Genomic DNA, 143915 nt, shown 5'->3' with positions numbered 1-143915 from the left:
CACACAGAAATGACAGCGGCACCATCAAGAGAACATGTGCTTTGAGCTGCTTTTCCAAGAATGGAAATGGATTTGCTTTGATCCATTCATGTGACGGGGGCATACTTTGTGAGGGTTAGGAAGGTAATACATGACTACTGAGTTTTTCAGGCAGAACAAGAGGCCTTGTCCCCCTTAGTCAGCCCCATACTTACTTAACCCAACCGAATTAGGGCCCAGATGAGTCCAGTGATTGTTCAGGGAACCTTAAAAGAGTATGAGGGAAGAAAAAGCAGAAGAAAGTCCTTAAACTAACTGGTTCGCCCCCAGAAACCCAGACTGTACTTTTAGAGAAGTTAGAAGTAGAATGGACTGTTTGATCCTGTTTGACTTTGCTGTGTCTGCTGCCCTTTGTTCTCTTTCTCCTTCTTCCCTAAATTGCTACCCGCCCCCATTCTCCACTCGCTCCCTAAAAAGCATTAGAGCACTTGAACGGATGAACTCTTCTGCCTCCTGGTACACCCAGTATCAAAGCACACAGGGGATTCTGTTACATGTGCTTTGAAGTCAGGTTTTTCTCTCTTAGAACAGAGCAGCTGTGTCCAAGGGGTGGGTGGAGTGGGAGAGAAATATCACAGGTAAAAATTTGGTTCCAAATCTGCAGAAATGACTGGGGACTAAAAAAACCCATTTCTTCAGTGTTGTTCTGCTGCTTGAAATAAAGGCCTTGTCTTGGGTGGGCTTTACCTGTGAGTTCTCTCAATTTCTTTCTGTCTCTTTTGAAGGACCCATTCTCACTCTGCAGGTTGTTAAGCCCTTAATCTAGTGATCTGAGCATGCCTTCCCAGGGCCTGTGTGGTTGGTTGCCTTGCACTCATTAGAGACAAGATTTGGGGTAAGGCTCAAACGTACTCACACCTTCAACCAGAACATGTAGTTTGGGAAATGGAATTTTTCCAACATTTGAGTGATTTCAGTAGGCATTGAACAAAACCCTTAACTTAGGCTAAAGAGACGTAGCTGAGACTCAGGCTCAAGGAACACCCTGGAAACCCAACCCAGAATTATAATTTTTTTTTTTTTTTTAATAAACCAACGCCAGTTCTTTCCAAAAGAATAGACCATTGTATATCTTAAAGCAAAACAAAAGAAAAAGAAACAGTCTTGGAAGCTGATGTCATTACTCTTAAACCACATTTTGGGGAAAAGCTGCAATTGACCAAGCTTTCAAATTTCACAGTACACAATTAAAGAAGGAAAGACCAGGTTTTACAATCAATTTGGTATCTAACACTGAACCCAGAGGAATTGTTCTTTATATCTTTTCTGATTGTTTGATATTCTTAAGCTCAGGTTAGGAAATTAGAAATTCAAGTCTCAGCAATTTTATTTTTGTCTGATTTGAGTTTTGTTGAAGGCCCCTGGAAACCATTCAAATATAGAGAACACTTCGTTTCCCAGCCTACACCTTATGATTGAAGGTTTGGGTCTGAGCCCTACCCCAAATCTTGTCTCTAATAGGAAACTGCTTGGAGAGTTGGGAGGAATTAAGTTCATCTTAGCTAACGACATGGTAGAGTAAGTGCTACCAAGAAAATTACAGCTGTACAATTCTAGAATTAACCTTCAAATCATTCTAGCTGACCAGTGAGGAAGCTGAGGACTTGCTCACTTGCAGTAGCTAGCTGGACTCAACCTTAGTGCAGTATTTCACAGGCTAATGTGCTTCCAAGGTGCAATTCCCTTGAGAGCCTTTTTCTGTTTCCCTTCCTTCAGCCTTCTCAGGCTGTGGATGATGCATTCCTGGGCCACCACCTCTAAACTCTGAAATCCCTCCTGTACCCACTAAGGAAAGTACCCAGTCCAGGAACCAACTTGCTTACCTCTGAATCCTGCATTGTGGCTTACCCAGTGCCTTACATACAGTGGCCATTCAATATATTCTTTGTGAATAACTAGATTACCAGGGGAAAAATTGCTGTATGACAGGTTCTTTTTAAAGGAATCTTTGGAGATCCTTTTGTGTATTTAATAATCTGTTTCGTTGTTTTGTGAATCTGGGATCTTCATAGATAAATTTTCTTCCTATTCTCAAGGTATGTATGGATTTATCTTTGTTCTCTAGATTGATTGGAACATTATTGAAGCTTATTTAGAAGTTTAGGAAATTTAGCATTGTGGTCAAAGACTGACTCGGATCAGAGTGTGTCCTTTAGTTGGTACTTTTCCCAAAGATGTCCTCAACTGGATCCACAGCCCATCCTCCCTCACTCCTATCCCATTAGTTGATTTGAATCCTTGTTTATTTCACATTTCCACGCCAAATTTTAGCGGGAAGCAAATAGCGCTTGGGTACATATTCTGGATACTTGGACAATACGTAAACTTGGCTCTATATTTTTCCTGACCTCCTTTCCCCTCCCCCCACTTCTTTTGAACTGGTTCTTAGGAGACTTTTTACTGGGTTTGAGAGTGAGAGGCTTGGCTGGGGTGATGTGAATGTAGTGCCCTCTGGTGGAATTTTGTGAGAATTGCAAATTTCTCCCCCCAACCTTAAGAGTGTTTGGGAAGTCTTTTCTTGGCTGGCCTTCAAGGGGAGGGCTTCTCTGTTACATCTCAAATACTATAGTAAATTAATAGCATGCAAGTTTATTACCTATACTGGATATTTTAGAGATATTGTGTTGGGGGTATCAATTGATTACTTGAGGTTTGTTTATCATTATAAAATTAGGCCTCAAATGACTAGAAATGGGCAGCTGGCAGCACCTGTGCTTTTTCATCATCTGCCACCAATGTGTATGAGAGGTAGAGAAAAAAGGAGTTCCCCCAACAAAGGTAATTGGAAAGAGTCTAGGAACCAAGAATTCAGGGAAAATAGCAAGGATCAGAAAACTTGGTCACAAACAGTTGTTATCCTCAGCCCTCACTAGGATCTGAGCCCAGACATTTAAGACCCAGCTAGAAGTTGAGAGTCTGCCAGACTCTGACTGCTCCACTTCCTGCAGCAATTTGTAGAGGGGTCCTGCGGTGCTCGTGTAACACGGAGCTTCTCTGGACCCCGTCAGCTTCCAGCTGGGACAGTAACAACAATGCCAAAAGTAAGAGATGCCGTAGATTCCCAACAGGCACAAAGCATTGATCATCACATGCCAGCAGAAGAAGGTGGTGGCAAACATGATGTCACTGATGTCATCGTCCTGCCACGGGTAGCCAGTGACTGGTTTGTACAGAATGAAGCCAGCCTGTACCAGCCAGGAGCCCATGATCTGAAACAGAAGGGTCTCGATCACTGAGAGTTGAAACGTGTCGGGAGCCCACAGCTGTACGGTCAACACCAGCATCAGCAGCAACACCACCAAGATGAGCAGAGAGTGAACCTGCAGCTCCACCCCTGCTGAGTCCTGAACATGTGACACCAACAACAGCAGGAGCACATAGAAAGTCAGCACCAGGGTCCCTTTTTCTAGGGGCACACAGCGCTGAGGCAGCAAGTATTTGCCCACGACCCCTACACAGCCGTTGAGGGTGAGAAGGATGCACGTGGTGAGGTGCTGTCACTCTTTTGCTGTACATAAATCTTGGTGGGAGCTCCCTGTTCATCAGTATCACCCCGCGTTAACGCAGCTGATCTCCTATGCTGTCAAGCCAGAGCCAGCCAGCGTCTTCAGCAAACCTCCGTAGGATATTTTCCACAGCCTGGCCCATCTCCCCTTATTCCTGAGAGGGGATGAAGGATACAGGAAAGAGTCACTGAATATCACAGCTTTGGAGACCACTACCGCTTGATACAGTCCATATGAGAGTAGAAACAGCCCTGGGTACACGTGACCGATAAAGAATCCCATTGAACTACAGATCATCTAATGAAGGTGAGAAGAGTAAAACCAAAGCACGTCCACACCTTCTGGGGCCACTTGAAGATCTGGACTTTGGAAAGAATTGCGTTCCACCAACTTTTATCATTTTGCCCCACCCACTGCTCCCCCACAGAGAGGAAGTGCTTCTTGAAACAAGCCTACGACTTTGGTGGTGTAAAGCCTCATTGTTCCATTCCATTCTGGGACATTGGGAACTAACTGGCTTCTGCCAAAGAAGAAAGCTGGTGAATGTGCCTTTAAGGGCACCCCTCTAGGGCCCTTGGGGTGCTCTGGTCATACTTGTCCCTTTCTCCTATGGCTTCCTTCCCCTGGTACTGCCCAGCACTCAGAGAAGGCTACAGAAGCATGGGATGGGGTTACAGCTTGCCACGGTCTCCAGAGGAAGCCTGAGCACTCACAAATCCTCGCGTTTCCTTTGGTATCTCTCAGACATAACTTTGGCCTGATAGCAAAGTTTTCTTTCTGGACACATATATTTAAAAACATTTGGATATATGAGCATGTTTCGTACCTATCTGGCTTTTCTTCTTTCATAGACACGTTCTGAGGATCACCAAGAAAGCTCCCTTCCTCTCCTCCCCTTATCTTTTCACCTCCCCACCTTGGTCTCCCCACTTCAGCATTTCTACTGGCCACTAAATGGATCCGAAAAGCTAACTTTTGATACTGATTTTAGAAACAGTGGGTATTTTGTACTGTGTCAACCTAACTAAGCTTGAGCCATGTTTCCTAGAGTTACCTTCCCTATATGATTCCAGATTGAGTTGGCTGCAAGAGAAGTTTACAAGAGAATCTAAAGGTGGAAATGAAGCAACCTAAGACACTCTGAAGGTGTAGGGTACCAGGCGCCACTGCAGTTCACGCATTCAGTTACAGATCTGCTGGCTCAACTCCTTGGCATGGACAGCCAGGCCTACAGCTCCCTCAGCTTCTCTTTGTGCAAAGGGCACCAGCTGCTTCTGCAGGCCACCTGCCACTGAAGTATGAGGTGATGAGAGGAAGAAATAGGCTTCAGCCTATCTTCATAAGCTGCAGTTTATCCTTGCTCTTCCCCAACTTCATGTAATATACTTCTTCCTGACTGCTGCCAATTTGAGCTGAAATGGCCTCCACCCCATCACACAGAGAGGCAAGAGCCTTCCACAGACTTCCTCACTACAAATGTGTAAGGTCTAATATCCATAAGAAATCCATATTCCCATGATCTATCCCTGATACAAGGGATTAAGGTGTAATCCCTAAAATGTAGATACCGTTGAGAGGAGTGACTCCAGTGAGCTAGTGTTGGCCATTTGGATTTTAATGTAAATTAGCCCATCAGCTTCATTTATCTATGACTCCACTAGTGTCTAATGCACCTCAGAAGACAGAGTCCTACGTATTGGGTAACAGCCAGCTGAGTATAAAGCAGAGAGGCTGATGAAGAACAAAGTACAGATAATGTGAAGCTCACAAACGTCCTGGGTTTACTGTGGGAGGTACATGGAATAGGAATTTCTCTGGGGGTGATAATAATGCTGAGGGGAGAAGTTCACTGCTCACCGTGAATGGTACTGACATCACAGTCTTCTGTGTAATCATCTGTCCTTACAGTACAAGTAATGCTGTGGAGCAGAGAGGCAGCACCTGTAGGCTAACAGTGCCCCTAGTGAAGAGGAGGAGAACTTACACACAGGTCACAGCACTGCCTCTGAGACCTCACTCCTACCCAACTACCTACACTTCCACAAGTCTGCTTAATTCCAGAAAAAGTTAAATCTCTTTCTGCCATTGAGGATGACAGTAATTCAGATTTCTTCTTGCTATTTAGAGGTTTGGTGGGGCTAGGGATTTGAGTGTGAAGGGAAATTAGGAAAGCAAAGCTTAATTCAGCTTTCTGGGGGAATTTTTTAACTTTAAATTTTAAAGTTAGGTATTTTTATTCAATTAATATACAGTCATTATAGAAAAGTCATATAAAATGCATCAGCAAAAAGAAGAACATTGCAAATCATCTAATTTCATAATCTAGAGGTGACCATTGTTACCACTGAGGTGTAGAAACACAGTTCTAAGAAAGCAGCATGAAAAAGTGGAAAATGCATCGACTGGAAGTCAGAAATCTGCCTTCTCACTCCAGTTCCCCTTGATTTGCTGCATGTCATACCCCTCATCTAAAAAAAAACTGAGTGTTGAACTTAACTTTCTATTAAAGTGAAAATAAAAGGGCATGAATATGGTTGTACAGAAGTGAACATGTTTATCTTCTGTCTCATTCTCCCTTTTGGTGAATTATCAAAACACTGGGAGAGCTCTGTAGTGCTCAATGCTCAGAGGTAGGAGATTCAAAGGGAAAATCTGAGTGACGCTTCTGAAGTAAGTCAGGAGGAGAGACTCCGAGGGATTCTCTTAGGTTCTTGGATTTGCTCTGGGAGAGGCACAGGGTCCATTGCTCCTCTATGTATCAACAGGGCCAGGACAGGAAGCATGTGGTTACAGGCCTCAAGAGGAGCCACATTTGGTTGCTTTTAATGTTGTTTCTAGTACTTCGAGGCTGTGGTCCTAGTAAGGTGGGGGCAGCAGAGCTTTCTCCAGCTCCTATCCTCCTCTCCCCAGTTGTTCCTGCAGCTGTAAGTCAGTGGTCAGAAGAGGAGAGAGAACAGCAGCACTGACCCAATAGCAATGTGAGGTTGAAAGTGGAACATATGAGGACAAGGAGCCCCACTTAAGGTCCCGTCTGGGTTGCTCAGGCCCCCACCTTGGCCAGGCACCAGGGCTGCATGTTGTTCATTAAAACGTGAACATCCTGACCAAGACTTTGAAGATAGGAATCGCCCATCCCAAACCAGACACTCACTGCCCACAAGTAGCCAAGAAGGAAGCGAAGGGTGGTGAATGATTAGCAGAGCTGGCAGACAGCTCCAGAGTCTGTGGACACCAAGTACCTGGAAAGAGTTTCATGAGGCAAACTCAGCTTGACCACAGGAGCCCACGGAGGTCCTTCATGGCCTGGCTGCTCCACGGCGAGACTCCCCCTCAGACCTGTCTTCCACCCCCCCCCCACCATGTTCTTGAGGGGCCCCAGGCACAGCCATTGCCACTTGTCTGGCATGAAATGCCAGGATGAGCCAGAATGCCTTCAGGAATTCAGTACATATAAATTTACTAACTGCTGTGGATTCTGCTGAGTACAGCAGGCATATAAAAAAGTATATGATGTACTTCTTATCCACAAAGGGCTTACAATTTGAAGGCATACATCTCTACACACACTCAAACACACATACACAAACACACAACATATAGAGAACTATTTAGACTACCTTGGTTCCATAGAAATCAAATGTCATGTATGTAATTTTAAATTTTCTAAAGCATTTGATAAAATTCAACATCCATTCATGATAAAAGCTCTTACCAAAGTGGGTATAGAGGGAACATATCTCAACGTAATAAAATATGTTTATGACAAACCCATGGCCAGCATAATACTCAATGGTGAAAAGCTGAAAGCCTTCCCACTAAAATCTGGAAGGAGATAAAGATGCCCACTCTCACCACTTCTATTCAACATAGTATTGGTAGTCCTAGTCACAGTAATCAGACAAGAAAAAGAAATAAAACGTATCCAAATTGGAAGAGAAAAGGTAAAATTGTCACTATATGCAGATGACATGATAGTATATATAGAAAACCCTAAAGACTCCACACAAAAACTACTGGAACTAATAAATGAATTCAGCAAGATAACAGGATACAAGATTAACATGCAGAAATCTGTTGCATTTCTTTACACTAATAATGAAATATCAGAAAGAGAAAGTAAAAAAAAAAAAAAAATCCCTTTTAAAATCACATCAAAAAAAAAAAAACTTAGAAATAAACCTGACCAAGGAGGTGAAAAACCTATGTGCCGAGAACTATAAAACAATGATAAAGGAAACTGAAGATGACATAAATAAATGGAAGGATATCCTATGCTCTTGGACTGGAAGATTTTATATTGTTAAAATGGCCATACTACCCAAAGCAATCTACAGGTTTAATGTGATCCTTATCAAATTACCCATGACATTTTTCACAGAATTAGAACGAGTAATCCTAAAATTTATATGGAAGCATAAAAGACCCAGAATTGCCAAGGAAATCCTGAGGAAAAAGAACAAAGCTGAAAAAGAACAAAACTACAGAGCTACAGCAATCAAAACACTGTGGTATTGGCACAGAAAACAGACATATGGATCAATGGATGAGACAGAGAGCCCAACACACCTATGATCAATTAATCTTCAACAAACAAGGCAAGAATATGCAATGGAGAAAAGACAGTTTCTTCAGCAAGTTGGGAAAAGCTGGACAACCACATGTAAATCAATGAAGTTAGAACACTCCCTCTCAACATACAAAAAAATAAACTAAAATGGCTTAAAGACTTAGATATAAGACATGATACTGTAAAACTCCTAGAAGAGAACATAGGCAAAACATTCTCTGACATAAATCATACTAAAGTTTTCTTAGGTCAGTCTCCCATGGCAATAGAAGTGAAAGCAAAAATAAACAAATGGGACCTAATCGAACTTATAAGCCTTTGCACAGCAAAGGAAACCATAAACAAAACAGAAAGGCAACCTATGGACTGGGAGAAAATATTTGCAAATGTGTCGACCAACAAGGGCTTAATTTCCAAAATATAAAAACAGTTCATACAATTCAATAACAAAAGAACAAACAACCCAATCAAAAAATGGACATTTCACCAAAAGAAGACATACAGATGGCCAATAGGTATATGAAAAGATGCTCAACATTGCTAATTATTAGAGAAATACAAATTGAAACTACAGTGAGATATCACCTCACACCCATCAGAATGGCCATCATTAAAAAGTCTACAAATAACAAATGCTGGAGAGGGTGTAGAGAAAAGGGAACCCTCCTACGCTGTTGGTGAGAATGTAAGTTGGTGCACCTACTATGAAAAACAGTATGGAGGTTCCTTAAAAAGCTAAAAGTAGAGCTGCCATATGATCCAGCAACCCCACTCCTGGGCATATAGAAAACTATAATTTCAAAAGATACATGCACCCCAACATTCATAGCAGCACTATTTACAATAGCCAAGACATTGAAGCAACTTAAATGTCCATTGACAGATGAATGGATAAAGAAGATGTGTGTGTGTGTGTGTGTGTGTGTGTGTATACACACACACACACACACACACACACACAATGGAATATTACTCAGCCACAAAAAATAATGAAATAATGCCATTTGCAGCAACATGGATGAACCCAGAGATTATCATGTTAAATGAAGTAAATCAGAAAGAGAAAGACAAATACCATATGATATCACTTATATGTGGAATCTAAAATATGATAAAAATGAACTTATTTACAAAGCAGAAACAGACTCAGAGACATAGAAAACAAAGTTATGCTTACCAAAGGGGAAAGGAGGTGGAGGAGGGATAAATTAGGAGTTTGGGTTTAGCAGATACAAACTACATAAAATAGATAAACAACAAACTGCTACTGTATAGCTCAGGGAACTATATTCAATATCCTTTAATAAACTGTAATGGAAAAGAATATGAAAAAGAACATATATATAATGTGTTAGTGTCTGGTGTACAGCAGATCAATTCAGTTATATATATATATTATATGTATGTTAGTTTCCGCTGTACACCAGAAACTAACACAACATTATAAATCAACTATACTTCGATAAAGAATTAAAAAGCAAAAAAAAATTTTCTAACAGCAACATTAAAAACATAAAAAGATGAAATTAATTTTAATGAGATATTTAACTCAATATGCCCACATATCATTTCAACATGTAATTAATATAAAAGTTATAAATGAAGTATTCTTTTTATAAATGAAGTATTTTAGATTCCATATTTCATACTACGTCTACAAACTACAAAGTTTTTTTTTTTTTTTTTGGCCGTGCCTCAAGACTTGTGGGGTCTTAGTTCCCCGACCAGAGATTGAACCCGGGCCCACCGCAGTGAAAGCACCGAGTCTTAACCACTGTACCTCCAGGGAAGTCCCACCAGCATTATGTTTAACATGTACAGTGCATCTCATTTAAGAAGAGCCATATTACATGCTCAATAGTTACATGTGGTTAGTGGCTGCTATATTGATATACACAGATTTAGACAGTATAGAATGACATGTTGAGTGAATTTTAGTTTTAGTGAAAGGAACAGTTCATGGTGGAGGTAGAGGTTTCTTCAGAAATGGCATCTAGACAGCTATACTATAAACTTAATGGTTGTAGGATTTTAGTATGGTGCTTTCCAAAAGCATCTTTTAATTTACTTCCTTTCTGTTTGGGAGGGGCACCATTATCATCATCATCATCAAAAAATGATTACAACTCACCTTGCTGCTAGGCAGAAATACACCACAGGAAGAGAGAAAGCCAGAGGTAGGGGCTTGAGCAGAACTACACAGGGAGTGGGTCCATGGAATCACAACAAGGTCAGAGCCCATTTGTTTATGTGCCAAACTTTCATCTTATTTCAAGTAGGGGTTACTAAGTCTTGGGGTTTGTCACTAACTTACCAAAACAAAGCTCACAAGAGATGGAAAACAACATTCTCATTTCTTAGTTTGAAAGGACATATTTGCTTTATTTCTCCTGGCACACCAGCTCATAATTTTCCTCTTTGAAATTTCCCATAATGGGAGTTTTATACCTCATTGCATAACCATGACTTAGGGTTTACAGTTCGTATAATAGATTTCAGTTACTTTTGGTGATCACATTTCAACAGCTGCAAATTTCTTTTTCTTCTGGAAACTTTTGGCAAGGTGGAAGCACATACTCACCTTACCTCTGTTATACCTATTTCTTCCCTTATGACTATGGTATTAACTCACACCCGTGGCTGAGGACAGAACTCAAAGACCCAGAGTCTGTTTCTCCATAGATCAATCCTATTCCAAACCGGAATCTGCATCCCCAGATCAGGAGTTAACCTTTGTGCCCTCTTGTGCAGGATTCTTAACTCTGCAATTTGGGAACCCCACTGTAAATTTCAAAATTCCCTGTGGGAGATACATCTATCTCACCACTGAATATTCTTGCTCCCCTCCTACAATGTAGGGTGTTGTTGGGAAGTTGCCACTTAGCCAGGGACCATGTTACCGGCGTGTTCAGTGACTGAGTCTGGGCCAGTGGAATGTGTGTGGAAGTGATGTACACCACTTCAAGACACGGCTCATAGAAACCTCTCTCCTATTCTTCACCCTTTCTTTCTCCATATCTGCTGGCTGAATACAAAAGATTATGAGGCACTAGAGAAGGACAAAGTCACAAGATGGGAAGAGTCTGGCTTCTGAAAGACCAGGTGAAAAGCTGCCTACTAACTAGAAATGCTGGCATTTAATTTTATGAATGTGGGAGAAATAATCTGTTGTATTAAGCCAATCTGATTTAAGGTTTTATCTGTTTTAAATCAGTTAATTAATCTACATTGTCTACCAGGCCTCTAACAGGCCCATTGAGAGCTCATGTAAATGCAACTCTTGGCCATCACCTTTGATGTGCAAACTACCTGAAGGGTTAAGTTGATTACTCCCACCCAACTCCCTCCTCTGCCTTCAGTATCCCAAAGTCTAGAATTCTCACGTACCTTGGCCAAGCCACTGCTTCTGGGGCCCAGGAAAGTGAATTCACGAAGGTGCCTTATGATTTTGGGTACGGAGCACAATATCTTGGTGGTCCTGAAGCTTCTCATTCTCATTAGGACCTCCGCTTCATTTTGGATACAATCTTCCAATAACAGGGCCACACATCTTAATGAGATACAGTGTCTCTCATCACTGACCAGTGCTTCACCCCAAACTAATACCACCTGTAATTGGTTTCCTATTGCTATGCCACAAATTAACATAAAGTTAGGAGCTTAAACAACACAAATTTATTATCTCACAGTTTCCATGGGTCAGGAATCCGATATGGGTTAGTTGAGTCCTCTGCTCAAACTCTCACCAAGCTGATATCAAGGTGTTGTCTGGCTCAGGATCCTCTTGCAAGCTCACTGGCTGTTGGCAAAATTCAGCTCCTTGCTGTTCTAGGACTGAAGCTCCCATTTCTTGCTGGCTGTCAGCAACTAGTGGTTGCCCACAGTTCCTTGCCATGTGGCCCTCAGTGGACGTTCACAGCATGGCTGTTTGCTTTCTTCCAGGCCAGCTGGAGTGCATCTCCTTGATGAGTCACCTGACTAGGTCAGACCCATTCAGGACAATCTTCTTTTTCACTAATTCATAACTCAGCTGATTAGTAACTAATCATGGGAGTGATATTCCATTATATTCTCTGGTCCCACTCACACTCAAGGGGAGGGTATGGAGCATGTATACCAGGGGCAGGAATCTTAGGGGCCATCTAGAATTCTGCTTACCAGACCATCCAATCCTCCTTTTTGTTCATTACTCTAAGTTGCAATAAATTGTGCACATCTTTGTATTTTCTCATTATTATATTGCTAATACCTTCACAGTACCTGGAAAATAGTAGCTATTTTAGGATTTTTTTAATGAATTAATTAATCCTTTGGTCATCTTGATTGAATTTGGAAGACTTCCTTAATGTATTACCTGCAAATTTACAAATTAGTCTCCTTCGTTGTATGTGCACTTTTGTGAAATTCAGTTGTAAATTTTTTTCTCTTGTCATTGTTCCAAATATCTGGGAGTAAATTCTGTTTAAGGCTTATGGCCTCCTGTGCAAGTACTCCACTGGTGTTTCAGATAGGGTCCCAACAGAAAATTGATGGCAACCCAAATTGGGATAGTTCAAGGAAGGTTTGTTAAAGGTACTTCTTACATAGACGTGGGTAGGGTGTAGGGACACCACGAGGAATAGTTGAGTAACCGTTGGAGCTATTACTACCTCTAGGCCCCAAGGGACATGGGATGAGCAAAGTTCCTGGGTATGTGCAAGTACAGTGTTGTGGGTTGCATGATGGCCCCTAAGAATATACTTCCAAGTCCTAATCCCAGAACCTGTGAACGTGACCTTATTTGGCAAAGGGGTCTTTGCAGATATAATTAAGGATCTTGAGGTGAGATCATCCTGGATTTAGGGTGGGCTCTAAACCAATGACAGATGAGCCTATAAGAGAAAGGCAGAGGGATTTTTGAGACACAGAGGCACACAGAGGAGCAATGTGAAGGTGGAGGCAGAGATTGGAGTGATGCATCTACAAGCCAAGGAACACTGAGGATTTCCAGCAGCCATCAGAAACTAGGAGAGAAGCATGGCACAGAGCCCCCTAGAGCCTCCGGAAGGAACCAGTACCGCCTACACCTTGATGTTGGACTTCGACATCCATAACTGTGAGAGCATAAATTCCTGTTGTTTTAAGCCACCACGTTTGTGGTCATTTGTTGTGGCAGCCTGGGAAACTAATACTGATGGTGTTGTGGTGGCAGGGTACAGCCAGCCTGAGGTGACCCCAGAGACAGCAGCTAAGAGAATAATACCCTAATCTCACTATTCTTTCCATCCTCTGCTGGGGCTAGTCATTGGCCAAGTGCTGCCCGAAGCCAGAGGATAAGGGGGCTCAATGATGTGTTACAGACCAGGGCAGTCTTCTGGGGGAGGGAGAAGGGTGGAGGTGAAAGATGGATTTGGAGGGGCAAATTGAAAATATATGGCACATCTGTTTTTAGGTTATGGTAGGGTAACCATAGATCCTGATTTGCCTGGAGTAGTTTGGTGTTTACCTGTTGTTTCAATGGAAGAATTAATTTTGCATCTTTTCTCTCTCAAGTGTCCAAGTTTAAATAATAAATTATATAGTCACATTAAGTATAGGTTAAAATCCAATTGGATCATTATTCAAATGGAGATAAAATCTGCTGTAGGGTATGTTAAGTAAAGCAAGTCACACCCATCAAGATGTCCTCTCTCTTGATTGCCGTATGGTCGTAGCCATTCTTGACAGGTGTAAGAAGAAAATTTAAGACTTTCTGAAGTTAACAAGAACGCACCTGTCTCCAAAACCTGGATCATATGCCCCATATTTTCTGCATTTAACTTTTTTCACTTCATCTTGGAGATCTTTTCACGTCAGGACACAGATATCCCCTATTCCTTTTCACTTCTTCATAGTACCCCATAATTTATTTACCCATTCCCCCATTGGTGAACATTTATTATTTAAGGTTACCTATAGGGACTTCCCTGGTGGCACAGTGGTTAAGAATCCACCTGCCAATGCAGAGGACACAGGTTCTATCCCTGGTCCGGGAAGATCCCACATGCCACGGAGCAACTAAGCCCGTGCACCACGACTACTGAGCCTGCGCTCTAGAGCCCGCAAGCCACAACTACTGAGCCTGCGTGCCACAACTATGGAATCCCGCACGCCTAGAGGCCGTGCTCAGCAACAAGAGAAGCCACCGCAATGAGAAGCCCACGCACCGCAACAAAGAGTAGCCCCTGCTTGCTGCAACTAGAGAAAGCCAGCGCAGCAATGCAGACCCAATGCAGCCAAAAATAAATAAATAAAAACAAATAAATTTATAAAAAATTAAAAATAAATAAACTTACCTATGGACACAGTGCTTCAGTGACTATTCTTGTACATGTTTTTTGTGTAGATATGTGAGTATTTCTAGAATAGACACTGTGAAAGAGTTCTTAGCTACAGACAGGAATCCATTCTGGCTAGTTTAAGGGAAAGAAATTTATTAAAATAGATGTTAGTTCACAGAATCATTAGGAAGGCTGGAGAAAGGCTCCAGGTTAAGTTTGAAGGACCAATGCCCAGGACTTCAGTGTCAGATGGGCTTAGGTTTTTGCTTCTGGCACTGACCTCAGAACTACAGGGCAAACCAGCTTGGTGATGAACAGAGGCTGCCATCTTTACCACTACTCCTGTTACAGAATAGAGACCCCATGCAGATTCAGTTTTCTTACATTGCTCAATTCTTAGTTGAAATCTTAAGTGGATGTGTCTAACTGGTCACATGCCTGTACCCTAGCTGGCTACAAGGGAGGTCAGCATTAAAAACAGAAATCTATCAGGAAGGCAGGCCTGACAATGTGGAAACTGATCAAAGTGTTGGGAGGCTATTTCAAAGATGTTGTTAGGCTCACATGACAAATGTCCACTGCAGGTAGCAGGAAGTGGAATTGTTTGCTTGAAGGATATATGCACTTTAAATTCTGGCACACCAAAAGTCTGCCAAGCTGACTTCAAGGAAATGTAGACCAATTCATATTTCCACCTACAGTGTACGATAATTCCTTTTTCCCTAATCTTCTCCAGCAGTGGATAATATTGTTTCTTCAAAACTTGTGACAATTTTTGACAACCTGATGGTGAAAAAAAATCCTACTTTATTTGAATCTGTTTTTCTCAAAATTGTTTATGTTAACATTTTTAAAAATAAATTTTGATGACTAATAAGAACCTGATGTATAAAAAATTAAATAAAATAAAATTCAATAAAAGTAATTTTTCATTTGTGTTTTGAACAGCTCTATTTCAGTCTATTTATTTATTTATTTATTTATTTATTTATGGCTGTGTTGGTTCTTTGTTGCCGCGTGCGGGCTTTCTCTAGCTGCAGCGAGCGGGGACTACTCTTCACTGCAGTGCGCAGTCTTCTCATTGTGGTGGCTTCTCTTGTTGTGGAGCGTGGCCTCTAGGCATGCAGGCTTCAGTAGTGGTGTCACTAGGGCTCAGTAGTTGTGGCTCGTGGGCTCTAGAGCACAGGCTCAGTAGTTGTGTTGCACGGGCTTAGTTGCTCCACGGCATGTAGGATCTTCCCAGACCAAGGATCAAACCCATGTCCCCTGCATTGGCAGGTGGATTCTTAACCAATGCGCCACCAGGGAAGTCCCTAGGTTAACAATTTTTCTCTTTATTAATCATTTGTTCTTCTTCTGAGTCATACTTACTTATATCTCCTACTATTTTTTTTGTATTAAGTTGTCTTTTTGTTTGCCTATTAATGTTTTCTCTATATATTCTAGGTATTGATTTTGAGTGTATGTTACATATATTGAGCTATACAGTAGGAGTTTGTTGTTTATCTATTTTATATATAGTATTGAATAGTTTGTATGTGCTAAACCCAAACTCCTAATTTATCCCTCCTCCACCTCCTTTCCCCTTTGGTAAACATAACGTTGTTTTCCATGTCTCTGAGGCTGTTTCTGCTTTGTAAATAAGTTCATTTTTATCACATTTTAGATTCCACGTATAAGTGATATTGTATGGTATTTTTCTTTCTCTTTCTGACTTAACTTCATTTAACATGATAATCTCTAGGTTCATCCATGTTGCTGCAAATGGCATTATTTCATTCTTTTTTGTGACTGAGTAATATTCCATCGTATATATATACCACATCTTCTATATCCATTCATCTGTCAATGGATGTTTAAGTTTCTTTCATGTCTTGACTGTTGTAAATAGTGCTACTATGAACGTTGGGGGTGCATGTATCTTTTCAAATTATAGTTTTCTCCAGATATATGCCCAGGGGTGGGGTTGCTGGATCATATGGCAACTGTATTTTTAGCTTTTTAAGGAACGTACACACTGTTTTCCCTAGTGGCTGCACCAACTTACATTCCCACCAACAGTGTAGGAGGGTTCCCTTTTCTCTACACCCTGTCCAGCATTTGTTATTTGTAAACATTTTAATGATGGCCATTCTGACCAGTGTGAGGTGATATCTCATTGTACCTTTGATTTGCATTTCTCTAATAATTAGCAATGTTGAGCATCTTTTCATATACCTATTGGCCATCTGTATGTCTACTTTTGGAGAAATGCCCATTTTTTGATTGGGTTGTTTGTTCTTTTGTTATTGAATTGTATGAGCTGTTTGTATATTTTGGAAATTAATTCTGTGTTGGTCGCATCATTTGCAAATATTTTCTCCCAGTCCCTAGGTTGTCTTTTCATTTTGTTTATGGTTTCCTTTGCTGTGCAAAAGCTTATAAGTTTGAGAGTCAAAAGAGGATCTTCCCCAGACTCCCACTGTCCTCAGCTCCTCCTACTGTTCCTGTGGGTGTCATTCCTGGGACTCAGGCTAGAGGTGAATCTGCATCCAGTGGCCAATGATTTAATCAATCGTGAAAAAGGACCTGGTTCAAAGAGCTTCCAGGTTGGGGAACCAGAATGCTTCTGCATGCCATTATCCATTGTGCAGGTCCCCAAACTCTATGAGGACAGGAGCTCCTTTGTTCAGGACCCCAGTTTATGTGTCTCTTCATCTGGCTATTGATCCGGGTGAGTGTTGAGCTTCACAGAGGAGAGCACCCACTTTTCCTGCCAAAGACCCACTGTATCAAGATTGGAGGCAAGGGGAACTAGCACAACTCCTGTCTATCTTCGTGGGTTCCTGCCCGACCTCGTGGACTGCTGCTCACCTTTGAAAACTGCTGTCAGGCAGGGAGTCTCCTCCATTCTGCCTTATTGTAACTGACCAAAAATCTATTTCATGCAAGCCATCTAAAGACCAGAATCAAATGGTTCCTGGACCAGTATTTGTATCCAGAGTTCAATTCGAATGGCACTGCTTTAGTTCTTAATTTCCATCACAGCTCTGCATAATAGGCTTTCTCAGATTTCATGATTCCTGGGAGAGCTGTGAAAAAAAGAGAACCTGCTCCTCTTGGCTGTGATGATTTCTCATATTTTCCTCATTTTTGATGACGTTGACAATGCTGAGGAGTACTGCCCTGTTCTAAAGCCCCAGAGCCTTCTGCTTCAGTTGGCAGAAAGGGAAAGAGACAGTGGATGAGCCACTTCAGATTCATAAATACCCCAGCTTAGGGGAGCTGTCATCCTTTTTTATTTCTGGTATGGAGTGATGGAGATCTCCTCTAGCATGCAGTGCTAAGGCAACATTTCCAATTTGAATATTCCATTGGTCAGGCTGCTGCAGGTGGCCTGGCTTTAGGAAGACCAGCCGGGTGGCTGACAGAGTCTTGGTGCTTCAGCCAGGTGTCAGGCCTGAGCCTCTGAGGTGGGAGCGCCGAGTTCAGGACATTGGTCCACCAGAGACCTCCGGGCCTCATGTAATATCAAATGGCAAAAGCTCTCTCAGAGATCTCCATCTCAATGCTAAGACCCAGCTCCACTCAACGACCAGCAAGCTACAGTGCTGGAAACCCTATGCCAGACAACTAGCAAGACAAGAACACAAACCCACCCATTAGCAGAGAGGCTGCCTAAAATCATAATAAGTTCACAGACACCCCAAACCACATCACCAGATGCAGTCCTGCCCACCAGAAAGACAAGATCCAGTCACATCTACCAGAACACAGGCACCAGTCCCCTCCACCAGGAAGCCTACACAACCTACTGAACCAACCTTACCCACTGGGGGCAGACACCAAAAACAATGGGAACTATGAACCAGCAGCCTGCAGAAAGGAGACCCCAAACACAGTAAGTTAAGCAAAATGAGAAGACAGAGAAATACACAGCAGATGAAGGAGCAAGGTAAAAACCCACCAGACCAAACAAATGAAGAGAAAATAGGCAGTCTACCTGAAAAAGAATTCAGAGTAATGATAGTAAAGATGATCCAAAATCTGGGAAATAGAATGGGGAAAATACAAGAAATATTTCACAAGGACCTAGAAGAACTAAAGAGTAAACAAACAATGATGAACAACACAATAAATGAAATTAAAAATACTCTAGAAGGAATCAATAGCAGAATAACTGAGACAGAAGAACGGATAAGTGACCTGGAAGATAAAATAGTGGAAATAACTACTGCCAAGCAGAATAAAGAAAAAAGATGAAAAGAACTGAGGACAGTCTCAGAGACTTCTGGGTTAAATTTAAATGCACCAACATTCGAATTACAGGGGTCCCAGAAGAAGAAGTGAAAAAGAAAGGGACTGAGAAAATATTTGAAGAGATTATAGTAGAAAACTTCCCTAATATGGGAAAAGAGATAGTCTATCAAGCCCAAGAAGCACAGAGAGTCCCATACAGGATAAATCCAAGGAGAAACACGCCAAGCCACATATTAATCAAACTATCAAAAATTAAAAACAATGAAAAAATATTAAAAGCAGCAAGAGAAAAGCAACAAATAACATAAAGGGAATCCCCATAAGGTTAACAGCTGATGTTTCAGCAGAAACTGCAACCCAGAAGGGAGTGGCAGGACATATGTAAAGTGATAAAAGAGAAAAACCTACAACCAAGATTACTCTACCCAGCAAGGATCCCATTCAGATTCGACAGAGAAATCAAAACCTTTACAGACAATCAAAAGCTAAGAGAATTCACCACCACCAAACCAGCTTTATAACAAAACCTAAAGGAACTTCTCTAGGTAGGAAACAAGAAAAGGAAAAGACCTACAATAACAAACCCAAAACAATTAAGAAAATGGTAATAGGAACACACGTATCGATAACTACCTTAAATATAAATGGATTAAATGCTCCAACCAAAAGACATAGACTGGCTGAATGGATACAAAAACAAGACTTGCATATATGCTGTCTACAAGAGACCCACTACAGACCTAGGGACACATAAAGACTGAAAGTGAGGGGATGGAAAAAGTTATTCCATGCAAATGGAAATCAAAAGAAAGCTGGTGTAGCAATTCTCATATCAGACAAGATAGACTTTAAAATAAAGACTATTAAAAGAGATGAAGGAAGACACTACATAATGATCAAGGGATCAATCCAAGAAGAAGATATAACATTTTAAATATTTATGTACCCTACATAGGAGCACCTCAATACTTAAGGCAAATGCTAACAGCCATAAAAAGGGAAATCGATAGTGACACAGTCATGGTAAGGGACTTTTAACACCCCACTTTCACCAATGGGCCAATCATCCAAAATGAAAATAAATAAGGAAACACAAGCTTTAAATGATACATTAAACAAGATGGACTTAATTGATATTTATAGGACATTCCATCCAAAAACAACAGAATACACTTTCTTCCCAAGTGCTCATGGAACATTCTCCAGGATAGATCATATCTTGGGTCACAAATCAAGCCTTGGTAAATTTAAGAAAATTGAAATTGTATCAAGTATCTTTTCAGACCACAATGCTATGAGAGTAGATATCAATTACAGGAAAAAATCTGTAAAAACTACAAACACATGGAGACTAAACCATACACTACTAAATAACCAAGAGATCACTGAAGAAATCAAAGAGGAAATCACAAAATACCTAGAAAAAAATGACAATGAAAGCACGACGACCCAAAACCTATGGGATGCAGCAAAAGCAGTTCTAAGAGGGAAGTTTAGAGCAATACAATCCTACCTCAAGAAAAAATAAACATCTAAAATAAACAACCTAACCTTACACCTAAAGCAATTAGGAAGAAGAACAAAAAACCCCCAAGGTTAGCAGAAAGAAAGAAATCATAAATATCAGATCAACAATAAATGAAAAAGAAATGAAGGAAACAATAGTTAAGATCAATAAAACTAAAAGCTGGTTCTTTAAGAAGATAAACAACATTGATAAACCTTTAACCAGACTCATCAAAAAAAAAAGGGAGAAGCCTGAAATGAATAGAATTAGAAATGAAAAAGGAGAAGTAACAACAGACACTGCAGAAATTCAAGGGATCATAGGAGATTACTACAAGCAATATATACCAAAAAAATGGACAACCTGGAAGAAATGGACAAATTCTTAGAAAAGCACAACCTCCTGAGACTGAACCAGGAAGAAATAGAAAATATAAACAGACCAATCACAAGCACTGAAATTGAAACTGTGATTAAAAGTCTTCCAACAAACAAAAGCCCAGGACCAGATGGCTTCACAGGTGAATTCTATCACAGATATAGAGAAGAGCTAACACCTATCCTTCTCAAACTCTTCCAAAATATAGCAGAGGGAGGAACACTACCAAACTCATTCTATGAGGCCACCATCACCCTGATACCAAAACAAGACAAACATATCACAAAAAAAGAAAACTACAGACCAATATTACTGATTGACATAGATGCAAAAATCCTCAACAAAGTACTAGCAAACAGAATCCAACAGTACATTAAAAGGGTCATACACCATGATCAAGTGGGTTTTATCCCAGGAATGCAAGGATTCTTCAATATACTCAAATCAATCAATGTGATACACCATATTAACAAATTGAAGGAGAAAAACCATATGATCATCTCAATAGATGCAGAAAAAGCTTTCAACAAAATTCAACACCCATTTATGATAAAAACTCTCCAGAAAGTAGGCATAGAAAGAACTTACCTCAACATAATAAAGGCCATATATGACAAACCCACAGCCAACATCGTTCTCAATGGTGAAAAACTGAAAACATTTCCACTCAGATCATGAACAAGACAAGGTTGCACATTCTCACCACTATTATTAACATGGTTTTGGAAGTTTTAGCCACAGCAATCAGAGAAGAAAAAGAAAAGGAATCCAAATTGGAAAAGAAGAAGTAAAACTGTCCATGTCTGCAGATGACATGACACTATACACAGTGAATCCCAAAGATGCTACCAGAAAAGTACTAGAGCTAATCATTGAATTTGGTAAAGTAGCAGGATATAAAATTAATGCAAAGAAATCTCTTGCATTCCTATACACCATTGATGAAAAATCTGAAACAGAAATTAAGGAAACACTCCCATTTACCATTGCAGCAAAAAGAATAAAATACCTAGGAATAAACCTACCTAAGGAGACAAAAGACCTGTATACAGAAAACTGTAAGACACTGATGAAAGAAATTAAAGATGATACAAACAGATGGAGAGATATACCATGTTCTTGGATTGGAAGAATCAACATTGTGAAAATGACTGTACTACCCAAAGCAATCTACAGATTCAGTGCAATCCCTTTCAAACTACCAATGGCATTTTTCACAGAACTAGAACAAAAAATTTCACAATTTGTATGGAAACACAAAAGACCCCGAATAGCGAAAGTAATCTTGAGAAAGAAAAACAGAGCTGGAGGAATCAGGTTCCCTGACTTCAGACTATACTACAAAGCTACTGTAATCAAGACAGTATGGTACTGGAACAGAAACAGAAATATAGATCAATGGAAGAGGATAGAAAGCCCAGAGATAAACCCACAAACATATGGTCACATTATCTTTGATAAAGGAAGCAAGAATATACAGTGGAGAAAAGAAAGCCTCTTCAATAAATGGTGATGGGAAAACTGGACAGCTACATGTAAAAGAATGAAATTAGAACACTTCTTAACACCATACACAAAAATAAACTCAAAATGGATTAAAGACCTAAATGTAAGGCCAGACACTGTAAAACTCTTAAGAGGAAAACATAGGCAGAACACTCTATGACATACATCACAGCAAGATCCTTTTGACTCACCTCCTAGAGAAATGGAAATAAAACCAAAAATAAACAAATGGGACCTAATGAAACTTAAAAGCTTTTGCACAGCAAAGGAAATCATAAACAAGAGGAAAAGACAACCCTCAGAATGGGAGAAAATATTTACAAACGAAGCAACTGACAAAGGATTAATCTTCAAAATATACAGGCAGCTCATGCAGCTCAATATCAAAAAGCAAACAACCCAATCCAAAAATGGGTAGAAGATCTAAATAGACAGGACTCCAAAGAAGATATACAGATTGACAACAAACACATGAAAGGATTCTCAACATCACTAATCATTAGAGAAGTGCAAATCAAAACTACAATGAGGTATCCCCTCACATGAGTCAGAATGGCCATCATCAAAAAATCTACAGGGCTTCCCTGGTGGTGCATTGGTTGAGAATCTGCCTGCCAATGCAGGGGACACGAGTTCGAGCCCTGGTCTGAGAAGATGCCACATGCCGCAGAGCTACTAGGCCCGTGAGCCACAACTACTGAGCCTGCACGTCTGGAGCCTGTGCTCCGCAACAAGAGAGGCCGCGATAGTGAGAGGCCCGCACACCGTGATGAAGAGTGGCCCCCGATTGCCGCAGCTAGAGAAAGCCCTCGCACAGAAATGAAGACCCAACACAGCCAAAAAAATAAAAATAAATAAATAAATTTTTAAAAAAATAGTTGCTAAAAAACTACGAAAACTAAATGCTGGAGAGGGTGTGGAGAAAAGGGAACCCTCTTGCACTGTTGCTGGTAATGTAAATTGATACAGCCACTATGGAGAACAGTATGGAGGTTCCTTAAAAAACTAAAAATAGAACTACCATATGACCCAGTAATCCCACTACTGGGTATATACCCTGAGAAAACCATAGTTCAAAAAGAGTCATGTACCACAACGTTCATTGCAGCTCTATTTACAATAGCCAGGACATGGAAGTAACCTAGGTGTCCATCGAAAGAGGAATGGATAAAGAAGATGTGGCACATATATACAATGGAATATTACTCAGCCATAAAAAGAACGAAATTGAGTTATTTGTACTGAGGTGGAAGGACCTAGAGACTGTTATACAGAGTGAAGTAAGTCAGAAAGAGAAAAACAAATACCATATGCTAACATATATATATGGAATCTAAAAAAAGAGAAAAAGTGGTTCTAGAGAACCTAGGGGCAGTACAGGAATAAAGATGCAGACATAGAGAATGGACTTGAGGACATGGAGGGGGGAAGGGTAAGCTGGGACAAAGTGAGAGAGTGGCATGGACATATATACACTACCAAATGTAAAATATATAGGTAGTGGGAAGCAGCCACATAGCACAGGGAGATCAGCTCAGTGCTTTGTGACCACCTAGAGGGGTGGGATAGGGAGGATGGGAGGGAGACTCAAGAGGGAGGGGATATGGGGATGTATGTATATGTATAGCTGATTCACTTTGTTATACAGCAGAAACTAACACACCATTGTAAAGCAATTATACTCCAATAAAGATGTTTTAAAAAATAAAAATAAAATAAAATAGATAGCTATTGGGAAGCAGCCACATAGCACAGGGAGATCAACTCGGTGCTTTTTTTCCACGTAGGGGGGTCGGATAGGGCAGGTGGGAGGAGACACAATAGGGAGGAGATATGGGGATATATGTATATGTATAGCTGATTCACTTTGTTATACAGCAGAAACTAACACACCATTGTAAAGCAATTATACTCCAATAAAGATGTTTAAAAAAAAAAAGCTTATAAGTTTGATTAGGTCCCATTTGTTTATTTTTGCTTTTATTTCTATTGCTGTGGGAGACTGACTTGAGAAAACATTACTACAATTTATGTCAGAGAATGTTTTCCTATGTTTTCTTCTAGGAGTTTTATGATTTCATGTCTTATATTTAAGTCTTTTAGTCATTTTGACTTTATTTTGTGTATGTTTTGAGGGAGTGCTCAAACATCATTGATTTATATGCAGGTGTCCAGCTTTTCCCAACTTGCTGAAGAGACTCTTCTCCATTGTACATTCTTGCCTCCTTTGTTGAAGTTTAATTAATCATAGGTGTGTTGGGCTCTCTCTCTGGTCCATTGATCCATATGTCTGTTTCTTGTGCTAATTCCACGGAGTTTTGATTTCTGTAGCTTTGTAGTATTGTCTGAAGTCTAGGAGGGTTATGCCTCCAGGTTTGTTCTTTTCCTCAGGATTTCTTTGGCAATTCTGGGTCTTTTATGCTTCCATATAAATAGGATTACTTGTTCTAATTCTGTGAAAAATGTCATGGGTAATTTGATAGGGATCGCATTAAATCTGTAGATTGCTTTGGGTAGCATGGCCATTTTAACAATATGAATTCTTCCAGTCCAAGAGCATGTGATATCTTTTCATTTCTTTGTGTCATCTTCAGTTTCCTTTATCAATGTTTTATAATTCTCAGAAAATAGGTCTTTCACTTCCTTGGTCAGGTTTATTCCTAATTTTTTTTTTGATGCAATTTTAAAAGGGATTTCTTTTTTTACTTTCCCTTTCTGATATCTCATTGTTAGTGTAAAGAAATACAATGAGTTTCTGCATGTTAATCTTGTATCCTGTTATCTTGCTGAATTCGTTTATTAGTTCTAGTTGTTTCTGTGTGGAGTCTAGGATTTTCTATACATAGTATCATGTCATCCACATATAGTGACAATTTTACCTTCTCTCTTCCAATTTGCACACATTTTATTTCTTTTTCTTGTCTGATTACTGTGACTAGGACTACCAATACTATGTTAAATAGAAATGATGAGAGTGGGCATCTTTATCTTGTTCCAGATTTTAGCAGGAAGGCTTTCAGCTTTTCACCATTGAGTATTATGTTGGCTGTGGGTTTGTCATAAATAAGCTTTTATTAGGTTGAGATATGTTCTCTCTATACCCACTTTGGTAAGAGTTTTTATCATGAATGGATGCTGAATTTTATCAAATGCTTTAGAAAATTTAAAATTACATATGTGATATTTGATTTTTATGGAACCAAGATAGTCTAAATAATTCTCTAATATTGTGTATGTTTGTGTGTGTGTGTGTGTGTAGAGAGATTTGTGCCTTCAAATTGTAAGCCCTTTGAGGATAAGAACTACATCATATAAAGAAGTTTTTATATGCCTGCTGTACTCAGTAGAATCCACAGCAGTTAGTAAATTCATATTTACTGAATTACTGAAGGCATTCTGGCTCATCTTGGCATTTCATGCCAGACAAGTGGCAGTGGCTGTGCCTGGGGCCCCTCAAGAACATGGGGAGGGGGGAGGAACAGGTCTGAGGGGGAGTCTCGCCGTGGAGCAGCCAGGCCATGAAGGACCTCCGTGGGCTCCTGTGGTCAAGCTGAGTTTGCCTCATGAAACTCTTTCCAGGTACTTGGTGTCCACAGACTCTGGAGCTGTCTGCCAGCTCTGCTAATCATTCACCACCTTTCGCTTCCTTCTTGGTTACTTGTGGGCAGTGAGTGTCTGGTTTGGGATGGGTGATTCCTAACTTCAAAGTCTTGGTCAGGATGTTCACGTTTTAATGAACAACATGCAGCCCTGGTGCCTGGCCAAGGGGGGACCTGAGCAACCCAGACGGGACCTTAAGTGGGGCTCCTTGTCCTCATACATGCCACTTTCAACCTCACATTGCTGTGGGGTCAGTGCTGCTGTTCTCTCTCCTCTTCTGACCACTGACTCACAGCTGCCAGGAACAACTGGGCAGAGGAGGGTTGGAGCTAGAGGAAGCTCTGTTGCCCCCACCTCACCAGGACCACAGCCTCAAAGTACTAGAAGGAACATTAAGAGTACCAAATGCGGCTCCTCTTGAGGCTTGTAGACCACATGCTTCCTGTCCCTGCCCTGCTGATATGTAGAGGAACGATGGACCCTATGCTTCTCCTGCAGCAAAACCAAGAATCCAAGAGAATGCCTCGGGTTCTCTCCTCCTGACTTACTTCAGAAGTGTCACTCGGATTCTCCCTTTGAATCTCCTCCCTCTGAGCATTGAGCACTACAGAGCTCTCCCAGTATTTTGATAATTCACCAAAAGGGAGAAGGAGACAGAAGATAAATATGCTTATTTCTGTGCAACCATATCATGCCCTTTTATTTTCACTTTAATAGGAAATTAAGTTCAACACCCTGTTTTTTCAGATGTGGGGTATGACATGCAGCAAATCAAGAGAGAGCAGGAGTAAGAACCCAGATTTCTGACTTCTAGTTGATGCATTTTTCACTTCTTCATGCTGTCTTCTTAGAACTGTGTTTCTATATCTCAGTGGTAACTGTGGTCACCTCCAGATTATGGAATTACAGATGATTTGTAATGTTCTTCTTTTTGCTAGTGTATTTTATCTGATTTTTCCACAATGACTATACATTAATTGAATAAAAATTACCTAATGTAAACATTTTAAATTAGAAAATTCCCTCAGAAAGCTGAATTAAGCTTTGTTTTTCTAATTTCCCTTCACACTCAAATCCCTAGCCCCACCAAACCTCTAAACAGCAAGAAGAAATCTGAATTACTGTCATCCTCAAGGGCAGAAAGAGATTTAACTTTTTCTGGAATTAAGCAGACTTGCGGAAGTGTAGGTAGTTGGGTAGGAGTGAGGTCTCAGAGGCAGTGCTGTGACCTGTGTGTAAGTTCTCCTCCTCTTCACTAGGGGCACTGTCAGCCTACAGGTGCTGCCTCTCTGCTCCACAGCATTACTTGTACTGTAAGGACAGATGATTACGCAGAAGACTGTGATGTCAGTACCATTCACGTTGAGCAGTGAACTTCTCCCCTCAGCATTATTATCACCCCCAGAGAAATTCCTATTCCATGTACCTCCCACAGTAAACCCAGGACGTTTGCGAGCTTCACATTATCTGTACTTTGTTCTTCATCATCCTCTCTGCCTTATATTCAGCTGGCTGTTACCCAATACGTAGGACTCTGTCTTCTGAGGTGCATTAGACACGAGCAGAGTCTTAGATAAATGAAGCTGATGAGCTGATTCACATTAAAATCCAAATGGCCAACACTAGCTCACTGGAGTCACTCCTCTCAACAGTATCTACATTTTAGGGATTACACCTTAATCCCTTGTATCAGGGATAGATCAGGGGAATATGGATTTCTCAAGGATATTAGACCTTATACATTTGTAGTGAAGAAGTCTTTGGAAGGCTCTTGCCTCTCTGTATGATAGGGTGGAGGTCATTTCAGCTCAAATTGGCAGCAGTCAGGAAGAAGTATATTACACAAAGTTGGGGAAGAGCAAGGACAAACTGCAGCTTATGAAGATAGGCTGAAGCCTCTGTCTTCCTCTCATCACCTCATACTTCAGTGGCAGGTGGCCTGCAGAAGCAGCTGGTGCCCTTCGCACAAAGAGAAGCCAAGGGAGCTTGTAGGCCTGGCTGCCCATGCCAAGTAAGTGAGCCAGCAGATCAGTAACTGAATGCGTGAACTGCAGTGGTGCCCGGTACCCTACGTCTTCAGAGTGTCTTACGTTGCTGCTTCACTTCTATCTTCAGATTCTCATGTAAACTTCTCTTACAGCCAACTCAAGCTGGAACCATATAGGGAAGGTAACTCTAGGAAACATGGCTCAAGCTTAGTTAGGTTGACACAGTATAAAACACCCACTGTCCCTAAAATCAGTTTCAAAAAGTAGCTTTTCCGATCCATTTACTGGCCAGTAGGGATGTTGAAGTAGGGAGCCAAAGGTGGGGATGTAAAGCGATAAGGGGAGGGGAGGAAGGGAGCTTTCTTGGTGATCCTCAAAACGTGTCTATAAAAGAAGAGTAGAAAAGCCAGACGTGTGAAACATGCTCATATATATAAATGTTTTTAAATATTTGTGTCCAGGAGGAAAGCATTGCAATTGGTTCAAAGTTATATCTGAGAGATACCAAAGGAAACGCGAGGATCTGTGAGTGCCCAGACTTCCTCTGGAGACCATGGCAACCCCTAACCCCATCCCATGCTTCTGTATCCTTCTCTGAGTTATGGGCAGTACCAGGGGAAGGAAGCCATAGGAGAAAGGGACAAATATGACCAGAAGTGCCCCAAGGGCCCTAGACGGGAGCCCCTAAAGGCACATTCACCAGCTTTCTTCTTTGGCAGAAGCCAGTTAGTTCCCAATGTCCCAGAATGGAATGGAACAATGAGGCTTTACACCACCAAAGTCGTAGGCTTGTTTCAAGAAGCACTTCCTCTCTGTGGGGGAGCAGTGGGTGGGGCAAAATGATAAAAGTTGGTGGAACGCAATTCTTTCCAAAGTCCAGATCTTCAAGTGGCCCCAGAAGGTGTGGACGTGCCTTGGTTTTACTCTTCTCACCTACCTTAGAGGGATTTCTAGTTCAATGGGAACCTTTATCGGTCACGTGTACCCAGGGCTGTTTCTACTCTCATATGGACTGTATCAAGCAGTAGTGGTCTCCAAAGCTGTGATATTCAGTGACTCTTTCCTGTATCCTTCATCCCCTCCCAGGAATAAGGGGAGATGGGCCAGGCTGTGGAAAATATCCTACGGTGGTTTGCTGAAGACTCTGGCAGGCTCCGGCTTGATAGTGTACGAGATCAGCTGCGTGAAGAGAGGGCTGATACTGATGAACAGGGAGCTGCCACCGAGATTTATGTACGGCAAAGAGTGGCAGCACGTCACCATGTTCATCCTTCTCACCCTCAACGGCTGTGTAGAGGTCATGAGCAAGAACTTGCTGCCTCAGCGCTGTGTGTCCCTAGAAAAAGGGACCCTGGTGCTGACTTTCTATGTGCTCCTGCTGTTGTTGGTGTCACATGTTCAGGACTCAGCAGGGGTGGAGCTGCAGGTTCACTCTCTGCTCATCTTGGTGGTGTTGCTGCTGATGCTGGTGTTGACCGTACAGCTGTGGGCTCCCGACACGTTTCAACTCTCAGTGATCGAGACCCTTCTGTTTCAGATCATGGGCTCCTGGCTGGTACAGGCTGGCTTCATTCTGTACAAACCAGTCACTGGCTACCCGTGGCAGAACGATGACATCAATGACATCATGTTTGTCACCACCTTCTTCTGCTGGCATGTGATGATCAATGCTTTGTGCCTGTTGGGAATCTACGGCGTCTCTTACTTTTGGCATTGTTGTTACTGTCCCAGCTGGAAGCTGACGGGGTCCAGAGAAGCTCCATGTTACACGAGCACCGCGGGACCCCTCTACAAATTGCTGCAGGAAGTGGAGCAGTCAGAGAAAGATGACCAGGCTCTCCTTTCAAAGAGCTCACCCTGAGACAGGGCATGGAATGCCTGGTTCACTGTCCACCCCATCTGTGTCCTTGTGGGTTCTCTCAGACATGCGCATTGTGCCCTCCTTGGTCCCCAGTAAAGGTAACGGCCGTGAAGGCGAGCAGCTGGTCTCCCTCTGCTGGCACATCTCCTGTCCCTGAACCTCTAATCGCTGAGGAGACGAGAAGGGGATGCTGATGGGATTGCTGGGGTCGGGGGAGGGGGTTAAGAGGATCAGGGGGATAGTCAAGTGTGCAAGGAGCGCTACAGGAGGGGGGAGAGAATGCAATAGAAGAGGGGCCTCTGAAGGGGAGAGTGGAGAGTCCAGCAGTCATGTCGTCACCAGATGCTTCTCCAGGAACAAGTGATTGCCTTTTATCTGATGGAATACTGATTTCTCACAACTCCAAACTGGAATCATTCAAGTCTCATCCTGACAAAGAATAGTGGGTATTTCTGTTTGCTCAGCAAAGTGGCACCACCATGTGGAAGTAGCATCAACAGAACTTATAATTAATTTAAACTGGTTGAAATTACACTCTTTTGCCGACCCTCCTCCCCACCCGCCCCTCCCCAACAGTTTTTAAGGATTGGCTTCATTTCAAATTCAAATTACTAAAGTGAAACTTTATTAATGCTTTACTATTGTAACATTTCAAATTTGCAGATTTAAAATTTTTATAGAATTCAAATTCTCAATATCTCTCCAACTTCCTATTTTATTGCTCCTATTCCTGTCAGAGCCTACCTATTTCACCACCACTACCACTGCACATATAATTTATTAGATCCTCTCCTTGGGTCTTTGCAAATTTCACTGCCTTGCATCTCACAGAAAGCCATTCCACAATCACATTTTTGCCATGTTTTTGGGTACCCAGCATAAAACCCACCTTCATCCCGACCCCATTGAGCACCTCCAAGGAGGCCTTCTTCAAGAACTCTTACTGACTCCCTTGTTCTGGAACTCCTAGGCACTTATACTATACCTGCCGTGTTAATTTGCTCATACAGCTCAAGCCTATGTGATAGGCACGTAGACATATTTTGCTTTGTTCTATTTCTGAAATCATTTTCTCTGGGGAGGTTTTTCCTTACCACCTCAAGTGTAGTCTTCTAAGGGGTAAGGACTTTGTCATATCCAAGTTACATAATTTCCTGTGTATGCACCAAATATGTAGCATAGGTGATGCTGAATAAAGGCTTATTTTTTTAATTTAATTTTTTAAAGAAGGATATTTATTTATTTATTTATTTATTTATTTATTTATTTATGGCTGCATTGGGTTTTCGTTGCTGTGAGCAGCCTTTCTCTAATTGTGGCAAGCGAGGGTTACTCTTTGTTGCAGTGAGTGGGCTTCTCAAAGCGGTGGCTTCTCTTGTGGAGAACGGGCTCTAGGTGCACAGGCTTCAGTAGTTGTGGCACAAGGGCTCAGTAGTTGTGGCTCATGGGCTTTAGAGCACAGGCTCAGTAGTTGTGACACATGGGCTTATTAGCTGCTCTGCAGCATGTGGGATCCTCCCGGACCATGGCTTGAACCCGTGTCCCCTGCATTGGCAGGCTGATTCTCAACCACTGCACCACAAAGGAAGTCCCCAATAAAGGCTTATTTGTTTCCAGAATCTCCGCTTACCTGTTCTTTCGAAATGTGTTGCTGGATAGGCCCAAGGTTCTGGGAACCTCTGGAAGACACCAACAGTCCTAAAGCATGAGTCACCTCCTTAGCAATGGGCCCACTCTCTTCCTCATTCTTATAGGAACAAGGTATTATGTTATAAGAAAAGGAACGAACCTATTTAAAAATAGGTTATAAGTAAAGGAATGAAAAAAGTATTTATGCTAACACTAACAAAAACAGAGCTGGAGTGACTATTTCAATAACAGACAAAGTACATTTCAGATAAAAGAAGACTACGCAAGGACAAAGAAGATGCTTTCATGATGATAAATGGGTCAATTAATTGAAGGACATGAAAATCCTGGAAAAAGCTAAATTATAGTAATAGAAAGAAGACAACTGGTCAAGTAGACCTCCCATTGAGCTGCAGCAGTACCTTTGTTGTTGGCTCTCATGCAATGCTGGGGATGTGGGAAGTCAAAGGAGGGTAAAATTGGACTTCCCACCATTCTGGAGCATAAAGGTTTGAAGTGATTTTATTTAAAAGAAGAATCAAAAGAACTCTTATTAAATCCTAAATGTTTGGTTGTGAAGCAATTCATAAAAATTACATACAAAAAATTTTGTTTGTTAAAGTGAGAGTTGGAGCAACTCAAAAGTCATCAAGGGAGAGGAGATTTGTTACTATCAATCCTTCCAGGCTTATCTCAGGCATTTCCCCCATCTTATTAACCTCTAGTCCAACTTGCCTGATTGCAGTTCCTAAACTGCACCATCCTCTTTCTTATTTTAGGATTCTATACAGACCTAGAAGTTGCTCCCCTCCTATTTTGCCTACCTAACTTTCTCACTTTTGAAAACTCAACTTGATGTCGTTTTATGGAAGAAGTCTTTCCTTATCCTCTTCCTTAACTAATTAGGGTCTCTCTGCAGTTATCACTGGGATCACTCATCACAATTCTATAAAAATAGCAAGAATACTGGCTAACACTTTTATGGCACTTACTATTGCCAAGAACAGTTCTAAGATGCTTTACTTGTATTAACACACTTAATTCTCACAATAACCCTATGTGATAGGCACAATTATTATTTCCATTCTACAGATGAGGCACAAAGTCACTTATGCAGGATCCTCCAGTTAGAAACTGACAGATTCACATCCAGGCAATTTGGTTCTAACATCTGTGACTCCATTTTCTGCCTTGCCCTCAAAAATGTAGGTGCCATGAGAGCAGATCATATGCTGCAGATTCATTACTGTATCTCCAGCACCTGGCAAAGTGCCTGGCACACAGTGGATCCTCAAAAAGTGCGTTGAATGAACAAATGAATGAATGAATGAATTAAGTAGTTGAATAAATCTATACTATGGACAAACAACATAAGGAAGTAGTTTTGTAAAATGTGAGATCTCAAAGTGCTTGAGACTGGTCATTACCTACCTTTTCTGGCTCCTTGAACAGAATGCACTGTGCTCACATCCTCTCTAGGTGGAACTGGGCGTGGCTTTGCTCCCAGGACCTGGAGTTCTTGCTAGCCTAGACCCCAGGCTAACACAAGCATTGAAACCAAACAGAACCCTGCGAGGCCTTCCTAGGGACAGAAGCTTTAGCCTCCTAAGCCTTCCCTGAGTTCCAAAGAAAAAATTTAATCAGAGAAGTAAGAAAATGCAGAAACAAAGGAAAAGAGTCAAGCAAGACAAAATAATAGTAGTTTATCCATACAACAAAGTCAAGGACCTTCAGTTCCTCTTCAAGGGCTATAGATAATACTCTGAGCCATATCCTTGAGTTGTTTTACAGATGCTAAAACCCCCACCAGGTGAAAGAAGTTAACTGCATGCTGAACACCAGCATGTAGACCCCAGACCAGTTGGAACCAGAAGGTTGATGATGTTGACTCCAATTACCTCATCACCAACCAAGCAGAAGAATATCCCCTAGCTGATCAGGTAGCCTGCGACCCTCTCCCTCACCTTGTCTTTAAAAATCCTTCCCTGAAAGCCAATGGGAGTTCAGGTCTTTTGAGCATGAGCTGCCCATTCTCCTTGCTTGCTCTATGTTGGATGCCTTGCAATAAAGGCTGTACTTTCCTTCACCACAACCCAGTGTCAGTAGACTGGCTGTACTGCAGGTAGGTGAGAGGGCCCAGGTTTGGTTCCTTAACAGCATGACACAAAGCAGTAAGCTCTGCAGCTTATTACCTGGGTTAACCCCTGTAGCTAAAATATCAACAGGGAAGGAGAGTAAATAGAGAAGCGACTTACTTTCCTTGTTATTGTGTGCTTCATGGTAAAGTTAGTCTTCAAATTCTCGGCACTTATGGGGATTAGACATAAATCTGCGATACTTAAAAAAGCTCTTGATAAAGCTGATCGTCTTTAGCCAGCCTCTCTTTTGGGGAAAAAGAAAGGAGTATCACATATTCATTAACATAGCTTGCTGTTCACTGAGAGTCTATTATGTGCCAGAAACTTGACATTCATTACATTTAATCCTCACCACATCTCCTTTAAAAGAATGTTTTAGCTCCAATTTAAAGGTGAGGAAACTCAGGTCAAAGAACTTGTATAATCTTCTCCAGAATAAGGGGCTGGTAAGTGGAAGATTCTGGCTTCACCCAGGCATGGCTCAGGCCATTGACAATGCTCTTTCTGCCATAGTCTTTCTACAGTGAAGTTTTGAGATATCATGATTGGGAGAGGGAGTGTGAGAGCTAAAAACAGAAAGAAACAGAGGGCAGAGATAAGCATGACTCACAGGAAGGGAATAATGGCTCAGGCAGATTTTGAAATGTTGAAGAAATAAGGATATGAGTAAACCATTTCTAAGCATTATAAAAGAAAAATATAATTACATGCACACACTCATACAACCCCCCGCCACACACACAGGGACACACAAAAATGCATGTTATGTTTCTTCATCTGTTTCTTAATAGATACCCAATGATCATTCTCCAGTTTATTTACCCCTTGATAAACTGATACTTAGAGCCAGAAAGATCTAGTTGATCAGCTAGTTCAATTGTCTCATTCTATAGAGAGGGAACCTCAATGTAAGCATGGCTTTAGAGAGCCAGTGGTAAAGCACAAAAACCACTGGATTTAGTATCAGAAGCTTTTAGTCTGGAGCCTAGCTTCACCTTAACTGGGTAATTTGGATCAACTTCCTTAACCTATGTCTCAATGTCTCTATGAGGAAGATAGAAACAACAGCTTTCAGGGTTGTGGTGAAGGTTAGTGACAATATATGTAAATCACTATGTGCACAAAGTGCACAAGTACCTGCTGAATCCTTTTTATACTTTCTTAACTAAGAGCAATTGGAAGACCTGAAATTAAAACAAAGCATCCTTGTGCTGGGTGCAATATTCTTTTTACTGTCCCACATGATCATTCATGGTACCCTGACATAGAGCTGATCCATATACGGAGGAAATAAAAAGGAGAAATGAGGGAACAGCACGTTTTCATAGCTGGGGTATTCCTTCAATGGGCATAGGCATTATTTTTTTCACTATTCTAATAGAATTGTTTTTATTTCACCCAGTGTGTATATAATTTTAGATAGTTGTGATTATAATACATATACAATTTGGGGATCTGTTGGGTTTAAAATTTTTTTTCTCACTTTTTTTTTAATTGAATGAAAGATTCTTTAAACTCTACAATGCTTTACAATTTTCAAATGTCTCACACACATGATTTCATATAATCGTATAACCCTTTTCCCCCCACCCTTATATTGCCCCTCCCTGATTCCCTCTTCTCACTGGTAACCATTAGTTTGTTCTCTGTATCTGTGAGTGGCATAGGCATTATTTTAGAGATACTTTAGCATTATCTTTAGAGTCAGATAGAGCTGGGCTCAAATCTTTCTGATGACCAATTCTACAACACATTGAGCAAGTGATTATTTAAGAGGAGCATGTATTTTTTTTCTCAAATCATATGAAGAGGCTTCCCTGAATAACATTCCTGTCTCCTTTCTTTCCTTTTTCTCTCCTCCCATGGGAGAAAGAATGAGTTAGATAATTGATGAGTTTGGAAGAAGGAAATGGGCATGCTTTTCTTTTTAGCCTTTTGCATTCTCTCTGGGAGCTGCTTGACTGCAGACACCTATGTTCAAGTCTGCCCTTTGTCATATAGTAAGGGGTTCACCCAGGTAGGTGGAGGCCTAATTGTTCCTCTATGTCAGTGACTGGACATGTAAGTAAGTAAGGGTGCAAAGAGGATTATCAAACCTACCTGGCTTCACAGCCAATCCATGTCCTCCAAACTAGTTTTCAGCAGTAAAAAAAACCCTGACATTTTGATCTCCATGTGACCAGCCCCTGTGCCTATCACTCAATTAGTTCTAATCACAGATAGTGAAGACAGGGATTTCCTTAAATTTTCACTGTAACAATTTCTCTGAGCCTCAGATTCCTCCTTTGTAAATGGGGATTTGAAAACCTATCCCAAAGAGTAGTTGTTTTAGTGAATAAATAAGCTAACGGTGAAACTCTTGTGTAGTCGACAATGCCTAGGCAGTGGTTTCCTTTTCTCCAAAGTCTTGTCTTCACCAACTTTCTCACTGACCTGCAGGTAAGTTGCTGTCTTTGAGGGCTTCCTGGGTAAAGCTAGTGGTATTTCAGTTTCCTTCTCTGGAGGATGAGGTGGAAAGAGATCTTGGTAATCTTTAAACCTGCCAGCAGAAGAGCAAGACTATCAAAGAAGGCAACAACCTGGCACATAAAAGGTAACAGTCCAGGCAAACGTATCGCAGCTTTTAGAGGAAGGGGGATTTGGGGAATAGTGCGATACTCAAGAATACACTTCTTACCATTCCAAACCTTTGCTCATGTCAACCTGTTCTTCCTGATCAATACTGTAGTGTTCCTTGCTCAGGCAGGTGAACAGAAATGTGTGTGTGTGTGTGTGTGTGTGTGTGTGTGTATGTATGTGCAGGTAGGCAGGTAGGTAAGAGGGTTCAGGATAAGTTTGGCTTTTCTTTTGCAGGGAAGCTCTGGCAATGAACCGTGAGTGTGGATTAGAGACCAACGTGGCTTTCAGAAGCCAATGAGCAGCTCCAGGGAAAAACTGCCTTCACCCAGCAACACTCACCACTTTACTTCCAGAGATTTCATGACACAGCCCTGGAGTATTAACAGTGTTGTTGTGCTGACATGATGCATGCGAGAGACTTCTTTGATAATAGGGGCATCATACTGCAGCATTCCTTCTAAAAAATGCAAGAGAGAGAAGAAAAGCCATCATTTTCTTCTGTACCATTTCTGAGGTAGCTGGGGGTGTTTTTCATCTTAGGGCCTTACAGTTCCTTATTCTCAATCTGCCTAGACTCAGCTCTCCAAAATTTGTTTGAAAATCTCAAAAACACATTTGGAATGTTATGTGCAAGCATACTTGTAGAGCAAATACTTTCCTGGTTTAGTTCTATTCGAATTTCAAAGATAAGTGCTTAAAGGGAGAGAAATGTTTACAGGACTTCATTTCTGCAGCTAGTTTGAAGTTTTCAGTTTAGAAAGAGAGCAGAAGAATAAAGGATTCAAGTTAAATGGCCGAGGCAGATGGGAAATCCAAGATTACCAATAGGTCTTCTGAGGGCAATATGATCCTTCAGGTGTTCAAAGACTACTGTGTTCATTAATGAGACTTAAAAACTTATCGAGGACAGGATCTGCATACTCTTCTTCACTTCTAGCTCATTCAAAATGATGCACAGAACTTGATATCCTTAGACTCAACAAATAAATATTACTTACAAGTAAAGACTTGTCAATTTTACCTCTTTTTCTACTTTCATAAAATTTATAACCTTATCTTGGTTTACTACAAGCAAAACAAACACACACACAACCTATCTGTTCATCTGTGCCAAAATAGGGGCTTTATCTTCATTGCTTTGCAATAAGATTTGTTTACCTCCAGGTTGGGATCATGCTCGCCCTCTTTTGTTTTCCTCTAGAATTACAGATCAGTATTTTAATTGCAACTTCTGCTTCTGGACAAGATGAATTTACATGAGTCAGATTTACACTCCTGCCTTAGGCAAGAAAGTAAGACAAAACCTATGAAACAAAGATTTTCAGGGAGACAGTTCTCCTTTTTGGTACTTTTCAGTACTCTTTACAACCCATGGATGGTGGATACTCCAGGTTTGCATGCTGCTAACTCTTGCTTTTGTATTTAACTACAGTCTACTTGATTTGAGCATCAAATGACTTGAGTTTGAATTCAGGTTCCACCAACCGGACAAGTTAGTTAACTTCTCTGTGTTTTACCTTCCTCATTAGTAAAATGGAGTTTTTTATCCCTATCTTTTAAGGATTAAATAAAATCCTATGTTCAGGGTTGAATAAAGTTAAATGAGAGGATATAATTCACATATTAAGTACAAGTGTCTTTTCTTTTAACATCTTTATTGGAGTATAATTGTTTTACAATGGTGTGTTAGTTTCTGCTGTATAACAAAGTGAATCAGCTATACATATACATATATCCGCATATCACCTCCCTCTTGCGTCTCCCTCCCACCCTCCCTATCCCACCCCTGTAGGTGGTCACAAAGCACTGCGCTGATCTCTCCGTGCGATGCAGCTGCTTCCCACTAGCTATCTATTTTAAATTTGATAGTATATATATATATGTCAATGCTACTCTCTCACATCGTCCCTGCTTACCCTTCCCCCTCCCCGTGTCCTCAAGTCCATTCTGTACGCCTGTGTCTTTATCCCTGTCCTGACCCTAGGCTCATCAGAACCTCTTTTTTTTAGATTCCATATATATTTGTTAGCATACGGTATTTGTTTTTCTCTTTCCTACTTCACTCTGTATGACCGTCTGTAGGCCCATCTACCTCACTACAAATAACTCAATTTCGTTTCTTTTTATGGCTGAGTAATATTCCATCGTATATATGTGCCACATCTTTATCCATTCATCTTTTGATGGACACTTCAGTTGCTTCCATGTCCTGGCTATTGTAAATAGTGCTGTAATGAACATTGTGGTACATGACTCTTTTTGAATTATGGTTTTCTCAGAGTGTATCAGCCCAGTAGTCGGATTGTTGGGTCATGTGGTAGTTCTATTTTTAGTTTTCTAAGGAAGCTCCATACTGTTCTCCATAGTGGCTGTATCAATTTACATTCCCACCAACAGTGCAAGAGTATACTCTTTTCTCCACACCCTTTCCAGCATTTATTGTTTATAGATTTTTTGATGATGGCCATTCTGACCGGTGTGAGGTGATACCTCATTGTAGTTTTGATTTGCATTTTTCTAATGATTAGTGATGTTGAGCATCCTTTCACGTATTTGTTGGCAATTTGTATATCTTCTTTGGAGAACTGTCTATTTAAATTTTTGGCCCATTTTTGGATTGGGTTGTTTGCTTTTTTAATATTGAGCTGCTTGTATATTTTGGAGGTTAATCTTTTGTCAGTTGCTTCGTTTGCAAATATTTTCTCCCATTCTGAGGGTTGCCATTTTGCCTTGTTTACGGTTTCCTTTGCTGTGCAAAAGCTTTTAAGCTGAATTAGGTCCCATTTGTTTATTTTTGGTTTTGATTCCATTTCTCTAGGAGGTCGGTAAAAAGGGATCTTGCTGTGAGTTATGTGAAAGAGTGTTCTTCCCATGTTTTCCTCTAAGAGTTTTATAGTGTCTGGCCTTACATTTAGGTCTTTAATTCATTTTGAGTTTATTTTTGTGTATGGTGTTAGGGAGTGTTCTAATTTCATTCTTTTTCATATAGCGGTCCAGTTTTCCCAGCACCAATTATTGAAGGGGCTGTCTTTTCTCCATGGTATATTCTTGCCTCCTTTATCAAAGATAAGGTAACCATATGAGCATGGATTTATCTCTGGGCTTTCTATCCTGTTCTGTTGATCTATATTTCTGTTTTTGTGCCAGTACCATACAGTATTGATTACTGCAGCTTTGTAGTATAGTCTGAATTAAGGGAGCCTGATTCCTCCAGCTCTGTTTTTTTCATATAAGAAGAAATAGATACTCTGAATATATATGTATTTGAAGTATGAAGATCTTGTATTGTATTGTAAAGCCCATCAATAAACAACCACTATCAAGGAGGCACCAAACAGCCAAGAAGACAGAGTGACTTAGCCAGTTGATATCATCAAGTCTCTGTCATAATCCACCCTAGCACTGGCACAATGAGCTCATGAACAGAGCATGTAGGTTGCAGGGTTGGAGGCTGCGTATGGACCCAGTAGCATGAGCCCCACATTCACCAAGGCTGACTTAGCTACCAATGCGGCCAAATGTTCAACTTGCCAGCAACAAAGACAAATGCTGAACTCACATATTTCAACATCCCTTGTAGAAATCCAACTACCCACTTGGTAACAAGTTGATGACACTGGACATTTTTACTCCAGAGGGGGCAACTCTTCATCTGGACTGGAACTGACATGTATTTCTAACTTCAAGGCTTCAGTCAGCATTGATGTTTGGGGGCTTACAAGTGTTTGATCTCCTGAATAGGATCCCACATAACATTGCCTTTGATCAAGGGATACACTTACAGTAAAGGGAGTTGGCAATGGGCATATGGTAATGGGGTCCACTAGTTTTGTCACCTGTGAGAGCTGCTAGCCTGGTAGAGTAACAACCTTTTTTTTGAAGGTCTCGCTGTGAAACCAGCTTGGAGATGATACCTTGGGCCACGTCCTCCAGGATAAAATAAAGAACATTATATGGTGCTGTGGCCCCAGTAAGTTGAATATTGAATATGAGAATCAAGGGATGAAAGTAGAAGAGATCCATTTACCATCAGAATCAGTGATTTACTGAGGGAAAATTTTAATCCTTACAACTTTAGGTTCTGTGGGTCTAGACCAGCACTGTCCAATAGAAATATAATGTGCACCATGTATACAATTTAAAAATTTCTAGTAGTCAAATTTAAAAAGTTAAAAGGAAAAGAGTGAAATTAATTTTAGTCATATATTTTATTTAACTTATTGGTACCAGCTACACACGAAGAGCTCAATGGCCACATGGGGCTAGTGGCTCCTGTGTAGGACAGAACCAGCCTAGAGGTCCTGGTTCCCAGAGTGGGAATGCTTCTACTAGGGACACAGTAGGAGCTCAATCACTTCAAGTTTCTTATGCCAAGAGGCTAGCAGACAAGCAAAGGAGTCACCACACTGGCAGGGCAATTGACTATAATCATTAGGGTCATCAGTTATGCAGAAGCGGCAGGGGAGCTTTCATTTGGCACTCTTAGTATTCCCTTGTCCAATTTTTGTTTTTTTATTAGGCATCAATTTTATACACATCAGTGTATACATGTCAATCCCAATCGCCCAATTCAGCACACCACCATCCCCACCCCACCGCAGTTTTCCCCCCTTGGTGTCGATATGTCCATTCTCTACATCTGTGTCTCAACTTCTGCCCTGCAAACCGGCTCATCTGTACCATTTTTCTAGGTTCCACATACATGCATTAATATACGATATTTGTTTTTCTCTTTCTGACTTACTTCACTCTGTATGACAGTCTCTAGATCCATCCACTTCTCAACAAATGACTCAATTTCGTTCCTTTTTATGGCTGAGTAATATTCCATTGTATATATGTACCACTTCTTCTTTATCCATTCGTCTGTTGATGGGCATTTAGGTTGCTTCCATGACCTGGCTATTGTAAATAGTGCTGCAATGAACATTGGGGTGCATGTGTCTTTTTGAATTACGGTTTTCTCTGGGTATATGCCCAGTAGTGGGATTGCTGGGTCATATGGTAATTCTATTTTTAGTTTTTTAAGGAACCTCCATATTGTTCTCCATAGTGGCTGTATCAATTTACATTCCCACCAACAGTGCAAGAGGGTTCCCTTTTCTCCACACCCTCTCCAGCATTTGTTGTTTGTTGATTTTCTGATGATGCCCATTCTAAGAGGAGTGAGGTGATATCTCATTGTAGTTTTGATTTGCATTTCTCTAATAATTAGTGATGTTGAGCATCTTTTCATGTGCTTCGTGGCCGTCTGTATGTCTTCTTTGGAGAAATGTCTATTTAGGTCTTCTGCCCATTTTTGGATTGGGGTGTTTGTCTCTTTAATATTGAGCTGAATGAGCTGTTTATATATTTTGGAGATTAATCCTTTGTCCGTTGATTCGTTTCTAAATATTTTCTCCCATTCTGAGGGTTGTCTTTTCGTCTTGTTTATGGTTTCCTTTGCTGTACAAAAGCTTTGAAGTTTCATTAGGTCCCATTTGTTTATTTTTGTTTTTATTTCCATTACTCTAGGAGGTGGATCAAAAAAGATCTTGCTGTGATTTATGTCAAAGAGTGTTCTTCCTATGTTTTCCTCTAAGAGTTTTATAGTGTCCAGTCTTATATTTAGGTCTCTAATCCATTTTGAGTTTATTTTTGTGTATGGTGTTAGGGAGTATTCTAATTTCATTCTTTTACATGTAGCTGTCCTGTTTTCCCAGCACCACTTATTGAAGAGACTGTCTTTTCTCCATTGTATATCTTTGCCTCCTTTGTCATAGATTAGTTGACCATAGGTGCGTGGGTTAATCTCTGGGCTTTCTATCTTTTTCCATTGATCTATGTTTCTGTTTTTGTGCCAGTACCATATTGTCTTGATTACTGTAGCTTTGTAGTATAGTCTGAAGTCAGGGAGTCTGATTCCTCCAGCTCCATTTTTTTGCCTCAAGACTGCTTTGCCTATTCGGGGTCTTTTGTGTCTCCATACAAATTTTAAGATGATTTGTTCTAGCTCCATAAAAAATGCCATTGGTAATTTGATAGGGATTGCATTGAATCTGTAGATTGCTTTGGGTAGTATACTCATTTTCACAATGTTGATTCTTCCAATCCAAGAACATGATATATCTCTCCATCTGTTGGTATCATCTTTAATTTCTTTCATCAGTGTCTTATAGTTTTCTGCATACAGGTCTTTTGTCTCCCTAGGTAGGTTTATTCCTAGGTATTTTATTCTTTTTGTTGCAATGGTAAATGGGAGTGTTTCCATAATTTCTCTTTCAGATTTTTCATCATTAGTGTATAGGAATGCAAGAGATTTCTGTGCATTCATTTTGTATCCTGCAACTTTACCATATTCATTCATTAGCTCTAGCAGTTTTCTGGTGGCAGTTTTAGGATTCTCTATGTATAGTATCATGTCATCCGCAAACAGTGACAGTTTTACTTCTTCTTTTCCAATTTGTATTCCTTTTATTTCTTTTTCTTCTCTGATTGCCGTGGCTAGGACTTCCAGAACTATGTTGAATAATAGTGGTGAGAGTGGACATCCTTGTCTTGTTCCTGATCTTAGAGGAAATGCTTTCAGTTTTTCACCATTGAGAATGATGTTTGCTGTAGGTTTGTCATATATGGCCTTTATTATTTTGAGGTAGGTTCCCTCTATGCCCACTTTCTGGAGAGTTTTTATCATAAGTGGGTGTTGAATTTTGTCGAAAGCTTTTTCTGCATCTATTGAGATGATCATATGGTTTTTATTCTTCAGTTTGTTAATATGGTGTATCACATTGATTGATTTGCGTATATTGAAGAATCCTTGAATCCCTGGGATAAATCCCACTTGATCGTGGTGTATGATCCTTTTAATGTGTTGTTGGATTCTGTTTGCTAGTATTTTGTTGAGGATTTTTGCATCTATATTCATGAGTGATATTGGTCTGTAATTTTCTTTTTTTATAGTGTCTTTGTCTGGTTTTGGTATCAGGGTGATGGTGGCCTCATAGAATGAGTTTGGGGGTGTTCCTTCCTCTCCAATTTTTTGGAAGAGTTTGAGAAGGATAGGTGTTAGCTCTTCTCTAAATGTTTGATAGAATTCACCTGTGAAGCCATCTGGTCCTGGACTTTTGTTTGTTGGAAGATTTTTAATCACAGTTTCAATTTCATTACTTGTGATTGGTCTGTTCATATTTTCTGTTTCTTCCTGGTTCAGTCTTGGAAGGTTATACCTTTCTAAAAATTTGTCCATTTCTTCCAGGTTGTCCATTTTATTGGCATAAAGTTGCTTGTAGTAGTCTCTTAGGATGCTTTGTATTTCTGCAGTGTCTGTTGTAACTTCTCCTTTTTCATTTCTGATTTTATTGATTTGAGTGTTCTCCCTCTTTTTCTTGATGAGTCTGGCTAATGGCTTATCAATTTTGTTTATCTTCTCAAAGAACCAACTTTTAGTTTTATTGATCTTTGCTATTGTTTTCTTTGTTTCTATTTCATTTATTTCTGCTCTGATCTTTATGATTTCTTTCCTTCTGCTAACTTTGGGTTGTGTTTGTTCTTCTTTCTCTAGTTTCTTTAGGTGTAAGGTTAGATTGTTTACTTGAGATTTTTCTTGTTTCTTTAGGTAGGCTTGTATAGCTATAAACTTCCTTCTTAGAACTGCTTTTGCTGCATCCCATAGGTTTTGGGTCGTCGTGTTTTCATTGTCATTTGTCTCTAGGTATTTTTTGATTTCCTCTTTGATTTCTTCAGTGATCTCTTGGTTATTTAGTAACGTATTGTTTAGCCTCCATGTGTTTGTCTTTTTTACATTTTTTTCCCTGTAATTCATTTCTAATCTCATAGCGTTGTGGTCAGAAAAGATGCTTGATATGATTTCAATTTTCTTAAATTTACTGAGGCTTGATTTGTGACCCAAGATGTGATCTATCCTGGAGAATGTTCCATGCGCACTTGAGAAGAACGTGTAATCTGCTGTTTTTGGATGGAGTGTCATATATATGTCAATTAAATCTATCTGGTCTATTGTGTCATTTAAAGCTTCTGTTTCCTTATTTATTTTCATTTTGGATGATCTGTCCATTGGTGTAAGTGAGGTGTTAAAGTCCCCCACTTTGGATTGTGTTACTGTCAATTTCCTCTTTTATAGCTGTTAGCAGTTGCCTTATGTATTGAGGTGCTCCTATGTTGGGTGCATATATATTTATAATTGTTATATCTTCTTCTTGGATTGATCCCTTGATCATTATGTAGTGTCCTTCCTTGTCTCTTGTAACATTCTTTATTTTAAAGTCTATTTTATCCGATATGAGTATAGCTACTCCAGCTTTCTTTTGATTTCCATTTGCATGGAATATCTTTTTCCATCCCCTCACTTTCAGTCTGTATGTGTCCCTAGGTCTAAAGTGGGTCTCTTGTAGACAACATATATATGGGTCTTGTTTTTGTATCCATTCAGCCAGTCTATGTGTTTTGGTTGGGGCATTTAATCCATTCACGTTTAAGGTAATTATCGATATGTATGTTCCTATGACCATTTTCTTAATTGTTTTGGGTTTGTTTTTGTAGGTCCTTTTCTTCTCTTGTGTTTCCCACTTAGAGAAGTTCCTTTAGCATTTGTTGTAGAGCTGGTTTGGTGGTGCTGAATTCTCTTAGCTTTTGCTTGTCTGTAAAGCTTTTGATTTCTCCATCAAATCTAAATGAGATCCTTGCCGGGTAGAGTAATCTTGGTTGTAGGTTCTTCCCTTTCATCACTTTAAGTATATCATGCCACTCCCTTCTGGCTTGCAGAGTTTCTGCTGAGAAATCAGCTGTTAACCTTATGGGAGTTCCCTTGTATGTTATTTGTCGTTTTTCCCTTGCTGCTTTCAATAATTTTTCTTTGTCTTTAATTTTTGCCACTTTGATTACTATGTGTCTCGGCGTGTTTCTCCTTGGGTTTATCCTGTATGGGACTCTCTGCGCTTCCTGGACTTGGGTGGCTATTTCCTTTCCCATGTTAGGGAAGTTTTCGACTATAATCTCTTCAAATATTTTCTCTGGTCCTTTCTCTCTCTCTTCCCCTTCTGGGACCCCTATAATGTGAATGTTGTTGCGTTTAATGTTGTCCCAGAGGTCTTTTAAGCTGTCTTCATTTCTTTTCATTCTTTTTTCTTTAGTCTGTTCCGCAGCAGTGAATTCCACCATTCTGTCTTCCAGGTCACTTATCCGTTATTCTGCCTCAGTTATTCTGCTATTGATTCCTTCTAGTGTAGTTTTCATTTCAGTTATTGTATTGGTCATCTCTGTTTGTTTGTTCTTTAATTCTTCTAGGTCTTTGTTAATCATTTCTTGCATCTTCTCAATCTTTGCCTCCATTCTTATTCCGAGGCCCTGGATCATCTTCACTATGATTATTCTGAATTCTTTTTCTGGAAGGTTGCCTATCTCCACTTCATTTAGTTGTTTTTCTGGGGTTTTTTCTTCTTCCTTCATCTGGTACATAGCCCTCTGCCTTTTCATCTTGTCTATCTTTCTGTAACTGTGGTTTTTGGTCCACAGGCTGCAGGATTGTAGTTTTTCTTGCTTCTGCTGTCTGCCCTCTGGTGGTTGAGGTTATCTAAGAGGCTTGATGGGAGGCTCTGGTGGTGGGTAGAGCTGACTGTTGCTGTCCCCTTGTCCAATTTTAATGATAAATTAACAAGTGAGCAGTCACAGCCTGAGAAGTCATGATAACCAGGGGCTCATGTTCTCAGGGATGAAAGTCTATGTTATCTTGCCAAGTTAGCCCCTCAAGACCAGCAGAGCCACTAGCTGAGCATAAAAGGAATCTATCATGGGTAGCAAAGCAGGGAGAAGTATTTGTTGTGATCTCCAGACAAGCTGTAGTAAAGTTTGTCAGCCTTTCTTGTATAAGTTGCCTAGGAAAAGAAACCAATCAGACTCCTGGAAGAACTGTTCCAAGATGGGTAAAATTTCCTTACAAAGCAAGTGGACAGTACTGAGTTCTGTGGGCATGGCTTAGCTCCTTTCTTTAGGAGCAAAGCACTCATTCCCCCAGCTGCCTGGAGTCATTGGCTGCTGACACTCACAGCTCAGGTCCCCTCTGGAAGTGGTCTTGGCCAAAGGGCACTGCCCAGCCTGAGGTTATGTCCTCCCAAAGGCAGCCACATTTGAGTTAATGAGAAGATACAAAAGTTTCTTGCCTCAGTGAGGGACAACTCTGAAGGCCCATCCTAGCTTTACAGCTTCCTATAGTATCTGCTGACATTTATCATAACTACCTCACAGTTCAGCATCTACATCTGCCCAGTTCTGCTTTCCTCACTCCCTATGGCTGTTATTTCTAAGACACGCCCCAACAAACCTCCTTCCACAAATCTCTGACTCCAGGAATCTTGGCAGAAGACAAATCTGCATTATTTAAAACCCCAGAGTGATGAGTAGGTAAGAAGGTAGGAATTAACGATTTTATCCTCATCCTCCTTCATTTATAATTGCATCTGATTTTCATTAAACCCTTCTTTGGCTTTGTAGGAGAAAATATAAACAAGATCATTCTCTGCTGACCATTCTTCTTTTGGCTTATGCCTCTTGAGTTTGGAGATTCTCTCTTACCTGGTTGTCTCAAATCTATCCCTGAGTTTAAACACTTACCTATTTGAGGTGATTTTTCACAATATATTTTGTAGTCATCACTGGTCTTCTCTATGGCCACCTTTGGATACTTACAGCAGAGTTCCTCAAAGGACATTTTCTCTATGTCTATCAAGTAGGGAAAAACAGGAATGGAGTCTAGTTGCCCACTCTGGTTTCAAAGATTCATGTACTTTTTTTGAAGGCATTGCCTTTAAAATGTTATTTTAGTAGGACAATAGTGTTTTAATGGAATGTTTACACAGGGACACAAGTTTCCTAGGCCAAATTAGAAGCAAGATTACACAGCCTCCCCTGTCCTCCAGAATGGGGGCTTCTGCCCTTCTTGGGGACACCTGACCCATGGAGATTTTCTGCCTAAGGTATACTCGGGTAACTGATATGACTTTGAAAGAGGCACTTATTGTTAACACATATACAAGAAGTAATTCATCCAAATGAATACTGACCCCTTCAAACCCCGTCTATTATAGGGAGGAGCTGCGAATGCATTTCACATATTCTGCTACTGTGTCAAAGAATTTGATGCACATATGGATAGTAGATGGCAAATAACATGCTAGGACCTTTTTCTCTTTCTTGGCTCTGTCTTTGGGAATTACTTTCAAAATTAGACAATTCATATATCTGAATATCATAAATAGTTGTGAATCATTGTCCCTTGAGAGTGAATTATTTTTTCTAGGGGTAGCTATACATCGTTTCTAGGCATGCCTGGTGAATTGAGAGGGAAAGCCTTTTTGTATCCAAAATGAGATGGGGCAGTAAGACTGAGGCAGCAAGAGAAGTTTTAATGACGTATTAGGCAATGGCAGAATAGCAGTGCCTTGCCTACCAAGGTCAAAACACTCATTTGTGTTGTGAGTTCTGGGGTTTAGAGTAAGTCTAATCACACACAGCTCCCCTGGAACTCTCCAGGGCAGTCCAGTACTTTTTGAGGTTATACTGGTGGAGTCTAGAAGGAATATGGGGTGTGGCTTGTGAATGTCATTTGTCCCTATGCCAGCATTGTCATTGCCATCATTACCATCTCTCACCAGGGGAATCTGTAGTGGTAAGAGCAGTGGATTATTGCTGTAAAGAATCCAGGTTTCTAGTCCTGCATCAATCCCTCCCTTGTGGAGAAACCTTGAGCAAGTCTTCTTATGTCTCTGAGGCTCAGTTTCCCAACATGAAAGATGAGAGTATTCTGGCTCTGATGCTCAGTGAGTTTATGGGATTGTCTGAGTGGAGGCATCAGCCTACCTGGGAGTCAGGGCCCCAGCTTGGACAAATGCACAGGACGCCTTTTATCGGGTTAGACTTGCATTTCAAAAAAGCACTGGTGGAGAAAGTAATGGGGTGTGCTGAGGGGAGGGAGGGGGCATCTCCATGGAAGTGATTCCCACTCTTCCTGACCACCCCTGGCATTCCATGGCTACCAAGGGAATGTCCCTTGCCCAGTATGTATGTGGTCAAATTTACCAGCCATCCATTCTTTCACTGTACTCTTGATCCCTAGGAGAGGATTTGGAATGTTTGGGATTTAGAGAAAAGGTGAAATCCTGAGGTAAAACAGAAGGCCTGTTCATGCTAGATTTAAATAACTCATGCCCAAACATGCTCTGAGGAACAAGCATCCGAAGCATCCTGTTTTGTACACAGAGTGCACATCAAAGTTTTAAGAGTTGAGGGTTACATTTTTTAGTGTAATCTAACAAATACTATTTATTGAGGACCTGCTTGCTGTGCAAATGGATTACCTTCAATGCTTTCAATGGTGCCATCATCCCCATTCTATAGATGACGAAAGGAGGCTCAGGGAGATAAAGTGACTTGCCAAGTAAGCTCACAGAGCAAGGAAGTGGTGGAAATGAATATTCAAAGCTTTTGCTTACTAATATGTATCCATATTTCTCAAAAAGTGAAGGTCATGACTCAATTGTATGCCAAAAAATAGAGTCATCACCAGCTTTTACAAAATAAAATGGAATAAAATAGAGAGTATGAGAGTGTATCATCTTAAGTAATAAGGGCAGGTATTGCTTTGGAAAATTTTTTTTTATATATACGCTCACATCTCTACACAGGTATATGTTCTCTGGATCATGAAGTCAAATGTATTTATTGTGCATTGAAGTTTGAGAAATATTGCAGTACTCTGACTGCCTCAGCATTGATAATTAAAGCTGTTTGTTCAATCTGAATAATAATGGCTACTCTTACTGTTGCCAAATGTTGTGCTAATGACTTTCATAGAGGATCTTGGGTCATCTTCACAACAAGCCTATTATTCCCATCTTACAGATGAGAGAACTGGGGCTTCAAGAGAGGTTAGATACATTGCTCAGGTTCACACAGCTGCTAGTAGAGCTAGGATGTAACTCAGATCTCTGGGACAGGAGAGCCTGTGCTCCTAACCACTTCTTTCCACTGCCTGGGTGACTGGTGTGTTATGTTGGGGGAGGAAGGTGGCCGTTAAAAATATATTCAAGGAAGTGTTTTGGACCTGATTCTGGGGGAGGTGTGCTGAGGTGGAACATGCTTTTCAGATGCATGAAATGAAGTAGTCAGTGTAACTGTGGTTTTGCTTGGTGGGCAGGAGTCTGGCCAAACTTGAGAGCTCTGGCTCCCTTCAGATCCAGTGGGGGCCTCGGGAGTCAGTCAGTCTGGATTCAGATCCTGGCTCTGCCGCTTCCTGTGTGACCTTGGGAATGTACTTTATCCTCTCTGTGCCTCAGTTACTTTGTACTTACCTCATACATTATTTTGAAGATCAAATGAGGTCATCTTTGCATTGCACAGTGCCGACACATAGTAAATACTCACTAAATGTTAAATACTAATATTTCCCAGTGGCTTATGTGTAAGATAAAAAATTATGATGACTGACCTTACTTGCCAGAGACACTGGAGACTTCCTTTCTAGCCAGAGAGAACTGCCTTGCTTCAAATCCTCAGTCGCTATCTTTTGCCACTGCATAGATTCCATTTATTCCATGTTAGCCAAACCCTGGCTTAACTCCAGAGATTCCTCAAATCTCTTATAAGGAAGAATGGTCGCTTCTTTGCTTATAGATTCTCTTTGATGCCACCTGGTTCTGGTGAGCCTGCTCTGAGTCTAAGAGAAGGGGATGGAGGCAGACAGCATTTGCTACAGGAACTAGACCAGAGGCAAGATTTTTACACCAGTCCTTCTGTGCCTCCCTGTTACAGGGAGTCTGATATTTTCAATTTGTTAAGAACTATTGCTCCTTTATACACACACACACACACACACATGCACACATGCACACACACACACACACCCATCCCTCTTCAAATCAAACTCATTTTCTATAAGGCAGAAATTCTATATGAATGTGGCTTCTTCAGATTCAGCTTATGCACTTGAATCTTTTTCCTTGAGAGGATTATCTTTAGAACATCAGGGACCATGTCAACCCCCAGTTGTCAAAAGGAAAAATCAAACTTTCTTTTACTTTAACTTACAGCACTCCTAAAAGAGCAGTTACTCCCTTTTCTTTCCTCAACCTCATGATTCCTCCCCAACTCAAAGTCCCTCCTACTGTAAAAATGAGAAACCAGTAGTCCTCTTCATCCAGGAATTCAGCATACCAGCGGCTAAGCATCTGAAACCCAAACACTAAATAAGCGTTTTGAGGAGATGCTTGCTGTATCTCTCCTGCTAATATTCACGTGGGAGAAGAGTAGGCTGCAGATTCTGGATTCTCTAATTTGGAGATATAATGGAACAACCAACATTAGCCATGACTAACCAGGAGGTTCCTTTGCCTCTGTGAGTATGACAACTCCCACCGCAGCCTCTCTGAATCTCAGAGAACAGTAATCAATATTTACTTAAGAAGAGATATCACAAATCACTTACTGAAGGACAATTATTTGACATCTGCATACTTCTCTGTTCCTTTGCAAAGTACTATCTCATTTGATTTTTAAGATAATCCTGGAAACCAAGCATCTCCTTTTGGTATGTCTACTCTTAATATCTCCCACTTGAAGAACTTACCCACATGAATATTTCATTAGTTTAAAACAAACAAGCAAACAACCAAAAGAAATCCCCTACAAGTCAGTGTTTAGCCAAGTTTATCTGTACTCACTTTTATTCTTCTTCTTTTTTTTTTTTCTAATCTTCCTGGACCAGGGCTCAAACCCATGTCCTGTGCATTGGCAGGTGGATTCTTTTTTGTTTCTAATTTATTTATTTTTTATTTATTTTATTCTTGGCTGCATTGGGTCTTTGTTCCTGCGCGCGGGCTTTTCTGTAGTTGCAGCGAGCGGGGATTATTCTTTGTTGCGGTGCGTGGGCTTCTCATTGCAGTGGCTTCTCTTGCTGCGAAGCACAGGCTCTAGGCACACGGGCTTCAGTAGTTGTGGCGCACAGGCTTAGTTTCTCCGCGGCATGTGGGATCTTCCCTGACCTGTGCTCAAACCCGTGTCTCCTGCATTGGCAGGCAGATTCTTAACCACTGCACCACCAGGGAAGCCCTATTCATTTATTTATTTGACAAATATTTCCTGAGTGCCTCCCATGTGCCTGGCACTGTTCACATGACGGTAAATATGCAGATCAATATGCTACAAGACTGGTTCTCAAAGAGCTCACCTTCTAGCATGATGAACAGCAGTATGACTTATGCTATGATAGAGGTGAGAACAAAGTTCTTTGGGAACATAGTGGAGGAAAAGTTATCTATGTTTTGAGTTCAGGAAATCCAGGAAAAATTCATAAAGGCAAGGAGATTTAAGCCAGAATTATGCTTTGCAGGATAAGTAGGCGCTCACCATGTGGACATGGAGTAAAGGGCATTCCAGGCAGTGGGAAGAACTTAAGAAAAGACACAGAGAAGGGATGTATGTATGTATGTATGAGTATGATGAGTACTCCAGCATGGCTGAGGTGTAGCATTCCTGCAAAGAGCTCAGGGATGGGGCAGTGGCAAGGGATGAGGCAGGGAAAGTTGGTTGGGACCATATATAAGGGACTTGAATGCTTCGGTACGTAGTCTGGACATTATTTTGCAGGCAATAAGTTGCCAATAATAATTTTAAAGTTATGCAAGATTGTCTCCACAAACTGCCCAAGTCATTGCTGCCAGAAGTGAGTTTAAGAGTATGAATTCATAACTTTCTCAGATCTCCTAGACTCCTAGGGGAACCAGAGTGAGGTATATTCCTGAAAGAATTCAACTCAGTGATTGAATAATAGCAATACATAATGTAATATAGTGTTATTGACTAATGGATGAGCTCTAAATATCTATATTAAATATGAAAAATAGACTTGTGAAATGACTATTCTATTAATGTCTATTCTGTTTTCAAAGATTTATGAGTGGTAATGACAACATCATGGCATCATGAGATGCTCTCTTTGCCTCTCTCCTTCAATTTACAACCAGTAAAACATCCATAATTAAATAAATATTCCTCTGCCCAACACATCAGGATGCTGAAGGGTTCCACACATCTATCTGTACATCTAAAGATCGGTGGACTGGCAGAGGCACCTTCACCCCCAGTTCTTACCCCATTTTCTCCCCTCCTTCCCAGTCGCTAAGCCCATGATCCAGGTTCTGCCAGACACAGTGGAGGCACCCAACATCCCAGTGCCTCAGGTGGTGATGCCCGTGACAGCAATGGCACTGGCAGCAGCAAGGCATCAGCAACCTCAGAGGCACAAGCAGCAACCATGAGGGCACCAGTGACAACTCTAGCAGAGGTGGTGGAGGATGAAAAGTGCCAATTCTCAAATACAGCCAGAGGCTGCTCAGGTAAAAGAAGACAAAACTTGTGCTATAGCACCACCTACTAAAAAACAAAAGAAAAGCCTCTAATTACTAACTTTTTGAATTGTTAGAATCAAGTTAAAAAGCTTTACCTAAAGAAGAAAGATGCTTGGTACTTCAAATGCACTGGCCAAAGAACAACTCACCAAGCACGATGAAAAACACAATGACACGGTATCACAAAAAGAAAATGACAATTCTCAAGAAACCAAACTTAAAGTCATGAAATATTGCTATTTAACTGATAGAGAATTCAAAATAGCTGTCATGGAGAAACTCAGTGAGCTACAACAAGACTTAGAAGAGCAGTTCAATGAGTTCAGGAATAAAATTAATAAAGAGAAGGAATACTTTACCAAAGAGGTTGAAACTTTAAAAAAGAACCAATCAAAAATTCAGGACCTGAAGAACTCAATAAATGAGGTGAAGAATACATTAGGAGGCACTGGAAATAGAGCCAACCATATGGAAAAGAGAATTAGCAAGGTCGTATACAGAAATCTAGAAATGACACAGGGAGAAAGGGAGAGAGAACTAAGATCTAGAAGAAGAAAAAGAAGGGGAAGAAGCAGAAGAAGAAGAAGGAGAAGAAAAAGAAGAAGAAGGGGGAGAAAAAGAAGAGGAGGAAGGAGAAGGAGAAGAGGAAGAAGAAAGTCTACAAGAATGATCTGATCCATTAGAAAGGGCAGCATAAGGATAATGGGTATCCCAGAAGGAGAAAAGAGGGAGAAGGGAGCAGAGAGTTTATTTAAAGAAATAATACAAACCTGGGAAAAGAGCTGGATATACAAGTCCATGAAGTTAAGAGAACACCTAATTACCTCAACACAAAAAGACTTTCTCCAAGACACACTAGAGGGAAGAAATATGGGGATATATGTATATGCATAGCTGATTCACTGTGTAATAAAGCAGAAACTAACACACCATTGTAAAGCAATTATACTCCAATAAAGATGTTTAAAAAACCCCAAAAAACAGAAAACAACCTCAATGACAAAGAATTTTAAAGGCAGCCAGGGGAAAAATGGATGGTAACCTACAGAGGAACCCCCATCATGTGACCAGCAGATTTCTCAGTAGAAACTCTACAGGCCAGGAGAGAGTGTAATGACATATTCAAAATATTGAAAGCTTAGAAGCTGCCAGCCAAAAATACTCTTTACAGCAGAGTTATCCTTCAGATATAAAGGAAAATAAGGGATTTCCCAGACAAACAAACACTGATTTCATCACCACGAGAGCTGCCTTACAAGAAATGTTGAAAGGAGCTCTTCTACCTGAAATGAAAAGGTAAAAGTACAAAAAACTTTGAGTGAGGTGATAAATAGACGGAATCAGAAAATTGCAACTCTGTATCATAATATGTTGTTAAACACAATTATAGCATAAAGGTCAAAGGGAAAGATCAGTAAAAATAACTATAGCTACTTCAGTTTGGTAATAAACTCAACATAAAAAGGGATCATTTGAGACAACAAAAACATAAAAAGGGAAGAGGAAAAGGACAGAACCCTTATAAGCAAGTAAAGATAGGATGCTATCAGCAGAAAAAAGACTATATCATCTATGAGATGTTTTATACAAACCTCATGTTAACCACAAAACATTAGTTTAGAGCAGAGACATGAAACAAAAAAAAAAGAAAGAGAGAAAACTGAGAAAAACATCATAGAAAACCACCAAACTAAAAGGGCAGACAGAAAAACACAGATAAAGAAACAATGGAGATACAGAGCAACAAGAAAAAAAAAGATAAAAGGCAGTACTAAGTCTTTATTTATCAATAATCACCCTAAATGTAAATGGATTGAATTCATTAGTCAAAAGACCCAGTGGCTGAACAGATTAAAAAACAAGACCCAACTATATGCTGCTTCCAGGAGACTCATCTCAGCCCTAAAGACAAACACAGGCTCAAAGTGAAGGGATGGAAGATGATACTCCAAGCAAATGGGAGCCAAAAGAAAGCAGATGTAGTTCTACTCATATCAGACAAAATAGACTTCAAGCCAAAAGGGGTAACAAGAGACAAACATGGACACTGTATAATGATAAAGGGGACAATTCATCAAGAGGACATAACAATGATTATATATGCACCTAAAATAGGAGCATTAAGATATATAAAGCGATCATTAATAGACCCAAAGGGAGAAATTGACAGCAAGACAGTAATAGTAGGGGACTTTAATACCCCACTTACATCAGTACATAGATCACCCAGACAGAAACTCAACTAGGAAATAATGGCCTTAAATGAAACATTGAACCAGATGGATTTGATAGATTTGTACAGAATATTCCATTCAAATGAGTAGAGTACACATTCTTCTCAAGGGCACATGGAACATTCTCAATCATAGACCATATGTTGAAACACAAAACAAGTCTCCATAAATTTAAGAAGATTGAAATTATATCAAGCATCTTTTCCAACACAATGGTATAAAACTAGAAATCAACTACAAGAAGAAAGTTGGAAAAATCACAAATGTGTGGAGGCTAAACAACAAGCTACTGAACAACTATTGAGTCAATGAAGAAATCAAAGGAGAAATTTTAAAAACCTGAAGACAAGTGAAAATGAAAATATGACTTACCAAAATCTATAGGTTGTAGCGAAAGTGGTACAAAGAGGGTAGTTTATAGCAATATAGGCCCACCTCAAGAAACAACTGAAATAAACAACATAATTTTGTACATAAAGAAACTAGAAAAAGAAGAAGAAACAGAACCCGAAGTGAGTTGAAGGAAGGAAATAAAAGATTTATGATTCTATCTAATAACTAGTGAATAAATGATCAAATTGATTTCTTAAGAAACAATGCTTAATAGAGCATTTTCCATTAGAAGAAATAATCAGACATGAAGCAAAATGATAGGAATAAATAATAAATAAAACAGTATCTAAAATCCCATGATTGCTTTTTAAAATTTGACCTATTTTTCTTTTTTCTCCTTTTTTAAAATTTATTTATTTATTTATTTATTTATTTATTTATTTATTTATTTATTTATGGCTGCATTGGGTCTTCATTGCTGGGTGCGGGCTTTCCCTAGTTGTGGCGAGTGGGGGCTACTCTTCGTTGCGGTGCACAGGCTTCTCATTGCAGTGGCTTCTCTTGTTGTGGAGCATGGGTTCTAAGGCATGCAGGCTTCAGTAGTTGTTGCACACAGTCTCAGTAGTTGTCGCCCGTGGGCTCTAGACCTCAGGCTCAGTAGTTGTGGCACACAGGCTTAGTTGGTCCACGGTATGTGGGATCTTCCTGGACCAGGGATCAAACCCATGTCCCCTGCATTGGCAGGTGGATTCTTAACCACTGTGCCACCAGGGAAGTCCCTATTTTTTATTTTTCTGCAGTTCTTTTTTGTTAGAATGTATTAGAGTTTCCTTCAGAATTGTGTTTGTCCATCACTTGGTAAACCTTCTTGACCTCTCCTCAGAACAGTGTGTGAAGAGCTAGATAGTAAATATTTTAGTCTGTGTGGGCCACAGACCAAACGATCTCTGTTGCAATGATTCAACTGTGTAGTTATAGCACATGACGACATGTAAACAAACAGGCATAGCTGTGTTGCAATAAAACTTTATTTATGGACACTGAAATTTGAATTTCATATAATACCCATGTGGCATGATGCATTCTTCTTTTGATATTTTTCTACCATTTAAAAAATGTAAAACCACTCTTAGCTCACTGGTTATTCAAATACAGGAGGTAAGCTGGATTTGGCTCCCAGACTGAAGTTTGCTGACTCTGCAGTAGACAGGGGGAATCGGGACGCTGGCTCCACACTTACCAGGAAACAGCAGTGGGACCTTAGACCCTGCTCTATCATCTGTAAAAACAGAGGGGAGGCTGAGGTAACCTCGAGGGCTTCGTCCTATTCTAAGGTTCTATGGTTCTGATTAAGGGTCGTAAGAGGTGAACATTTGTGTACTACCACTTGCCAGACACCATACACACAGTGTCTTTCTTTGAGGGAGCCATTATGATCCCCATTGTACTGATGAGGAGACAAGGATCAAAGGGGCCTGGCAGCCTTCTGCCTAAGATCAAAGGATTTGAAAGTGGAGAAGCTAGAATTCAAATTCACTGCTGTCTGCTCTCCTCACTAAAACTCAATATCCTTTGTATCTTTTACTTTCTTTCAAAAAGAAACTTTTTATTGTTGTAAAATATATACAGCATGAATTTGCCATTTTAACTATTTTTAAGTGTACAATTCAATGGTGTTAATTACATGTGTCATTATGCAACAATCACCACCATCTATTTCCAAAACTTTTTATCACCCCAAATGGAAAATGTACTAATTAAGAAACAACGCCCCATTTTCCTTTCTCCCAGCCTCTGGTAACTATGAATCTATTTTCCATTAGATTTTGTTTAATTAAGGACATTTTAGTTTAATTTCTTGTCATCCTACTTGGTCTCCTGCCAGTGTCTATGAAACTGCATACCCCAGACATCTTCAGCAGCATCTCTCAACCTTCCCCTCTTTGGTTAGAAGCAAGAGCAGACTTTAAGGCTGATGCTCTGTCTTCCAGGTTCACACCCTTTTCTCTCTACCTATTTACCTTTTACAGTATAGTATCCTCAACATAAGTATAAACTTATTGAATTCACAAATATAATAACAAAATATGATTTTGTCCCAATTCTCTAAAATTAGGACCAATTCTAGAGGAATTTCCACTATTCCATGTGGACTCTGTTTCCACATCAGTGAGTCAGAAGTCAGGATGTAGACATATTAGCTGGCATGCTATCAGCATTCAACAAAAGCTGATTGTATAATTGGAGGATGGTTGAACAGGTGGATGAAAATCAGACTTCTCACCAAGACAGGTGTCTCAGACCAGAAAAGATTGTGGCAAAGCCCAAAGAAGGGTCATTTCCAACTAGGACTGATTGATTCAACAAATGTCTGTTGACTTTTGACTGTCTATCAGCCCTACTGAGAACTAAACACTGCACTGCCAGTAGTTTTCTAGATGCTGTGGAGACAGTACTGACGAATCAGACGAAAACTTCTGCCCTCATAGGGAGAAGGAAAATAAGCAAATTAAGTTAAATATATATGTATTTATATATACATATATATAACACAATATATATAACATACATAACATATATATAGTGTATTTATTTGAAATATAGTACAAGTATATTATATGTGTATACGATAGATGTACATTGCATACACAAATGCATACATGTAAGGATTATACGTGTATTATACATGAATGCACACAAAGTGTGTGTATCTATGTATGCATGTATGGAAGGATGGATGCATTGATCCAGATCGTGACAAGTGCTGAGGAGAAAAGTAAAATGGAGACGGGGTTGAAGTTTTATATAAAGTGGGCAGGGAAGGCCTCACTGAGATGACTTGAGTAAAGACCTGAGGGAGCGGGGGACTCAGCCGTGCAGCCGTCTGCACGTTACATACAGCAGGAGCAGCACAACCGAGCTAGGCGTGTGTCTGGCTTGGCCAATGTGATGAGCACGGAGGCAGAGGAAGATGAAGCCAGAGAGGAGAGGCAGAGGACAGATAGTGTAGACCTTGTTGGTTTTAGCAAGGGCTTTGGCTTTTACTGGAGACAGCCATCTGTTTTCAAGGTCCTCACTGACTTTCTTTTACTTACTTTCAGTTAAATTACATAGTTTATGTTTTAGCAGAATCACTGCAGTCACTCTGGGAAGAAACCTGCTGAGGGCCAAAAGCAGACCCAGAGGCATCAGGTAGGAGGCCACTGTAGTGATCCAGGCGAGTTTGGACAGGGCTTGGATGAGAGTGGTTGTAACAGGTGAGGGGAAGAATACCAGACTCCGGATATATTTTGAAGGTTGAACCAACTGGATGCACCGGTAGACTAAACATGAATGTGAGACAAAGAGGAGAGTCATAGATGATATCAAGATTTTTAATCCTAGAAACTGTGATAGTCCAGAATTATTGATGACACAAATACCGTCAATATCTTTGCTGAAGACCAAAGGCCTAGAGAGAGAACTTTGCTGTGTGGATTTGCTGTTCCAGGAAGCAAAGCCTATCTAAGCCTTTAGCCCCAAATGCCTCTACAAAGTGTGGGGAAGGGAGGAGAGGGAGGACGGCTCTGGAGCTTCTACTACTTGAGAACTGTGCAAACAGCTTTGGCTGTGGACCCACTGGACTGATCTCATCCACACACTGCCCAGATGTGCAACCCTGGATAATTAAGGTGCATTAGAAATTGTGCTGGACTTAGAGCCAAGGACTCCTGGATTCTGACCCTGATTCCTCCGCTAGCCTGCTGCGTGCCTTTGGGCTAATCCACACACCCTCTCTAAGTCTCATTTTCCTTAGTTGTACAATAGTGGCAATAATACTACCCTGTCTGCTGCTTGGAGGTGCTAAGAAGCCCAAAGGAGGTAATGAGTGTGCTTATCAGGTAAATATGTTATAATGCACCAAATAGCTTTTTGTTTATAGCCATTGCCCTCCAGATCCACTCTCTACCCTTCTTCACCCTGCTTGCCTGGGGAAATTAACCTGTATGGACACATCAACACACTCCCTTGACCTCTCATTGGATATATCCGGAGCTGGTAGGAAAAGGGAAACAAAAAGTGGAGAGTGAGCTTGGAGTACCTATTCCCCCCGATCCTTCCAGACGTCCCTCTACTGACAGTCACAGCTCCTGCCAAGTGCTCCACTCTCCACAGCTCTTTATCTCCTGGTTCTGGTAACTGCTCCCTCTCTTCCACTCTTCAGGCCTAAGAGTGATGAAGGTGGCCCACCCTTACTGGCCCTGGGGTATTGCACGGGGTATCCACTGTGGTTTCCCTACCCTCCTTTGTAAGTAGTGCCTTTTTATTAAGCTCTCATCTGTTACCCAATTTGGCTCCACCATTTGTTATCTGCCAAGATCTTGACTTACAATCATCAAACTATTACTTCCTATGAGTCTCCAGGATAGTCCCGTGCTTTTATCTAATGTTTGGGGATAAGAATAAACCCTCCCACTTGGCCATTTCCGTGATGGCTAGTCTAGGAAAGGGAGACCCTGTATTTCAGTACATGGGGTTTAGAAAAGAGTTCTTAAAACTTCCCTCAGTAGAACAGTCCGAGGTTCACAGTTTTGGGAGACTCAGTATAAGGGGGAATTGAAGACCACTCCTCCGCCTCCATCCTACTTTGGAGTTTTGGCTGCTTCTTGGGAATTTATATAACTTGCTCCTAAGTGATCAACCAACTCTTCAATATGGAAAGGGTTGTGTGGGTACTTATATCATTAAGTTAACCAGGATAGATGACCAGATAGGATTTTTGGTGAGTCTTGACCTAATCTTCCAGATACCAACCCATTTCTGTGAGGTATGGCCTACCTTGCAGATCTCCTTCTGGGCTCTGGGAATCCAGGGGTTCACATCCCCAGATGGCAGCAGCTCCTTCAGGCCTTTGATGGTTTGGGATTTTAGTGGTAGGCATAGACCAATCTGCTCATTCAGGTAGAGCTCACAGATCCGGTTGCCCAGCATGTGCCGAAAGATGACTTTCCCAGTCTTCCTGTTACTCATCAGGACACTGAGGAAATGGTGCAGGTCCTGCCAGAGGTCCAGGAGTTGGACCTCCACTTTCAAATTTTGCTTCTTCAGGTGGTGCCGGAAGGGACTCCCTGCACAGGCCTCAGCACGCAAGGCCCAGTGGGTGTACCCCAAGGAGAGGTTTTGCTTCACGGCCTTCTTGATTGTCATGTGGGGGGCGTAATTGATGATGGGGGTGACAGTCCTCAGGTGGGTAGAGAATGATGTCTCAATAAGGCCCCCCATGTGGAGGTGGCTCTTGGCTTTGTTCTTCACGTTGGACTTCTTGGCACAGAGAATATCCTTTTCCTGGGAACTGATGATTCTCTCCTTTGAAGAGGTCTCTTTCAGGGAAGGCGTTTGTATAACCAACTTGCCTTGAGGAAACAGATCCTGGGGGAGCAAAGTGTTGGTATCTGGATTGGTATCCACTTCCAGAGACCAAGAGCCATGGTCTATCAAGTGCCACATCTTCCTCTTGGCCTTCCTGCTCGAGTACCGCTTCTGGGGGTGGTGGCCCTTCTTGACGCTCATACTCAGAGGGAGCCCTCCTACGTGGGTATAGCAGATACTGTACAGGCGAGTCTCGTATTCTTGCATTAGAGCCTGACACGATTCCTCCTTGGCCATGATCGTCTTAGCGTGGGTGTAAAAGTTAGGGAGCCAATAGCTCTGGAGTTTGAACAGAGCCACTTTTTGCATGTGGCTCAGGATCTCCCTCCTGGTGGTTGACTGGTTGGGATGCCAGATAGAAAAGTTCAGAAGGGCCTCTGGAAAGAAAGATACAGGATGAAAATGATGTGGGATGGTGAAGTTTTTGAATTTTTCCAAATGTTTTTGTGTATAGCCTTTCATTCATTCCTCACGCAATCCTGGGGTGTAGACAGGTCAGATATATAGTGAACACGTTTTTAGGGTTTGTTCAACACACAGTGACCCCTTACTCTGATTACCTTCCTTCTTCCCCAGAGAAATAACCATTTTATGGGATTCCTGAAGTTACTTTTTAGACTACTGAAAGTTATTGTAAAGAAAAGCAAGAGGTACATGAAAACATGTTGGAGAACAGGAAACATGTACCTCTGAATGGGATTTCTCAAAGTTAGATCTGACTGAAGGAAAGAGTTTGGACTGCATAAATTGAAAAAGTCCCGACTAGCCCTGATTTTAATGTCATCAATTCTCAGTTATCTATATGAATAAAGAGGAGTGTGACTAAGCCCAAACAGCGAATCTTCTGGAACACAGTTATATTTGGGTTAGGAACGCCTTCTCACTTAATAAATGAATACATTGGAATGAATCTGATGTTCTAGAGAAGAGGTTGGCAAACTTTTTTCTGTAAAGAGCCAGATAGTAAATATTTTAGGCTTTGTGAGCCATATATAGTCTCTGTTGCACAGTCTTCTTCTTCTTTAAGCCTTTAAAAACACAAAAACAGGGGGCTTCCCTGGTGGCGCAGTGGTTGAGAATCTGCCTGCCAATGCAGGGGACACGGGTTCGAGCCCTGGTCTGGGAAGATCCCACATGCCGCGGAGCAACTAGGTCCGTGAGCCACAACTACTGAGCCTGCGCGTCTGGAGCCTGTGCTCCACAACAAGGGAGGCCACGACAGTGAGAGGCCCGCGCACCGCGATGAAGAGTGGTCCCCGCTCGCCGAAAACCCTCGCACAGAAACGAAGACCCAACACAGCCAAAAATAAATAAATTAATTAATTAATTTAAAAAAATACAAAAACACTCTTAGTTCATAGGCTACATGTACTGCATTTGGCCTGTGGACTGTAGTTTGTTCTCAAGAATCCCAATTAAAAAACAAAACAAAACGACAACAAAACACGCCATGCAGGCTTAGAAGTGCAGGAGCTGTTCAATTACCCTGTCCCAATTCCCCTTCATTCTTGCCAGCCATCCTTCACTGACAAGTACTATCTCAGGAACAGGCACATACCAGCTTCAGACAACTGGTCTCTCTCAAGCCCTTCCCTGTTTAGGGTTGGGGTTCCCACTGATATCCCTGATGGAGAGGGTAGCAGTGTGCAAGGCAAGAGACTGAGGACTATCAGACACTGGATTGATTTTTTCTTATATCTCCCAAGGATTTCACTTCAGATATGCTTTATAATTCTTACTGATGTTCATGTTGCAGAGTGTCACCACCCGCGAGCTTTCCTCCAGATGGGTGGCCTTCAGCATGAAGAGGAGGGACAGGTAGTGGTCTCTCACTTCCGGGTCCATCTCATTTATGCTCAGAATCTTCTCAGCAAGAATCCAGAAATCCACCACCTCTTCACCTACAGGTCGGACAGGATAGGATAGGCACCGAGCTGCACCCCAATCTTGCCCCTCAGCGGCTGCATCTGCATGTGGCCTCTGATCCCCCCAACCCCCACCCACCAGCTTGCTCTAGTGCCTCCAACATCACCTTCAGCCACTCCTTTGGCTTAAGGCATCATCTCCAGAAACGTCCTAATGCAGGAGCTGATGGGAGGCACGGAAAAAAGGGACTTAACGGATAGGAGTCTTTCATGAGTTTTTTTTGGTTGTTAGAAAAACTGTCAGTTTAGGGAAAACCACGAGACTCTGGGAATAAATCATTAGACATTTAGGTTTTGTCCAAAAAATAAAGATCAGGGGTAAAAGAACATTTCCTAGATCATGGCCCAGAGCAGCCTGCAGGAGGACACTGGAGCCAAAATGTGCCAAAGACTACATTCCCTGTTTCACAACTTTGCCAGGGCTGAAGTCTGAGTGAAAAACTGTAAGACAGTCGGTCTAGTTCTTCCCTGCCTGATCCCTGGAGATCCAGAATTTCACCTTTAAACTAGGATTTGTTCCTCCCTGAAATTTAATGATGCTGAACTGGAATGTCAGCCAGTGCTCACTGCCAGCCTCCTAGACTCACCAACTACTGGAACCAATAGAAGAGAAAGCAGGACATCGCAACCTTTTGCTACAGGGATTTATTTATGGACTTTTCCTTGTCTGTCTCCCCACTGTCGTGGCAGCTTTGGGAAGCAGGGACTTTATGGCTCTTGTTCACCTTTCTAGCCCCACCTGCAAGCACAGTGGCTGCCGTACAGTGGTGCTCAGTAAACACTGTTAAATGAATGAATGAATGGAAGGGACTCTGATTGCTTTTGCCCTAACCTGCATGATGGACCCCAGTTTTCAAAGGCTTTTACCCAAACTGCATTATAATATATTTTTTGTATTCACCACAGACATACAGAACTGTTAGCAGTGCTCCGGAGGGTCCTGGAAGCTGTTAAAAACTTGCAAAGGCCCCAGGAACAACCCCAAGAACCTACCTGCACTGCCCTTGAGGTAGGTACAGAAGCGCCACATCCCTGTGACCCCGCCAAGGCATTTCTGGAGCAGCCACTGGTCTGCCTTTTTCCATCTCATCATCTGGGCTGCCAGGAAAAGTCCATGGTGAGAAACTGAGAATGAGCTCTTCCCCCGGTCCCTCTCTCAGCCTTGCACATGGCCAGACCCCCATTAGCTCAGTGTGAGTGAGGAAAAATGGTGACCGGTGAGATGAGTTGGGCCCTGATTATGTGGTGCTTTTGAAGCTAGGCACCAGACCCTCTAGTGACATTCATCACGTGACATGGGATGGACACAGAAGTATGTGTACAATCCACAGATCAAAATTACCCTCCAACTAAGGCCCCTTGCCTTCTATGGTCCCCCCCTGACAGCGATGTTCCCAATACATATCAATATATTGAAGGAGGAAGGTGAGTGTAATGGGAGATTTGTTACAACATTTTACTCAGTGGGATCTCCGGAATCTTAACGTTCCCTGGGTTCCTTTTTCCTTTGGCTACTTGAGCTGAGAATCAAGTTGTCAAATCAACCCTAGATGGAAATCTTATTCATTCATTCTTTCTACCAATATTTATTATATGCCTACTAAGTGCCAAGTACCATTCTAGGTGTTCAGGATACATCCATAAAGAGAACAAAAATCCCCGCCCTCAAGGAGCTTATACTCTAGTAGAAGAGACAGACAATAAACAGTAAGCATAATAAATACATTCTCTAGTGAGAATGAAAGTTATAAGTATTACAGGAAAAAATGAAACAGGAAAGGAGAATGTAGAGAGAGCTAGGGCAGGGGTTGGATGAGTGGGCAGTGGGCCGTCAGGGTAGCCTTCAATGAGGAGGTGAGAACTGCCCAGAGACTTGAGGTGAAGGGAGGTGCATGTGAATACTGGAGGAGGAGTGTTCCAGGCAGAGTGAACAGCCAGTGCAGAGCCTCGAAATGGGAATGTGTCCCTATGTCTGAGGAACTGCAGGGAGGCCAATCTGGCTGGAATGGAGTGAGCAAGAGACAAGCAGGAGATGAGGTCGGAAAGGCAATGGAGCCAGGTCTCCAGGACCTGGAAAGGCATTTTAGGGGCGCTGGATGTCACACTGAGATGGGAGCCATTGGTGGTGGTGGTGGGGAGGGTCAGCGAGCAGAGGAGTGACATGAACTAATGAAAGTTTTCAAAAGCTCACCCTGGCTGCTGGGAGCAGGCGAACAAGAGCAGCAGTGAGGAGACTGATTCAGAGATGATTTCAATAGCCAGGTGAGAAATGATGGTGGCTTAGGCCAGGTGACAACAATGAAGGTGGTGCTAACTTTGATTCTGAACATATTGTAGGCAATTTGGCCGTCATTAACTCTCTCATCTCTGGCTGCAGTGAGACAAACAGCCCAGCCCATCAGACTCCTGCTTGTTGCTCTTGGTTCCAATTTTTCAGCCTAAGATTTCGCCGCAACACAGCCTGAGCCAACCATACATCTAAGGCTATGAAGGCAGCCCATATTTGTACCTTACTGTAGGGCTGACAGGCACAGGATGCTGTGCAACCTAGCTGCCCAGATTTCTCCCCACACACACCCGCGTGCTTACCTCCTTCTGGGGACTTAACGAAAGTGAGGAACTCCTGACAGAGAATGTAATGGAAACACAAGTCGGTTTTACAGAAGAAAGATAACCGGTATTTTTCCAACCAGGTCACTAGTCCATTGTACTTTGCAACCTAGAGTCCAAACAAATAAGGAACAGAAAAGAGAAATGGAGCTGAATTGCTAAGAAATGCAGCTTAGCAATGGGCAATAAATAACCTCATGCTTGTAGTATTTGGCCCAGAGGAGAGGTGTGTTGATTAAAAATAGTATCTCAGGGAAGCAGAGACTGGGGTTGAGGTTCTCAAAGGACTGATTGGTAGGAAAGGAAAGGCTTGTTTTTTCATCGAAAAAATCTTTCTCATTCCTGGGTGAGGTTGTTTAAGAAAAGGTCGAAGTAAAAAAAAAAAATCTAAGTTTTGCTTGAGAGAAGAGAAGCAGGAGAGATTTTGGTCTGTTGTGTCAAGTCATAACTCTACTCAACTTGCTTCTTTGTAAGCACACTTACAATTTCTCACAAGCTCCCAACCCATATCACCAGCACAACGTGTACAAAAACACACAAACACTCACACATAACATCATTTAGAATACGGGACGGATTCCTGAAGGATCTACCTACCAGAGAAAGGAAAGGAAAATAAAAATTTTAAGTCTTGGGGTTCTCCTAAGAAAGCCAAATATAAGAATCGAGTGGAGTGTCTTTCTCAGCTCTCCAGATCCCAGAGCAAAATAAAACCTTGTTGTGAGCATGGCTGAGTGATCTTTCTGATGCCACATGTCACAGGTAGGGCACGAGGAAGCCATTGATGAGTCCAAGGTCTACAGAGTGGAAAAGGAGAACAGGAAGGGGGCAAAAGGAGAAGAGAAAGACACTGGACAAGGACAAGGAAAAAACACATAAAGAGAAAAAAAGATTGGGAGAAAGATATGCCTCATGGTCAAGTAGTAACTAGGAACTGTCGAGTGTCATCTTGATTTGAGCTACACCTTACTATGCAAATAATTGCCATGTGGCCCATGGGATGCACTGCCTATCCCACACCCATGGCAAGCATCGCCAATCAAGTCTCAGACTCTTTCTGGCTTAGGTGTGGCCTCAGAGTTCCTCTCAACACAGTGCTCCAAGCATCTACTACCAAATGACCACAGTGGACACGAGAGGTTAATCCCTTTTGCTAACCATGGACTAAAATATAGAGGAAAGGAACTCACCAGCAGTTGTTTGCCCAAGTGGTAAAAATGCAAAAAGGAGAAATGTCTACCTGGCTTGATGCTGTTTGTCCTACTTACCTGCTTTATAGTTTCTTCCATAGTCACCCTCAGGAGCTCCTATCCCTCTCCCTCTCCCAATCCACACATCAAATTCAGCTGCCTCTTCCCCCATCCCAAACCATACACCGTTCAAGAATCATACTCACCAAGTCATGGGGTATTTCTGGCCACAAGCTCCACTGTGAATTTTCGAGGGTGTAAAATGGTGTCTGACAAAAGACCTGCAAAAGAAAGGTAAGAAACAGCCAAAGGGGTCTAGAGTTTCTCTTCATGAAAATGTCACAGTTCATCTGCAGCCACAGGCGAAGAGAGGTTCCATTGCTTTCCTATTTCAAGGGACATTAATTCTTAACTTAATTCCACTGAATCAACTTGCTTTGTGCAAAACAACCAAGAAAGATTAAATTGCAAGATTCATTTATCTTTTGGCTCCATCCTGCCCCGACCTGGGAGTTATCTTGCCTGTGTGCAAAGGCCAAAGCTCATGACATTAGAAGGTATTTATTTTGTGTATTGCATTATTCATTTCTACAGGACTTCGAAAGTTAGAGCAAAGCCTTAAAACCTTTTCATGAAGAGAAATACCTTTGGATTTGCCTAAATTCTTTAACTGGAGAAAGTAGAGAGAAGAGAGGATGTGAGAATTAAAGATACAAATTACTTAGGGGAGCATTAAGAGTGTCCAAAATTGATAGAAAATTCTAGGCTACTGTCCTCTTTTGTCAGGGAGAAGGGTCTGTGACCTAGGCCGTTTTGAGACTAATGTGAAAGGGCTTCTATGTTTACAGATAGCTATGCTTAGCAGTCTGACCGTAGGCATCAAAATGTCTCAAAGTGCCCCTAAAGTATTTGTGATAAACCAGAGGGGCTAAAGTGAACTCTCAGCACATCACGTCATTCTGACCATCTCCCTGAGACTGGCAGCCCCAAACTTTTGTCATTCTGCGGCCCCCTCCTTCCCTTCCCTTTGTTCTTGGCTGTATCGATGGAAGGTGATGGTGTTGCCTGCACTTCACAAATATCGGTCTATGAAGGAGACTCAATCCTTAGTGACCCCTCCCTGCTCTGCACTCAGTGTTGGACAAGACAGGCCCTGCCTGGCATGTGAAGTTACCTTTATGGGATGTGCGGTAGGACTGTGAAATCATGAGATTTTGTGGGAGTAGTGCGTGGGAGCATTTTCACCATGTGACATTTGTGCCATTCAGGGCAGGAGGCTGATGTGGAAAACATGCTGGACCTGGAGCCACAGGACGTGGTCAGCTCTAGGACTGCCCCAGATTTGCCAAGTGATCTTAGGCAAGTCATTTAACTTCTGAGACCCATCTGTAAGGAGGGAGTGATGTTGACCTTACAGGGTGATTATGGAAATTAAATGGTAGAAATTTGTAAATTGACAGCAGCATTCAACATGAAATACCACTGTCTTCCTAAACAGACCACAGCTACCTAAATGGCCAGGACTTTCTCAGGATTCTACTTCCCACATTACATTCGCCATTTCTATGACATTATTGTGGGCTGCATAATTAAGTTGACAAGCGGATTAGCTAAAATGCCTTAAGGTTACTCTGAAAGCTTTCGTTAAGACAGTGGCAGATGCTGGAGTATGGGTGACGATCACCCCCAAACACCTGCTCTCGAGGCCTTTCCCTCCTTCCCTTTTTTACCATGTCGCTGGCACCGCCATCCACCCAGGCTCCCAAGCCTGCTACCCTGATCCCTCTCTTCTTGTCACCACCTCTGTGTGACATTCAAAGTGATAGGTCCTGCATTTCGCTTTGGAAAAATCTCTCCTATTTATCCATCCTCTTCATCATTTTGCCTTTAGACTCTCATCACCTCTCACCTAGACTCTTAAAACAACCTCCTGACTAGTTTCCCTGCCTCCACTGTGGCCCCCTGACAGCGTTATCCATGGCCAGACTTCTGCAGAAATAATTTTCCTGGATGAAAGTCTGATCATGTCACTCCTTTACCTAAACCTCTGATGATTTTCTATTGTCCTCAGAATGATGTCCAAACTCCTAAGCTCGGCCTCCCTGCTCTCGGAGGCCTGGCTGTGCCGCCTCACCTCCGGCTATGTCTGCCACTCACAACTTTTTCTTCAGCCTTACTGAGTTACTTAGAGTTTCCCCCAAGGTGCCATAGGAATGTATTCAATGGTGTCTTTACTTACTCTGTTCTGTCCCTAAGGCCTCTGCTTCTCTTGATACTCAACCCCCCAGTCTTTTCCTCTTGCTTCTTTATCCACCCTTCCCTCCCCATCTTTGTCCCCAGCCAATTGTCAAATACCTAGTCTTCTTTCCAGGCTTGGTTTGTGTGACCTCTTCACTGGCAACTGTCTGACTCTTCCAGGTAGGAGTGGCCTCTTCCTCCAGTGTACCCCACTACCTCCTAGAGACTTCAATCATGTCATCCACAACCCTTTGTGCACTCACCTTAAACACTGGTCTCTCACATTAGACTGGAATTCCTTGAAGATACAGATGGTATCATTAACATCTGTGTCCCCAGGACTAAGCCCAGTGTCTAGCACAAAGTGACCACCCAATAGGTGTTTGTGGAATAATAGTGTTTTTTCCTGGTTTTGTGAAATTTCACATTTTAACAGGTAGCATCCATGGAAAAATGTACACTGAGATGAGCAACTATTTATAAGGCACCAGCATTCAGATGTAGTCAAATATTTAAACCAAAAAAGAAGCAGGATTAGTGTAGGTTTGGTTTTAAGAATATTTTGATATTTGAGGTTTGTTTTAGTTGCATAGATTGAGAAGATATATAAATTTGGTTCCAGTTAACAACTCAGCAATTGCTATCTGCCAAACACCGGGTGAAGGGAGTAGAGCAGAGTGAATAATCCATGGTCATTGTCCTGGAGGAATTCACAACTTCACAGTCCAGTGGGGGAGATACACACATGTAACACAAGAGAGTTGCAAAGTGCCGAGGGGCACAGAGGCAGGGAGAAATAAGTTCCTATTGGGAGGACCTAGGAGCTCCTTAAGGAGAGCAGGATTTAACTAGAGATCTGAAAAATGGTTAAGAGTTTGGTGGGTGAAACTATGGAAGTTAAGAACACAGTCAAGGAGAAGCGTAGAGGTGGGAGAATGCCAGGTGTGCTTTGCAAGTGTAGAGCGGCCATCACTGCAGCTCTGGGTACCAGCAAAGTGTGTGATGAAAGATAACTGTGGACAGGCAAAGGAGATCAAGGAGGCTGGGGATTTAGGATATCATTATATCAATAATTGGAACTCCTGGAGATTTTAGAGGATTTTCTACTTCATATTTATTTGCTCAAATTGAAATAGTTTTGATTTGGTAATAAGTTTATTTTTTAAAAAATGCTGGAGAGGGTGTGGAGAAAAGGGAATCCTCTTGCACTGTTGGTGGGAATGTAAATTGATACAGCCATTATGAGGAACAGTATGTAGGTTCCTTAAAAACTATAAATAGAATTACCATATAACCCAGCAATCCCACTAGTGGGCGTATACCCTGAGAAAACCATAATTCAAAATGACACATGCACACCAGTGTTCATTGTAGCACTATTTACAATAGCCAGGTCATGGAAGCAACCTAAATGCCCATCGACAGATGAATGGATAAAGAAAATATGATACATATATACAATGGAATATTACTCAGTCATAAAAAGGAACAAAATTTTGGGTCATTTGTAGAGACATGGATGAATCTAGAGACTGTCATACGGAGTGAAGTAAGTCAGAAAAAGAAAAACAAATATCATATATTAATGCATATATATGGAACCTAGAAAAATGGTACAGATGAACCTGTTTGCAGGGCAGAAACAGAGGCACAGATGTAGAGAACAAGCATATAGACACCAAGGGGGGAAAGTGGCAGGGGGTGGTGGTGGTGGTGGGATGAATTGGGAGATTGGGATTGTCATATATAGACTAATATGTATAAAATGGATAACTAATAAGAACCTGCTGTATAAAAAATAAATAATATAAAATTTTAAAAAAAGGCACTCAGCTCAGTAAGATTCATTATTCAGCTGTTGATGAAACATTTGGATTTAAGTCTGAGAATGCTTACTAGGAGAGAAAGAAATGTGTTGAAAAAATCAGCAAAGATTTCATCCTCTAGAAGAATTATAAGATTTGTAGAACCAATTATCTCTATATGGGGAGAAAAAAATCTCTCATAAGCAGGATTGCTTTGAGGATGGGAAAATGAAGCAATTGAATGGATCATTTCACAGGGGTAAATCTCAGCCTGATGATGGCTTTTAGGGTCATCTAACTCAATTTCTCCCCTCTCCAGGACCCTCGTCTGCAACATCGCTCTGCTTAAACACTCCCAGCTGTGGGGCGCTCCCCACCTCACAGAACTGCCCATTCCATTTATGAAGAGAGAAAATAGTTTCATAAGGTCTTTCCTACTGTGAACTGCCTTCCTTTACCTTCTTTCCATTTGTTGAAACTCTGCCCTCTGAAGCTTGACTGAATTCTTCTAAGTCCTCTTTTAATGGACAAAGAGCCCATATTTACAAAGTCATTACAACCTTCTGCCTACCTCCACCCCTTCTGGCTAGTCACTAAGCATTTCTTCAATAATTCATCACATGGCCTCCTTTCTGTCTGGTTCCCTTCTCATTGGCTGAAGGGGCACCCACAGCTCAAGCATTCCACATCCTTCCCAGCGAGGAGCATAAGACAACTATTACCCATGTTCTATGTTATATTAGCATGGCCAGAAATGGGGTTAGCTTTCACCATCTTTAATTTGTGCAGTCACTTTTCAGAAATCAAGTCAAATTTCAACTTGTCGGTTTGGGCCCAACAGTAAAACCCCAAAAAGAGGTTTTTTGAATATATTGGTAATGCAACATATTTATTATTTCTCTCAAGCTTGATCATTGTGCTTCCCAAGTTAATCTAAGGAAATAAGTGTTGACTGTCTCAAAGCCAAGCATAGAGACCACAGGTGGACTAGGTGGCCTCTCTAAGTTTATTCTAATTCACTGTCTCTGCTTTTTAGTGTATAATGTCAACTGGTAAATAGTAAGTTAATTGTTCTATCAATGGCCCAGCATTTTTCCATCATGCCTAAAGTATATAATGAAAGACTTATAGGGCTTCCCTGGTGGCACAGTGGTTAAGAATCCACCTGCCAATGCAGGGGACACTGGTTCGAGCCCTGATCCAGGAAGATGCCACATGCTGCGGAGTAACTAAGCCCGTGAGCCACAACCACTGAGCCTGTGCTCTAGAGCCCACGAGCCACAATTACTGAACCCGCGCACCGCAACTACTGAAGGCTGCGTGCCTAGAGCCCGTGCTCCACAACAAGACAAGCCACTGTATTGAGAAGCCCACATACTGCAACAAAGAGTAGCCCCTGCTTGCCGCAACTAGACAAAGCCCGCACACAGCAACGAAGACCCAACACAGCCAAAAATAAATAAATAAATTTATATATTAAAAAAAAAACACTCATAAAATGAGAAACTTAAATATTATACGCTAGTCCTATCTCTCAGCCAGCTAAATGTCTGGTGAGAAAAGTACATGCCACTCCACTAGGGTGAAGTTGTAATAACATAAGAAAACTAAACACTCTCTTTCATTACTTTTCCTAATGACACTTTGGTGGTTATTGTCTTCTAATAATAGAAATAGAAGTAGAAACCCAGACAATCAAACACGATTGTAACACAACTGATGCCCGTTCTTGCCCTCTGCTCCATAGATGTCTTTTTCTTTTGCTACCTAGTGTTGTAAAGATTGATGTGTTTTTTTCTATCTGCCTCCTCCTCAGCCCTCTGCTCATCTTTTAATGAGAATTCCCTGATTTAATTAATCTATTCCACATGGATATTTTCAAAATCTATGTTCTCAGTCCAGACTTCTTTCTTTGGCTCTAGTTTTAAATATCCAATGAGCTATGGGACATCTCCACATGGACACCCGTCAAGCACTTTCATCTCAACGTTTTCAAAGCTGATCTGATCATTTTCCTTCCCAACCTTCTCCTTTTCCTGTTTTCCCAGTCTCAGTTACTGGAACCACCATCCGATTGTCTAAACCAGACACTTGAAAATCATCTTTGATTCTTGTTGCTCTCTTTTCTCTCTCTTTCTCTCAATACTCCCCTATGCAGTGGAGGAGTATTCCTCAACTGTCTTCCTCAACAGACTGAGCTCCATGAGAGGAGGGACTTTTGTCTCTTCATCTTTCTTCCTCTAGACACTAAGAGTGTTCGCACAGTGTCTAAGTTCTGTAAATGTTGAATGAATTGTTCTTTCAGAAAACATCTTCAATCGTTTGGACTTTTGTTCATTTGTTGTTATTCATAAATCCTGGCATGGATTTGCTGAATAACATTATTGAGACGATCTGAGTGCAGGAAAGCAAGGTTTTGGATAAATTTCTCAATCGATTGTTTTCTATAGTCACACATACTCTTGGTGACAAGGGGCTTGACTGTGACAGTGCTTGGTATTAACACTAGTCTTCACGAGATATAGCAACAAGGCTCTCCATATCCTCCACTTCCCTGTCCTATTTCTCCATTCTTGTTTTTCCATTCTCACCTGTTTTGCCTTCAAACTTCATTATAATCTGAGCAGGGTTTCAACATTCGTTCCACACAATAGTGATACTGATGTGGTAACAAAGGAATTGTTGGATAACCCCAAACCTCATGCTAGCCTTCTCCCTGGAGGCGGTATGACACACAATGGCCCAATATGCATTTTAATTCTTCCCTCTTAGTTATCCCTCCTAGTTGCCTTAGTTGTCTTATGAATGGGACTCTATCTGATCCTAAAAGATGTGGTGGCATAAGGTGGGTGAAGGGGAGAAGAGAGAGGAAAAACAACTGGTATGAATAACATAAAATCTACATGTGGTGTCCCTGAATGACTCATTCCTGTTAACGACCACGAAGATGAGTGGTTTGCCTTATTTGGGGGGCTCCAAGCCGCAGAGACATCCCTCTCAGAGACTCACCAGCATTGCTCATGTTGCCTTGCTCTTCCTGCCACTGCGATTGATTAGGAGCAGAATTAGACCCCAGTCAACAGAACCTTGCTCCTTATGAATGCACAATGACACCTCTTAGGGGTTCCAGATTCTATACTTCTTGTAGAGATCTCAATCTGAAAATAAGTCTTTATGTTACCTGATCTTCTGGATTCCCTTAACCATACAGACTCTTCCCATACTTAGGGCTTTAGTCCATACTATTTGGTGTGGTTCGACAGTTTCTTTATAATTGTTGTCTAATTCTAGATCCTGAGTTTAAGTTCTGTCTTTTTAACTTGATTTTATGCTTTGAGGGAGTAGGAATCTGTTCATTTATTTCTGACGTGTCTTTTGGATCCAATATCCTGCTAGAAATTTAACAGGTACACAGTGAATGTTTAATGACTTGACTTGTCTCTCAGAGAATCTGGAAAATTCAACCTAATATCCATGCTGTTTTCTACCCCTTCTCTTCCTTCCTAGATAGTTTCCTCTGGTTGGCTGTGGGTTACTATCCACTGGCTTTGAAAAAAGATTGAATAAACATTAGCTGAATGCCTTCCATGAGGAAGAATTAGACTAGGTGTTTATAGTTGATTCTCATTCAATTCTCAGCCATGCAAAATAGGGATTATCATCACCTCCTTTTCAATGAAAGCTAATAAGTGCAACACTGAGATTGGACTCTGCCTATTTGATTCAAGAGCCCATGTTATTTCAAATGTGCCAGTAAATCAAACCTCCCTTTCACATGAAAAACATATTTTAATGGGCTTAGAAATAACTCTCTTGGACTTTCTCACAATGGTGTATTTTTCTGTATAATTTCTCCTGCCACTTCTTGTGTGTATCCTTATATGTTTAATTAGACTTTCTTTCCCACAGATGTTATAAAGGAAGACATAAACAATATCTATATGGAAAGGAGCTACTTAGAAAAAGGTACCTCACATATCTAAGAATTTTACCATAAGACTGAGACAGAGTCATTTAATATTTTCATCAAATCATAGCACGCAAAAGAACTGCAGATTTTCTGTGACCAATTTTGACCAGAAATGTTCTAATGCTGATCAATCCCTCATTCATCTAGACCAATCACTCCAGAAAAGTAGAGGCAAGCAAGAGGCAATACGGGAAAGAAGTTATAATTCTTTCATTTTAATTTTTCTCAGCATGGTATAATGGTTTTCTATTGTAAACTGGGCCAGGCCTACTTCTGGGGTCATGAGCAGCTCAAAGAAAAGAGCAGAACACTTTTTATCCACATAGAAACAGTCTTAGAGATGAAGAACAATAATAACCGATGAGAAAGGAGGCAGAAGTAATTTCTAGCAAGGTCTAAAACATTTGTTGCAAGTTGGAAATTTGGAACTCAGCATGAGTTTACTCACAGAGAACAGCTTGCTGTAAGACAAGTGTTCAGAAGATTTTAATGTGGAAATTAACTTTTGTTACTCATTTTTTATTGCCTTCAAATGGGTTTGAAGACTAAGTTCTTGTTCACTTGAAGGAGAGGCAAATGATTTTGGGTAGTCCCGGGTCTGGGTCTGATTTGCCGCATTTAGATCCCTCCTTACACTGTCCTAGGATACCTGTAAATCAGCCCAAAGAGGATCCTGAACACCGAGTGGGTCAGGGGCAAGTGCATTTATTAGCGTTTTGTGTAGCTTTGTTTTGGTCACTCAGTCTCTGACCATCCTTCTTACTTGGGATGAAAAACTGTGTGAGTCTTGGAGGGACTGTCTCCTGCCAGAGGAACCAGACGGTCCCTCTCCTATCCTGGCCGCAAGGACACGGGCACCTGTCCTAGACTCAGCAGTCAGATCCTCCATCCAGAACTCTTCATCTTGAAGGGGTGACTCAAAGCAGTTATACTCCAATAAACAATAATAATTATAATAATTTTAAATAGTAAAAGAAAAAAGCTCAGGGGCAATGAGAGATTATGCATGGTGGTGCTTATTACAGCAAAGGCTCATTGGTGATGGTGCCAGCAGTAGTGACACAGTGGAGATGTCCACAAAGGCTGAAAGAAGATGCTGTAGCTGAAAATTACCTTTAATTGCAATGGGAGGTGGTGCTAACCACCAAAGTATATGTGGATATAATAGCAGCTATGGTGTATGGATATCAGAATGATCCAACCCACAGATTCTTTGCGGTGGCTATTGATCATAGGGTCCCTTGGAAACAATGTGTGGCAGGCTCACTAAGATTCTACTTGAGAACATAAGCTACATGGTGGCAGGAATTTTGTACTCTTTTTTTAAATGATGCCTCCCAAACATCTAGAGCAGTTTCTGTCACGTGGAAGTGCTCAATAAATATTTGAGTGAATGAATTAATATGAATATGAACCAAAAATGAGCCGTCATGTAGTATTCCAGGCCCCTCATCAAATTTTCAGTCCTGAGTCAGACCTAGAAGCTCTTAAATGAAAAGAAAGCATTTTGCCCCTTAGGAAGAACCTTGGGATATTTTTGCAGGTATTTCCTGGGAGTCTCTTCCTAACTTTTGCCAAAGAGATCTGCTGCCATTTCCAGGGTAAGTGTGCACTGGAGTAATGGAGATGCCCAGAGCTTTGGGAAATCATTGCACACTGGATCTGCTCCAACACACAACTGGTAAGTGGTAGAGCTGAGATGTGAAGTTAGGTATAATTTTTTTAAATAACAATATATTTTAAATAACAATATATATATTATTATATATAAATATATTTATATATATTATAATAATCACCTGAGGCACTTGTAAAATATACAAAACCCTTGAGCCTCACCCAGGCTCTTCTAAGCTAGAGTTGTCAGAGCAGGGACCTGGTAATGTATGTGTTTACCAAGCACCCCAGGTGATTCTTATCATCACACAAGTTCGGGAGACATCTGGGACCCTTTCACTTTGGGAACGAGAAGGTCTTGAAAGTCAGGGATCTAACCATCATGTAATTCAAACCTCTAGCTAGCATTTTTGGCTTTTAGTTCTTGCTATTATTGGGGTGACAACACTCCATTTGGTTGCTAATAGCTCCAGTAGTCAGTCTCTTTGAGCTGCGGGGAAGATAGTGAGGCAGTGATTAGGAGGAGAGGCTGGTTTCACATATCTTCATTGAAGACAATTCTAAAAGAATAGTGTCTTAAGGAATGTGGGTATATACCAGTGCTGTATAGGCCACTCTTCTAGGAAGAGAACTAAAAGAATTTCCTTTGCCCAGGTTATGATCTCTCTTTTCCAAAGGAAGTGATAATCTAAGGAATAAAATGTGATTATTAAATTATTCAGAGTTTCACCCTGAATTGTCTTAAGATGTGTGCATGTGTGTGTGTTACACTGATTAATGAATGAGGTAATTGATGGTTGAAGAAACATGGTAGGCTACAAACTCATCTTGGAACACATGAAACATCAAGACACACATGCAAATATATTGTACTTTAAAAAAATGTGTGCTATTTTGTGTATGTTGTTTCTTATACAATAAAATGCTTAAATTTTGTTTTGCATTTAAAAATCTGACATTAAATTTACAAGAGCCTTTTTAAGTTCTTAGGAGAAACTTCTTTGTTAGGTTTGTAAATCTGCCTTGTTAGGTATGTAAAGCATTTTTTTAAATCATATTTTCAGCTCATAATATGAAATGCCTAAGGAATTTTAGTTAACAAAATATGGAAGTGGTATCTGTTTAGGAAAATTTGATTTATCAAATGTATGATTTTACTGAAAAATGAGGAAAAAGTGAAAGCAATTTAAAATAAAATTACATTTAAAAGTAATTCTATATGCCAAGTTTAAAAGCTTAACAATTAGTTTATAAATGTGTACCATAATATATTGAATATTGATTATAACACAAGCAATTGCAAGCATTTTGTTGTTGGCACCGCGCTCCATTGGAAGAGCCCGTTAATAATCTTCTACCTTTCACCTGAAATGCAAATTAATGAGCTTTCCATAAAACAATTTGTGTGGCTCTTCCTTAGCCACCCTTCCTAGGGGGCAGGAACTCAAGAGTTTTCTCTGGTACCATCGGGCCATGAAATCCCATCACTGGAACTGCACTGCTGGGCTTATGAGTACAGGAAGGTATGACCTCAGAGTGCCTGCCCTGAACTCCTCTAACAAACTCCTGCTTATCCCTCAAAACCCAGATCAGAATTAAATTGACATTTCATCCATGTTACACCTGTACTAGATGCTTTATTTACTCATTCACCAACTATTTACTGTATGCCTATGTGATGAGCTAAATGAGCATTTTGATGACTTTTATAGAGTTGCTAAAAAACAGCCATTTTAGCTCAAGTGTTTTGACACTGCTGTGTTTTTGAGACACACAAACATATATATCTATATATTTATGTATATACAGCTATCTTTATCTATCTATCTATCTATATATCCATCTATGTATCTATGTATATAGTTCTATACATATATACTCTATATCTATTAGCTGCATTTTGCGCTTATTCATGTCCACACATCTAAGTTTAATAGGAAACAAACAGACCTTCATTATGCTTACTAGATGCTTGGAAAACACTTGCTTATGTATTTTTCTACCTTCCTCTTCATCCTTCCCTCATTTCATTTAAAATTGATACCTCAGCACAAATGGAGAGCAAGGGCCCTTTCCTAGCTCATGCAAAGATGGTGCCCTCTGGTGGATGGTGGTAAAGATTACACCTTTGTCTCCAGAATTCTGTTTGGGTTTTTTAGTTTTCTTTTTTTCCCAGACTTCTCTTCAGTTGATTTTACATTCCAGCGTCATTAGGATTACTGTCAGAGTGCTCATACTACTGTGATATGAGGAATGCAGAAAGTTCCTTATCACCCAAACAGCAGCCCTGCCCATTCCACCATGATATCAGGCCTCAGTAATAATCCTTTGTGGCTTTGAAGGTCCCTGCTACTATTTATTATTTTACCTCAAAGGTACACATTGTGAGACATAATAATATTTTGAGGCATTAATTTACTACACGAGATGAGCTCATCAGTATCTGATCTCAAAAGTACTCAGAAACAAGACAGATCTGTCAAAAAGTGGCTTAGGTATCTCTTCAACTTTTACCTTCGTAGGGAGAAAATACCTTAAAATAGTAATATTTTGTCTTTTCTTTTCTGCCCTTGTATATAACTTTTCTCCCTATAGTGAAAGACATTGCCTCAAGATGAGGTCAAATTGTAATACCAAAAAATAAAAGTCAATTTTTAGGTTAAAAAAAATCGAAAATATGCTTTTAATATGAAGAAGAGGCGGCCTGAATGAAGTAGAAAACAGAGTTTTGTCAAACCACTAGGAACGAATATAGAGGAAAACCAGACTCCCTGCCACCCCAAACTCAAGGCATTAGAGGAGTTTGAACGAGGCCACAGGAAGGAGGAGCTGCAAGGCTGGCCAAGGCCTGAAAAGATACCCAAGGTTGTGGGTAAGAAACAAGGGGACGGGACCCAGAGGTGGCAACCAGGAACAGAGTAGAACCTCCAGCGGAAAGTGCAGAGCTGCACGGTCACCAGGAGCAAGGAGAAGCACAGAAGCTGAACTAATGTCTGGGGAATATTTTATTTCCACCCCGGGGACCATGGCTCCTGTCCTGTGGACAGCATCATTACCTCATCATCCCACTGGTGCAAGGTGTAAGCCTCCCATGGAGAGCTGCCCGCTGCTCACACACTGGGCGTTCAGCACATGCATGCCAGCCTGCATTCTGAGACACTGCTGACCCCCTGTAAATAACACTGGGAAGTACCTCCCTCCTTTGCAATCATCAGAATGCTCACAAGTTCCCAAAACCAGAGAGTAGAGGCTCTTAACAGCCAGACAACAATTTACCCCTGCTACACCTTAACTTTTGAACAAGAAAATAAACAAGGAAGAATAGCGCCAGAACCAAAGGAAAAGGGTTACATCTTGTTTTCCTAGGAACTAGAAGCAAGGGAAACTAGAAGGATAATGGCTCTCTAGAATCCTTGTCCCAGCCTCACTCTGTTCTAAGCATAAATATTTTAGCCGTGACCGCAAGTAGGGAAGCTTAGATTCTCCACATCCTGGAGACAGCAGGGAGAAAAGCAGAACGGGTGGCATAAAGACATTCTTTTGCAAGTCCCCAATACTTTAACTCTACCCGCACAGAATTCCATTCCCTTTGACTCGCAGCTATAGCATTATGTGACATGGCTAAATGTCTACCTACATTAAGCGACTTTGTTAAGACTTTTGAATTTTAGGTTATCATCTATAAGTCTACCTCATAGAATAGTAGTGAGGATTAAAAAGAAAAATATGCAGAATAAACAAGCCATTGGATTTTTTATTGGAGTAAAATTGCTTTACAATGTTGTGTTAGTTTCTGCTGTACAATGAGGAATATCAGATATATATATATATATATATATCCCGTCCCTTTTGGACCTCCCTCCCCTCGCATCCCACCCATCTAGGTCATCACAGAGCACTGAGCTGATCTCCCTGTGCTATACAGCATGTTCCCACTAGCTATCTATTTTACACATGGCTTTGGGGGCGGGGTCTAGGTGGGGGTGGGGTTTAGGCGGGGGCGGGGTCTAGACTGAGGACATGCGCAGCTGGAAACGGCAGCGTGGTGGGAGGGGGCCTCGGAGTGCCGAGTCTGGAGGTAAAGACCTGGGTGTGGGTGTGGGTGTGGAGCTTAGGCTCAGCGTGGCTGGAGGGAGCCTTGGAGGGTAGAGGATTAGGCCTGGGACCTCAGCAGACTCCCTGCAGCCCAATTGGGCAGGGGAAACACTGGCCGCATTCCCTTCTGATCTTCCGATCTCCTGAGGGTCTCTCCCCATCCTCATTGATCCTCTCACTGTGGGTGTGCCCCTCCTGAGCGTGGGAACCCCTCCCCTCGCCCAGCCACCCCTCAGGGGCACTGCTTGCATCCAGCATCTACTTTTCCTCCCCGCCTGCCACTCTCCCACACCCTCAGGACCCATGCAGCCAGAAGGGGCCTCGGAGGGCAGAGGATCAGGCCTGGGACCTCAGCAGGCTCCCTGGGGCCCAAGTGGACAGGGGAAAAGCTGGCCGCATTCACTTCCAATCCTCCGATCTCCCGAAGATCTCTCCCCATCCCTCTTGACAACCTCACCATGAGTGGGCCCCTCTGGGTGTGGGAAACCCACCCCTCCCCCAGTCACCCCTCAGGGGCACCGGTCCCATCCCACCTCCACTTCTCCTCCCCACTCCCTCCCCTAGACATCCTACCGGGTGGCTTGGGGTTTCCTCCTGTCCGCTTAAGTGTCAGTGGTCCCCCACCAGTGCCTGGTAGATGCCCTAGTTGTGAACAGGGGCAAACTCCGTGTCCTCCTAGTCTGCCATCTTGACTCAGCCCTAAGCCATTGGATTTTATTTTATATGAGAACCAGAAAAGATTGGGTGCAGGTGAGTCTTATTTGGAAATTCGTTGAGGTGTGTACACAGCAATGGGTTGATCTACCCAGGTAGAAGAATCTGACAGACACTACACTTGGCGAGAAGGGGCTGGAGAAATTCTGGAAGCAGACAAACACTTTTGAGCCCTCGCTATGTGCAGGTTGCTGCTCTGTTCTTCTAGACCCTGAAGAGGAAATTGCCTTTAAGGATTGTGGTGATGGTATCACAATATATTTATGCCCAAACTCATCAAAATGTATAACTTATGTCCAATTTTTTTACATATTAAGTACACCTCAACAAAGCTGAAAAAAAAAAGTATCTGCCTTTCTGTTTGATAAACCATAAAGTAATCAAAAGAAAGACCTCAATAACAGTTCTCTGAGTTCTAGATGGTCAAATTAACAGTTCAGATTTAGTATGAGTATTGAAGCAATCCACAAAGAAAAAGGATGAGGAGGTGGTTATTATGATGGGTAAAATATTATGCTGCACCAAAGAGTGTAAATCATTATAATTACTAAATGTCAGTGACTCGTGGTAGGTACTCTATGTGGTGGGTGAGGGATATTTATAAAAACCCAAAGGCACATTATAGTACATTTATTTTCACTTTCTACTGGATTGGGGTGGTGGGTGAAGAATGCAGAGAGGAGCAGGGCAAGCAGATTGCTTTGGCTGGAGCTGAGGCGAGTCGAGGGGAGATGGGGGAAATACTTGGGGAGTTGAAAGTGAAGGTCATAGTAACATGCCTCCTGGGTTCATTTGCCTTTTCTCTGCTCACTGCTTAGCAAACGAGACTGAAAGAAGCCAACAGAGGAGAGAGCTGTATGCCCCTCCCAGCGGAGTGAGCTGCCTCAGTGGCACCTCTGAAGGAAAGACACTTGGTCTCCCTCTCTGACAGTTCCTCGTCCCACAACTTCTCCTCCAGTTGTTCCAGAATGTGCAGGTGAGAGGAACCCTTCCGGGCTCACCCGGTTCAGACATCAGCAAATGTAACAATACCACAAAAAGGAGACGCCGTAGATCCAGATCATCAAAATGGCAAGGGAAGCCACATGCCAGCAGAAGAAGATGGTGACAAATAAAATATCATTTTTGTCATCATCCATCCATTTATGGCCAGAGATTGGTTTGTACAGCATAAAGCCTATCTGGATGAGCCAAGAGCCTATAATCATATATAAAAAGGCCTTCATCACCCAGAGCTGCCGCACGTTGGGAGCCCATAGCTCTGTGATCACCACCAGCAGCAGCAGGAACAAGGCCTGGATGAGCAGGACGTGACACCGCAGCTCCACTCCTTCTGAGTCCTGCAAGTGAGACACCATCAGGGGCAGAATCAGAAACATGCCCAGGGCTTGGGCGCCTTGTTCCAGGGCAGGAGACCTCTGGGGCAGCAGGTTCTGGCTCACCACATCTACACACCCACTCAGGAAGAAGGTCGTGTAGAGAGTGAGATGCTGCCACTGTTTGTGGTACAAAAAGTTTCTCTCGTGATATATCTTGCTGATCAGTACAAACTGCCCTTGAATGTTATGCAGTTCTTGGGCTACTAAAATGAAGGAGCTCAATATCTTCGCCAGTCCCACACAGTATATTTGCTGCAGCCTCGCCCATCTTCCTTTGCTCCAGGGACGGCGTGGCAGATACTGGACAGGGTAGTTGCATATCAAGGCCCTGGAGACGAGTCGTGCGTGATGAAGTCCATAGAAGAAGAGAGACAGTCCTGGGTACAGATGACCCTCAAAGCCTCCCATGAGACTGAAGGTAGGTCTGAGCACTGGCAGAGGCAAGAGGCTCCGGAGTGGCCAGTCAGGCTCTAGAGTGTGGAGGGGGTTTCTTGAAGTCTACTTATATTCTGTATTCAGCTCATTGCATCCACATACAGAAGGAAAATGGTTTTGGAGACAACCCAAACTTTTTTGTGGGTGGGTGTCATGGTTTCCATTCTGGTCTTCTGCTCTGGTTCATTGATAGCTAACCAACCATTGCCAGATGAAGAAATAAGCATATTCACCAGCGCAATGCCTGAGTGTCTCTCCTTCTCAGAGACAATGCCATAGGCCCTCCATTGCCTCTCCTCCCCCTTGTCCCCATTTCTACCTTCCTTACTTCCCTCCCAAATTCACAGAACACAAGCAAGTACTCAGAGACAGCAAGGAGAACACACAATATAGGGTAAATCCCTTAAGAATAAAAAAAGAAAGAAAAAGAAAGCTTCCCTCTTCTGGGAAGTGTCCCCTCAAACCATCTGGGTCAAGTGGGAGCTGTCATCTTTTATTCAATTCTGCTTTCCTAGGCATAGATCAGCCAAGGGATGGACACCTGACCCAGCTAAGCCAATCTAAGCCCTTCACCAGATTTTTTTTAAACCAAAGGAAACAGCTCTCAGCTCTTCTGTTCACTATAGAACCAAGTGGTGTATTAGGGTTATATTTCCTTCTCCATGGATGCGTCTTGTACTGGGTATTTGTCATTGTGTAACTAATTAACATAAACTGGTGGCTTAAAACAACATACATTTTTTCTCAGTTTCTGTGGGTCAGGATGCAGGCATAGCTTTGCTGGGTCCTCTGCTCAGAGTCTCACAAAGTGCAGTCAAGGTGTCTGCCAGGATGTGTTTCATTCTGCAGCTGAGGGTTCTCTTGGAAGCTGATATGGTTGTGGCAGAATTTGGTTCCTTGTAGTTGTAGGACTGAGGTCCACATTTGCTTGCTAGCTATCATTTTACACCTAACAGATTGACAAAAATTAGCCTGACAATAGTCTGACGATGTGAAAGAAATAGAATAATTAATACATTCTGAGGGGGAATGTAAGTTAATACAACCACTTTGGAAAAGAATTTGGCATTATATGACTTTATATAGTAAAGTTGAAGATATACATCCTTACTTGTATATACTGTACAACAACTCTCAGGAATGTCCACAATAGCACTGTTTAAAACTGACAGAGAGAGAGACAAATACTCAAAATGTCCTTCACTATTTAAATGCATAGATACATTTATCAAATACTCATAAAATAAAATATCATAGGGGAGTGAAAATGAAAATTACAGCTACATTCAACAACAACATTGTGACAGTTTTATGTGTCAACTTGGCTGGGCATATGGTACCAGATTAAACATTATTTCTGGATGTGTCTGTGAGATTAGTCTTTGAATGGATGGATTTAGTAAAAGTAAAGTAGATGGCCCACCCCAATGTAGGTGGACCTCATCTAATCCACTGAGGGTCTGAATAGAACAAAAGACAGAGGAGGGAGGAATTTGCCCCTTTTTTTTCCTGCCTGTCTACTGAGCTGGGACATGGGTCTTCTGTTCTTGCACTGGGATCTACATCAATTGCTCCCCTGGTTCTCAGGTCTTTAGATTCAGATTGGAATTATATCACCGGCTTTCCTGGGTCTCCAGCTTGGAGAGGGCATATGGTGGGACTTCTCTGCCTCCATAATTGTATGAGCCATTTCCTCAAAATAAATCCCTCTCTATCTATCTATCTATCTATCTATCTATCTATCTATCTATCTATCTATCTATCTAATCTATCATCTCCTATTGGTTTTGTTTCTCTGGAGAACCCTGACTAAGACAAACATGGAATCCCAAGAATGTAATTTTGGATGAGAAAACAATGTAACAAAATATACATAATTTTGTGGATGATTCTATATACATAAAGTTCAAAAACATTCACAACTGGGGCTTCCCTGGTGGCGCAGTGGTTGAGAATCTGCCTGCTAATGCAGGGGACACGAGTTCGTGCCCTGGTCTGGGATGATCCCACATGCCGCGGAGCAACTAGTCCTGTGAGCCACAACTACTGAGCCTGCGAGTCTGGAGCTTGTGCTCCTCAACAAGAGAGGCCGCGATAGTGAGAGGCCCACGCACCGCGATGAAGAATGGCCCCCGCTTGTCACAACTAGAGAAAGCCCTCGCACAGAAACGAAGATCCAACACAGCCAAAAATAAATAAATAAATACATAAATAATTTTTTTAAAAAACCAAAAACATTCACAACTGAAAAATGTGAACACATATGTGGAACTAAAAACAAAATTCAGGAAAAATGGTTATCTCTGAGAGGGAAAGGATAGGATAGATTTGAGAGGGACAGTGTTTTTTCTGTTCGTACAGTGGGTAATGAGCACAGGAGTGTTGTATCGCAATGTTTACCTGCATTCTATAAATGTTATTTCGTATCTACTAAAGATTAATTTTTTTTTAAGAAATAAGAAGACTAAGTAGAAGTGTTGTGTAGGTGAGTGAGACTTGATGCCTAGCAAGTCTACTTTTGGGTGAGAAGGTGGGAAGACAGCTGTTTGCAAAGGGGCTATCCCAAATGCCAAAATGAGTTTTTCTCTAGGCCATCAACACTTCTATGTGTCATCCTACAATGCAACTGACTTTTTTTCACTCAGTCATGTATCATGATGGAGACAGAACCATTTTGTCATATAGAGGTGCTGCTTACTCCTTTTAATGTCATATTCTTTATCCAATTCCTTATTGATGGAAATGATGGCCTATCTGATTTTTAAAACAAATAATTCTGAGAAAATATTCTTCTTTAAGGTAGATAACCATAAATGACCTTTCTGAGTTATAGACTAGTATTCCCTTTTTCAGTTTTAATAGATAGTGATAAATGTCCCATCAAAGTGGTGGTACCAATTTTCACTCAACCTCACAGCCCATTAATCAACAAGTTCTCTAGATTCTCCTTCCTAAGTAACTTTCCTGGTCAGTTACTTCCACTCCATCCCCACCCACCACCCTTGTTCAGGCATCACCAACCCTGCATTGTTGCAATATCTCTTAAACAGGTTCCAATCCTCTGGCTAATCTGAATTCTCTAGTGGCATCCCCTTGACTTGTGGATAAAATCCATGTCCTTAGAATGAGCTTCAAGGCCCCTCGTGTTTTGCCCTGGCCTCATTTCCAGTCCCTTCCCACATGTACCATTCTCTCCAGGCATATCAGGAGCTTCCAGCTCGGTCTAAAATGGGCTTCCTATTACACAGTTTTTCTCTATCGGAGAAACTCTGCCTTTCCTTCAAGGCTTAGCTCAAGCACTGCCTCCTCTCAACTGGGAAGGATACCTCTCCATGCAACTTCTAGTCATCTCTATCGGTACACTTGTCACCCTGTTTCACCACTCGTTATTTACTGGTAAGTCTTTGAAGTAGGAAACCATGTTCTGTCTTGTCTCTTTAGAATCTAGCCCTATGCCTGGAGGTGCTCAATGGATGTTTGATGGATGAATGAATACATAAACGCGTGAGCTCCACCATAAAATGCTTATGATATAGTTATAAAGACAGAACAGATACATACAAACGATGCAAGGTCACTAATGCTAAGAGTGAAATGCCAAATGAGTGGAACAAATGACCAGAGCTATGCAATTAGAAGGGAGAATTCACCCCAGCTGTTGAAGTCAGGGCAAATTGGATCATTCCCAAAGAACAGCTGGAGAGACTAACATATGTGTGTTCCAAGTTTATCTTGACTCCTTTCTCCTTAATTAAACACAGAAGAGGCCGAATGAAAGGGTGTGGATGACTTGGCATAATTATAACTTCCCAGAGACATAGACCCCTTTTGCGTAAACCAGTGTTTTTCAAACTTTTTTTCATTTTTGTCCTCCTTAAGGAAACTTTTCAACATTTGTTCCCTTATCACATTCCTCCCCTACAACCGCATGAAAATTTAATAACGAAATATACTGTCTATCTGTTTTATGTCCTATGGCCCATTGGAAAGCCACACACCATTGTAATATCTAAAATCGCAAATTTTTACTTCCTTGGGGGTCATAATGCCCACTTGGAGAGCACATGGGGTAAACCAAAGGCAGAGTGTGGTCCCAGCAAAGAACTTGGTGATGCAGCACAGAGCTCATCTTCAAACACACTGGTCTTCAAAAAATGTTTTTTAGCAATAGGCAGTGAGGGTTCTTTAGTGAGAGGTAGACTAGGTGGCCTCAGAGACACTTCCAACTTCTACATATGGAGCTGTCAGAACCCAGAGATCGCAGGGGGAATGTCCTGGTATTTAATTAGAAAACTAATTTAATTTGGAAACTAATTAAAGTAATTAGGAAATTCATGTTCTATTAGAGGGACTTGAATGAAAATTGCTTTCCTCTTGCTCTTCTCCAGTCAATAACGGGGGTGACAACTATAGGAGAGAGGGAAGTGTTATCTAAAAGGATGAAAGGGATAAGCATATCTCTGGTTTAGGGACTTGTAGCCAAAAATAGATGAAATGCAAATCAGGAGACTCAGCTTGCCCAAATGTGGTGGAAGCAAGGAGCTCCCTTCTATTCAGCCAGACATATCACCGATGGGGTATCCAACTAGGACGGGGAAGGAGCAGCTGCCAAACTCACTAACTGATGTTCTGTGACCTGCAAGCAAGGCCTCCACCTGAGGCAACACTCCTGGTACTATGGTGGACACTTGGCCACTCACTGGCTTACCCTCAGGGACAGGGTCTGATGGGCACAGGTCTCAACAGTAAAGTATGCATCTTGCTGCACATCAGAATCATCTCAGGAGAGCTTTTCTAAAATACAGAGTACTAAGTTTTGTATGACCCTACTAAATAAAGTCTCTGAGTTGGCGCCCAGGAATCTGCATTTTGAATCATACCCCCCTCTCCCACCACTGGTGATCCCAATGCAAGGCCATCTTTCTCCTGATGTTTGGAGACCATTGCATTTGAGTGGAAAGCACCACCCTGGTCATCAGGTCACACCTGGAAGCTATCTTCCTGCCCTCACTGACCCACAGACTCACACAGGAGTGTGGGGCAACATCTTTATAAAAGCAGAACCCAAAAGGATTTACCAGGAAAGGCTGGCATGCAGAAGGAAAGGGAGGGTGGGGGAGGGAGGTGGCTAAGAGGGGGATGGAGAGGGAAGGGAGAAGGAAGGGAGGGTGGAGGAGAGAAAGAGAGATGGAGAAGGCTGAGGGAGAACATGGAGAACTCCGCAGAAAGAAGATAAAGAGGGTGAACGCAGCCCAGACCCTGGAAAGGAGAGGTGAGGAAAGGAGGAAACAAGGGAGCCAGAAGCCTGTGCTTTCTCTCTCAAGGTGGGAGAGAAGTAAAAGGTCCTGCTTGTCCAGGCCCAGGAGATATTACCAGTTGGTGATTAAGAAAATGTGTGTTTGGCCAATTGCTAGGCGGGTGTTCTAAGACAAGGTATTTACCTTCTCTAACATTCATTCTCCTCACAGGTAAATGTGGAATTGTAATCGTAAGGATTCCATGAATAGTGCATTTTAAAGCAGGTTATAAATATAAAGCACTTTAAGTTGTTTATCTTAGGGCTGGATGAGACCATTGGGTCTATTTCCTCCAAATCCCTCTTCTCACAGAAGAAGAAACCGAAGCCCAGAGACAAGTGACCCACAGGGTGTCACATGGTGAGCGGTGAGTTAGTAACAAAGTATATGCTGAGATACTCAGTCAGCAGCTGTCAAGAAGTACGAGGGAACTCCAGCCCAGCATCAGGCAAAAGGGGAGGTAAGTGGGCGAATGCTGTGAGCCCTCTTTCCCAGTCAGCCCCCTCGGCTGGCGGCCCCAGGCCACAGGAGGGCACAGCACTCTGGCCAGCCCACGAGCTGGATCTTGGTCTGTCCCCCCCTGCCCACCCCCTCAGCGGTCTTGTCAAGAGGAGAGGCCAAAGGAGGCGTCCCCAGAATTGGGGGACGAGGAGAGTCAGCCTCAAACACGCAGAATTGTCCCTGCAGAAGCACCCCACCCTAAGAGGTACTGGGCGCCACACTCATGTCCACCATTAAAATGCTCCCTTGAATGTACCCTCAAGACTGGAATGCAGCTGGAAAAGGCTAGAATAAAATCAGTTATTTTGAGGCTGGGCTTCGTGGTAGAAGGATGTGTTGGCTGAAGGGGAGTGGCTGGTCAATATGGAGCCAGAAACACATATAGTTAGAAGCAAGAATTTGTCTGCCTTCATCCACTGCTAACCAAGGAGAAAGACTACTGGGGAGGAAATAAGTATAACAGAAATGAAATCCTTTTGGAGAAGGGACAACTCGTCAAGCTTTTCCTTTACCTGCTTTATTTTCCCCACGAGTACATTTAGTTATCTATGTTCTGAGTCAATGTTCTGAGCTAAGCTACCCCTTGTTACTTTGATCTCAGGTGAGGGGCAGGGTGGGGGGCGGAGCGTGGATGGGTGGGGGGGGGCGGGGAGCATCTCATAAGCAGGCACAAGTAATTCAGTCACTGGAGAGACATATCCTTTAATGTGAACGAATACACGGGCCTTCTGGTTTATAAGCATCGATCAGTCCTTCAGAACCTAAACAGACTGATAAACGTGAGTTTCTGGATCTGTAAAGATGAGGTCTTGGTCCTACTCAGGATTTATCCTGCCTTGCTGCGAGCCCCATGCCCTGCCCCACCCTACTTGCCAAAATCTCAGCTACAACAATACTCTAATACTACCCAGATCACACACTTACATTTAAGGGAAACACCCCAGAAATACCAGTGCCTTAACCCATTTCACTTCAACAAATGTGTGTTAACCAGCTATAAGCAGCCAGACACTATACTACAAGCTGCTGTTACAAAGATGAATAAGACATGGCACCTGCCTTCCAGGAACTCAGAGGCAGTACCTTGCCACTGCAAGTGTGGTCCGTAGGCCACCAGTGTCAGCTTCACCGCGGAGCTTGTTAGAAATGTAGATTCCCAGGCCCTATGCCAGACCTACTGATTCTGAATCTGTATTTCGCTAAGATCGCCAGGTGATTTGTATGCATATAAAGTTTGAGAAGCGCTGATCTAGTAGAAAAGATTCAACTAAAGCCATCTTGAATTAAACGTTATGACGATGAAGTAAACTCAGTATGGTGGGAACATCGAGAAGGGTTTGGTTAATTCTGAGGGAGAAGTAGCCATTTGCACTGAAACTGAACTGGCCAACAAGTTGGGGCTGGGGGCAACTGAGAGTAGGTAGGAGCATTCACCTGTGGAAAAGGGCATGAACAAAGTTGTGAACGTGCATGGTGTATGGGTGATGGGGGGGTGGTTAGGGTGAGGGTAGGCCATGTGCAGAGCCAGACTGGGACAGACTGGAAGAAAGGTCTTTCAAGGGCTCCTAAATCTCACCCCAGGATGGATGGCTGCCCAGCCTATAGGTGCTGTGTTCTCTGCACTGCCCTTGTTACCAGCCCTCCATGCTAGGATCTGACCAGTGCGTGGACAGGGAGAGGACTCTTCCCAACATCTGGGCCTCAGTGACCCCTTGGGATGAGGGGCTGATGTTTGCAGACAGCACAGGGTGCCGAGTCTCAGATCTCATGCCAGGACACCTGGTCCCTGGCAGCAACTCTGCAGAACGACCTTGGTAGGAAGTGGATGCACAGATTCCCGTGGATCCCACGGATCACTGGCAGCCCAAACAGCCTCCGAGGAGAGCGCCTCCCGCTTATTCAGCTTGTAAGCGAAGCTGACTCTGGAGAAAGCTGAGAAAGTAATGACATGTTACGGAAGGGGACTGAGTCAGAGTCTGGAGGCTGGGTTCCAGTCGCGACCTGGCCTCTAGCTGTATGACCATAAGGAGGTCTCTGGGTCTCAACTGCAAAATGAAGAAGATGGACAAGGTGATTCCCAGGTTCTTTCCAGCCCTGATAGTCTGTGATTCTGGAACCTTCCAGTTTTAGAAAGGTCTGCCATGTTCCCCTTTTTCAGACTCCTTGGATTCTTGTGGAATTTACTGCTGAGTGGCAAAATAAAACATCCTGAGGACAGGATCTCCATCCAACTAACAAGGGCATCTGCATTATATTGTCCATCGAGGTTACATTTAGAGGACTAGATAGATAGATAGATAGATAGATAGATAGATAGATAGATAGATAACACATAGACAGATTGGTAGATAGATAAATTATGAAACTGACATTAAACCTCTGCCATGGGTTGTGCTTGGCAACTGAATTGAGCACCAAAAATGCAGAACCTTTGATTCTGGCCAAAATGTGGTCATATGTATTTGGAGAAATATGACACATATTAGCAAAGAAGAAAGTACTATATAATTCCATAATAAAGTGTTCTGTTAATAATAATTGTTAACATTTTACAGTGCCAAACACTTTATAGGAATTTCCTCATTTATCTCCCTCAAATCTATAAGGTAATAAATCATGTAATATGTTTTTGCCTGTAAATAATAGAAAACCCTGATGTTGCTGGCTTAAGCATTAAGAAATTTATTCTCTCACTTAACAAGGACTCCAGAGGTAGTGTAGCTCCAGAGCTGGATAACACAGTGACTGAATGAAATCATCAAGGGTCCAGTTCATTTCTGGCTTTTCTCTCTGCCATTCTCATTGGCCTTCTCCTCAGATTAGCGACCAACACCGTTTCAAGATACTTCCACACTTACAGATGCCGTATCCTCACAGAATGTCCAGAGGCAGAAAAGACAGCTCTATCATATACATAAAATATTCCTTTATGACGGGGGAGCACGTTACCAGAAGAACCAGAGCAGGCTTCCCCTCACATCTCCCTGCCTGGGCTTGCATTTCATGCCCACCCCTAAACCCACCACCAACAAGGGAATCACCGCGGGGCTCAGCCTGCTTTACTATTGTTTTACGCCTTGCCTGTGGTGGGCACGCAGGCCCACCTTCCTCTGAGAGGGAGGGGAGCTGGTGAAAAGAAAAGGAGGGAGTTCTCTATAGGAAGAAAGAAAGGCAAGTGGTTTTAAAGCAAAAAAAGAAAAAATCTCATTTTACAGTAGAAGAAATGGAAGTTTCGAGAATTAAGTAACTTGTTCAAAGGCAGGCAACTTGCAAGCAGCAGAGTTGGGATTCAAAACAGAGCCCATACCCTGACACATTCCAAATCAGGTCAAAGTCACCTGCCCCCTGCAGCCTCCCCTGCATTCCTGACCTCAGCCTCCAGGCACTTACTCACTCTGGGGTCAGAGGCTTCTTGCCCCATCAAGGTCACAATACACAGATGTTATTTGCTTTCCCAGCCTTCTCTAGGGCAAGGACTAGATCTCATCCATCTATTTATTTCTCTTTTATCCCCACCCTCTAACATCATGCTTAGTTTCCTTTTTTTTTTTTAAATTAATTTATTTATTTATTTTTGGCTGCATTGGGTCTTCGTTACTGCGTGTGGATTTTCTCCAGTCGTGGTGAGCAGGGGCAACTCTTCATTGCGGTGCGCGGGCTTCTCATTGCGGTAGCTTCTCTTGTTGTGGAGCACGGGCTCTAGGCACACGGGCTCAGTAGTTGTGGCACGGGGGCTCAGTAGCTATGACTCGCGGGCTATAGAGTGGGGGCTCAGTAGTTGTGGTGCACGGGCTTAGTAGCTCCGTGGCATGTGGGATCTTCCCGGCCCAGAGCACGAACCCATGTCCCCTGCATTGGCAGGTGGATTCTTAACAACTGTGCCACTAGGGAAGCCCCTTAGTTGCTTTTAAAATAAACCTCCATCTACTCTCCTATGAGACTGAATTTTCCTCCTCAGTATAAAACATATCTCTTTTCTTTTGCCTCTTCCTCAGCCTTACCACTGCCCAGAACTCAGTAATAATACCAGCAAACATTTAGAATAAGTAAAGGCTCAGACTTTGGACCCTGACAAGCCAAAGTTTCAATTCTGGCTCTGCCACTTACTAGCCATGTGACTTAAGGCTCATGACTGAACCTCTCTAGGCCTCAGTCTCCTTACCCATAAAATGAGGATGTTTCCCACACGAGGTTATAGTAAGAATTGAAAGAGATAGAGTTTAGCACAGCCCTCAGTAAACGGGAGTTATCGTTCTGAATTAGTATAATAAAAATGAAAACTCACGTTATCATAGTTTGTGGCGCTTTCTCTACATTATCTGGCCTGACCCTGATAACAGCCGTCTTCGGGGAAGGATGCTGCCTCCCTGAGATGTTGAGGAGACCATGCCTGAGAGAGGTGAAGAGCCTTGTCTCTTTCAGATTCTTCTATTACATTCTATGGTACACTCTTGGGGTGCTATTCCCCCATTATGTGTGTCAGCTCACCCTCCTTGTTGTGGATTACCTCTTATGGGTTAGATTGTGTCCATCTCTCACCCCCAAATTCATATGTTGAAGTCCTAACCTCCAGTACCTCAGGATGTGACGTTATTTGGAAATAGGAGTATTGTGGATGTAATTGTATGAGTCAAGATGAGGTCACACTGAAGTAAAAATGTAAGTCCTTGGACTACCTATTCAAGAAAAGTTCATTTTCTAATTCATTTATACACATGAATTACTTTTTAGTGACGATAAAACCTGTTTATTTGCCATCAAGTTGTCTAGGAAACGAATCAAATTCGGCATTTATTTTCAGTTTTTAAAATAATTTTAGACATGAATATTGCTAAAATATGTTGAAACTTCTCTGCTACCTTTAATTAGGGATGGTGAAAACAATTTAAGTTTTTATCTTTTATGGCTCAGTTAGTTATCTTGTGCCATCATATAGGAAGGAACACCATGAGGTAGGGGGTGGGATACAGAGGGAGCGCTGTGATTATCTGCACTTAACCCCAAACTGGTAAAATCGTTTAAGTTTTGTTTTGCTTGTCAGAGTTTTTTCTCTTAGGCTACCAGCTAGTTCTTCTCTGCGGTCCGTACGTCAATTTTCTCTTCAATTAATATACCATTTCTAATTTATGACCTAGTAAATGAATCAGGAAGATACACTTATTAACACTGCACATAAAAGCAGAGCGAACTGGCGCTGCGTGAGGTTTCCAGGTGCCTCTCTGCGTGATTGCCACTGCTTGAACTTCAGCACGTTGATTCCAGCTAAAGTGTTTAAGGGTGTTCTTTTCTCTTGGACCTTCTCTGTGTTCTGGATGCCTGAGGTTTCCTATCTATAATCCTCCAGAAGTGAGTGAAGTATAGCTATGGATATTATTCTCAGAGATTCCACTCTTTAACACCTAACTCCATGCGTAAAAGTGTGGATTTGAGCACTCTTTCATTTTTCCGTTCTGTGTTCCCTCCCTCTCCCAGCTACTATTGCCCTGTCCCCTTCTCTCTAAGCATTCATCCAGCGGCATATTGTCATGAAATAAAATTGGCCTCTGAATTTGGACCACTCCGTCGAATTCCTGATTTTTCTTAGGATGTAAACTTGGAAAGTCATATGGCTTCTCTGAACCTCAATCATCTAATTAAAAAGAGTGATAATTCTTCTTAGATGTGAAAACTGAAGGTGGTAATGCTGGGAAAGCATTTTCTAAAAGTATTGTCATTCACCAGTGTAACCTCTCACATACCCTTGCTAACAATTATTGACAATTATTCTGCGACAGACACTGAATTAGGCTTCATAGATTTTTCTCATTTAATCTTCACCAAAAAATCCTGATTTATGCTACAATAATGCTACTTTTATCCTCATTTTGAGAAAGAGGAAACTGATGCTTCGAAAGGTTAATTAACCGAAGTTCATGCAGGTAGTAAATGTTAGAGTTAAGGTTTAAGCTCAGGCAGGAGGATTTCAGACCCCAAATCTGAGTCTCCATACAATGGCAGAATTCAGATATCTTGGCTGGTGGGGATCAGGGAAAGAGGAGGGGTGACTTAGGGGAGCAGATTCGCAAAGGCCCCTCAGACCACAGCCCCACCGGTGGCTGTCTCTGCATCATTCTCCATTCAGGCCCAGGGCAGCCCTGCCCCGCATTCCCACGCCAGCTTCCAGAGTCCCACTTCAAGAATAATTCAAACTCCCTTCCAGGTAGAGGTCGGACCAACTCCCTCACAGGCCATGCTGAATTTCTATGGATTCCTGTATGTAGCTGGCGTTGCAACTTTTCCGTGGTGAAGTGGGGCAAGCAAGGCCCTAACACCCATGGAAACACATCTGTGTCTCCATCATGCCAGCCAGCACTTGATGATCTAAGACAAAGCTATACTTCTATAGAGTTCTATATAGCTCCAAGCTGCTGATGGAGCCCAGAGTCACTTGTTTACAAGCACTTTCTTTGCCTGCTCTTTCCCTCTGGCTATGCACCTGCCTAATCTCTCTATGTGAAAAGCCCCAGGATCAAAAAGGATATTGAGTCATTACCTAATAATCTAACAATCTAAAGAATTCAGCAATGACTGCAATCTCCTGTGAGAGCTTTCCTTATAACTTGGACCATGTGAACAAAATAGGATTACCAAAGAGGGGACTATAATCTGGGGCTAAGTGAGGTTTAACTAGCTGGAACTGTCACGTTCTGGCCAAAAAGTACTGGCGCTTCTCTCCCGTGGTTCTCCATTTACCCCGTCATTTATTGACTCCTCACAACTGGATGGCATTTAAACATAAACTAATGGCATGACCCTTCTTATGCAACACACTCTGTGGGTAGCAGATCCTTATGATAAGCATCACCCTATTTGACAGATAAAGTAATTGAGGTTTAAGGACTTGTCAGAGGTCACATAGGCAGGAGGTGAAAGACTGGGATTCAAACTCAGGTTCAGCTGGGACCAAAGCCTGGTGCTTGCCCCTGGACCACTTTGCCTCTTGGACTGACCCTCACCACTCATTCATTCCCTGGGTAACTGGACTGTGCCAAACATGCCTGGTCAGAATGTCAATACCATACGTGACAAGATGAATAATCCTACCTCTAAAATACCCAGCCAGCTTGCAGTTTGCTCGCCCTGATTCATGGAAATGAAGAAGCATTGTTAAAGCATGTATTTGGCCCCTGCCTGAGAAACCAGAGCCCGCTGCTAACAGGCAGCTGACAGTAGTGCCTGGCTTTCTGCAGAAACAGGCTGTTTTAAAGCCAGCATCAAATGCACTCCTTCAGGAGGACCCCTTCTTCCCACCCCTCCTTAGATCCCTGGTAAGTTTCTATTCTCCATTAATCTTTATCCCAAGAATTGTATTCCCAGGATGGCCCTAACTCAGGGAGGAAACTGAAGGTTGGATTAGCATAAAAATATGTGCTTTTCATTAGATTGTAGGGAGGCAGCATGCGTTGTAACCTGCCCAACTTCAACACTTGGAATAGAATCATAGCTCACAGTCTGAGAAATACAATCAGTGCTAGATTCCCAGTATGCCCCTGACTGCTCAGGATCTCTGGCTCCCTGCTGGTTCATCAGACCCAAAATAAATGCCACAGTCTGGCATTCAAGGTCTTCAGTCTGCTGTCTCCAGGTCTCCCTAGTCAACCCTGGCTGCTCCGCCCAAAGCTCCCAGGCTTGGCAGGCAGCTCCCCCACAGCTCCTCCCCATCATGGCGCCTTGGCTTACGCCTGAAACACCCTCTCATCTCCATCCTCCCCCTCTAACCCCATCATTTCTTTTAAGACTGACAAGGCTCCAGGAAGCTCTTCCTGACCAGCCCCTATGTCTACATTTGTTTCCATTAGCCCTTACTCAGTAGACCTCCCATGGGTCATCAAGCCCTTCTTTGGCCAACATTTTTTGAGCCCTTTCTGTGTGCTAGGCCCTGGGATAAGTGCTTTGCATATCATCCTCTTGCTCTGCTCCCCTTTACAGGAAACCTCCTCAAAGAAGTTGTTTATACTCGCGTCTCAACTCCTGTCCCCTCGTGCTCTTTTGAACCAACTTCAAACAGACCCTTGTCCCCACCTCTCTGCTGAAATTGTTCTTTTCAAGGTCACTGATGATTTCTATGCTGCTAAATCCAATGATTACTTTCCAATCCTCTTCCTCGTTGATCTTTCAACAGGATTTGTAGCAAGCATCGGACTCTATCATACTCTCTTATGTTGAGTAAGTTTTACTTAAGAGAAGTTAGATAATACCCCCCCAAAATTGTCTATTTCTTCCTATTTGACCTTACGAAATAAAGGCTGAATATAAATACACACACACACACCCCTAAAATTACTATAATTGTTTCAGCTGCAACTGTAATCTGATATGTGGTGTGACTACTCAAATAATGGATCTTGCTGCTAACAATGTATTTGTTTCCCCAAATGATAACTTTGGATTAAATTCTGAACAAAGCAAAGTACAATGTGCCTTTGATTTAAATGATTAAATATTAAGCGTATATTGCCATACTAAAAAGAATATTTTGTAAAGTGGAAAGAGAGTCGAGGTTCAAATAATTCAAATAATTATAATTTCTTTCACTTCAGTGAATGCCTGACAAGGCATTCAAAGTTGTGTGGGACATGAGATCGTTCTCTTTGTGTGATACTTGTCCCGCACATTGCAGGATATCGAATAGCCCTGGCTCCTGCCTATGAAATGCCAGTAGCACCCACAGTCATTGTAAAAGCCAACAGTGCCCCTTAAGATTTCCACAGTGATCCTTCAGAGGTGACACCATGTGGGGAGACAATTCTCCTGCCTTTCTGAACAGCTCATGAGCAGAGATGCCGACTGGCTTTATTCCGGACTGTCTTTTCAAGGATCTTTGTGTAGCAAACAGCTTTGGAACATACAGATAGTGTCCATCTCAGAGCAAAGGATAGGCATGCCTATTGCCTGTTACAAAAGCTTCAGGCTCCCTCAGCCTGGGGTTCCTTTCCTGTCATGCAACCCCCTGTGTGTATGCAGGCACCTCTGGCCCTCTCCACATTGCCTTAGGGAACTGAGATTCAGGGAACAGGGTAGGGAAAGGCGGGTACTCTGGCTACGGCTGAGAGTAATAATGTCTTTTGTCTGTGACCCCAGGAACTCATGTTTTCTGCCAGCATCCATGAGGCTGGGGTAAGCTGACCTCAAATAGGGTCAAACTCAGATCCTTCACAGTTTCTGACAATCACTCCACTGAAAATCAGTAGAACTCTATGCTAACTCCCATTTCTGTATACTAGTCCTGACCTCTTCCTGAACTCCAGACACTTATAACCAATTGCCATCAACACTTGAACGTCCAACAGGCATCTCAAACTTAAAGTGCCCCCCAATACACTCCTTATCTTTCCCCCAGATCCTTTTCTTCCTGAAGCCTTTGTCATCTCAACAGAGTGCAAATTCACCTTTTCTTGCCTCAGGCTGAAAATCTTGGTGTTGGGGTTTGGGGAGGTGCTTTCCTTTCTCTTATACCACACATCTCATCAGTGTCTTAGTCCTCCTGACGCTACCTTCAAAAACGATACAAACTCTGACCACTTCTCACCGTCTTCACCTCTCTCACCCTGGTCCACACCACCATCAGCTGCCATCTGGATAACTGCCATTGTCTTAACTGGTCCCTTCCCCAGACAATGAATGACTCACTAGCTCATGTCACCTCTTTTAAGTCTCTGCTCAAATGTCACCATTATCACACAAGTTTTCATGTATGACCCTATTTAAAATAGCAACCCCTTGCAGGCCTGGTGAATCCTATTCCCTATCTCTGCTTTATTTTTCCCTCTAGACTTTATTAGCATCTAATATATACATACATTGCTTGCATATCTTTTATGATCCATCTCCTCGCATTAAAATGTAATTGTCTGTTGAATGGGTGAATCAATCGATATAATCTTCACAGCACAGCCCTGGAATTCCAAAAGTAAAATTTGCAATAGTTGCTAGAACTGAACTGCTCATAACCTGTGTGGAGGGAGAGGATTAAATGCCATGAAACAACTGACAAACAAAACCTGAAACCAGGAAGCCTAGGGTCAGATCCTAGTTATATCGTTGGCTAGCTCTGTACTACTGGGTAAGATAATAACATTGACCTACAGTTATTTCTTTTGTCAAACAAGCACATTCCCTGCTGATCCCGTGTGTTGCGGTGATTGACAAGCTTAGTAAGATATCCCCCAAAGCTCTGTAAACTGTAAAGGACCGTGAGGATTTGTTTTATGCTGTTTATCTTTAAAACATACCACCGTTTTCATTCCCATTGTCACAGTTACAGCCTGTATGATCTTGATCGGCAAGCATTCCTGTGCTTTGTTGTATACCTGGATTGTCTCAAGCAGTTCTGTCTGTACTAAATGCCTTTGCCCCACCCTTGCCATTTGCCCTGGCCCAGATCCCCTGCTACAGAGACTCCAGGTCCTAAGATGGAATGTCTTTCCCATCCCCTGTACTACTTTGGAATGGTACTGTCAGGCTTTTCAGGGTGTGACTGTTATTAAAGGTGTTACTGCTCCTTAGCAGCTCCTAGGTTGCAGGTATTGGGCCTATTCACCTTTGTGACTCCCCGACTCCTAACACAGTGTGGTTATAGCACAGCCTCTACTTCACTGAATGAGCTCAACATGTCAGGGAGCAAGCTGGAAGCAATTTATGATTTCTCACTGACATTCTCTGTAAAGAAATCGCCACTTTCCAATCTCTTGTCAACCTCAGCTTCTTACGTGGGCTGCGTGAAGGACAAAAGCCAGCAGCGTGGCTCCAAGCCTTCCCTTTGAAAGTCTTTCGTAGAGACTCCAGCACCTCCCATTGGAATGACAACAGGATTTCCCATCAAGGGCTGTATTACTAACCATTGAAGCCTCTGCCAAAACTTAGAGACAAAAGAGTGAGTTACAGGGAAGATCTTATTTCAAGCATTTGTTGAATTGAATACCAAAAATGGAAAATGACAAGATATAGCTCCAAATGAGGTGTATTACACTTGAGATGAGTCCAGAAGACCTACTCTGCTAGGAACGGAGCAGCTGGTGAATTCTTAAGCTCCTTTCTGGAAATGTCTTCGAACAGAAGACTGGGAAAGCAGTGAAGGAAATGTCTTGGAAAGAAGAGCTCTTTGGTGATGTGGATGTGACAAGACACTTGGAAAATATGCTCATGCCATCGTGCAGTTTGTAACAAGATGGGAACAGTTCAATCCTGGACACGAGGGCCCTTTGATGACAGGGAGGAACTACCTCTGCTGGGGACTGCCTGTGGCAATCCTAAACCTCCTCAGTTAAACATCAATATTGACCTGCCAATCCCTCCCTTTTTTGCCCCCAAATTCCATATCCCAGTAGAAATTCCTGGGAATCTGCTTCTCACCAGCTTAGGGACTGGAATGGAGGGGAGAAACAGAAACAGGCATGAGCGACACTAACTACCATTATTGAAGCACAAACAATGATCTACACACTTGCCTATTATAAGCCATTTAATCTTTACAATTATTCTGAGGAGTATACAGAACTAGCCCCATGGGGAAACCGAGGCTCAGGTTGCTGAAGACATTTTCCCATGAAAACACAGCTAGAAGAAACAGGGGAGGTACAATTTGCTATTCCCAGAACCTTCCCTGGACAGCCCTGCTGGCGCTCACCCTGTGTGCTCCACCTGAAAGACCACTGCTCATCTCTACTGGTCCAGATCCCACTCTTCTTAAAGGGGCAGCTCCCATCTAACTACCTGCGTACAGCAGTCTTGATTCCTTCCAAGGTGGAAGCAACGGCTCCTTCTTCCATCAGATGGAACATTGTACCTTCTATCCGACATGTCACAGTGCCCCCCCCCCACCGCCCCCAACGTGGCCATTTGTGTACATCATATTTCCTCTACTAGAAGGAAAAATCCTTGTGGGCCGTGACAGTGTCTTTCTTCACCTTAGTATTACCCAAAGCATATAATAAAAGCATTAGAGCAAGTTTCTTGCTCATAGTAGGTATTCAACACATATTTGTTGAATGAGGAACACAGAGGCATTGTAATATGTGAAATCTCAGGTATTCTGGTACCAGAGCCCCTTGATTTCAGCTCAGATGAACAAGATCTGAGGGTTCGCTGTCATCAAAAGCAAACGCTGGCCCAATTCCAGAGGGCATCTACCCCTTCCTGGCTTCTGCTTCAAAGTTTCCCCTAAGTCCCAGTCGCGGCCCTCTTGATCTTTCCCTGTTTGCTCATTAAAGTTAATTTGGGACATGAAAAGATCCAGGACTGAATATTTCATTCAGGCCAGGTCTTCTTCATACAGCAACTGCAGACAAAACGTACAAAGAGGGCAGAGGTTATCAGTACGAGGCCAGTGCATGTAGCACCTGTTTAAAACCTGGACCCTCTGTTCGTGGATATAGATGTTCAGTCAGCTTTGGGATGCTAAGAATAGCAGGAAAAGTAGATTATGTCTCTTCATAGAGATGTCATGAGTCTTCAAGAAGTTCCACAGCTCTCCTTGTGGGAGGGATTAAGAAAATGCCCATTTGTGTGAAAATGGTCTTATTTTGAGTCCGGGGTATGGACGAAGATCATTGTTAAGAATATCAGTTATTGGGACTTCCCTGGCTGTCCAGTGGTTACGACTCTACACTTCCCTTGCAAGGGGGCACAGGTTTGATCTCTGGTTGGGGAACTAAGATCCCCCATACCGCACGGGGCAGCCAAAGAAACAAGAAGAAAAGGAATATCAGTTATCACCTTCTGAGCTCTTACACTGTGCCGAGGATCGTGCTGAGTGTTTCCACGTGGATTACCTCTTCCAATCCTCCCAGTCATCCTCCGAGTGGTATTATAATTGACCTTGTATTTCTTATGAGGAAAGCATGGCCTAGAGAAGTTAAGTTACTGGACTGAGATCTTACAGCTATCGGACGACAGGGAAGGTGACAAAGGTGAGATTCCAGCCATGGCAGAATAGGCCCAGGGTCTGGACTACCAACCACCACATCCTATTGTTTCTTAGGATGTCTCAAAATGTATTTTTTAGCAGGCAGAAAAGATACTAACCAATAACTGCTGCCTTAGATGGTGCTGCTCTGAAGAGTCGGGTAAGGCCTTGGTTTTTGTTAAATTTCACATATAAAATTCACTTATTTGAGGAATGAAAGAACAGAGGTTGTCGCATAAGCAATTGGTGCCATGAGAACCCAAGGACATCTTTGCCTATGTGACATGCCTATATGGCATGTCAAGGTTCTAGGATTCAAAGAGATGGTCTGTAAAGTTTTACAAAGCTGGAGCCAGAGGGGTGAGCAAAGTGGACGAATACAGAAGCACAGTAAAGTATCGCCAGTCTCAAGTTCCTATCGCCTTCGATTCTAACAGACATATCTTTGTTTTAGAAGAAATTTTAATTCTAGTAAATGTAAGTTACTCAGTCCTATGGAAATATTTTTAAAAGCAGAACTGGGGTCAGGACTAAAATAAGAAACAATGCAAGCATAAAATAAAATTCTACTAACAAGTCCAAATATATCAATGATCACGATAAATGTAAGTATCTTAAATTCCCCTGTCAAAGTAATAGATTTTCAGAACAGGTTAAAATACAAAGTCAAGCTATATGCTGATTATAAGACATATGCTTAAACAACTGGGCACAGAAAGGATGAAAACATAGGCATTAAAGCACAGCAAAGGAAACCATAAACAAGACCAAAAGACAACCCTCAGAATGGGAGAAAATATTTGCAAATGAAGCAACTGACAAAGGATTAATCTCCAAAATTTACAAGCAGCTCATGCAGCTCAATAACAAAAAAACAAACAACCCAATCCAAAAATGGACAGAAGACCTAAATAAACATTTCTCCAAAGAAGATATACAGATTGCCAGCAAACACATGAAAGAATGCTCAACATCATTAATAATTAGAGAAATGCAAATCAAAACTACAATGAGATATCATCTCACACTGGTCAGAATGGCCATCCTCAAAAAATCTAGAAACAATAAATGCTGGAGAGGGTGTGGAGAAAAGGGAACCCTCTTGCACTGTTGGTGGGAATGTAAATTGATACAGCCACTATGGAGAACAGTATGGAGGTTCCTTAAAAAACTAAAAATAGAACTATCATACGACCCAGCAATCCCACTACTGGGCATATACCCTGAGAAAACCATAGTTCAAAAAGAGTCATGTACCAAAATGTTCATTGCAGCTCTATTTACAATAGCCAGGACATGGAAGCAACCTAAGTGTCCATCATCGGATGAATGGTTAAAGAAGATGTGGCACATATATACAGTGGAATATTACTCAGCCATAAAAAGAAACGAAATTGAGTTATTTGTAGTGAGGTAGATGGAGTTAGAGTCTGTCATACAGAGTGAAGTAAGTCAGAAAGAGAAAAACAAATACAGTATGCTAACACATATATATGGAATCGAAGGGGGAAAAAATGTTCATGAAGAACCTAGTGGCAAGATGGGAATAAAGACACAGACCTACTAGAGAATGGATATGGGGAGGGGGAAGGGTAAGCTGTGACAAAGTGAGAGAGTGGCATGGACATATATACACTACCAAACGTAAAATAGATAGCTAGTGGGAAGCAGCCGCATAGCACAGGGAGATCAGCTCGGTGCTTTGTGACCACCTAGAGGGGTGGGATAGGGAGGGTGGGAGGGAGGGAGATGCAAGAGGAAAGAGATACGGGAACATATGTATATGTATAACTGATTCACTTTGTTGTAAAGCAGAAACTAACACACCATTGTAAAGCAATTATACTCCAATAAAGATGTTAAAAAATAATAATAATAAATAAAATACTTTTGAAGAATGAAAAAAAAAGTAGACTAGAAAAATAATAAAAGAAAATAGATGTTATAATACTAACATCAGACAAAAGAACACTAAAGATGAGAATCACTAACATTAAAAGGGACAAATATATTTTGTCCTTTCTGTTACCTTCAACTCACAAAGAAGATATAACAATCATCAATTTTAATGCTATAACACTGCAGCCTCTATATGCGTAAAATAAAAACTGATAGAAATAAAAAGAGAAATGTTTTCCAGATAACTTTTTGGTTAAATAAAAAATAAATAAAGTAATAATGAAAATATAAATGGAAAAATTATTCAGAAGCGAATGACAGTGAAAGCGCTCTATGTATCAAAACCTATGGGATGCAGCAAGAGTGGACTCAGCTAAAAAAGTAGTCACCTTGCCATTTCCTGAGCCTTCAGGCTCTTTACACTAGCACTGCACCATTTGCTACAATGGCCACTGTCCACATGTGGCTAGTTAAATTTCAATCTATTACAATGAAAAATTCCCTTCCCTAGTTGCACTGACCACATTTCAAGTGCTCAATAGCCACAAGTGGCTAGAAGTTATCATAGTGGACAGCACAGATTTTAGGAACTTCTCATCCTTGCAGAATGTTCTGCTTGGCAGTGCTTCTCTAGAGTTCGCCAGGGAAGTTCCAGTATGTCAACTTTGCTGACTGTAGGCCGCCACTGAGCCCAGGTTTCAATTGGCAAAACTAGCCAACTATCGATATTTATACCATTCCCAGATGCTCAAGCCACGTATTAAACCTAGAATCTCAGGAGAGTCAACTCATATTGATAAATGAGGCTCAATCAACACTTCAATTTCATTCTACATAGTCAAACAGCTTTAGAATTCATTCACATCCACGTTCCCCATACTCTTGCCAATGCCGATTGGTGAGGTCTCGTAACCCTTTTGGTGGGTCGATTCCCTCTCTCACCTCAGGCCAGGTCTTGTACCCCCTTGTCTGGGCTGTGTTGGGATCTACTCTTGTTAGAGACATGGAGGTATTAAGAGTGGTGGGAATAGGTCCTACAAAGACTGGCATCCCCTGGTGACGGGACCCTCCTGGGTGCAGTCACTGAAAGGTGTTTATGCAGAGGAAGACTTTTTCTCTCAAGTGGGAAGACGGGTTTCCTCCATCAGAAAGAGAGGTCCTATGGAAATGGGGAGTTCAAACCTCTCAGCCTGCCCTGTTTCCCCATTCCAGATCTCAAGGTCCCATGCCTTCCCCCACAGGTGCCCTTGCCTTAGCATTAGAGACTGGTGGGGCAGGCCTTTAACTGGCCCTGCCACTCTACAACACAGCCAGTACAGCCCTGGGTTCTTAGCCATGTTGGCCCTGCAACGATAAGAACTGAGGGATTCCTTTCAAGTTGGTATAAAGGCTTTTGAAAGTACTTGACACTAGAACCTTCCCTGAGTTTCTGGCAGTTTTCTAAGACATATCCAGGGATGATTCTGACCAACCTTGAACCTCCCCCAGGAACACCTCCTGTCATTGAACTATTCTAATCTGCACTGGACTCATCATTCAGCAGGACATTCTCTAATTAGTGTGTAATTTGTGTATTTCCTGTGCGTGTCTGAGTCTACTACACCTTTAACTATATCGTAAGCTTTGTGAGGGCAAGATTATCTCACAGCAGTTAGTAAATTCATATGTACTGAATTCCTGAAGGCATTCTGGCTCATCCTGGCATTTCCTGCCAGACAAGTGGCAGTGGCTGTGCTGGGGCCCCTCGAGAACGTGGGGTGGTGGGTAGGGGAGACAGGTCGGAGGGAGAGTCTCGTGTGGAGCAGCCAGGCCGTGAAGGACCTCCATGGGCTCCTGTGGTCAGGCTGAGTTTGCCTCAGGAAACTCTTTCGAGGCACTTGGTGTCCACAGACTCTGGAGCTGTCTGCCAGCTCTGCTAATCATTCACCACCTTTGGCTTCCTTCTTGGCGACTGGTGAGCCATGTCTGGTTTGTGACGGGTGATTCCTATCTTCAAAGTCTTGGTCAGGATGTTCCTATTTTAATGAACCACATGCAGCCTTGATGCCTGGCCAAGGTGGGGCCTGAGCAACCCGGACGGGACCTGAAGTGGGGCTCCTTGTCCCCATGCATGCCACTTGCAACCTCACATTGCTGTGGGCTCAGTGCCGCTGTCCTCTCTCCCCCTCTGGCCACTGGCAATCAGCTGCCGGAAATGGCCAAGAGGTGGAGAGAAATGTGGTGGTCAGGAGATGACTGGTGTCTGCTTGTCCCTCAGTGTCCACTCTGTCCCTTAGATCTACAGCTCTGAGGTGCTGCAGATATCATTAGGAGCGACCTGAAACAGCCTTTATTGACACCTGCAGTCCAATGTAGGTAGAACTGGGCTACTCAGAAACGTGTACTGGCTCTTTGCTGACGGTGAATACTCAGCAGAGCAAAGGTCTTTGCTGCACAGAGGGCCACTTGCGCTCACAGCAGCTCAACAACTCCCCAGAGCACTGGCAAGAACCAAAGAGAATACTGGAGATTTCTCCTCCCTGGTTCACTCATCATAGTGTCATGTGCATGGCTTCCCTTTGTACCTCCTCTCCCTGAGCATTCAGCTTTTTGAAGTTTTCTGGGTGTTTTGATCACTAGTTAAAAAGGAAATACTGTGGGGTTCTACAACCACTCCCTTCTAGGCAACAACCCCATGCTTCCCTCCCTCCTTCTCTCTCTCCCTCTTTCTCTGTCTCCCTGCTTCTCTCTCTCCCTGCTTCTCTCTCTCCCCGCTTCTCTTTCTCCCTCCTTCTCTGTCTCCCTGCTTCTCTCTCTCCTTCCTTCTCTCTCTCCCTGCTTCTCTCTCTCCCTGCTTCTCTCTCTCCCTCCTTCTCTCTCTCCCTCTTTCTCTCTCTCCCTCCTTCTCTCTCTCCCTCCTTCTCTCTCTCCCATCATGCAAATGATGTTATATCATTTGCAAATATTTTCTCCCATTCTGTAAGTTGTCTTCTTATTTTTTTCTTTTTTTATGGTTTCCTTTGCTGTGCAAAGTTGTAAGTTTGATGAGGTCCCATTTGTTTATTTTTGTTTTTATTTCTATTGCCTTGGGGGACTGACCTAAGAAAACATTGGTACGATTTATGTCAGAGAATGTTTTGCCTATGCTCTCTTCCAGGAGTATTATGGTGTCATGTCTTACTTAACATGTGTTTAGTTCTCACACTGCATGTTTCTGTTTCTGGAGTCTCTATTACATCATACTATGTTAATTTATGGGCATATGATACTTGCTTGCTCCTACACCACAGTTTTAATTATTGAATATGTATAATGTATTATGAAAATTGGTAAAGCAATTTATTCCTCATTTTTTCTTCTGGGAAAAAAAAAAAGAAAAAGACCTGGGTTCTTCTGTAAATGTCTTTCCCAGATATATTTTAGAATGGGTTTGCTGAATTCCATTAAAATTATGGGGACAATTTTTTTTTTTTGGATTGGGAGTGCATTTAATTTAAATATGTTTCTATAAATGCAGGTATGTTACCCAAAAGATATGTTTTATGAGATACTATGTTGGTAGAAATTCATTAATTATCAGAGATTTGCCTAGCAGTTTAGAACTGGAGCACAAATAACTTGCTAAGAGCAAGGAGGAAGTGTTTTCTCAGTTACTTCATCATTTCCCATGACTGTATTAAAAAACGGCGATAAAAAAGTGGCATCCCAGAAGAAAAATAATGGGAAAAAGCCAAGTAACTAAGTGTAACAGGAGAAACAAGAAGGATTTGAAACACTCTGACCTGTACCCAGAAAGGTAAGCCCCAGCCGGGAACGTGGAGGTTTGTTAGCCTCTGCACACCCTGGGGAGCCTGGGGATAGAGACAGAAAGTATGATGTATACATACTGTTTAGGAGGATGGGGGATATTTTCACTGTTCTACTCATGCACACTGGGTCTCCTTGCTGCCCACTTTTTACCCACTTTGTTGTCTGATTAATCACCCCTTTCTCTGCAGAGAAGTCAGTGGAAGCCAGATGACAGAAGCAGGGGCTTGGCTTTCAAACCTACCAGCTTAAATCCCTGTCCTGTCCCTGACCAGCCATGAGTCTTTGGGCAAATTAACCTGTTGGAGTCTCAGTTATGGAGATTTCTGGAAAACCAAGAGGGCGCACCTTACGTAGGGATATTAAGCAACGATATACAGAGAAACTCTTTCAAAGTCAGTGGCGTGTTTTTACACACAGACCAGAAAGAGAGTGGACCCGCTGCTTAGATAATTCAGACTTTAGACCGTTGAAGTCTCCCTGAGAGTTCACAGGGCAATCAGACATTGAGGAGAGACAGGAAAGGGAGGTGCTAGAAGCAAAGGAGACTTTATTAAGCATCAACTGTGTAGAGGACAACATTATATTCTTCTGGAACTTGCAGAGCAAATTAGGTAGCTAGGATATGACAAAGTCTCCGCTCCCTTTTTTTCTCTGGCCATGTCCTGTGGCATGCAGGAGTTCCCCGACCAGGGATCGAACCCATGCCCCCTGCAGTGGAAGTGCAGAGTCTTAACCACTGGACAGCCAGGGAAGTCCCACAGAGTCCCTGCTCTTAAGCAGCCTAGCTTTTAGTTGGTGAGGCAAAACCTCCCCACCAAAAACAATATGAGAAACAGGACAAGGCAGAATCCATCTGTCTAACAAAGGAGAGAAGAACAAAACTCAGGAGGTCTCCACCCCCCTTCTCCCTTGAGGGCTCCTCAAGTTTTGGGCTGTATATACAGAGCTAACTTCTACCTACTTTTATCATCTCCCTCTGGCCACTGCTCCCAGGCAGAATGGAAAGTTGTGGACAGGAGTCTACACTTCTGGTGAGCTGGTTCTCATTGTTCCCTTCCATCCTAGTACATGGGGAACTAACTGACTTCTGCCAAAGGAGGAAGGTAAATATTTCCCAACGTGCACCTGTGAGAATGTGTGCACTCCTGAGGTCTGTTTGGGCCTTTGAGATGCTTCTGGTTACACTTGTCTCTCACTCCCATGGCCTGCTTTCTCCTGCTCCTGTCCAGTGCTTAGAGGAGAGGTGGACAGGTGCACAAACACGAAGATAATCCAGAAAAGGCCTGGGTTCCTCACAAACCTTTGCACATCGTTTAAGATCCCTTACTCGTATGTTTGGTTATATACTGAAAGCATGAAACCTTGTAAACACTGGGAAGTGTGCTCACATTATACATACTGAGCGTCTATCCAGCCTCTTCATTTTTCTGTAACAGACAGATTTGGGGGAGCACCTAGAAAGCCCCTCACCTGCCCCTAAATCTCTCTCCGCTGGACAGTAGATGAACCTGCAAAACTAGCTTTTGAGATTAATTTTGGGACGTCAGGGTGTCATTTCTTATTAATATGAAGATATGTTGTTGAATATTACATATTCAACATATCTGCATATGTATTGAGTATGAATTAGCTCATCAACTTTATTCTCTAATTATCATCTGCTGTGTGTCTAAAACATACAGAGGGCCTTCCCGCTCCCTAATCCTAACGCCCAGCAGCGCTGGCCTCAGAGGCTGAGGAGAGCGGGAGGAGGTCGCATCGGGGGAAGATGCTGCACTTTGGCGTAAATTGCAATCGATTAGGGATCGTTTCTCAGACTCAAGTTAGAAGTGAGCGTTCAGATAAGTGAGGCCGCCATTGCTGCTTTGAACACCTCAGAAGGGGAGAATGGATTTATCAGGAGTGAAAAAGAGCTTGCTAGGAGTCAAAGAAAATAATAAAAAGTCCAGCACTGGGGTTCCTTCTCCTACCAAACGCAAAGACCGCTCTGATGAGAAGTCCAAGGATCGCTCTAAAGATAAGGGGGCCACCAAGGCGTCCAGCGAGAAGAATCGTGGCAGGGATGAAACTCCAAAGAGGCGCAGCGCTTCCAGTGGTAGCAGCAGCACCAGGTCTCGGTCCAGCTCGACCTCCAGCTCAGGCTCGAGCACCAGCACGGGCTCCAGCAGCGGCTCCAGCTCATCTTCAGCATCGAGCCGTTCAGCAAGTTCCAGCACATCCTGCAGCTCCAGCTCTGGCAGCTCCCCTGGCTCTCCGAGTCCTTCTCGGTGCAGGCAGGACAACAGGCGGCGTTCCTGTTCCAAGTCCACACCACCCAAAAGAGATGAAAAGGAAAGAAAAAGGCGGAGCCCTTCCCCTAAACCCACCAAAGTGCACATTGGAAGGCTCACCAGGAATGTGACCAAGGATCATATCATGGAGATATTCTCCACCTATAGGAAAATTAAAATGATTGACGTGCCTGTAGAAAGGATGCACCTGCATCTGTCTAAACGCTACGCATATGTGGAGTTTGAGAATCCAGATGAGGCCGAGAAGGCGCTGAAGCACGTGGACGGAGGACACATCGATCACTGCCACTGCTGTGCTGGCCCCCTGGCCTCGGCCACCCCCTCAGGAGATTCAGCCCTCCCAGGAGAATGCTGCCACCGCCTCCCATGTGGCGCAGGTCACCCCCACGGATGAGGAGAAGGTCGCGTTCCCCTTGACGCAGGTCCCCCGTGCGCCAGCGCCACAGGAGCCGCTCCAGCTCCAACTCCTCCCTATAAGCAGGGCCACCGAAGCTCTGCCCTGTGACTTGTATCCCATCCAACTCACTTTTGTCACTTTTCTAGCCAAAGGAGGATCGGTAGGAAAGAAATCCCTCACTCAGAGGCAGGCTTCGGAAGTGAAGGCAGTAATTGCTACATTTCCCCTGGCCGCAGAGTTCCGGCTGCCGGAGTGTTGTTGGTTTGGGGGGTCACGCTTATAAAGATGCCCTCCAGTTTTCTGGCTAGAAAGCTTCCACATTCCTAGTTCCTGAGAGTCAGTTTAGTGGCAAAGCCAGCAGGGATGAGCAGGGGGCTCCAGGAGGTGGTACAGCCCCAGCCTGGGAGCATGTTTTCCCCTTCCACAGATGACCTGGGGCTGATCTGGTGGCCTGCTCGCGCCCTAACCTGCTGGCCTGCAGGGTCCCACAGGAAAGGGTGTGATTTTACGCAACTGCCGTTCCTGTTAGCCTGGCCCTGCTCCCCTGCTTGAGTCTTCTTCTGACCTCTAGGGCCAAATACCCGAAATGGTTCTTTTCACGTGTACTCATGTGTGTGCACCACACACACACACACGCACACACACACACACACATCTCCCTTTCTCTCTGAAACTGGTAAGTTGAGAGCCAGCTCTGTCGGGTCATCCCCTCCCACCCCCCCACCCTCCCTTGTGTTGGTGTTCATGGTGGTCGTGCAGGTTACCTTGGCAACGTGTACATGGCTTTTTTGGCTTTTATTGTACAGTTGGTACTATACATTTTCTGTTTACAGTTTTGTAACTTTGTAGCATTTTAGATAATATTGTGTTTGTACTTTGTTGTGTAGAGAAAAGAATTGTGTTGAATAAACCTAGGATTAGAGTCCAAAAATAAATAAATAAATAAATAAATAAATAAATAAATAAATAAATAAATAAACCATACATAGGTAGAAAGAGTTCTAGGCACTAGGTGACTTTCAGTTGCATTTGCAGGACTGTATTCAAGGCAAGAGTCTACATGTAAAGGGGGTGGTGAAGAACAAGGTACAGGGAATGTGAGACATGCCCTGGGAACACCAGTGGTTCTGAATTTATTGTAAGAGGTACGTGGAACCAAAGTTTCTCTGGGAGGGAGGGATAGGTGTGCTTAGAGGAGAGGAAGGCCATTATTCAACATGAATGATGCTGACCTCACAGTCTTCTGCATAATCATCTGTCCTTCCCATATAAGCAATGCTGTGGGGCAGAGAGGCAGCACTCATACGCTGACAGCGCCCCTAGTGGGGAGGAGGAGAGTTTGCACCCAGGTCACAGCACTGCCTGTGAACCCTCAGTCTCAGCCCTCAGCTTCTCCGTTTTCTATACCTCTTTAATATCAGAAAGTCCAATCTGTCCGTGCCCTTGAGGATGAAGGTCATTTTCTTGACTGTGAGAGAGTGGGGATTTCAGTGTGAAAATGCTGTGGGAGAGAGAGCTTAAGATTGCTTTACGGAAGGGCTGACCTTCCTTATTTCATGTTAACTTCAACTTTCTTTTCTTTTTCTTATGCAAGTGTGGCATAGATTGGCCAGCAATTCACCATATTCATTTCCTTTTCCTTTGTATGCTGATAAACTACAATTTCCACCTGCCTTGCAGATGGATGCAGCCTGGCAACTGTGTTCTGGCCAATGGAGTGTGAATGGAAGTGACATATATTACATTCCGGTCACATCCATAAAATCCTGTCTCGAATACTCTTCCATGCTATTTTCCTTTCCTCTGGATTTATACAGAATATCACAGCTTACTTAAAAGCCATATGTTGTTGAGGATGGAGGAGCTGCAAGATGAAAAGGAAAGATTTCCTGGATTACTCCTTTTAGGAGGCCTGTACATTGTTCAGGAACACTCATTTTAGATTACATGTGGTCAAGAAACAAACGTTTTTTGATTAAGCCATGGAAATTTTTCACATTGTTTGTTATAGCAGCTAGTTTACCAGAGCTAAAGCAAAACTAATATGGAGCCTTTAGAGAAAAATTTGGAAAAATCTATAAGCAAAAAATGAGAGAAAAAATAAGCACCTGCAATTCTAAACCTGATGATAACCACTGTAAATATTTTTCTGTAGAATCCTACATTTAAGAAAGCAGGGTGGTGAAATGGGGAAAAAGAACGACTGGAAATAGAGAGACCATGAATCCGGTCGCCATTTCCCCCTAAAGAGCAGAGCTTCGGTTTCTCTACGAAAAAAGAGAAAGAGCTTTGTCATCTGTGTTGTCTAAGGATGGAGGTTGGGGGGTTGGGGAGCAGAGAAAGGAAAAGAAGAGGGAGGGAGAGAGAGAAGCAGGGAGAGAGAGAAGCAGGGAGGGAGGCATGGGGTTGTTGCCTAGAAGGGAGTGATTGTGGAACCCCACAGTATTTCCTTTTTTTTTTTTTTTTTAAGACTGTATTTGTTTTTTAAATTTTTATTTATTTATTTATTTTTAATTTATGGCTATGTTGGGTCTTCATTTCTGTGCGAGGGCTTTCTCTAGTTGCGGCAAGTGGGGGCCACTCTTCATCGCTGTGCGCAGGCCTCTCACCATCGTGGCCTCTCTTGTTGCGGAGCACAGGCTCCAGACACGCAAGCTCAGCAATTGTGGCTCACGGGCCCAGCTGCTCCGCGGCATGTGGGATCTTCCCAGACCAGGGCCCGAACCCGTGTCCCCTGCATTAGCAGGCAGACTCTCAACCACTGCGCCACCAGGGAAGCCCCAGTATTTCCTTTTTAACTAGTGATCAAAACACCTAGAAAACTTCAAAAAGCTAAATGCTCAGGGAGAGGAGGTACAAAGGGAAGCCATGCACATGACACTGTGATGAGTGAACCAGGGAGGAGAAATCTCCAGTATTCTCTTTGGTTCTTGCCAGTGCTCTGGGGAGTTGTTGAGCTGCTGTGAGCGCAAGTGGCCCTCTGTGCAGCAAAGGCCTTTGCTCTGCTGAGTATTCACCGTCAGCAAAGAGCCAGTACACGTTTCTGAGTAGCCCAGTTCTACCTACATTGGACTGCAGGTGTCAATAAAGGCTGTTTCAGGTCGCTCCTAATGATATCTGCAGCACCTCAGAGCTGTAGATCTAAGGGACAGAGTGGACACTGAGGGACAAGCAGACACCAGTCATCTCCTGACCACCACATTTCTCTCCACCTCTTGGCCATTTCCGGCAGCTGATTGCCAGTGGCCAGAGGGGGAGAGAGGACAGCGGCACTGAGCCCACAGCAATGTGAGGTTGCAAGTGGCATGCATGGGGACAAGGAGCCCCACTTCAGGTCCCGTCCGGGTTGCTCAGGCCCCCACCTTGGCCAGGCATCAAGGCTGCATGTGGTTCATTAAAATAGGAACATCCTGACCAAGACTTTGAAGATAGGAATCACCCGTCACAAACCAGACACGGCCCACCAGTCGCCAAGAAGGAAGCCAAAGGTGGTGAATGATTAGCAGAGCTGGCAGACAGCTCCAGAGTCTGTGGACACCGAGTGCCTTGAAAGGGTTTCCTGAGGCAAACTCAGCCTGACCACAGGAGCCCATGGAGGTCCTTCACGTCCTGGCTGCTCCACACGAGACTCCCCCTCCGACCTGTCTCCCCCCACCACCACCCCACGTTCTCGAGGGGCCCCAGCACAGCCACTGCCACTTATGTGGCAGGAAATGCCAGGATGAGCCAGAATGCCTTCAGGAATTCAGTACATATGAATTTACTAAATGTTGTGAGATAATCTTGCCCTCACAAAGCTTACGATATAGTTAAAGGTGTAGTAGACTGAGACACGCACAGGAAATACACAAATTACACACTAATTAGAGAATGTCCTGCTGAATGATGAGTCCAGTGCAGATTAGAATAGTTCAATGACAGGAGGTGTTCCTGGGGGAGGTTCAAGGTTGGTCAGAATCATCCCTGGATATGTCTTAGAAAACTGCCAGAAACTCAGGGAAGCTTCTAGTGTCAAGTACTTTCAAAAGCCTTTATACCAACTTGAAAGGAATCCCTCAGTTCTTATCGTTGCAGGGCCAACATGGCTAAGAACCCAGGGCTGTACTGGCTGTGTTGTAGAGTGGCAGGGCCAATTAAAGGCCTGCCCCACCAGTCTCTAATGCTAAGACAAGGGCACCTGTGGGGGAAGGCATGGGACCTTGAGATCTGGAATGGGGAAACAGGGCAGGCTGAGAGGTTTGAACTCCCCATTTCCATAGGACCTCTCTTTCTGATGGAGGAAACCTGTCTTCCCACTTGAGAGAAAAAGTCTTCCTCTGCATAAACACCTTTCAGTGACTGCACCCAGGAGGGTCCCGTCACCAGGGGATGCCAGTCTCTGTAGGACCTATTCCCACCACTCTTAATACCTCCATGTCCCTAACAAGAGTAGATCCCAACACAGCCCAGACAAGGGGGTACAAGACCTGGCCTGAGGTGAGAGAGGGAATCGACCCACCAAAAGGGTTACGAGACCTCACCAATCGGCATTGGCAAGAGTATGGGGAACGTGGATGTGAATGAATTCTAAAGCTGTTTGACTATGTAAAATGAAATTGAAGAGTTGATTGAGCCTCATTTATCAATATGAGTTGACTCTCCTGAGATTCTAGGTTTAATACGTGGCTTGAGCATCTGGGAATGGTATAAATATCGATAGTTGGCTAGTTTGGCCAATTGAAACCTGGGCTCTGTGGCGGCCTACAGTCAGCAAAGTTGACATACTGGAACTTCCCTGGCGAACTCTAGAGAAGCACTGCCAAGCAGAACATTCTGCAAGGATGAGAAGTTCCTAAAATCTGTGCTGTCCACTATGATAACTTCTAGCCACTTGTGGCTATTGAGCACTTGAAATGTGGTCAGTGCAACTAGGGAAGGGAATTTTTCATTGTAATAGATTGAAATTTAACTAGCCACATGTGGACAGTGGCCACTGTAGCAAATGGTGCAGTGCTAGTGTAAAGAGCCTGAAGGCTCAGGAAATGGCAAGGTGACTTCTTTTTTAGCTGAGTCCACACTTGCTGCATCCCGTGGGTTTTGATACATAGAGTGCTTTCACTGTCATTCGCTTCTGAATAATTTTTCCATTTATATTTTCATTATTACTTTATTTATTTTTTATTTAACCCAAAAGTTATCTGGAAAACATTTCTCTTTTTATTTCTATCAGTTTTTATTCTATGCATATAGAGGCCGCAGTGTTAACGCATTAAAATTGATAATTGTTATATCTTCTTTGTGAGTTGAAGGTAACAGAAAGGACAAAATACATTTGTCCCTTTTAATGTTAGTGATTCTCATCTCTAGTGTTCTTTTGTCTGATGTTAGTATTATAACATCTATTTTCTTTTATTATTTTTCTAGTCTACTTTTATTTTTATTCTTCAAAAGTATTTTATTTATTACTTTTTTAACATCTTTTTTGGAGTATAATTGCTTTACAATGGTGTGTTAGTTTCTGCTTTACAACAAAGTGAATCAGTTATACATATACATATGTTCCCATATCTCTTCCCTCTTGCATCTCCCTCCCTCCCACCCTCCCTATCCCACCCGTCTAGGTGGTCACAAAGCACCGAGCTGATCTCTCTGTGCTATGCAGCTGCTTCCCACTAGCTATCTATTTTACGTTTGGTAGTGTGTATATGTCCATGCCACTCTCTCACTTTGTCACAGCTTACCCTTCCCCCTCCCCATATCCATTCTCTAGTAGGTCTGTGTCTTTATTCCTGTCTTGCCACTAGGTTCTTCATGATCTTTTTTTTTTTTCTACCTTAGATTCCATATATATGTGTTAGCATACTGTATTTGTTTTTCTCTTTCTGACTTACTTCACTCTGTATGACAGACTCTAACTCCATCTACCTCACTACAAATAACTCAATTTCGTTTCTTTTTATGGATGAGTAATATTCCATTGTATATATGTACCACATCTTCTTTATCCATTCATCCGATGATGGACACTTAGGTTGCTTCCATGTCCTGGCTATTGTAAATAGAGCTGCAATGAACATTTTGGTACATGACTCTTTTTGAATTATGGTTTTCTCAGGGTATATCCAGTAGTGGGATTGCTGGGTCGTATGGTAGTTCTATTTGTAGTTTTTTAAGGAACCTCCATACTGTTCTCCATAGTGGCTGTATCAATTTACATTCCCACCAACAGTGCAAGAGGGTTCCCTTTTCTCCACACCCTCTCCAGCATTTATTGTTTCTAGATTTTTTGAGGATGGCCATTCTGACCGGTGTAAGATGATATCTCATTGTAGTTTTGATTTGCATATCTCGAATTATTAATGATGTTGAGCATTCTTTCATGTGTTTGTTGGCAATCTGTATATCTTCTTTGGAGAAATGTCTATTTAGGTCTTCTGCCCATTTTTGGATTGGGTTGTTTGTTTTTTTGTTATTGAGCTGCATGAGCTGCTTGTAAATTTTGGAGATTAATCCTTTGTCAGTTGCTTCATTTGCAAATATTTTCTCCCATTCTGAGGGTTGTCTTTTGGTCTTGTTTATGGTTTCCTTTGCTGTGCTTTAATGCCTATGTTTTCAGCCTTTCTGTGCCCAGTTGGTTAAGTATATGTCTTATAATCAGCATATAGCTTGACTTTGTATTTTAACCTGTTCTGAAAATCTATTACTTTGACAGGGGAATTTAAGATACTTACATTTATCGTGATCATTGATATATTTGGACTTGTTAGTAGAATTTTATTTTATGCTTGCATTGTTGCTTATTTTAGTTCTGACCCCAGTTCCGCTTTTAAAAATATTTCCATAGGACTGAGTAACTTACATTGACTAGAATTAAAATTTCTTCTAAAACAAAGATATGTCTGTCAGAATCGAAGGCAATGGGAACTTGAGACTGGTGATACTTTACTGTGCTTCTGTATTCGTCCACTTTGCTCACCCCTCTGGCTCCAGCTTTGTAAAACTTTACAGACCATCTCTTTGAATCCTGGAACCTTGACATGCCATATAGGCATGTCGCATAGGCAAAGTTGTCCTTGGGTTCTCATGGCACCAATTGTTTATATGACAACCTCTGTTCTTTCATTCCTCAAATAAATGAATTTTATATGTGAAATTTAACAAAAAGCAAGGCCTTACCGCACTCTTCAGAGCAGCACCATCTAAGGCAGCAGTTATTGGTTAGTATCTTTTCTGCCTGCTAAAAAGTACATTTTGAGACATCCTAAGAAACAATAGGATGTGGTGGTTGGTAGTCCAGACCCTGGGCCTATTCTGCCATGGCTGGAATCTCAGCTTTGTCACCTTCCCTGTCGTCCGATAGCTGTAAGATCTCAGTCCAGTAACTTAACTTCTCTAGGCCATGCTTTCCTCATAAGAAATACAAGGTCAATTATAATACCACTCGGAGGATGACTGGGAGGATTGGAAGAGGTGATCCACGTGGAAACACTCAGCACGATCCTCGGCACAGTGTAAGAGCTCAGAAGGTGATAACTGATATTCCTTTTCTTCTTTTTGCTTTGGCTGCGCCATGCAGCATGTGGGATCTTACTTCCCCAACCAGAGATCAAACCTGTGCCCCCTTGCAAGGGAAGTGTGGAGTCTTAACCACTGGACCGCCAGGGAAGTTCCAATAACTGATATTCTTAACAATGATCTTCGTCCATACCCCGGACTCAAAATAAGACCATTTTCACACAAATGGGCATTTTCTTAATCCCTCCCACAAGGAGAGCTGTGGAACTTCTTGAAGACTCATGACATCTCTATGAAGAGACATAATCTACTTCTCCTGCTATTCTTAGCATCCCAAAGCTGACTGAACATCTATATCCATGAACAGAGGGTCCAGGGTTTAAACAGGTGCTACATGCACTGGCCTCGTACTGATAACCTCTGCCCTCTTTGTACGTTTTGTCTGCAGTTGCTGTATTAAGAAGACCTGGCCTGAAAGAAATATTCAGTCCTGGATCTTTTCATGTCCCAAATTAACTTTAATGAGCAAACAGGGAAAGATCAAGAGGGCCGCGACTGGGACTTAGGGGAAACTTTGAAGCAGAAGCCAGGAAGGGGTAGATGCCCTCTGGAATTGGGCCAGCGTTTGCTTTTGATGACAGCGAACCCTCAGATCTTGTTCATCTGAGCTGAAATCAAGGGGCTCTGGTACCAGAATACCTGAGATTTCACATATTACAATGCCTCTGTGTTCCTCATTCAACAAACATGTGTTGAATACCTACTATGAGCAAGAAACTTGCTCTAATGCTTTTATTATATGCTTTGGGTAATACTAAGGTGAAGAAAGACACTGTCACGGCCCACAAGGATTTTTCCTTCTAGTAGAGGAAATATGATGTACACAAATGGCCACGTTGGGGGCGGTGGGGGGGGGCACTGTGACATGTCGGATAGAAGGTACAATGTTCCATCTGATGGAAGAAGGAGCCGTTGCTTCCACCTTGGAAGGAATCAAGACTGCTGTACGCAGGTAGTTAGATGGGAGCTGCCCCTTTAAGAAGAGTGGGATCTGGACCAGTAGAGATGAGCAGTGGTCTTTCAGGTGGAGCACACAGGGTGAGCGCCAGCAGGGCTGTCCAGGGAAGGTTCTGGGAATAGCAAATTGTACCTCCCCTGTTTCTTCTAGCTGTGTTTTCATGGGAAAATGTCTTCAGCAACCTGAGCCTCGGTTTCCCCATGGGGCTAGTTCTGTATACTCCTCAGAATAATTGTAAAGATTAAATGGCTTATAATAGGCAAGTGTGTAGATCATTGTTTGTGCTTCAATAATGGTAGTTAGTGTCGCTCATGCCTGTTTCTGTTTCTCCCCTCCATTCCAGTCCCTAAGCTGGTGAGAAGCAGATTCCCAGGAATTTCTACTGGGATATGGAATTTGGGGGCAAAAAAGGGAGGGATTGGCAGGTCAATATTGATGTTTAACTGAGGAGGTTTAGGATTGCCACAGGCAGTCCCCAGCAGAGGTAGTTCCTCCCTGTCATCAAAGGGCCCTCGTGTCCAGGATTGAACTGTTCCCATCTTGTTACAAACTGCACGATGGCATGAGCATCTTTTCCAAGTGTCTTGTCACATCCACATCACCAAAGAGCTCTTCTTTCCAAGACATTTCCTTCACTGCTTTCCCAGTCTTCTGTTCGAAGACATTTCCAGAAAGGAGCTTAAGAATTCACCAGCTGCTCCGTTCCTAGCAGAGTAGGTCTTCTGGACTCATCTCAAGTGTAATACACCTCATTTGGAGCTATATCTTGTCGTTTTCCATTTTTGGTATTCAATTCAACAAATGCTTGAAATAAGATCTTCCCTGTAACTCACTCTTTTGTCTCTAAGTTTTGGCAGAGGCTTCAATGGTTAGTAATACAGCCCTTGATGGGAAATCCTGTTGTCATTCCAATGGGAGGTGCTGGAGTCTCTACGAAAGACTTTCAAAGGGAAGGCTTGGAGCCACGCTGCTGGCTTTTGTCCTTCACGCAGCCCACGTAAGAAGCTGAGGTTGACAAGAGATTGGAAAGTGGCGATTTCTTTACAGAGAATGTCAGTGAGAAATCATAAATTGCTTCCAGCTTGCTCCCTGACATGTTGAGCTCATTCAGTGAAGTAGAGGCTGTGCTATAACCACACTGTGTTAGGAGTCGGGGAGTCACAAAGGTGAATAGGCCCAATACCTGCAACCTAGGAGCTGCTAAGGAGCAGTAACACCTTTAATAACAGTCACACCCTGAAAAGCCTGACAGTACCATTCCAAAGTAGTATAGGGGATGGGAAAGACATTCCATCTTAGGACCTGGAGTCTCTGTAGCAGGGGATCTGGTCCAGGGCAAATGACAAGGGTGGGGCAAAGGCATTTAGTACAGACAGAACTGCTTGAGACAATCCAAGGTATACAACAAAGCACAGGAACGCTTGCCGATCAAGATCATACAGGCTGTAACTGTGACAATGGGCATGAAAAGTGTGGTATGTTTTAAAGACAAACAGCATAAAACAAATCCTCACAGTCCTTTACAGTTTGCAGAGCTTTGGGGGATATCTTACTAAGTTTGACAATCACCGCAGCCCATGGGATCAGCAGGGAATGTACTTGTTCGACAAAAGAAATAACTGTAGGTCAATGATATTATCTTACCCAGTAGTACAGAGCTAGCCAACGATATAACTAGGATCTGACCCTAGGCTTCCTGGTTTCAGGTTTTGTTTGTCAGTTGTTTCATGGCATTTAATCCTCTCCCTCCACACAGGTTATGAGCAGTTCAGTTCTAGCAACTATTGCAAATTTTACTTTAGGAATTCCAGGGGTGTGCTGTGAAGATTATATCGATTGATTCACCCATTCAACAGACAATTACATTTTAATGTGAGGAGATAGATCATAAATGATAAGCAAACAATGTAAGTATATATTAGATGCCAGTAAAGTCTAGAGAGAAAAATAAAGCAGAGAAAGGGAATAGGATTCACCAGGCCTGCAAGGGGTTGCGATTTTAAATAGGGTCATACATGAAAACCTGTGTGATAATGGTGACATTTGAGCAGAGACCTAAAAGAAGTGACATGAGCTAGTGAGTCATGCACTGTCTGGGGAAGGGACCAGTTAAGACAATGGCAGTTATCCAGATGGCAGCTGATGGTGGTGTGGACCAGGGTGAGAGAGGTGAAGACGGTGAGCAGTGGTCAGAGTTTGTATCGTTTTTGAAGGTAGCGTCAGGAGGACTAAGACACTGATGAGATGTGTGGTATAAGAGAAAGGAAAGCACCTCCCCAAACCCCAACACCAAGATTTTCAGCCTGAGGCAAGAAAAGGTGAATTTGCACTCCGTTGAGATGACAAAGGCTTCAGGAAGAAAAGGATTTGGGGGAAAGATAAGGAGTGTATTGGGGGGCACTTTAAGTTTGAGATGCGTGTTGGACGTTCAAGTGTTGATGGCAATTGGTTATAAGTGTCTGGAGTTCAGGAAGAGGTCAAGACTAGTATACAGAAATGGGAGTTAGCATAGAGTTCTACTGATTTTGAGTCGAGTGATTGTCAGGAATTGTGAAGGATCTGAGTTTGACCCTATTTAAGGTCAGCTTACCCCAGCCTCATGGATGCTGGCAGAAAACATGAGTTCCTGGGGTCACAGACAAAAGACATTATTACTCTCAGCTGTAGCCAGAGTACCCGCCTTTCCCTGCCCTGTTCCCTGAGTCTCAGTTCCCTAAGGCAATGTGGAGAGGGCCAGAGGTGCCTGCATACACACAGTGGGTTGCATGACAGGAAAGGAACCCCAGGCTGAGGGAGCCTGAAGCTTTTGTAACAGGCAATAGGCATGCCTATCCTTTGCTCTGAGATGGACACTATCTGTATGTTCCAAAGCTGTTTGCTACAGAAAGATCCTTGAAAAGACAGTCCGGAATAAAGCCAGTCGGCATCTCTGCTCATGAGCTGTTCAGAAAGGCAGGAGAATTGTCTCCCCACATGGTGTCACCCCTGAAGGAGCATTGTGGAAATCTTAAGAGGTACTGTTGGCTTTTACAATGACTGTGGGTGCTACTGGCATTTCATAGGCAGGAGCCAGGGCTATTCGATATCCTGCAATGTGTGGGACAAGTATCACACAAAGAGAATGATCTCATGTCCCACAGAACTTTGAATGTCTTGTCAGGCATTCACTGAAGTGAAAGAAATTATAATTATTTGAATTATGTTAACCTCGAGTCTCTTTCCACTTTACAAAATATTTTTTTAGTATGGCAATATATGCTTAATATTTAATCATTTAAATCAAAGGCACATTGTACTTTGCTTTGTTCAGAATTTTATCCAAAGTTACCATTTGGGGGAAAAAATACATTTTTTGCAGCAAGACCCATTATTTGAGTAGTCACACCTCATATGAGATTACAGTTGCAGCTGAAACGATTATAGTAATTGTAGGGGTGTGTGTGTATTTATCTCGGCCTTTATTTCTTAAGGTCAAATAGGAAGAAATAGACAGTTTTGGAGGGGTAATATCTAACTTCTCTTAAGTAAAACTTACTCAACATAAGAGGGTATGATAGAGTCCAATGCTTGCATCAAATCCTGTTGAAAGGTCAACGAGGAAGAGGATTCGAAAGTGATCATTGTATTTAGCAGCGTAGAAATCATCAGTGACCTTGAAAACAACAATTTCAGCAGAGACGTGGGGACAAGGGTCTGTTTGAAGTTGGTTCAAAAGAGCATGAGGGTACAGGAGTTGAGACACGAGTATAAACAACTTCTTTGAGGAGGTTTCCTGTAAAGGAGAGCAGAGCAAGAGGATGATATGCAAAGCACTTATCCCAGGGCCTAGCACACAGAAAGGGCTCAAAGAATGTTGGCCAAAGAAGGGCTTGATGACCCATGGGAGGTCTACTGAGTAAGGGCTAATGGAAAGAAATATAGACATAGGGGCTGGTCAGGAAGAGCTTCCTGGAGCCTTGTCCGTCTTAAAAGAAATGATGGGGTTAGAGGGGGAGGATGGAGATGAGAGGGTGTTTCAGGCATAAGCCAAGGCACCAAGATGGGGAGGAGCTGTGGGGGAGCTGCCTGCCAAGCCGGGGAGCTTTGGGCGGAGCAGCCCAGGTTGACGAGGGAGACCTGGAGACAGCTGACAGAAGATCTGGAATGCCAGATGTGGCATTTATTTTGGGTCTGATGAACCAGTAGGGAGCCAGAGATCCTGAGCAGTCAGGGGCATAGTGGGAATCTAGCACTGATTGTATTTCTCAGACTGTGAGCTATGCTTCTATTCCAAGTGTTGAAGTTGGGCAGGTTACAACGCATGCTGCCTGCCGACAATCTAACATATTTTTATGCTAATCCAACCTTCAGTTTCCTCCCTGAGTTAGGGCCATCCTGGGAATACAGTTCTTGGGATAAAGATTAATGGGGAATAGATATTCACCAGGGATCTAAGGAGGGGAGGGAAGAAGGGGTCCTCCTGAAGGAGTGCATTTGATGCTGGCTTTCAAACAGCCTGTTTCTGCAGAAAGCCAGGCACTACTGTCAGCTGCTTGTTAGCAGCGGACTCTGGTTTCTCAGGCAGGGGCCTAATACATGCTTTAAGAATGCCTCTTCATTTCCACGAATCAGGGCGAGAAAACTGCAAGCCGGCTGGGTATTTTAGAGGTAGGATTATTCATCTTGTCACGTATGGTATTGACATTCTGACCAGGCATGTTTGGCACAGTCCAGTTACCCAGGGAATGAGTGGTGAGGGTCAGTCCAAGAGGCAGTGTGGTCCAGGGGCAAGCACCAGGCTTTGGTCCCAGCTGAACCTGGGTTTGAATCCCAGTCTTTCACCTCCTGCCTATGTGACCTCTGACAAGTCCTTAAACCTCAATTACATTATCTGTCAAATGAGGTGATGCTTATCGTAAGGATCTGCTACCCACAGAGGCTGTTGCATAAGAAGGGTCATGCCATTAGTTTATGTTTAAATGCCATCCAGTTGTGAGGAGTCAATAAATGACGGGGTAAATGGAGAACCACGGGAGAGAAGCGCCAGTACTTTTTGGCCAGAACGTGACAGTTCCACCTAGTTAAACCCCACTTAACCCCAGATTATAGTCCCCTCTTTGGTAATCCTATTTTGTTCACATGGCCCAAGTTATAAGGAAAGCTCTCACAGGAGATTGCAGTCATTGCTGAATTCTTTAGATTGTTAGATTATTAGGTAATGACTCAATATCATTTTGATTCTGGGGCTGTTCACATAGAGAGACTAGGCAGGTGCATAGCCAGAGGTAAAGAGCAGGCAAAGAAAGCGCTTGTAAACAAGTGACTTTGGGCTCCATCAGCAGCTTGGAGCTATATAGAACTCTATAGAACTATAGCTTTCTCTTAGATCATCAAGTGCTGGCTGGCATGATGGAGACACAGATGTGTTTCCATGGGTGTTAGGGCCTTGCTTGCCCCACTTCACCACGGAAAAGTTGCAACGCCAGCTACATACAGGAATCCATAGAAATTCAGCATGGCCTGTGAGGGAGTTGGTCCGACCTCTACCTGGAAGGGAGTTTGAATTATTCTTGAAGTGGGACTCTGGAAGCTGGCGTGGGAATGCGGGGCAGGGCTGCCCTGGGCCTGAATGGAGAATGATGCAGAGACAGCCACCGGTGGGGCTGTGGTCTGAGAGGCCTTTGCGAATCTGCTCCCCTAAGTCACCCCTCCTCTTTCCCTGATCCCCACCAGCCAAGATATCTGAATTCTGCCATTGTATGGAGACTCAGATTTGGGGTCTGGAGTCCTCCTGCCTGAGCTTAAACCTTAACTCTAACATTTACTACCTGCATGAACTTCGGTTAATTAACTTTTCGAAGCATCAGTTTCCTCTTTCTCAAAATGAGGATAAAGTTAGCATTATTGTAGCATAAATTAGGATTTTTTGGTGAAGATTAAATGAGAAAAATCTATGAAGGCTAATTCAGTGTCTGTCACAGAACAGTTGTCAATAATTGTTAGCAAGGATATGTGAGAAGGTTACACTGTTTAATGACAATACTTTTAGAAAATGCTTTCCCAGCATTACCACCTTCAGTTTTCATAACTAAGAAGAATTATCACTCTTTTTAATTAGGTGATTGAGGTTCCGAGCAGCCATGTGACTTTCCAAGTTTACGTCCTAAGAAAAATCAGGAATTCGACGGAGTGGTCCAAATTCAGAGGCCAATTTTATTTCATGACAATATGCCGCTGGATGAATGCTTAGAGAGAAGGGGACAGGGCAATAGTAGCTGGGAGAGGGAGGGAACACAGAACGGAAAAATGAAAGAGTGCTCAAATCCACACTTTTACGCATGGCGTTAGGTGTTAAAGAGTGGAATCTCTGAGAATAATATCCATAGCTATACTCCACTCACTTCTGGAGGATTATAGATAGGAAACCTCAGGCATCCAGAACACAGAGAAGGTCCAAGAGAAAAGAACACCCTTAAACACTTTAGCTGGAATCAACGTGCTGAAGTTCAAGCAGTGGCAATCACGCAGAGAGGCACCTGGAAACCTCACGCAGCGCCAGTTGGCTCTGCTTTTATGTGCAGTGTTAATAAGTGTATCTTCCTGATTCATTTACTAGGTCATAAATTAGAAATGGTATATTAATTGAAGAGAAAATTGACGTACTGACAGCAGAGAAGAACTAGCTGGTAGCCTAAGAGAAAAAACTCTGACAAGCAAAACAAAACTTAAACGATTTTACCAGTTTGGGGTTAAGTGTAGATAATCACAGCGCTCCCTCTGTATCCCACCCCCTACCTCATGGTGTTCCTTCCTATATGATGGCACAACAAGATAACTAACTGAGCCATAAAAAATAAAAACTTAAATTGTTTTCACCATCCCTTATTAAAAGTAGCAGAGAAGTTTCAACATATTTTAGCAATATTCATGTCTAAAATTATTTTAAAAACTGAAAATAAATGCTGAATTTAATTCCAGTTTCCTAGACAACTTGATGGCAAATAAACAGGTTTTATCGTCACTAAAAAGTAATTCATGTGTATAAATGAATTAGAAAATGAGCTTTTCTTGAATAGGTAGTCCAAGGACTTACATTTTTACTTCAGTGTGACCTCATCTTGACTCATACAATTACATCCACAATACTCCTATTTCCAAATAACATCACATTCTGAGGTGCTGGAGGTTAGGACTTCAACATATGAATTTGGGGGTGAGAGATGGACACAATCTAACCCATAAGAGGTAATCCACAACAAGGAGGGTGAGCTGACACACATAATGGGGGAGTAGCACCCCAAGAGTGTACCATAGAATGTAATAGAAGAATCTGAAAGAGACAAGGCTCTTCACCTCTCTCAGACATGGTCTCCTCAACATCTCAGGGAGGCAGCATCCTTCCCCGAAGACGGCTGTTATCAGGGTCAGGCCAGAAAATGTAGAGAAAGCTCCACAAACTGTGATAACGTGAGTTTTCATTTTTATTATACTAATTCAGAACGATAACTCCCGTTTACTGAGGGCTGTGCTAAACTCTATCTCTTTCAATTCTTACTATAACCTCGTGTGGGAAACATCCTCATTTTATGGGTAAGGAGACTGAGGCCTAGAGATGTTCAGTCATGAGCCTTAAGTCACATGGCTAGTAAGTGGCAGAGCCAGAATTGAAACTTTGGCTTGTCAGGGTCCAAAGTCTGAGCCTTTACTTATTCTAAATGTATGCGGGTATTAATACTGAGTTCTGGGCAGTGGTAAGGCTGAGGAAGAGGCAAAAGAAAAGAGATATGTTTTATACTGAGGAGGAAAATTCAGTCTCATAGGAGAGTAGATGGAGGTTTATTTTAAAAGCAACTAAGGGGCTTCCCTGGTGGCACAGTGGTTAAGAATCCACCTGCCAATGCAGGGGACATGGGTTCGTGCTCTGGGCCGGGAAGATCCCACATGCCACGGAGCTACTAAGCCCGTGCGCCACAACTACTGAGCCTCCACTCTATAGCCCGCGAGTCATAGCTACTGAGCCCCCGTGCCACAACTACTGAGCCCGTGTGCCTAGAGCCCGTGCTCCACAACAAGAGAAGCTACCGCAATGAGAAGCCCGTGCACCGCAATGAAGAGTAGCCCCTGCTCGCCATGATTGGAGAAAATCCACACGCAGTAACGAAGACCCAATGCAGCCAAAAATAAATAAATAAATAAATTTTTTTTAAAAAAAGGAAACTAAGCATGATGTTAGAGGGTGGGGATAAAAGAGAAATAAAAAGATGAATGAGATCTAGTCCTGGCCCTGGAGAAGGCTGGGTGAGCAAATAACATCTGTGCATTGTGACCTTGATGGGGCAAGAAGCCTCTGACCCCAGAGTGAGTAAGTGCCTGGAGGCTGAGGTCAGGAATGCAGGGGAGGCTGCAGGGGGCAGGTGACTTTGACCTGATTTGGAATGTGTCAGGGTATGGGCTCTGTTTTGAATCCCAACTCTGCTGCTTGCAGGTTGCCTGCCTTTGAACAAGTTACTTAATTCTCGAAACTTCCATTTCTTCTACTGTAAAATGAGATTTTTTCTTTTTTTGCCTTAAAACCACTTGCCTTTCTTTCTTCCAATAGAGAACTCCCTCCTTTTCTTTTCACCAGCTCCCCTCCCTCTCAGAGGAGGGTGGGCCTGCGTGCCCACCACAGGCAAGCAGTAAAACAATAGTAAAGCAGCCTGAGCCCCGCGGTGATTCCCTTGTTGGTGGTGGGTTTAGGGGTGGGCATGAAATGCAAGCCCAGGCAGGGAGATGTGAGGGGAAGCCTGCTCTGGTTCTTCTGGTAACGTGCTTCCCCGTCATAAAGGAATATTTTATGTATATGATAGAGCTGTCTTTTCTGCCTCTGGACATTCTGTGAGGATACGGCATCTGTAAGTGTGGAAGCATCTTGAAACGGTGTTGGTCGCTAATCTGAGGAGAAGGCCAATGAGAATGGCAGAGAGAAAAACTAGAAATGAACTGGACCCTTGATGATTTCATTCAGTCACTGTGTTATCCAGCTCTGGAGCTACACTACCTCTGGACTTCTTGTTAAGTGAGAGAATAAATTTCTTAATGCTTAAGCCAGCATCATCAGGGTTTTCTATTATTTACAGGCAAAAACATATTACATGATTTATTACCTTATAGATTTGAGGGAGAAAAATGAGGAAATTCCTATAAAGTGTTTGGCACTGTAAAATGTTAACAATTATCATTAACAGAACACTTTATTATGGAATTACATAGTGCTTTCTTCTTTGCTAACATGTGTCATATTTCTCCAAATACATGCGACAACATTTTGGCCAGATTCAAAGGTTCTGCATTTCTGGTGCTCAACTCAGTTGCCAAACACAACCCATGGTAAAGGTTTAATGTCTGCTTCATAATTTATCTAACTACCAATCTGTCTATGTGTCATCTATCTATCTATCAATCTATCTATCTATCTATCTATCTAGCCCTCTAAATGTAACCTCGATGGACAATATAATCCAGATGCCCTTGTTAGTTGGATGGAGATCCTGTCCTCAGGATGTTTTATTTTGCCACTCAGCAGTAAATTCCACAAGAATCCAAGGAGTCTGAAAAAGGGGAACATGGCAGACCTTTCTAAAACTGGAAGGTTCCAGAATCACAGACTATCAGGGCTGCAAAGGACCTGGGAATCACCTTGTCCATCTTCTTCATTTTGCAGTTGAGACCCAGAGACCTCCTGATGGTCATACAGCTAGAGGCCAGGTCGCGACTGGAACCCAGCCTCCAGACTCTGACTCAATCCCCTTCCGTAACATGTCATTACTTTCTCAACTTTCTCCAGAGTCAGCTTCGCTTACAAGCTGAATAAGCGGGAGGCCCTCTCCTCGGAGGCTGTTTGGGCTGCCGGTAATCCACGGGATCCGTGGGAATCTGTGCATCCACTTCCTACCAAGGTCGTTCTGCAGAGTTGCTGCCAGGGACCAGGTGTCCTGGCATGAGATCTGAGACTCGGCACCCTGTGCTGTCTGCAAACATCAGCCCCTCATCCCCAAGGTGTCACTGAGGGCCAGATGTTGGGAAGAGGCCTTTCCCTGTTCACGCACTGGTCAGATCCTAGCATGGAGGGCTGGTAACAAGGGCAGTGCAGAGAACACAGCACCTATAGGCTGGGCAGCCATCCATCCTGGGTGAGATTTAGGAGCCCTTGAAAGACCTTTCTTCCAGTCTGTCCCAGTCTGGCTCTGCACATGGCCTACCCTCACCCTCACCCCCCACCCCTGACCCACACACCCGGCACATTCACAGCTTTGTTCATGCCCTTTTCCACAGGTGAATGCTCCTACCTACTCTCAGTTGCCCCCAGCCCCAACTTGTTGGCCAGTTCAGTTTCAGTGCAAATGGCTACTTCTCCCTCAGAATTAACCAAACCCTTCTCGATGTTCCCACCATACTGAGTTTACTTCATCGTCATAACGTTTAATTCAAGATGGCTTTAGTTGAATCTTTTCTACTAGATCAGCGCTTCTCAAACTTTATATGCATACAAATCACCTGGCGATCTTAGCGAAATACAGATTCAGAATCAGTAGGTCTGGCATAGGGCCTGGGAATCCACATTTCTAACAAGCTCCGCGGTGAAGCTGACACTGGTGGCCTACGGACCACACTTGCAGTGGCAAGGTACTGCCTCTGAGTTCCTGGAAGGCAGGTGCCATGTCTTATTCATCTTCGTAACAGCAGCTTGTAGTATAGTGTCTGGCTGATTATAGCTGGTTAATACACATTTGTTGAAGTGAAATGGGTTAAGGCACTGGTGTTTCTGGGGTGTTTCCCTTAAATGTAAGTGTGTGATCTGGGTAGTATTAGAGTATTGTTGTAGCTGAGATGGTGGCAAGTAGGGTGGGGCAGGGCTTGGGGCTCGCAGCAAGGCAGGATAATTCCTGAGTAGGACCAAGACCTCATCTTTACAGATCCAGAAACTTACGTTTATCAGTCTGTTTAGGTTCTGAAGGACTGACCGATGCTTATAAACCAGAAGGCCCGTGTATTCGTTCACATTAAAGGATATGTCTCTCCAGTGACTGAATTACTTGTGCCTGCTTATGAGATGCTCCCCGCCCCCCCCCACCCATCCACGCTCCGCCCCCCACCCTGCCCCTCGCCTGAGATCAAAGTAGCAAGGGATAGCTTAGCTCAGAACATTGACTCAGAACATAGATAACTAAATGTACTCGTGGGGAAAATAAAGCAGGTAAAGGAAAACCTTGACAAGTTGTCCCTTCTCCAAAGGGATTTCATTTCTGTAATACTTATTTCCTCCCCAGTACAGTCTTTCTCCTTGGTTAGCACTGGATGAAGACAGATAAATTCTTGCTTCTAACTATATGTGTTTCTGGCTCCATATTGACCAGCCACTCCCCTTCAGCCAACACATCCTTCTACCACGAAGCCCAGCCTCAAAATAACTGATTTTATTCTAGCTTTTTCCAGCTGCATTCCAGTCTTGAGGGTACATTCAAGGGAGCATTTTAATGGTGGACATGAGTGTGGCGCCCAGTACCTCTTAGGGTGGGGTGCTTCTGCAGGGACAATTCTGCGTGTTTGAGGCTGACTCTCCTCGTCCCCCAATTCTGGGGACGCCTCCTTTGGCCTCTCCTCTTGACAAGACCGCTGAGGGGGTGGGCAGGGGGTGGACAGACCAAGATCCAGCTCGTGGGCTGGCCAGAGTGCTGTGCCCTCCTGTGGCCTGGGGCCGCCAGCCGAGGGGGCTGACTGAGAAAGAGGGCTCACAGCCTTCACCCACTTACCTCCCCTTTTGCCTGATGCTGGGCTGGAGTTCTCTCGTACTTCTTGACAGCTGGTGACTGAGTATCTCAGCATATACTTTGTTACTAACTCACCGTTCACCATGTGACACCCTGTGGGTCACTTGTCTCTGGGCTTCGGTTTTTCTGTGAAAAGAGGGATTTGGAGGAAATAGACCCAATGGTCTCATCCAGCCCTAAGATAAACAACTTAAAGTGCTTTATATTTATAACCTGCTTTAAAATGCACTATTCATGGAATCCTTACGATTACAATTCCACATTTACCTGTGAGGAGAATGAATGTTAGAGAAGGTAAATACCTTGTCTTAGAACACCCACCTAGCAATTGGCCAGAAACACATTTTCTTAATCACCAACTGGTAATATCTCCTGGGCCTGGACAAGCAGGACCTTTTACTTCTCTCCCACTTTGAGAGAGAAAGCACAGGCTTCTGGCTCCCTTGTTTCCTCCTTTCCTCACCTCTCCTTTCCAGGGTCTGGGCTGCGTTCACCCTCTTTATCTTCTTTCTGCGGAGTTCTCCATGTTCTCCCTCAGCCTTCTCCATCTCTCTTTCTCTCCTCCACCCTCCCTTCCTTCTCCCTTCCGTCTCCATCCCCCTCTTAGCCACCTCCCTCCCCCGCCCTCCCTTTCCTTCTGCATGCCAGCCTTTCTTGGTAAATCCTTTTGGGTTCTGCTTTTATAAAGATGTTGCCCCACACTCCTGTGTGAGTCTGTGGGTCAGTGAGGGCAGGAAGATAGCTTCCAGGTGTGACCTGAGGACCAGGGTGGTGTTTTCCAGTCTAATGTAATGGTCTCCAAACATCAGGTGAAAGATGGCCTTGCATTGGGATCACCAGTGGTGGGAGAGGGGGGTATGATTCAAAATGCAGATTCCTGGGCCCCAGCTCAGAGACTTTATTTAGTAGGGTCATACAAAACTTAGTACTCTGTATTTTAGAAAAGCTCTCCTGAGATGATTCTGATTTGTAGCAAGATGCATACTTTACTGTTGAGACCTGTGCCCATCAGACCCTGTCCCTGAGGGTAAGCCAGTGAGTGGGCAAGTGTCCACCATAGTACCAGGAGTGTTGCCTCAGGTGGAGGCCTTGCTTGCAGGTCACAGAACATCAGTTAGTGAGTTTGGCAGCTGCTCCTTCCCCATCCTAGTTGGATACCCCATCGGTGATATGTCTGGCTTAATAGAAGGGAGCTCCTTGCTTCCACCACATTTAGGCAAGCTGAGTCTCCTGATTTGCATTTCATCTATTTTTGGCTACAAGTCCCTGAACCAGAGATATGCTTATCCCTTTCATCCTTTTAGATAACACTTCCCTCTCTCATATAGTTGTCACCCCAGTTATTGACTGGAGAAGAGTAAGAGGAAAACAATTTTCATTCAAGTCCCTCTAATAGAACATGAATTTCCTAATTACTTTAATTAGTTTCCAAATGAAATTAGTTTTCTAATTAAATACCAGGACATTCCCCCTGAGATCTCTGGGTTCTGACAGCTCCATATATAGAAGTTGGAAGTGTCTCTGAGGCCACCTAGTCTACCTCTCACTAAAGAACCCTCACTGCCTATTGCTAAAAAACATTTTTTGAAGACCAGTGTGTTTGAAGATGAGCTCTGTGCTGCATCACCAAGCTCTTTGCTGGGACCACACTCTGCCTTTGGTTTACACCATGTGCTCTCAAAGGGGGCATTATGACCCCCAAGGAAGTAAAAATTTGCGATTTTAGATATTACAATGGTGTGTGGCTTTCCAAAGGGCCATAGGACATAAAACAGATAGACAGTATATTTCATTATTAAATTTTCATGTGGTGGTGGGGGGGAATGTCATAAGGGAACATATGTTGAAAAGTTTCCTTAGGGAGGAGAAAAATGAAAAAAAGGTTGAAAAACACTGGTTTACGCAAAAGGGGTCTATGTCTCTGGGAAGTTATAATTATGCCAAGTCATCCACACCCTTTCATTCGGCCTCTTCTATGTTTAATTAAGGAGAAAGGAGTCAAGATAAACTTGGAACACACATATGTTACTCTCTCCAGCTGTTCTTTGGGAATGATCCAATTTGCCCTGACTTCAACAGCTGGGGATAATTCTCCCTTCTAATTGCATAGCTCTGGTCATTTGTTCCACTCATTTGGTATTTCACTCTTAGCATTAGTGACCTTGCATCGTTTGTATGTATCTGTTCTGTCTTTATAACTATATCATAAGCATTTTATGGTGGAGCTCATGTGTTTATGTATTCATTCATCCATCAAACATCCATTGAGCACCTCCAGGCATAGGGCTAGATTCTAAAGAGACAAGACAGGACATGGTTTCCTACTTCAAAGACTTCCCAGTAAATAACGAGTGGTGAAACAGGGTGACAAGTGTACCAATAGAGATGACTAGAAGTTGCATGGAGAGGTATCCTTCCCAGTTGAGAGGAGGCAGTGCTTGAGCTAAGCCTTGAAGGAAAGGCAGAGTTTCTCAGATAGAGAAAAAATGTGTAATAGGAAGCCCATTTCAGACCGAGCTGGAAGCTCCTGATATGCCTGGAGAGAATAGTACATGTGGGAAGGGACTGGAAATGAGGCCAGGGCAAAACACGAGGGGCCTTGAAGCTCATTCTAAGGACATGGATTTTAACCACAAGTCAAGGGGATGCCACTAGAGAATTCAGATTAGCCAGTGGATTGGATCCTGGTTAAGAGATATTGCAACAATGCAGGGTTGGTGATGCCTGAAGAAGGGCGGTGGGTGGGGATGGAGTGGAAGGAACTGACCAGAAAAGTTACTTAGGAAGGAGAATCTAGAGAACTTGTTGATTAATGGGCTGTGAGGTTGAGTGAAAATTGGTACCACCACTTTGATGGGACATTTATCACTATCTATTAAAACTAAAAAGGGAATACTAGTCTATAACTCAGAAATGTCATTTATGGTTATCTACCCTAAAGAAGAATATTTTCTCAGAATTATTTGTTTTTAAAAAACAGATAGACCAACATTTTCATCAATAAGGAACTGGATAAAGAATATGACATTAAAAGGAGTAAGTAGCACCTCTATATGACAAAATGGTTCTGTCTCCATCATGATACATGACTGAGTGAAAAAAAGTCAGTTGTATTGTAGGATGACGCATAGAAGTGTTGATGGCCTAGAGAAAAACTCATTTTGGCATTTGGGATAGCCCCTTTGCAAACAGCTGTCTTCCCACCTTCTCACCCAAAAGTAGACTTGCTAGGCATCAAGTCTCACTCACCTACACAACACTTCCAGTTAGTCTTCTTATTTCTTAAAAGAAAATTAATATTGAGTAGATACGAAATAACATTTATAGAATGCAGGTAAACATTGGGATACAACACTCCCGTGCTCATTACCCACTGTAAGAACAGAAAAAACACTGCCATTATTTTCAATGTCCTGTGTATCCCTCTCAAATCTATCCTATCCTTTCCCTCTCAGAGGTAACCATTTTTCCTGAATTTTGTTTATAGTTCCACATATGTGTTCACATTTTTCAGTTGTGAATGTTTTTGAACTTTATGTATGTAGAATCATCCACAAAATTATGTATATTTTGTGACATTGTTTTCTCATCCAAAATTACATTTTTGAGATTCCATGTTTGTCTTAGTCAGGGTTCTCCAGAGAAAAAAAACCAATAGGAGATGATAGATAGATAGATAGATAGATAGATAGATACATAGATACATAGATAGATAGATACATAGATACATAGATAGATAGATAGAGGTTTATTTTGAGGAAATGGCTCATACAATTATGGAGGAAGAGAAGTCCCATCATATGCTCTCTCCAATCTGGAGAGCCAGGAAAGCCGGTGATATAATTCCAATCTGAGTCTAAAGACCTGAGAACCAGGGGAGCGATTGATGTAGATCCCAGTGCAAGAGCAGAAGACCCATGTCCCAGCTCAGTAGACAGGCAGGAAAAAAAAGGGGCAAATTCCTCCTTCCTCTGTGTTTTGTTCTATTCAGACCCACAGCGGATTAGATAAGGTCCACCTACATTGGGGTGGGCCATCTACTTTACTAAATCCACCCATTCAAAGGCTAATCTCACAGACACATCCAGAAATAATGTTTAATCTGGGCACCATATGCCCAGTCAAGTTGACACATGAAACTGTCACAATGTTGTTGTTGAATGTAGCTGTAATTATCATTTTCACTCCCCTATGATATTTTATTTTATGAGTATTTGATAAATGTTTCTATGCATTTAAATAGTGAAGGACATTTTGAGTATTTGTCTCTCTCTCTCTGTCAGTTTTAAACAGTGCTATTGTGGACATTCCTGAGAGTTGTTGTACAGTATATACAAGTAAGGATGTATATCTTCAACTTTACTATATAAAGTCATATAATGCCAAATTCTTTTCCAAAGTGGTTGTATTAACTTACATCCCCCCTCAGAATGTATTAATTATTCTATTTCTTTCACATCGTCAGACTATTGTCAGGCTAATTTTTGTCAATCTGTTAGGTGTAAAATGACAGCTAGCAAGCAAATGGGGACCTCAGTCCTACAACTACAAGGAACCAAATTCTGCCACAACCATATCAGCTTCCAAGAGAACCCTGAGCTACAGAATGAAACATATCCTGGCAGACACCTTGACTGCACTTTGTGAGTCTCTGAGCAGAGGACCCAGTAAAGCTATGCCTGCATCCTGACCCACAGAAGCTGAGAATAAATGTATGTTGTTTTAAGCCACCAGTTTATGTTAATTAGTTACACAATGACAAATACCCAGTAGAAGACGCATCCATGGAGAAGGAAATATAACCCTAATACACCACTTGGTTCTATAGTGAACAGAAGAGCTGAGAGCTGTTTCCTTTGGTTTAAAAAAATCTGGTGGGGCTTCCCTGGTGGCGCAGTGGTTGAGAATCTGCCTGCCAATGCAGGGGACACGGGTTCAAGCCCTGGTCTGGGAAGATCCCACATGCCGCGGGGCAACTAGGCCCATGAGCCACAACTACTGAGCCTGCATGCCTGGAGCCTGTGCTCCGCAACAAGAGAGGCCGCGATAGTGAGAGGCCCGCGCACAGCGATGAAGAGTGGCCCCCGCTTGCCACAACTAGAGAAAGCCCTCGCACAGAAATGAAGACCCAAAGCAGCCAAAAATAAATAAATAAATAAATAAATAAATAAATATTAAAAAAAGAAAATACACATAATCAACCATTAGGAATAAAAGATATGAAAATATAAAAAAAAAAATCTGGTGAAGGGCTGAGATTGGCTTAGCTGGGTCAGGTGTCCATCCCTTGGCTGATCTATGACTAGGAAAGCAGAATTGAATAAAAGATGACAGCTCCCACTTGACCCAGATGGTTTGAGGGGACACTTCCCAGAAGAGGGAAGCTTTCTTTTTCTTTCTTTTTTTTTTCTTTTCGGCCACGCCACACGGTGCGAGCGGCTTGCGGGATCTTAGTTCCCCTACCAGGGATTGAATCAGCACCCTTGTCAGTGAAAGCGCAGAGTACTAACCACTGGGCCGCCAGGGAATTTCCAAGGGAAGCTTTCATAATCAAAATGACAATAGATTTCTATCAGGACATTTCATTGAGAAAAGGCAATTAGAAAAGACAAAAATATATCTAAAAGGACGTAATTAAAATCATTTGAAAATTAGTAAGAACAGTATATAAATGCAACAAGATGATTAATATAAAGAGCAATATAAAATTATAGTCTCATATCAGTAAAAATAATATAATAAAATGTAAGATCCATTCATAGTAGCAACAAAAGACAAATAAACCAATATGGAAATCTGTAGGATCAATATAAAACATAATTAATTAGAGACATTTCCTGTACTTGACAGTCATGAAGCGTAACATGACCATCACACTGTAAATAAATGCTTTTTTCATGAGAGAAAATATTTGATGTTTAATTCACATGAAGGTTACTAGCTGAATAGGATCTTCTTTGATACCAGTACCTACATTTTACTCAGTGATTCTCAAAATTTAGTGTGCATAAGAAAATTCCCTGGGAATGTTTACTGAAGTGCTTATTGCAAGACACTACCCCAAGAGATTTCAAATCGGTATCTCTGAGTGGAACCTATTTGCCTGCATAAGTTGGAAAAACACTGAAACTCAAAGGAAGGAACCTCAGATGGAGGCATTTCAGTTCTATCTGGAGATGAGGGGAAGAGATTGTCAGGATTGAATATTTTTCTGGCTATCATCAAATAACATCAGAGTAATTGAGCTGTGTATGTTTATTTGTGGCTCTTAAGACTATTTATACCCGGAAGAGCATATTTGTACCTAGTATTTCTATGAGGTTATATGTGAGGAATCTTAAGGGATTTACCCTATATTGTGTGTTCTCCTTGCTGTCTCTGAGTACTTGCTTGTGTTCTGTGAATTTGGGAGGGAAGTAAGGAAGGTAGAAATGGGGAGAAGGGGGAGGAGAGGCAATGGAGGGCCTATGGCATTGTCTCTGAGAAAGAGAGACGCTCAAGGATTGTGCTGGTGAATATGCTTATTTCTTCATCTGGCAATGGTTGGTTAGCTATCAATGAACCAGAGCAGAAGACCAGAACGGAAACCATGACACCCACTCCACCGTAAGCTTGGGTTTTCTCCAGAACCATTTTCCTTCTGTATGTGGATGCAATGAGCTGAATAGAGAATATAAGTAGACGTCAAGAACCCCCCTCCACACTCTAGAGCCTGACGTGGCCACTCCAGAGCCTCTTGACTCTGCCAGTGCTCAGACCTACCTTCAGTCTCATGGGAGGCTTTGAGGGTCATCTGTACCCAGGACTGTCTCTCTTCTTCTATGGACTTTATCACGCACGACTCGTCTCCAGGGCCTTGATATGCAACTACCCCGTCCAGTATCTGCCACGCCGTCCCTGGAGCAAAGGAAGATGGGCGAGGCTGCAGCAAATATACTGTGTGGGACTGGCGAAGATATTGAGCTCCTTCATTTTAGTAGCCCAAGAACTGCATAACATTCAAGGGCAGTTTGTACTGATCAGCAAGATATATCACGAGAGAAACTTTTTGTACCACAAACAGTGGCAGCATCTCACTCTCTACACGACCTTCTTCCTGAGTGGGTGTGTAGATGTGGTGAGCCAGAACCTGCTGCCCCAGAGGTCTCCGGCCCTGGAACAAGGCGCCCAAGCCCTGGGCATGTTTCTGATTCTGCCCCTGATGGTGTCTCACTTGCAGGACTCAGAAGGAGTGGAGCTGCGGTGTCACGTCCTGCTCATCCAGGCCTTGTTCCTGCTGCTGCTGGTGGTGATCGCAGAGCTGTGGGCTCCCAACATGCGGCAGCTCTGGGTGATGAAGGCCTTTTTATATATGATTATAGGCTCTTGGCTCATCCAGATAGGCTTTATGCTGTACAAACCAATCTCTGGCCATAAATGGATGGATGATGACAAAAATGATATTTTATTTGTCACCATCTTCTTCTGCTGGCATGTGGCTTCCCTTGTCATTTTGATGATCTGGATCTACAGCGTCTCCTTTTTGTGGTATTGTTACATTTGCTGATGTCTGAACCGGGTGAGCCCGGAAGGGTTCCTCTCACCTGCACATTCTGGAACAACTGGAGGAGAAGTTGTGGGACGAGGAGCTGTCAGAGAGGGAGACCAAGTGTCTTTCCTTCAGAGGTGCCACCGAGGCAGCTCACTCCGCTGGGAGGGGCATACAGCTCTCTCCTCTTTTGGCTTCTTTCAGTCTTGTTTGCTAAGCAGTGAGCAGAGAAAAGGCAAATGAACCGAGGAGGCATGTTACTAGGACCTTCACTTTCAACTCCCCAAGTATTTCCCCCATCTCCCCTCGACTCACCTCAGCTCCAGCCAAAGCAATCTGCTTGCCCTGCTCCTCTCTGCATTCCTCACCCACCACCCCAACCCAGTAGAAAGTGAAAATAAATGTACTATAATGTGCCTTTGGGTTTTTATAAATATCCCTCACCCACCACATAGAATACTTACCACGAGTCACTGACATTTAGTAATTATAATGATTTACAGTCTTTGGTGCAGCATAATATTTTACCCATCATAATAACCACCTCCTCATCCTTTTTCTTTCTGGATCGCTTCAATACTCATACTAAATCTGAACTGTTATTTTGACCATCTAGAACTCATAGAACTGTTATTGAGGTCTTTCTTTTGATTACTTTATGGTTTATCAAACAGAAAGTCAGATACTTTTTTTATTCAGCTTTGTTGAGGTGTACTTAATATATAAAAACATTGGACATAAGTTATACATTTTGATGAGTTTGGGCATAAATATATTGTGATACCATCACCACAATCCTTAAAGGCAATTTCCTCTTCAGGGTCTAGAAGAACAGAGCAGCAACCTGCACATAGTGAGGGCTCAAAAGTGTTTGTCTGCTTCCAGAATTTCTCCAGCCCCTTCTCGCCAAGTGTAGTGTCTGTCAGATTCTTCTACCTGGGTAGATCAACCCATTGCTGTGTACACACCTCAACGAATTTCCAAATAAGACTCACCTGCACCCAATCTTTTCTGGTTCTCATATAAAATAAAATCCAATGGCTTAGGGCTGAGTCAAGATGGCAGACTAGGAGGACACGGAGTTTGCCCCTCCTTACAACTAGGGCATCTACCAGGCACTGGTGGGGGACCATTGAAACTTAAGGGGACAGGACAGGAGGAAACCCCAGGCCACCCAGTAGGATGTTTAGGGGAGGGAGTGGGGAGGAGAAGTGGAGGTGGGATGGGACCAGTGCCCCTGAGGGGTGACTGGGGGAGGGTAGGGTCCCACACCCAGAGAGGCCCACCCACGGTGAGGTTGTCAAGAGGGATGGGGAGAGATCCTCGGAAGATCGGAGGATTGGAAGGGAACGCGGCCAGCATTTCCCCTGTCCACTTAGGCCCCAGGGAGCCTGCTGAGGTCCCAGGCCTGATTCTCTGCCCTCCGAGGCCCCTTCTGGCTGCATGGCTCCTGAGGGTGTGGGAGGGTGGGAGGCGGGGAGGGAAAGTAGATGCTGGATGCAAGCAGTGCCCCTGCGGGGCGGCTGGGCGAGGGGAGGGGTTCCCAGGCTCAGGAGGGGCCCACCTACAGTGAGAGGATCGATGAGGATGGGGAGAGACCCTCAGGAGATCGGAAGATCAGAAGGGAATGCGGCCAGTGTTTCCCCCGCCCAATTGGGCTGCAGGGAGTCTGCTGAGGTCCCAGGCCTAATCCTCTACCCTCCAAGGCTCCCTCCAGCCACGCTGAGTCTAAGCTCCACACCCACACCCCCACCCAGGTCTTTACCTCCAGACTCGGCGCTCCGAGGCCCCCTCCCACCATGCTGCGTTTCCAGCTGCACATGTCCTCAGTCTAGACCCCGCCCCCGCCTAAACCCCACCCCCACCTAGACCCCGCCCCCAAAGCCATGTGTTAAATAGATAGCTAGTGGGAACTAGTGTATAGGACAGGGAGATCAGCTCAGTGCTCTGTGATGACCTAGATGGTTGGGATGGGAGGGGAGGGAGGTCCAAAAGGGAAGGGATATATATATATATCTGATATTCTTCACTGTACAGCAGAAACTAACACAACATTGTAAAGCAATCATACTCCAATAAAAAATCCAATGGCTTGTTTATTCTGCATATTTTTCTTTTTAATCCTCACTACTATTCTATGAGGTAGACTTATAGATGATAACCTAAAACTCAAAAGTCTTAACAAAGTGGCTTAATGGAGGTAGACATTTAGCCATGTCACATAATGCTATAGCTGCGAGTCAAAGGGAATGGAATTCTGTGCGAGTAGAGTTAAAGTATTGGGGACTTGCAAAAGAATGTCTTTATGCCACCCGTTCTGCTTTTCTCCCTGCTGTCCCCAGGATGTGGAGAATCTAAGCTTCTCTACTTGCAGTCACGGCTAAAATATTTATGCTTAGAACAGAGTGAGGCTGGGACAAGGATTCTAGAGAGCCATTATCCTTCTAGTTTCCCCCTTGCTTCTAGTTCCTAGGAAAACAAGATGTAACCCTTTTCCTTTGGTTCTGGCGCTATTCTTCCTTGTTTATTTTCTTGTTCAAAAGTTAAGGTGTAGCAGGGGTAAATTGTTGTCTGGCTGTTAAGAGCCTCTACTCTCTGGTTTTGGGAACTTGTGAGCATTCTGATGATTGCAAAGGAGGGAGGTACTTCCCAGTGTTATTTACAGGGGGCTCAGCAGTGTCTCAGAATGCAGGCTGGCATGCATGTGCTGAACGCCCAGTGTGTGAGCAGCGGGCAGCTCTCCATGGGAGGCTTACACCTTGCACCAGTGGGATGATCAGGTAATGATGCTGTCCACAGGACAGGAGCCATGGTCCCCGGGGTGGAAATAAAATATTCCCCAGACATTAGTTCAGCTTCTGTGCTTCTCCTTGCTCCTGGTGACTGTGGAGCTCTGCACTTTCCGCTGGAGGTTCTACTCTGTTCCTGGTTGTCACCTCTGGGTCCCATCCCCTTGTTTCTTACCCACAACCTTAGGTATCTTTTCAGGCCTTGCCCAGCCTTGCAGCTCCTCCTTCCTGTGGCCTCATTCAAACTCCTCTAGTGCCTTGAGTTTGGGGTGGCAGGGAGTCTGGTTTTCCTCTATATTCGTTCCTAGTGATTTGACAAAACTCTGTTTTCTACTTCATCCAGGCCTCCTTTTCTTCATATTAAAAGCATATTTTCAATTTTTTTTAACCTAAAAATTGAATTTTTTTTTTTTTTTTTTTGGTATTACAATCTGACCTCATCTTGAGGCAATGTCTTTCACTATAGGGAGAAAAGTTATATACAAGGGCAGAAAAGAAAAGACAAAATATTACTATTTTAAGGTATTTTCTCTCTACAAATGTAAAAGTTGAAGAGATACCTAAGCCACTTTTTGACAGATCTGTCTTGCTTTTGAGTACTTTTGAGATCAGATACTGATGAGCTCATCTCGTGTAGTAAATTAATGCCTCAAAATATTATTATGTCTCACAATGTGTACCTTTGAGGTAAAATAATAAATAGTAGCAGGGACCTTCAAAGCCACAAAGGATTATTACTGAGGCCTGATATCATGGTGGAATGGGCAGGGCTGCTGTTTGGGTGATAAGGAACTTTCTGCATTCCTCATATCACAGTAGTATGAGCACTCTGACAGTAATCCTAATGACGCTGGAATGTAAAATCAACTGAAGAGAAATCTGGGAAAAAAAGAAAACTAAAAAACCCAAACAGAATTCTGGAGACAAAGGTGTAATCTTTACCACCATCCACCAGAGGGCACCATCTTTGCATGAGCTAGGAAAGGGCCCTTGCTCTCCATTTGTGCTGAGGTATCAATTTTAAAAGAAATGAGGGAAGGATGAAGAGGAAGGTAGAAAAATACATAAGCAAGTGTTTTCCAAGCATCTAGTAAGCATAATGAAGGTCTGTTTGTTTCCTATTAAACTTAGATGTGTGGACATGAATAAGCATAAAATGCAGCTAATAGATATAGAGTATATATGTATAGATCTTATCTATACATAGATATATAGAGTATATATGTATGTATCTTTATCTATATATCTATATCTATATATCCGTATATAGATATAGATATATAGATAAAGATAGCTGTATATACATAAATATATAGATATATATGTTTGTGTGTCTCAAAAACACAGCAGTGTCAAAACACTTGAGCTAAAATGGCTGTTTTTTAGCAACTCTATAAAAGTCATCAAAATGCTCATTTAGCTCATCACATAGGCATACAATGAATAGTTGGTGAATGAGTAAATAAAGCATCTAGTACAGGTGTAACATGGATGAAATGTCAATTTAATTCTGATTTGGGTTTTGAGGGATATGCAGGAGTTTGTTAGAGGAGTTCAGGGCACGCACTCTGAGGTCATACGTTCCTGTACTCATAAGCCCAGCAGTGCAGTTCCAGTGATGGGATTTCATGGCCCGATGGTACCAGAGAAAACTCTTGAGTTCCTGCCCCCTAGGAAGGGTGGCTAAGGAAGAGCCACACAAATTGTTTTATGGAAAGCTCATTAATTTGCATTTCAGGTGAAAGGTAGAAGATTATTAATGGGCTCTTCCATGGAGCGCGGTGCCAACAACAAAATGCTTGCAACTGCTTGTGTTATAATCAATATTCAATATATTATGGTACACATTTATAAACTAATTGTTAAGCTTTTAAACTTGGCATATAGAATTACTTTTAAATGTAATTTTATTTTAAATTGCTTTCACTCTTTCCTCTTTTTTTCAATAAAATCATACATTTGATAAATCAAATTTTCCTAAACAGATACCACTTCCATATTTTGTTAACTAAAACTCCTTAGGCATTTCATATTATGAGCTGAAAATATGATTTTAAAAAATACTTTACATACCTAACAAGGCAGATTTACAAACCTAACAAACAAGTTTCTCCTAAGAACTTAAAAAGGCTCTTGTAAATTTAATGTCAGATTTTTAAATGCAAAACAAAATTTAAGCATTTTATTGTACAAAAAACAACATACACAAAATAGCACACATTTTTTTAAAAGTACAATATATTTGCATGTGTGTCTTGATGTTTCATGTGTTCCAAGATGAGTTAGTAGCCTACCATGTTTCTTCAATCATAAATTACCTCATTCATTAATCAGTGTAACACACACACATGCACACATCTTAAGACAATTCAGGGTGAAGCTCTGAATAGTTTAATAATCACATTTTATTCGTTAGATTATCACTTCCTTTGGAAAAGAGAGATCATAACCTGGGCAAAGGAAATTCTTTTAGTTCTCTTCCTAGAAGAGTGGTCTATACAGCACTGATATATACCCACATTGCTTAAGACACTATGCTTTTATTTCTATTTTTATGTTTTTAACATCTTTATTGGAGTATAATTGCTTTACAATGGTGTGTTAGTTTCTGCTTCATAACAAAGTGAATCAGTTATACATATACATATATCCCCATACCTCCTCCCTCTTGCATCTCCCTCCCACCCTCCCTATCCCACCCCTCTTGGTGGTCACAAAGCACTGAGCTGATCTCCCTGTGCTATGTGGCTGCTTCCCACTAACTAGCTATTTTACATTTGGTAGTGTATATATGTCCATGCCATTCTCTTACTTCATCCCAGCTTACCCTTCCCGCTCCCCGTGTCCTCAAGTCCATTCTCTACATCTGCATCTTTATTCCTGTCCTGCCCCTAGGTTCTTCAGATCCTTTTTTTTTTTAGATTCCATATATATGTGTTAACATATGGTATTTGCTTTTCTCTTCCTGACTTACTTCACTCTGTATGACAGACTCTAACTCCATCCACCTCACTACAAATAACTCCATTTTGTTTCTTTTTATGGCTGAGTAATATTCCATTGTATATATGTGCCACATCTTCTTTATCCATTCATCTGTCGAAGGGCACTTAGGTTGCTTCCATGCCCTGGCTATTGAAAATAGAGCTGCAATGAACATTGTGCTACCTGAATCTTTTTGAATTATGGTTTTCTCAGGGTATATGCCCAGTAGTGGGATTGCTGGGTCATATGGTAGTTCTATTTTTAGTTTTTTAAGGGACCTCCATACTGTTCTCCATAGTGGCTGTATCAATTTACATTCCCACCAAGAGTGCAAGAGGGTTCCCTTTTCTCCACACCCTCTCCAGCATTTATTGTTTGTAGATTTTTTATTGATGGCCATTCTGACAGGTGTGAGGTGATACCTCATTGTAGTTTTGATTTGCATTTCTCTAATGATTAGTGATGTTGAGCATCCTTTCATGTGTTTGTTGGCAATCTGTATATCTTCTTTGGAGAAGTGTCTATTTAGGTCTTCTGCACATTTTTGGATTGGGTTGTTTGTTTTTTTGATATTGAGCTGCATGAGCAGCTTGTAAATTTTGGAGATTAATCCTTTGTCAGTTGCTTCATTTGCAAGTATTTTCTCCCACTCTGAGGGTTGTCTTTTGGTCTTGTTTATGGTTTCCTTTGCTGTGCATAAGCTTTTAAGTTTCATTAGGTCCCATTTGTTTATTTTTGTTTGTATTTCCACCTAACCTTACAGCTAAAGCAATTAGAGAAAGAAGAACAAAAAAAACCCCAGGGTTAGCAGAAGGAAAGAGATCATAAAGATCAGATCAGAAATAAATGAAAAAGAAATGAAAGAAACAACACCAAAGATTAATGAAACTAAAAGCTGGTACTTTGAGAAGATAAACAAAATTGATAAACCATTAGCCAGACTCATCAAGAAAAAAAGGGAGAAGACTCAA

The 143915-nt window shown here is 42.5% G+C and overlaps 2 protein-coding genes and 4 pseudogenes across 6 annotated transcripts; 3 read left to right on the top strand and 3 right to left on the bottom strand.

Moving 5' to 3' along the window:
• Positions 1-2713: 2713 nt before the first annotated feature.
• Positions 2714-4611, bottom strand: LOC309666224 (transmembrane epididymal protein 1A pseudogene; annotated as a pseudogene). Its single transcript has one exon. The product of its transcript is annotated as a transmembrane epididymal protein 1A pseudogene (transcript).
• Positions 4612-28579: 23968 nt separating this feature from the next.
• LOC309666240 (transmembrane epididymal protein 1A-like) lies at positions 28580-30707 on the top strand. Its single transcript, XM_082473611.1, has one exon. The coding sequence runs from the start codon at positions 28588-28590 to the stop codon at positions 29488-29490; it is 903 nt and encodes a 300-aa protein (XP_082329737.1). The 5' UTR covers positions 28580-28587; the 3' UTR covers positions 29491-30707.
• Positions 30708-47840: 17133 nt separating this feature from the next.
• Positions 47841-72115, bottom strand: LOC309666380 (regulator of G-protein signaling protein-like). The gene is given in 9 exon segments (XM_082473821.1): positions 47841-49452; positions 49456-49581; positions 50030-50092; positions 59656-60623; positions 61986-62147; positions 63165-63269; positions 64761-64890; positions 66178-66252; positions 70106-72115. Coding segments are annotated over 9 exon segments (2094 nt in total). The 5' UTR covers positions 70439-72115; the 3' UTR covers positions 47841-49320.
• An 8930-nt stretch (positions 72116-81045) lies between these two features.
• LOC309666260 (transmembrane epididymal protein 1 pseudogene) lies at positions 81046-83399 on the bottom strand (annotated as a pseudogene). The gene has a single exon. The product of its transcript is annotated as a transmembrane epididymal protein 1 pseudogene (transcript).
• Positions 83400-105401: 22002 nt separating this feature from the next.
• On the top strand, positions 105402-109977 carry LOC309646492 (RNA-binding protein with serine-rich domain 1 pseudogene; annotated as a pseudogene). Its single transcript has one exon. The product of its transcript is annotated as an RNA-binding protein with serine-rich domain 1 pseudogene (transcript).
• A 19806-nt stretch (positions 109978-129783) lies between these two features.
• Positions 129784-138466, top strand: LOC309666252 (transmembrane epididymal protein 1 pseudogene; annotated as a pseudogene). Its single transcript has one exon. The product of its transcript is annotated as a transmembrane epididymal protein 1 pseudogene (transcript).
• The last annotated feature ends 5449 nt before the right edge of the window (positions 138467-143915 follow it).

The sequence above is a fragment of the Balaenoptera physalus genome, assembly GCF_965194825.1.
Source record: "Balaenoptera physalus genome assembly, chromosome: 1".
Lineage (NCBI taxonomy): Eukaryota > Metazoa > Chordata > Mammalia > Artiodactyla > Balaenopteridae > Balaenoptera > Balaenoptera physalus.
The sequence above is the reverse complement of the archived record's forward strand: the minus strand, read 5'-3'. Positions and strand labels throughout refer to the sequence as shown.

Coding starts and splice junctions, on each gene's coding strand:
- LOC309666240 (XM_082473611.1), top strand. CDS start 28,588: ATGGGAACCTTTATCGGTCACGTGTACCCAGGGCTGTTTCTACTCTCA.